The following is a 138,838-nucleotide window of genomic DNA, read 5'->3' on the forward strand; positions in this document are numbered from 1 at the left end:
CTTCTCTTGGATTCTTGGTCAACACAACTTTAATCCATGGGTATTGCAAGTTAACTTAGTTTTACTTAATAGACTAAAATCAGTTTCTTTTTTTTAAGATTTTATTTCTTTATTTGCCAGAGAGAGAGAGAGCACAAGCAAGGGGAGCAGCAAGCAGAAGAAGAAGCAGGCTGAGCAAGGTGCCCGATGCGGGGCTCAATCCCAGGACCCTGGGATCATGACCTGAGCCAAGGCAGACGCTTAACCGACTGAGCCACCGAGGTGTCCCTAAAATCAATTTCTGATTATTATGTAGGTAAGGCCAAATTGAACTCAAAGCAAGGGGAATTGTAGCAGAATATAGTGGATAGAGTGCTAGACCAGGAGTTTAGAGATCCTTACTAGCATGTAATCTTGGGTGATCAGTTACCCTCTCTTGGTTTCAATTTCTTCATCTGTAAAATGGGGAGGTTGGGCTCGACAGTCTCAGTTTCTTTCAGGTCTAATATTGGGATTTTTTATAATCTGTGTCCCCATTCCATCATCCATAAGATTGGGACAACATGTGTTCACCTCTGAGACAGAATTTTCCTTAATATTAGTAAAATATTGCAACATTGTGGCCACCCAAAAATTAGGCCCTGGCAATGATCTAAGCTTCCACACAGGTGTTAGAGGCGTAAGACCAGTTTCTTATAAAATGTTTATAACTACTGTAGAGTTTGTAAGTATTATAGCTGTATGCTGTTACAGTTGTCTCCCATAAGATAGTCACGTTGGAGGGGAAAAAAAATCACTGGAGAAGAGAAAGGGCATACATTCCATATTTTAAGAGAGGACAAGGAAGGGAAATAAAGTAGAAGGGTAGCCAAGTGAAGAAATGATCTGGGCTACTAGTACCATTGTCTATTCCCATAATCATCTTATGTTTGTGGCCACAATAGTTATCATTTCTTGAAGGGTTTTTTATGGAATAGGCACTGTATTGAGCTTACATATTTTATCTCATTTAATTCTCACAGCAATCCTATCCAAGCAGGCACTGTGATTACCAAGAATTGGCAGAATGAGAATTTGAATCCTAAATGTGTATGACCCAGAACCCAGGCTTTTAAAGCCATTATATTTTATTAAGTCTTATTTGGTACTGGGACAGGAGGAGGTAAAATGCTTTCCCTTTCTAAAAACTTCTAGCAACCCAGACACTATTGGTCACGTATTCTAGTGCTGTCTGCTGTTGAAACTGTTATGGAAAACATACCCCATTAAGAATCTGAAAGGTGGGTTCTAGTTTTACTGCTCTATATTTTTGGACAAGACATAAAAGCTTTCTGAATCTCACTTTCCTTATTTGTAAAACAGAGCTACTTGAAGGCAGAAGGCCATTTCTTACTCATCATTTCCCCTGTTGGATGTAGCGGTGTTGGGCAAATAGGAATGCAAGGGGGTAGACAAGATGGTCCCTATGCTGCGTTTCTCATTCTTTGATCTTGAAATGGGGCCTTGACCAGGCAGGTGTACCATATGTACAGCAATATTTTGTTTTCTATTTTAAAAACACAAGGCATGCCAAATTCTCGTGACTTAACCTTTGAGAGGGTTGGTCCTGACCAAATGGGTGGGAGATTACGTGTGTTGCTGTCTGGATCTGTGATTGACGTTCGTATCCAGGCCTCCTTTACTTTCCAGAGACTTGATACTACTGTTGCATAACAGAAACAGCACTGATAAATTGTAGTAACCATTATGAAGGGCGGCAGGGAACCAAGGATTCACGGCACTATCGATCCAGGAAAGCTGCTCTTAAAACTTATGCAAAAAGCCCTTCCAGGGCGAGGGGCAAACCCCTGGCTAAGAAGACTGTTCTGCGTGCACTTTGGTACTTGACCTTGCCCCAGTCTCTTCTCTCAGACTTGATTTCTCACCTGCAAAATGAAGGTGCCGTAGACCGAGATCCCGGAGCTTCTCCCAAGACCCCGGGCTTTAACTCCTCCCCTTGAGAGTGGGGGCGGGTCGAGGAGAAGGTCAGGCAAGAGTCACCCCAACCACCCGGCCGTCCCTTTCCTCCTTCCCACTACCCGCCCCCTCGCTCCACCGCGGTGAGGTCACGCGGGGGACGTCACGGGGTTGTGACGCCACTGAGGGGCGGGGCTCCCGGAGAGGAAGGGGCGGGGCACAGGCGGGCGGCGCTTGCGCAGTGGGCGCGGCGCGGGAGGAGGCGGAGGCGGCGGAGAAGCGAGAGGCGGCGGCGGCGGCGGAGGCGGCGGCGCTGGGGGGGGTGGGAGGGGGGGGAGCGAGAGAGTGAGTGAGTGGCTGAGTGAGTTTATCCCTATGAGGCGGTGAGAGGCCCGGGGCCTACCTCAAAGGAGCGGGGTCGCGGCGCCAGCTAGCAGCGGGCCCCCTCCCGGTCCCCGGGCCCGGCGGCGCGGCGGCGGCGGCTCGGTTTTGAGGAGGCGGGGAAGCGGGCGTCCGGCCCAAGCCATGGAGGGCATGGACGTGGACCTGGACCCCGAGCTGATGCAGAAGTTCAGCTGCTTGGGCACCACCGACAAGGACGTGCTCATCTCCGAGTTCCAGCGGCTGCTCGGCTTCCAGCTCAACCCGGCCGGCTGCGCCTTCTTCCTGGACATGACCAACTGGTGAGCCGGCCCCACCGCGCCAGCACTGGGGCCCACGGGGAAGGGAAGGGACACCCGAGCCCGGCGGCAGGGCGGGCCGGGCGGGCACTGAGGGGCACCCCCTTCCCGGGGCGTGGAGGGCGCGTGGGGGAGCCTCAGGGATATGGGAGAAATTTGGGGGCTGACCAAGGCTAGAGAGGACGTACGAGGGGAGTGGGGGGCTACGGAGTGCAGGAGGGGAGGAAGGGAGATTGGGGAGGGGCTCCTGAGGTTCTGCAGAGAATTAGGGGCCGAGAAACGTGGGAAGAGGGGAAAGACTTGAGTATCGAGGCATAGGGGTAGACCTGGGAGCAAGAGGGCTGTGGTGTTGGTTAAGAGTAAACAGCACAGGAAATCTGAATTTGGGGAGTGGGGAAAAAAGCTTGGGGTATGGAGTTGGGGTTGAGGAAGACAGGGATGAGGGGGAACTCCGGGAGAGAATTAGGTGTTGTGGAAGAACCTGGGGCACGGGAGAGACTTGGGAGTTAGGAGCTGAGAACAGATACTGTGTGTGTGTGTGTGTGTGTGTGTGTGTGTGTGTGTGTTTCGAGGACAGATAGGGAAAAAGGAAAAAAATACGATGGGGGAGGACAAGTGAGTACCGTAAGAGAGGTGACTTTCCTGAGAGTTGTGCCAGGGAGGAGTGGGATCTACTAGTAGATCTCCTAACGGAGGACCGAGAGTGCTAGACCTGGGGCAGGGTCTGGAAAATCCTTAGGAAAAGTGAAGGGAAGGAGATTATCTTGGAGGACGGAACTTTTGGAGGGGCTTGGAGCCCTGGACTCCAGAATGCCAGAATGGAGAGGAGCTTATCTGAAATAAAGCTCTGTTGTTTGGGATGTTTGGGAAAATGGAGAACTTGGCTTAGTCTGGGAACCAAGTTTTTTGGCTTGGAGTCTCCTTGTAGAATTGGGGCAGAAGACCATGGCACTTGGACTAAAGGAGTGTTTCTTGGCTTTGGATGTAGCACTTGCTATTTTTGATAAGCAGGGCTTGTTCTCTGAGGAGGGGCTGTTGAGTTCACTTAGGGTGAGTGATAAACTAGAGACCATTAGACTTCGTTTGAAAGGATTTCAGGTGAAACAACTCATTTTTCTTTGGTCGGAAAGCCAGGGGATGAGTGCCCTTTGCTCTCTGTGTTTGGGCATTCAGTCCCCTGACATGTGGAATCTTGTTTCTCTTGGCATCGTTTATACAACCAGCTTCCCCTTTATTCCACGTCCACTGAATGCCTCAGGCAATGCCAGAAAAAAGAGGCTGTAAGCCTAGTCTTTATCCCATTCCTCTTCTAGTCCTGTCTGGAATGATGCTCATCTTACTTGTAGCTGTGGTCACACCAAAGGTGAGATGTGAAATTTTTTTTTGTAGCATCATTGGTAGGTCCATTATTTTATCTTTAAACTTGATTGTTATAGCAAGAGTGGGATTGAATTTCTAGATGTTTAGAAAACTTTTTGAGGCATTCAATGCAGGAGATAGTCTTTATAGTTGAAGAAGCATTTGTGATCCCCACTTCTATCTTTTATGCCTGGGATTATCTAAGAGAGGGACTACAGCCTACAGTAGTTTTCTGAACACCAACCTATGGTGTTTAAATAGTCCTTGGTAGGGGTTACTGAAAATACTGAGAACAGGTATTACGCTAGTGAAATTTAGAAGTAAAGCTGTATCTTGACGAGGGTTCTCTTGCCTGCCTACTTCCTGCCCCCAGCTCTTTTTCTTCCTTGTTTACACTAGTTCAGCATAGGAAACTTGGCATATTGTTGCTGCCAGTTTGGTAGGGGAGGATCATTATTTCTCCCCACCCCCTTGTGAGTCGTACCATTTAAACCCTGCCCCTATAAGTTTTTAGTTCTTTAGAGTCAGTATTTATTAGTATAATTATTATGGCTACAAAACCAGTGTAATGAATTTTATATGTTTGAGGTGTGTGTGTTTAACATCTGAGATTGTTTGTTTTTAGGTGTTGTGAAAGGTGAGGCCCAGTGTGGATAAGAAAAAAAATAACTTAAAAATTATAGTTGCATTAGAAAAATTTTATTTGAATTTCTTAATAAAAAATTATTAAGCTCAAAGGCACGGAGCATGTATTCTAATGAGATAGCATCTCTGTATGAAACAAAGTATGATACATTTCTAAGCAAAGCAGTAAGCCATTAAAAGATGGGTTCAGGTTTTAAAGCAGTTAGAAGTTAGTAGCTTCTTAGGAATCCAGGCAATTAAGTGATAACTCAGCTTTGAGCTATATTACCTTATTTTTTGGCTGTAGAAGTCATATTCTTTGTCTTTGATTATAAAATGAAGAATTACTTGTGAACTGAAGGGAGTGAGGCTTGGTATTCTTTTCTTTCTAATGAAAGCAGTTAGCTCCACTATTATATTTTGATTCCTATTTTGACCTGGCTAAATTTGTCATATTAGATTTTTATTTTAAATAAATCATCATAATTAATAGCCATAGAAGTATATTTTTAGACTGTAATATAGCTCTTTCTGTGGCTTAGCCAAAAGTTTTGTGTAAAACAATCACATATTTGCTAACCCACCCCAAAGAAATATATCCTTTTGATAAAGACTTTTTTCTCTGAATTATCAGTCGAACGTTATTTGTTCACAAACCTTCAACAAATCGTACCACTCACACAAACACAGTAATTAGTGTTAATTTCCCTTTGTCCGCCTAACATAAAAGTGGAGTAACTGATATCTTGGTACTGAGAATTTCATTCTACCTAAAAGCAAGTTTAGCACTTTAGTAACTTGAAAGGGTATTTGATAATTGTCAAGAATCTTAAAATTCTGATAACCTCTGCCTGAAAAGGTTGTTTTATGAATTGAATTTCCTATAACATGTTTTATAAATAAATTCTGCATCTAAGAAAAAACTAGTTGAAATAAATACAGTTATGCATACGTACTTGGTCAAAACATTTGTGTGTTAAGAGATATATAGTCTAGAAATGTATTGTTTTCAAGTGTCATTTAATGTCCAATTTTGCAAACTGTTGAGATAGATCCTAAGACAGGTTGGCAAAATCTCAAATGGCTGTGATTAACCTGTTGAATTTGAGATGATTAACTTTACTGTAACTTCAGAAGTGCCTGCTGTGGGTTTTAATAAATAACCACCATTCAGTTGTTTGATAACTGTTAGAAAATAATATGGTAAGTTAAAAATCATCATTTTAAAATGAAAGCCATAAGTTTTCTAAAATGAAACTTGAGTTGGAAAGACTATGCTTTTGTTTTCAAAAGTAAGTATTTTTTGTTGTCAGTAACAAATAACTTTTTTTTTTTTTAAAGATTTTATTTATTTATTTGACACAGAGACAGTGAGAGAGGGAACAGAAGCAGGGGGAGTGGGAGAGGGAGAAGCAGGCCTCACGCCGAGCAGGGAGCCCAATGCGAGGCTCGATCCCAGCACCCTGGGATCATGACCTGAGCTGAAGGCAGACGCTTAATGACTGAGCCACCCAGGCGCCCCAGTAACAGATAACTTCTTAAGCCTTCGAAGAACTGACTAAATTGGATGTTTTGGTTTTGTAAATTACCTACCCTATAAAGGATTTTTTTTCCCTAGTCTTTAGTTCATTGTGCATTATGTAGATATTTCTATTTGTTTAATTTGGGACGAAGTATGTTTCAGTTTAAGTGTTTTTGTAGTGTTTATACCTGAGCTGGCAGCCATGCTGCTGGAGATCGATGGAACTGCCTCTTAACAAAAGTAGTCAATTTTCAGTTCCTAAGTGAGTACATAAAGTGAATAAATGGTGTGGTGAAAAGACCCAGTATCTGAAGCCAACTGAAATGACTTGTAGATTACTATAACTTTCTGTAGGTGGAATGTCTTGCAGAGACACTACTGGGCTGTGAGTATAGAACCTGGAATTCTAAAACTGGAAGCAGGCTTAAGAGATTCTCTAGTTCATTCCAGTTTTTCCTGAAGAATTGCATATAATCCTTCCAAGACAGCTTATTCTTACATCCCTGAGGGCAGAAATTTGCATGATACCTTATTTTGTGTTTAATTACTTTTCTAGTTAGAATTTTGTCAAAACTAAATCTCTCTTACTGCAATTTAAAACTTTTTCATTGCTTATACCCTCCTTTGAGATTGAGAATATCTAATAAACACCTTCCTTAAGAGGTCAGAAAGTTTCTGTTAATTCAAATCACTGAAGCTTTTTAACCATTTATAATTTAAGCACATACTATTTAATGATTTCTCATCCTTTAATGTAGCTTAATAGATTTATTTGTTTTAAGGGGAAACCAGCATGATTCAGAGGAGAACTTACATATGATTTTTAAAAAATTTAACATAAAACCATTTTAACCAATTTTAAGTCTATAGTTTAGTGTTAACATAAGATTCTAAGTTCACTTCTGGCCCTCAAAATCATTTGTCTCATGTTTTTAAAGTGAGTTCTTTAGCATTTGTGACAAGAGGCAAATAACACTTTTAGATTTTATTTTATTTTATTTATTTATTTTGTTAAAGTAGGCTCCATGCCCAACATGGGGCTTGAACTCAAGAGAGTTCATGCTGTACCAACTGAGCCAACCAGCTGCCCCTAGATTTTATTTTATTTTTTAATACTTCTAGATTTTTAGAGGACATTAACTTAGGAATTAGTACTGGCCTTATTTCTTGGTACAGGTATAAATACAATAATTTTGACTAGCATATAGCCAGTGTTGACTTCATTTGGATGGTGCTTTGCAGTTGTGGTGTTGCAACATACTAGGTTACCTGCAGGTGTCTTCAGGAAGCAGTGTGTATTTTTTGGAACATTACGTGTGCCCATGATGGGTGGAACAGATGTTTTCTAGAAAAGTAACTAGGGAAAAACATTTTTATACAATCATGTCCTTTTGACTTTGTCAACATTGTCAGAGGCACCCGACTGGATAAAATAAAGGTATAATTGACACAATGAAGCAAAATCAGAATCTAGATGTGAAAATCAGTTGTATCTCTTATTTTACAGTACCTCTCCTGCCTTATCTTAATCCATTTCTCAGTCGCCTGCATGGTAAATGAGTTTCTCATCCACTCTCTGGTTTATATGCATGAGTCTAAGAAAAGTCCCTTTATATCAGATAAACCATGATACTAATACTGGGTTTCTGGAAAATAATGTGTGTCAAGCAGCAGTTTTAGGGAGAGGGTAGGGAAGGATTGCATAACACTCAGTGACAGAGTGTTGTGCACTCTATGACTTTTTAAAAAATATTTGATTGATTGATTGATTCAGAGGGCAAGGTGGGGGGAGATGGAGAAGGAGAGGGAGAGCATGGGGGAAGGAGCAGAGGAAGAGGGAGAGTGAGAATCTCAAGCAGACTCCCTGCTGAGCACACAGATGCTCAACCAACTGAGCCACCCCAGTGCCCCCACACTCTATGACATTTTTAAGAAGGTTGAGAGTTCTTGCTTTAGAGTTCTTTTCCACTTTGTTCTTATGTTTTTTGAGTGGCACATACAAGTTGGGACTCCTGGGTATAATATAAAAAAGTTTACAAATAGAGCATCTAGATTCATTTTAGTTTTAAAAGGAACACAGTAAAAAGCACATTGTTGTCCTACAGGAAGTCTTTACAAACAGTATTGCTGTGGGACTTGTATTTCTGATCATAGATGAGGTCAAAACTAATCTCTGTTATAGCTAGGGTGGGTGGAGGTGGTTTCTTCACCATCTCTTATCTTCCCACTCCTTCCACACAAAATTTGTGTAGCACGTAACAGCAAAAACTATCAACCAGACAGTATTTAAATAAATGTATTTTGGATAGATCCTTAGCAGTGTAATACAAAAAGTAGAAGACAGCCACTATTATAATTTGTGCTCTAATAGGAAAAGAACATGTCTGAAATGATCAGATAAAAGTTTTGGGATAATGAGGAAACATTCATATATCAATACTAAATTAACTGAATAAAATTTCAGAACAGGTAGGAATGGACTGAATCAAATAGAACCAGTGATTCACAAAGATTGAATGACTGCTATGGGCAAGTTGTGTTCTTAGAAGTTTTGAAATAATTAGGGGATTTGAATTGATGGAAAAGCAGTGTATTGTAGGTAAAGGATGTTTCCTGAGTGAAACCAGGAAGGAGCAAGTGGAGCAGAGCCATCTAGGATCTTGGCTTGGCTAGAATGTGACAAATGGAATCAGGAAGCTTATTTTTATTTTTTGTTTGGAATATTGTTGATTTTTTAAAAAATTGAGATGAAATCAACATAACATAGAATTAAACCATGACAAAGTGAACACTTCAGTGGCATTTAGTGTATTCACAATGTGATAGCTACCACCTATGTCTAGTGGAAACATTTTCATCACCCCAAAAGGAAACCCTACACCTGTTAAAGCAGTTGCTCATCATTCTTTGGAAACCCAAGCCCTGGCAACGACCCAGGTCCATTTTCTCCTCCTTGCCTTGACAACCACCAATCTGAATTCTTCCCTATGCATGTACCTATTCTGGGTATTTCATATGAAGGGAGTCATACAGTATTACTCCTTTTGTGTCTAGTGTTTTTCAAGGTTCATCCATGTTGTATAGCATGTATCAGTATTTCATTCCTTTTTATGGCTAAGTAATATTTCAGCATATGTTGATGCCACAATTTATCCATTCATCCGTTGATGGACATCCAAGCCATTTCCAACATCTGGCTATTGTGAATAGTGCTGCTATGAAAATGCATGTACATGTGTTTGTTTGAGTGCCTGTTTTTACTTCTTTTGGTTATAAACCTAGGAGTTGAATTGCTGGATCTTATGGTATTCTATGTTTAACTTTTTGAGGAAACACCAAACTATTTTCCACAGCAGTTGAATTATTTTATATCCCCCCTAGCAATGAACAAAGGTCTGTCCCAATTTCTCTTTCCCTTGCCAACCACTGTTATTTTCCTTTTTTTTAAATTATAGCCATTCTTACGGGTATGAAGTGGTACCTCATTGTGATTTTGATTTGTATTTCTCTAATTACTAATGATATTGAATGTCTTTTAATATGCTTTTTAGCCATTTGTATACTTCCGTGGAGCAGTGTTTATTCAAGTCCTTTGCTTTTTTTAGTTGGATTTTTTCTTTTTTTGTTCAGTTGTAAGAGTTCTTTATATATGCTGGATACTAGACCCTTATCAGATACGTGATTTGCAAACATTGTCTCCTATTCTCGTAGATTATTTTTTCATTTTTCTTGATAATGTCCTTCAGTGCACGTTTTTATTTTGATGCGGTCCAGTTTATCTAATTTTTTGTTGTTGCTTGTACTTTCAGCGTTATATCTAATAATCCATTGCTAATCCAAGGTCGTGAAGATTTTTCTATGTTTTCTTCTAAGAGTTTTACAGTTTCACTCCTTATATTTAGGTCACTGACCCATTTTGAGTTAATTTTTGTATAGGGTGTGAGGTAGATGTCCAACTTAATCCTGTGTAGCTTAATTTTGATTATGTCATATGCTCTGGGACTGGCTTCTCATTGACTCTGTATTAAATATATCCTTTACTTATATTAAATACTCTCTTTGGCTAAACCTAAAAATTGGGCCAGAAAAGTGTGCAAGGTTTTCTGATGGGGGAAAATATTATGGATGTTCTGTTGGTGCCCAAAACTAAAAAACTAAATGTGTTTTTAAAAGGTCAGTTCATCCTTTTCCCCATCCTACCAGCGAGCTCTTCTTTCTGATCTTTCCCTTTTCTGTTAATAGCTCCATTGGTCTCCCAGACGTTAGGCTTGAACTGAATTCTATCCAATGCCCTCTTGTTCCTGGACACTTCAAAACATTTGCCAAACCCCATTTGTTTCCACTCTACAGTGCACTTCCCAGCTCTTTTTTCCATTCCCCTTGCCACCACCTTAACAGGAATTATTCTCCAAATTGGCCTTCCACACCCTGCTCTCTTCCTTCCAATCCATTTTGTGGACATACCACTACCAGATTAATCTAAATCACAGCTTTGATCTGGGCCGTTTTTTTTTTCTTAAAAACCTTTAAACAGTGCCCTTGTTGCATACCAGATAAAGAACAGAGCTTTAGCTTGACATTCAGGGCCCTCCAAAGATTGGTCTTGGTTTATCTGCCTCTACCTTTCTGGCTTATCTTTTTTTTTTTTTTAAGATTTTATTTATTTATTTGAGAGAGAGCGAGAACGCGCGTGCACAGTGCGGGGAGGGACAGAGGGAGCCGGAGAAGCAGACTCCAGGCTGAGCAGGGACCCTATTTCTTCTGTACCTTTTAGAAAATTCCCATGCCTATAGAATTTTGCATGTGCATATATATGCACATATACTTAGAGAATTTTCTGTGTGCGCATGTGTGTATATGTGTGTGTGTGTGTGTGTATTTTTTAACAACAGTGGTATTGTAATTTGAATAATTGTTCTTCCTATCCAGTAAAGTGGATACCACAGCCCTTGTACTGAGTTAGCTGTCAAGATATTTGGATGGGATGATCAAATAGGTATATAGTTTTCTAAAAGTGCAGTGATAGATTTGATCTCTTCAAATACAGTAGGATTCCTTCACTGTATTGAGCAACAGACTCTCATCCATTAATTACATGTAATTATTAAAACTTTGTTTTGCTGTGTTAAGAGCAAAATGTGTTAACTAGTGAGTTCATCTGAATTTGCTTATGAGATATTGTCAGGGAACACATTTTATAAGTTAAACTTTTTAGGGACCCCAAACACATGGAAGAGGTTTAATTCTTATTAAATCACCTTGTGCAGATGAAACTAATACACTTTTCACTTGTAAGGGTAATTGATTTTGTGAGTGGCTTTCTAATGATTTGTCAAAGTTAATGTATATCTTGGGAGGGGAGCAGTTTATTCCAAATATGGAACTTAGCCCCACTGAAATTACTATGTACTGGATTTTAAAAGTCTAAAAATGAACAGTTGTGTTTTCTTATGTTTGAGCCTTGACTCTGTGAAGTGTTTCCAAGGGTTCACACTTGAATTATTGTGCTTGAGGTCAGTGATTCACAGCTTACTATGGAGCAACAGCCTACTACTCGATTGATTGAATGATACACAGTGTGCTTCTAAAGTGCTTTCTGGTCAGCATTTCTTTTCTTTTTTTCTTTTTTTTAAGATTTTATTTGACAGTTGCGGGGGGAGGGGAGCAGCAGGCAGAGAGAGGGAGAAGCAGGCTTCCCACTGAGCAGGGAGCCCGATGTGGGCCTCGATCTCAGGATCCTGGGATCATGACCTGAGCTGAAGGCAGATGCTTAACAACTGAGCCACCCATGCGCCCCAGCATTTGGTTTCTAAAGTAAATTTTGCTTTTTAATTTTTCTTTTTAAATACTTTGATAATAGGCTTTGGGAGAATAGAAATCACTGGCTGAGGGATGGGGTTTGCATACAACTACAACTGGGAACCAACTGCCTTTAAATTTTTTTAAATTTAAAAATAAAAACTATTTTATTAGAATATAAAATTTTATTGTGACATAAATCATTGCAGATAAGCTAGAAAGTGCCAGTCAGCAAAAAGGAAACAAAAATAAGCCATACTCAGAGGAGCCAGAAATAAATAATTTTAACCTTGTAATGTGTATTTTTCTAATACATACTGTAGTGTGTGTGTGTGGGTACCTGTTTGCTTTATGAAAGTGGAATATTTACTGTATTCCAGGTATTGTTTCAGATGATTGTTTACTTTATAATTTAATGTTCACAGTAATTTTAGGAAATAAATACTGTTATCCTCATTTTACAGAAAAGGAAAAGAGGCTCGGTAAGGTTAAGTAACTTGCCTAAAGTTACATGGGTAATAAGTGCTAGAAATAGGATTCAGATGTAAGCAGTTTGGGATCAGAGGCTGTGCTCCTGATTGCTGTGTTTTATACACTTTGTGGATTGCTAGGGCTGCCGTAACAAATTACCACAAACTGGGTGGCTTAAAACAAAAAATTATTCTTGTACAGTTCTGGAGGCTAGACGTTGAAGTCAAGACATCAGCGGGGCTGTGCTCCCTCTGATGGTTTCTAGAGAAGAACCCTCCCTTACCTTACCTCTTCTTAGCTTCTGATGGCATTTCTTGGGGTTCCTAGGCTTGTAGTTGTTTCATTCCAACCTCTGCCTCGGTAGTCACATGGCCTTCTTCCTTGTCTGTGTGTCTCCAGATTTCCCCCTCCGCAGAAGGACACCAGTCAGTTGGATTTCAGACCCAGCCTAATCTGACCGCTTCTAAACTAGTTGCATCTGCAAAGACTATTTCCAAATAAGATCACTTTCTGAGGTTCTGGGTAGATGTGAATTTTGGCAGATACTCTTCAACCACTATATACACTATTTGTAATCTGCTTTCACTTAAAATCTCTTATGACTATGGTATTTTTAATACGATTCTACATTTTTACTTTTAAGGCTTCATAGTATTCTGTTACATGGATTAGAATAATTTAATAATCCTTTTTTTGTTGGATATCAGGATTGTTTTTAATTTTTTATCACTATAAACTCAGTATTGAATATCCTTGTAGGTAAATTTTTGCTTGCATCCTTAATTATTTCCTTAGAATTTTTTCCCTAGAATTAGATTGCTGGGCTAAAGATAAACATGGCTTTTAATACTCTTAATATTTAATTGCCAAATTGTCTCTCTCATAAAGGTCAGACTAATTTGTATTTCCACCACTACTGTGTGAATAACTGTTCTTTTAATACCTCATCAATGCAGCATATTACAATCAAAAACATTTTTTTTCAGTTTTGTAGATTAAAAAATGTGACTTGTTTTAATTAATATTTTGTCATTTTTAATGAGTACTTTTTTCTTTCTTTCTTTCTTTTTTTTATTTGTCAGAGAGAGAGAGAGAGCAAGCAGGAGGAGTGGGAGAGGGAGAAGCAGGCTCCCCGCTGAGCAGGGAGCCCGATGCAGGACTCGATCCCAGGACCCTGGGATCATGACCTGAGCCAAAGGCAGAGGCTTAACCCACTGAGCCACCCAGGCGTCCCTCTAATGAGTACTTTTATGTCCAAAATGTCCATTTGTATTTCTTTTATGAATTGGCTGAACATGCCCTTTGTCCATTTTTTTTGGTAAGGAAGTGTGCTTTTTTGGAAAGGAAATTTTTCTTCCTGACTGTTAAAGCAGTAATACTGAATACAGAAAACCAGCAAATTCAGAAATGTTGAACAATAAAGAAACAAAGCCACTGGGGTGCCTGGATGGCTCAGTCATTAAGCGTCTGCCTTCAGCTCAGGTCATGATCCCAGGATCCTGGGATCAAGTCCCGCATCGGGCTCCCAGCTCTGCTGGAAGCCTGCTTCTCCCTCACCCATTCCCCTTCTTGTGTTCCTTCTCTCGCTTTGACAAATCATTAGAAAGCCACTCACAAAATCAATTACCCTTACAAGTGAAAAGTGTATTAGTTTCATCTGCACAAGGTGATTTAATAAGAATTAAACCTCATCTGTCTCTCTCTGTCAAATAAATAAATAAAATCTTAAAAAAAAAAAAATAAAGCCACTTGTAATACTACTCAGCTGTCAGTTTGTGTTCACATATATGCATTTATAGATATATATATGATGTATATTTTAAGTTAAGCCTGGGTGGCTCAGTCGGTTAAGTGTCTGCCTTGGTCTGCCTTCAGCTCAGGTCATCTCCAGGTCTCCATCGAGCCGCATATCAGGCTCTGTGCTCAGTGGGGAGCCGGCTTCTCCCTCTGCCCCTGCCCCTCCCCCTGCTTGTGCTCGCTCTCTCTTTCTCTCTCTCAAACGAATAAATAAAATCTTTTAAAAAATATATAACACGTAACTTTACAGCCTGCTTTTTCACTAAGCATAGATATCTTGCCATTGTCTGTTTTTCATGGCTGCTAGTATTCCATTACTTACTTTGAAACTTAGTTAAGAAGTCATTTATTGTTTATGTTGTTGTTTTTTACTATTATAAATATCTGCTTGCTTTCCTAATTATTTTCTCCTCTCTTTCTTAATGTTTTAAGAAATTGTGATATGACATCAAAAACTAATGATGTAATGTGTGGTGATAAAAAAGGAAATTGTGATATGTATAGCCTATATATTTATTTTGGAGAAATTCTTAGAAGTGGAATTGCCAGGTCAAAGTTATGCCCTTTTGAAGGTTCTTGAACATTGACAGACTGCCTTCATGAAGGATGTAACAATTAATAATCTGAACAGTTAGGCATTAGAAAGCTTGCTTTCTGGGAATGATAATTTTTAATTTTTGCTGGGTAGATTTATTCTGATAGATAAAAGGCATTACATGTTTTAGTTTGCATTTCTTTGATTACTTGGTGAAATTTTAAGTTTTACGTGTGTGCATTGGTTATTTTTTTAATAGACATTTTTATATTGAAAAGAAAAAGTATAATGAATCCTGTGTACCCATCATCCTGATTTCATAGTCATTAATTTTTTGTCTTTTTTTCACCAGAAGAACAGTATTGTACCTTTTTTTTTTTTTTTTGAGAGAGAGCACTGAGGCGGGGAGGGAGGGGAGGATTGTGGAGGGAGAGAGAGAATCTTCAGCAGGCTCCACTCCCAGCGTGGAGGCGGAGGTGGGGCTCGGTCTCACAACCTTGAGATCCTGACCTGAGCAGAAGTCAAGAGTCATTCCCTTAACCAACTGAGCCACCCAGGCGCCCCTCCAGTAAGGTTTATGCCAATTTGTGGTCAGTCCTCTCACCTCCCCAGCACTAGGCAACCACCATTCTGCTTTCTGTCTCTCCCAAATTTGCATTTTCTGGATATTGCATGTAACTGTAAACATTCAGCATGTGGCCTTTGCGGCTGGCTTCTTTTCTTGAGCATAATGTTTTCAAGGTTTAGCTGCGTTGTAGCAGGGATCATTTATGGAAATTCATTCTGTTCTGTTTTATTGCTGAATCTTCTACATACATTAAAAAGTAATCATTATTATGAAAAACATAATTATTCAAACACTACCAAAGATTTTTCAATGAAAGGTAAGTCTTTTTTTGATTCTAGGTTTTGTGTCTCTTTGTCTGAGATGGTACCTACTATCAGTCTCCTGTGTACCTTCCCAGATGTTGTTCTGCATGGTTTTAAATACCTGTGAATGCCCTTGCTTTTTGGTATCTTTGTCATTTTAAAAATTGGTATGTGTAAGTTATATCTTGCACATGTTTTTTCAGTTTCCTGTTTTTTAACTTCTTAAAATTTTATTTAGATACATAATTATAAAACTAATACATGTTTCTTGTGAAAAGTTTAGAGAGTACATAAGTCCCTGTGTTTTCCCTCTCTCAACTCATTCTCCAGAAGTGGCCGTTACTGTTTTTTCAGAGACACTGTGTACCTCTGTAGGCCTGTATTTGATCAGAGTGGTCACAGAGTCCATATGTGTGCTAATGAGGAGTTATTGCTATACTTTCCTCCATTCTACATGCAGATTTAAATCCTTCCAGTGTGGTGGTGAAGAGCAAAAAAGTTCAAAGCTCTTCTGCTACTTACTATTTGTATGACCTTTGGCAAATTATTAACCTTTCTGTGCCTTGGTTTTCTCATATATAAGGGCAATATCTTTTTATCTGACGAGTAGATAAATTAATATGTGTAAAGATTTAGAGCTGTGCCTGGCACATGGTAGTTTCACTCACCCTATCTCCTGTTCTCCCACTTTAATCATTTGTAATTTGGTTAAGTCAGTTTTTAGTGTTTATATTGTTTTAACTGTTTAAATGCTTATTGACACTTGAGTTATTAGTATATTTAGATTCATTTTCCTTTTCTGTGCAATCTTTTGTTGCCCCAAGGGCAATAATTGTGTTAACTTTTGGTTTGCTCAGTCTCTTAGATATTTTTTCCCTAAGTTACCCTCAAAGTCCTTACCAACTATGACTCCCTTCTTGGTAAGTTCAGACAGTGTTGTATCCGTTTTACCTTTTTGAAGAAGTTTCTTGCAGAGCATTTGACTTCCTCTGATCTGGACTGGTTGGGCTCTGGGTTTGCTGCACAGCTCTTACCACCCCGGGGACCCTGGGGATTTCTTTCACACTCCTCCTACTCCCCAGCCTTTGTTGGAAACCTTGTTTCCTGGACCCCGTTTTTTTAAACTTCCTGAGAGTGCAGAGGAGATAAAACTTGAGACTTTTTGTATTCTGAAACTATATTTTACTCGGATGCTTCATTGATACCCTGGTTTTGGTTAGGTAGCAATTTTAAGGTTGGAAATATTTTTCTCGGAATTTTGAAGGCACTGCTCCTTAGTCTTCTGTTTCTCAGTAGAAACGTTGTTCTGATTGTTTGTTCTTTGTATGAATCCCGTCTTTTCCCTCTTTGGAAGCTTTTGGTAACTTTGCTGTGTCCTTGGTGTGCTGAATTTTGATGGTGACACATTTCAGCATGTATTTTCTTACCTTGTGCTCAGCTTTGGGGAGCTCTTTCTGTCTGGAAACTGCCCTCTTGTTCTTGGGAGATTTCTTGGAGTTAATCCTTTGATTGCCTCCCCTTCATTGTCTGTGTTCTCTTTTCTTAGATCTCCTGTTTTTTTAGGTATTGGACCTTCTGGTCTGGTCCTCTTTTCTTTTTTCAGCTTTTGACAATTTCTTTTGCTCTGCTTTCTGGGAGATCTCAGTGTTGTTTTCTTCAAGTTTCCATTTCTGTCTGCTTGCCTATAGTCTTTTTCTTTCATATTCGACACTTTACCTTAAGTATTTGGTTGTTCTTGGCTGTCTACTCCTTTTTAAAAGTAGGACACAGAAAGTGGATTGGAAGCTGTGGACCTGACTGTAGTTTTTGTTAAGTGAGAGCTTAAAAAAGCCCCACCCGTTTCCTCCAGGGTGAGGCATTCACCAGGCTTCATATGCAGTTTAGACAGTTCTAACTAGTTGGGTTTAGGCGAATGCATAATCTGTCCTGTTTTTATCCGTTCTTCACCTTCACTTGTAGGGTACCCAGTGCTGTTAATCCCTGAACCTTTTGGGAATCCTCATTTTCAGTCAAGTTGCTTCTCTGCTTTTCCCCACTGCCGGCTGAGGAGGATTCATCTTTCTCAGGTTGGCTCAGTCATTTACCACTTGTCTGTTTACCTTCCAGGGCCCCAAATGTTGCTTCCTCACTTGCTCACTTTGTCCTTGTGAGTTTATGACTTCTTCCCCCCATTTGTCTTAGTTTGTTCAGGCTGTTATAACAACACCATACACTGTGTGGTTTATAAACACCAGAAATTTATTTCTCACAAGATCTAGAGGCTGAGAAGTCCCAGATCAGGGTGCCAGCAGATTTGATGTCTAGTGAGGGCCTGATCCTGGTTCATAGATGGCTGACTTCTCATTGAAACCCCACATGGTGGAAGGGGAGAGGGATCTCTCTAATCCCATTGGCGAGGGTTCTACTCTTATGACCTAATCACCTCCAGAGTCTCCACCTCCTAATACCATCACATTGGGGGATAGATTTCAACATGTGAATTTTGGGAGGCACAAACATTCTTTCAATCTGGAGCATCATACCTGTATTTTAGGAGGGTTTGGGGGGAGACCTGAGGTTAGTGCATGCATTTTTTAATTGGAAGCTGAAAGGAAGCATTGGATTTGCATCTAAAATTTTTTATTTTGCCTTTTCATTCTTACTATGATTTATGGGATTGTTTGGATATGTTACAAAATTTCAGCACGCCAGTTGATCAAGTTGTGATGTTATATATGGATAGCTTTCCTTTGCTGAAATGGAACTGTTTTACCTGAAGGATGAAGAACAAATTATTAATGGTTATTTTTGGCTATGAGATTATAGTTGTTTTTTATTTTCTTTTTTATACTTTAATTTTTAATCTTTCCTTTTCACTGTAATTCCTAAATTTTCTACAGTAAACATGTATTGCTAGAGTAATTAGGAAAAAATAACACCCAAAAAATTGTTAATCAAATCCTTGGATAAAAATTGGCCCTAGATTCCAGCGTGCTGTGCTCTTCTTTTATTTAATGCTAAATATTTCACAGTTGTGTTACACATGTCCTTTACCTCCTTTAGGTAATCTGCAGTTACATACACTAAATTTGGGGGGTGTGTGTATTTTGTAGAGTTCATTCTGATCTGTATCCCCCAACTTTTTATTTTGAAGAATTGTAAAACTATAGAAGAGTTGAAAGACTAGCACAATGAATACCTATGTAATTGCTATTTTACCACATTTGCTTTATTTTTAACCACTTTTACTGAAGCATAATTTACATGTTATAAATTAACCCATTTAAAATGGATAATTGATTTTCAGTAAGAATTAAGCAACCATCACTATAATCCAGTTGTATAATATTTTCATCACTCCAGTAAGATTTCTTCTGTTTACTGGTGGTTTTTTTTTTTTTTAAGATTTTATTTTAAAGTAATCTCTACACCCAACATGGGACTCGAACCCACAACCCCGAGATTAAGAGTCATGAGCTCCACCAACTGAGCCAGCCAGGTGCCCCTGCTTGTTTATGTTAATCCCCATTACTATCCCCCAATCTCAGGCAGCCACTGATCTTTTTTCTGTCTCTAAGTAGTTGTTTTTCTCCACTTTTTATATCAACAGAATCATATAATATGTGGTCTTTTGTATCTGGCTTTTTTTACTTAGCATGTTTGTGAGGCATCTGTTTATGTATCAGTATTTCCTTCATTTTTGTTGCTGAGGGTTATTCCATTGTATAGATATGTAGCATTTTGTTTATCCATTTATCAGTTGATGAACATTTGGATTGTTTCTACTTTTTGGCTACTATGAATAAAATTGTGTGAACATTCTCTAGGAAGACTTTGTGTGAATGTGTGTTCACGCACATTCTCAAATTTCTTTTGAGTAGATACTTAGGAATGGATTGCTATTTTGTATTTAACTTTTTATGAAACTGCCATACTCTTTTCTAAAGTAACTACCATTTACATTCCCACCAGCAAAATAGGAGAATTCTCTGTATGGATTTATAATTTTTTTTTTTCTTGAACCATTTGAGATAAAATGCAGACAGCATGACATTTTACCCCTTGGCCCTTCAGCAAGTATCTCCTAAGAATAATGGCATCATCCTACATTACTGCAATATTATTGTCACTCTCTAGGAATTTAGCACGGAAACAATAGTATTATCCAATATATATTCCATATCTAGATTTTCCTATTTGTTCCCCAAATGCTCTTTATAATGTGGGGTTTTTTTGTTGTGTGTGTGTGTGTGTGTGTTTTTTTTTTAATCCAGGATCTTCTCAGACATCTCATTATATTTGGTTGTCATGTCTCTTTACTTGCTTTCTATCTAGAACAAGTTTCCCTCACTGTTGTCATTTGGATGTTTTATGACATTGACATTTTTTAAGAGTCCAGCCCATTGAAGCATAATTTACATGTTATAAATGAAGGAAATACTGATACATAAACAGATGCCTGATTAGTCTGATTGCTTCCTCACAATTAGATTCAGGTCAAACATTTTTGTTGTTGTTAGAAATAATACGTGGATGATTGTGTGTCTTCTGTTGTATCACATCCACAGGCATATGCTGTTAGTTTGTCCCATTATTATGCTATATTTGAGTATTTGTTTATGATAGTGTCTACCTCCTTTTTTTCCTTTGTAATTAATACGTAATCTGTGAGAGACTGAGAATATCCTTTCCCTCAGCGATCTTTCTGCCAACTGTATTAGTATCCATTGATGATCCTTGCCCTGAGTTGTTTATTGCCTCAGTGGGTTGCAAAAAGGTAATTTTCTAATTCTTTTGTTCCTTCATTTATTAGTTGGGAAGTCTTTTGTAAAGATGTTGCTGTGATTTTTAAGTGGAACTTAACAAATTGGAGTCATGAAGGACTTTATGCTGAATGAAGAAAATTTTTGGTTATTTTTTAGTATATCTTAATAGTGTGGAATGAAGTGTACTTGCTTTGCCCTCAATCACAGAAGATCCAAAGAAAAGGTGCCGGAGAGAGAGATCTCCTTGACTTTTGTAAAGCCAGAAATATATGAAATTCCTTCATTGTGTTTCCATTATTTTGGTGTGTTTGCTTGCTTTTCTGTCTTTGAGAGACCACGCTTTATTAGAAAGAATCAGAAAAAATTTTCCCTGGGTTTTTATTAGTTTTTCTTTGTAAACCAAATTGGGTAGATTTTTTTTCCTGGTTTTTTTATTTTATTTTTTTATGGTTTTGGGATTTTTTTTTTTTTTTTTTTTTTTGGTAGTAATCTAACTGGTGGCAAGTATGCAGTGTCATGTAAGTAGCTATTTTTTTTTTTTTTGTAAGATTTAATTTATTTATCCAAGAGACAGAGAGAGAGAGAGAAACAGAGATCACAAGCAGGGGGTAGGGGTAGAGGGAGAAGCAGACTCCCCACTGAGCAGGGAGCCCCATGTGGGACTCTATCTCAGGGTCCTGGGATCCTGACCTGAGCCAGAGGCAGACGCTTAACCGACTGAGCCACCCAGGTGCCCGAAGTAGCTATTTCAAAAAATCCTTTTCTTTCGTAATGTACCAGAAGTGCCATAGTTGGATGAGCTGTCTAGGCCTGACTACTTGTCATCTGTAGCTAGTTGCCCAGAACATGAAAACATTAACAGAGTATGTGAGATTGTTTTCAAGTGTCATAGGACTTTTAAAGGAAATTGTCTTTAAATGTTGTCTTCCTTGTTTGTTCTCAGTGATTAGTTACTGAAAAATGGCAACAATCTCGGACATATTTATACTGTCATTTATTATTGTGTAAAAGAAAAAGGGGCTTGGTCTTCTCAGGTTTGTGAGCTATCATAAAATCTGCCTTTATCACATTTCTCTGAGTTCCATCTAATTTAATTTAGTCTCCTAGCTGTAAGTATGTATTAAGTAAGCTTTTTAAAGGTATCTATCTCATATGTACCAGAGAGTAGCCAAATATAGCCATAGAGTATTTGGAGATGGGTTGGCTGAAGAATGAGTAGAGTTGGCATTGATGCCATGTAGCATTATTTGGTGGTGATAACATTGCACTGGCTTTGTTTATCATATTACATAGAACTTAGTCAAGGTTTGTTTACCTTTTTGTTCTTACAGGAGAAAATAAGATTGATAACATAAGGGCTTTAGATTCTCTCTTAGATGTGTACCCTAGTATGTATTTTTGGAGATGAGGTATACTGAGGTCGAGTTTTGTATTATCTCCAAAGATGGTATGGTCAGCATTGTTCTTTAGGGAAGATGAAACTGAAGAGGCTTTGAAGCTGGCCCCGGTAGTGTGCCTTCAAGAAATTTCAAAGGCAAGAGCATTTTAATCAATGGTGTATATAAAAGGTGTGTGGTATTTCTTTTCAAAGTCCATGCATTTTCCTCTGTATGTGGAAAAACAGCTAGATTTGAGAATGGAGAATGGAGTATTTATTTACAATTTAGCCTTTAGGCACTTTGTCCTTTTTGTAGAATAAAAAACCCCCAAAGTTTCTAGTATTAGTTCTCTGACTAGGCTGCAGGATAAGACACATTTGACCACTGCTGGCTTATTGTAAGTTTCCTGTTAGGTAAACATACTTTTGAAAACCATACTTAATTATAGATTTACCTGATCATTTCATAACTGCTACTTAAAATTATGTCCCAAAGAAAGTTTCATGAATAACAATAAACCACAGATGTTTTGTTTATGAAGATAGCTTTGTCTGAATCACGTTTTCTGTTTGGTATTCTGGGACTTTTTGGGTATCATACATTTTCATGTCTCCTCTGGGCCGTTCTAGTTAGTATCTTCAAAAGTTTCAGTTAGCACTGAACCTAGTTATTGTTTACCTTTTCAGGTAAGTCAGGTATGACTTAAATTGGGGACCAGAAAAATGGGAGTTATTTCTAAATGTGCATCTCTAACGGGTAATTGAGTTCTTGAAAGCAGAGTTATGATGAAGGAAATGACTCAGTACCTTTTTAATTATGATCTTTCTTTAGTCTGCTTTCATATTCATAGTTTTTTCCTTTTATGATGAATATTTTCAAATAGTAAGGGAGAAAGAATAATACAACGACTAGCCAGCCATCCATAGTTTTTTGCTTTCGTAATAAATTACCACAAACTTAGTGGTTTTAAAAAATATCAACTTATTATTTTACAGTTATGAAGTTCAGAAGTCCACAATGGGTCTTACTGGGCTAAAAACAGGGCTGTGTTCTTGCTGGAGAATCCATTTTGTTGCCTTTTCCCACTTCCAGCGGCCACGTGCGTTCCTCGGCTTATGGCCTCGTTTTTTCCATCTTCAAAGCCAGCATGCTGTATGAGTCCTTATGTGGCGATCTCCCTGGTTCTCTCTTCCAGTTCCCTCAGACCACTCTTAGAGAAGTGATTACATTGAGTTCCCCTGGATAATCCAGGATAATTTCCCCATTTTCAGGTCAGCTGATTGATTAGCAGTCTTAATTTATGTACCCTAACATTTACATGTTATGGAGAGTAGGGCATTATGGGGCTGATGAAAGTGTTCTAAAACATGGTGATGTTTTTACAATTCAGTAACTTTACTAAAAAATCATTACATTGTACAGTTGAAATGCGTGAATTTTATGCTATGTAAATTATATTTCAGTAAAGTTTTTTTTTTTTTTTAACTTTAGATGCTCTCTCTCTTTTTTAAGATTTTATTTATTTATTTGACAGAGAGAGAGAAGAGCGCGCACAAGCAGGGGGAGCGGCAGGCAGAGGGAGAGGGAGAAGCAGGCTTCCTGTGGAGCAGGGAGCCCAATGCCGGGCTCAGTCCCAGGACCCTGGGATCATGACCTGAGCCGAAGGCAGACGCTTAACTGACTGAGCCACCTAGGCCCTCCTAGATGCTCTCTTTGCTTTTAGAAGTCCAAATTTCTTAATGAAAAATATTGGTCCCATCCAAATTAATTTTTTTTTAATTGTGGTAAAGTACACATACAACATACCATAGTGATCATTTTTAAGTATACAGTTCAGTAGTGTTAAGCATGTTGTATAGCCAGCCTTCAGAACTTTTTCATCTTGCAGAATTGAAACTCTACTTGTTAAACAATAACGAGTTTTTGTTATTTCCCCCTTCCCTCAGCCCCTGCAGTTAGTCATCCTTCTACTTTCTGTTTCTATGAATCTGACTACTCTAGATACCTCATATAAGTGGAATGATACAGTACTTGTGTGTTGTTTTTTTGTGTGTGTGTGATGGCTTATTTCACTTAGCATGATGTCTTCAAAGTTCATCCAAGTTTTAGCATGTAACAGATTTTCCTTTTTAAGACTGACTAATATTCCATTGTATGCATATACCATTTTTATTCACCCCTTCACCTGTTGATGGACACTTGGGTTGCTTCTGCCTTTTGGCTATTATGAATAATGCTCTGAACATTGATGTGCACATATCTCTTTGAGACTCTGCTTTCAGTTCTTTTGGATATATACCCAAATGTGAGATTACTGGATCTGAGTTAAGTTTTAATTTATCTTTCCAGTTCCTCTTCTGCCTTTTGACCGACTTTGTATCACACATACAGACTCTATCCCTGGACACAGTATGTAATTTTGAATTAATCGGAGCCTATTATGTTGCACGTAACAAACTCACTTCAAACTAGATAATGCTAAAGATGTCTGTGTTGGAGTAGGAGGAGGCATTTTAAGGATGTTGGTATGTTACACAGAACCCAAAGACCCGAATATGTTTGGGCTTTAGGAAAAACTGGACTTTAAAATAGCTCAGGTTTCTTTCTTTTTTTTAAATTAGGCTCCATGTCCAACGTGGGGCTTGAACTCACATCCCTGAGATCAAGGATCGCATGCTGTAATGACTGAGCCAGCCAGGTACCCCGTTAGGTTTCTTTTTATGTATGTTCTGTGTAGGTGTTTGCAGTGGCCTATCTCTGGTGAAGAAAATGACTGTCAAAAGCTTCCAGATGTGGAGTTTATAGCCCAGATACTGTGGGGAAAACTCTCAGTTCCAAATTCCGGGGTGCCCCCACCCTCATGTTAACTGTGGAATGACATCACTCTGTCCTAAGGAGTCATATGTGGAAGTGAGGGCATTGCCTAGACAAGTAACAACTAGATGCTCTCATCTCCCTCCCCAGTGGGAGATGACCCCAAGCAGTCAGGTCCGGCTATCATACTGTGACTTACTGTCAGAGGTGCCCCACCCCACCAGCTGAAGATCTCAGGATGATAGCTGTGCTTTCCCAAGTTTGGTCTTGATTGGTCCAGATAAATATTTGCATGATCCTGCAGCCTGTGGGCTAACTGATAGATTTTTTTGTTGTTGTTACTCCTCTGCCCTCCTTCTTATAGTCCCAGTATATGAGCTTGAGAAGAAAACCAGATAAAAAGGAGAAAGGAAAAATACTGTATTTTGGTTACTAGTTTATTCCATTTATTAAGCACCTTCTATATGCCAGGCACTATTCTCAGCCTGGGGGATATAAGCAGAAGAACACAGAGCATATACTGTCTACTATAGGCAGGAGCAGTATGATATAATGAGCAAAGCTCATGGTCCCCCGTTAACTCATTTCACTGGCAGAGGATTGAAGGCTTTAGCCTGGCTTGCCCCAAAAAGATTCCCTATGTCTGATACTTTTCAGGACCATCCTTAAGAGCAGCACAGGGGCTATAGGGGCAGGGTGGGAGATAGTTCCTTTTATGAGGGCCATGCTGCTGTAGCTTTCCCCTCCCAGGAAGATGCTACTTTTTGGACCTAGGGTTTGACTAGGAGTATAATTACAGCCTCCTGCTGATAGAACTCCTTTAAAACTGCAGTTCACTTCTCATCATCCATTTCATACAGGTTCATTCCTGTTGATAACCAACTCCAGTAATATTTAGGCTTTTTAGTCTCTGTGATTGCTGAAGAGAATAGCTGGGACCAGGTTTAATTCTCCTTGGTTTTGCTTATCTTCCTACCTCAAGGGCATGAGTGGAAAATTCTGGATTTAGAGCTTTCTCAAATCTTCTATGGAATGTCACCCCTGGATATTGCCCCCCTCCCCAGCTGCATTTCTGTCAGACAATACTTTATAATGAGGGGAGGGGATGGCAGTTTGGGGGAACCCTGTGAGAAGTGTTTTGAAAGGGGCTGTCTACATTGTAGTCAGTCATTCAGGGTCTCACAGTTTCCTAGTGGCACAAAGAATTCAGTTGCTGAAATTCAGCAAAGTAATTATCTGACCATTAGAGGTTTTGGATCTTTGGCTGTATAGGCAGAAAGGGCTTTGCTTAGTCATTATATTCTTATGTGTCACATCTCCTCTCTAGGAGGCTGGACTGGGCTGGATTGTGTTTTGCAGATTGGATTGTTTTGCAAAACCTTACTGAAGTTAGCAGTCTTCTGTGAGCAATTTCTTTTTCTTGTCCAAAGCTCATAAGGCTCCACGTAGCTTTGGAGTGCATATGGAGTGTAACCAACTGGTTTGCTACACACAAGGACTGCTGGGCTTCCCAGCCTGAGATGGGGGGAGGCCTCATTTCACTTGAACTTTGTTACACATTTTGGGTTTGTCACTTCTGCAATACTTCTCAGTCTTTTATCAGGACTTTATTGGAGGTGAACAGAACCCTGTCAAACTAGCCCAAATAAAAATGAGAATTAGTAAGGAGATCCTGGGAGGATATCTTAGAACCTAAGTTAGAAATTCATTTGGGTTTCAGAAACAATCAGAACCAGGGATTTGAACGTTGTCAGGCCTCTCTCTTTCTGGCTGTTTGTGAGTTTGTGGTCTTTTTTCTCTGAAGAGTGCTTTTCTGTGCCTTTTCCAGTGGGCAGAATATGGCACTAAAAGCTCCAGGTACTCAGGGAGAGATTGGTCTCTCTTTCAGCTCCAGGCCCAAAATTCTCAGGGAAGGGTTGAGATTGATTCAGCTTTGGGTCAGGTGTTCATTCCTGGACTAACCCTTTGTGGTTTGGAGCAGAGTCATTTACTAACACGTTATGTTCTTGTCTTATTTTATATCTGCTTTCCTGGGGACAAGGAAGGCGGTTCCCAGAGAAAAGAGGCATACAGCTCTTCTTCCTCTGTGTGCCTTTGCACATTCTCTCCCTCTAACTGCTCCTTCACTCCTCCTCTAGGTGGTTAACAAGGCCATCAGTTTGATATTACCTGGTCGATGAAGCTTTCCCTCGAAGTCTAAGTTTGAATTAGGTATTTCCTCCTCTGTACTTTCACAGTCCTTGGTTATGTTTCTCCTCTGACACTTACCACATTGAGTTGTGATTAATTGTTCCCAAATATTTCTTGATAGACTTTGCATTTCTTTGTAGCAGAGACTTTGTCTTATTTATCTTTATGTTCCCAGTACCTACAGTCATGAATGAGTTAAAACTTAAATAAAATAAATGAGTAAATACTGCATACTTACTGATAGAGAGGGCAAAACTTTGTGCTTATAATGTAGTTTGATCGTTAGATAAATGTTGCTTCCTTTAGTCCTAGAAACTGGTGGGAATAGGAAATATCATTTAGGGTGATCTTGAGCCTAAGAATTACCATACTTGAGTTAAGGTGAGGTGCTCTGCATGTCTCAGCTTGTTCTCCCACTTGATTTCCCAAATCTCAGCTTCACCATTGATTGCAGTTGCCATGTAAGTGTCACCAAGAGCTAGGGTCTTAAATAGGGCAGGATCCCATGCATACCCAAGAGTTTGTCCAGCTTTGTTTTCTCTTAAAAATGTTTGCTCTTCTTCAGCATGTGGTGCTGGGACAACTGGATAACCACAGGCAAAAGAATGAAGTTAGACAACTACCTAACTCCTTATAAAAAAAAAATTAACTAAAATGGATCATTGGTCTATATGAAAGCTAAAACAGTCAAGCTAATAGAAGAAACAAAGGGATAAATCCGCATGACCTTGGATTTGGTGATCGTTTCTAATATTTGACATCAAAAGCATGAGTAGTGAAAGAAAAACTAGATAAATTGGATTTCATAAAAATTAAAGCTTTTGTGTATCAAAGGACATTATTATTATTTTTAGACATTTTATTTGAGAGAGTGCACACAAGTCGGGGCCGGGGGGAGGGAGGGAAGAGCAGAGGGAGAGGGACAAGCTGACTCCGTGCTGAGTGTGGAGGTGTGGAGCCAGATTCGGGGCTTGATCTTACGACCCTGAGATCATGATCTGAGCCTAAATCAAGAGTCGGACACTTAACCGACTGAGCCACCCAGGTGCTCCTCAAAGGACGTTATTAAGAAAAAGAAAGACCAGCCTATTTGTAAATCATTTATATTATAAGGGTCAACTGTCCAGAATATATAAAGAACTCTTACAGGTCAACAACAGGAAGATAAACAGCTTAGTCAAAAGATGAACAAAGGATTTGAGTAGACATTTCTCTGAGGAGGATATACAAATGGCCAACAAGTACATGAAAAAATGTTTAAGGTCATTGGTCATTAAGGCAATACAAATCAAAACCATCAGATATCACTTCACGCCTAGTAGGATAGTTATCATTGGAAAAAAAAGTGTTGGTAAGGATGTGGAGAAATAGGAACACTTGTACATTTTTGGTGGAAATGTAAAATGGTTCTGCTACTATAGAAAACAGGTGATTCTTCAAAAAGTTAAGCACAGAATTACCATATGACCTAGCAGGTTTACTCAAAGGTATATATCTAAAGAAATGAAGCCATATACTTAGACAGTTGTATACAAATGTTTGTGGCAGCATTACTCATAATAATCAAAAAGTAGAAACAACCCAAATGCCTGTCAACAGATAATGGCTAAACAAAATGTGGTGTGTACATAGCATGGGATATTATTCAGCCGTAAAAAGGAATGAAATACTGATTAACATGCTACAATTTGGGATGAATCTGGAAAATACTATGCTAAGTGAAAGAAGCCAGACACAGAAGGTCATGTATTGTATGATTCCCTTTATATAAGTTACCCATAATAGGCAGATTCAAAAAGACAGAAGATTAGTAGTTGCCAGGGAATTGGGGGGGTGAAGAATAGGGAGAAGGAGGAATTAGTAATGATTACTTAATGGGTATGGGGTATTCTTAATGGGTATGAGGTGATGAAAAAGTTTTGGAGCTTGAGAGAGGTGGTGGTTGCACAACATTGTGAAAATACTAAATGCCACTGAATTAGATACTTTAAAGTAGTTAATTGTATGTTATGTGAATCTCACCTCAGTTTTTTTTTAAAAAAAGGAAAAATAATTTGATCATGACTTATTAGCCAAAGGCACTTGGAAACTAAACTTCTGCAATGCCAGTGTTGAATTTGCTCTGTACTTAGAATCTGCTTTTTCTTTTTCTTTTTTTTTTTTTTTTTTAAAGAAACGAACAATAAGCCAATTTTATTATCTCAGATGACAAGAATGCCCAGTGTAAGATGGCTCTGGGGTTGCCAGATTTAGTTTAGTGGTTTATATCATCAAGGACACAACAGTTTTTCCCTCTTTCTGATTGATCATCCTTAGCATATCAGGCATATCCTCATTAGGTCCCCTGAGGTTCCTGGTAGGTCTCTCTGTTCCCAAGATGGTTGCAGTAATTCTCACTGAATTTTCTTGACTTCCAGGGGCAGGAAAAAAGGATACCCTCTCTCTCTCTCCCTCTTTTTTTTCCATTTGCCTTTTTATTATAAACTTTTCAAACCTACAGAAAATTATGAAGAATTGTAGTGTTTACCCTTATACTTACCACCTAGATTCAACAGTGGTAAACATTTTTTTTTTTTTTTTAAATATTTTATTTATTTATTTGACAGAGAGACAGCGAGAGAGGGAACACAAGCGGGGGGGTGGGAGAGGGAGAAGCAGGCTTCCTGCAAAGCAGGGAGCCTGATGCGGGGCTCGATCCCAGGACCCTGGGACCATGACCTGAGCCGAAGGCAGACGCTTAACGACTGAGCCACCCAGGCGCCCCAGTGGTAAACATTTTTGTCATAATTTGTTTTCTCTGTATAAATATCTTTTTAATCATTTGAAAATTGTAGGCATCACAACCCTTCATCCTTAAATATTTCAGCATGCTTCTCCTAAAAATAGGCATTCTCTTAAATAACCATATACTAAGATAGGAAGATAATTTACAAAAACTTATTATTAGTAAAAGATATCTAGCCTATGTTTAAATTTCCTCAGTTCTCCCCAGATGTATCTTTTATAATCCTCTTTCATGTTTTTAAGGAATTGGGATCCAATCAAGGACTTCAAGGACCATGTATTGTGCTTGGTGGTTACGTCTCTTTAAATCTAGAACAGTGCCACCACCTTGCCTTTTCATGGCAGAATGCTTGTTCTTTACTTTCTATTTGGAAAAGGTGTAACTGCTGATGGTAGTTAGAATGATCGGTTCTAAAAAGTAATAAAATTAATGGATCAGTAAATAGACAGGAAAAGAAGAGACAAGAAATGATCTTGGACTTGCTAGGGCTCTAAGAAGTGGGTAAATGCTAGTGTAAACTTACTCTTAATGAAATTTTCCATGCATTCTTTTTTCTCACAGTCCTCTCATATTAAATAGTATCCTCCATGAGTTAATTTTTAGGTTTGAAAATACTGAGCCTTCTTCAGCCCAATTCCTATTGCCTACCTGCTGTTATGTTTCTGGTTTTATGAAATTCGCAGTTTCTTCACGGTAGTCACAAGTACTTATTTTTTGACCACTCTTGTCAAAAATTTGACATTTGACATTTGATTCCTGTCAATTTGACATTTGATTCCTGTCAAGTTGATGTTGGAAAGCCCTAATAAGAACCTTTTCTGTTTTGCTGATCCTTTTTCTAGTCTGGTTTTTGAGTCACTCAGAGATGATTTCAGTCACATTAGAGATTCCCGGTGGGCTTGTGGCCTTAGCAGCAGTATCATCGTCACTCCAGAGGTGAGAGAAGCTTCTTGTGGTTCGGAATAAGTATTGCTCACAGCCCAAAGATTCTGTTGTTTGTGCTTAACTGAATCAGTTCATTATTCTGACTTCCCATTTTAATTTGTGTCCAAAATTTGGGTAGTTTTCTTTTTCTCATAAATAATTTGGATCTTTTTGAGTTTCTTGTTCAGAGAATGGAAAGAGAAGGTATCTAATCTTCCTGAGAATCTGAGCTAATTCTTGGTCTTCTGACAATCCCTCTTTAATTCTGATTTCCTGATTTTCTTAACTCTGTTCTACCCCCATATTTTTGGGTGATGTTCCTGACTGTATATTCAGCAGATAGAAGGTTTTTCTTTATAAGATCAGTAATCTGACCTGTATATGTATACATAGTGCAGAAATAAATGTTCTGTGTTTGTGAATTTTTGCAAGATTAGATACTTGGCCATTTTCAGTAGTTCAACTGAAGGGGGGAGGATTACAACTAATTTGTTTAAAGAATTTGTGATGGTGGGGGCACCTGGGTGGCTCAGTTGGTTAAGTATCCAACTCTTGATTTTGAGTCAGGTTATGATTTCAGGGTTGTGAGATCGAGCCCCGAGCCAGGCCCTGTGCTCAGGGAGCAGTCTGCTTGAGATTCTCTCCTTCTCCCTCTGCCCCCCTCCCCCTCAGATGCATGCGTCCTCACACGCTCTCTTGCTCTCACTCTCTCTCAAATAAATAAAATCTTTTTTTTTTTTAAAGATTTTATTTATTTTTTTGACAGAGAGAGACATAGAGCAGGAACACAAGCAGGGGGAGTGGGAGAGGGAGAAGCAGGCTTCCCGCAGAGCAGGGAGCCCGATGTGGGACTCGATCCCAGGACCCTGGGATCATGACCTGAGCCGAAGGCAGACGCTTAACGACTGAGCCACCCAGGCGCCCTCAAATAAATAAAATCTTAAAAAAAGAATTCATGCTGGTAATTATTATGTTCTTAAGAAAATCAGGTGTTCAGAATGTTATTAGATAATTGGAAAGTTCTGGGTAAGCTGAAAGTTTTATGCCTTTGAATAAATCCTCCTAATTGATGGTCTAGCATGCGGCAAGTTATTTACCTGTCAGTGCATTTGTGGCCTCCTCTATAAAATTAATGTTTGACAGTATTGCTTCTGAGTTACAAAATTGCATTTCATTAGGGAACACATATCAACATCACCAAATTCTTCTACTCTCAATCAGGTTCACCTGATTATCAGTGCATTTGAAACTGTTGTGCACCAAGCCCATTTTTTCACTCAAGTAGGAAAAGCTGCCTTGGACTGATAACCTCAGTGTGAGAGACAGTTGGAGTTACCCTTTTTGAATGTCCTTAGCTTGCTGAAGTCTGCTGGACTATAAGCTGTGTAAAGGTAGGGGCCTTGCCCGTCTTGCCATCTGTTCTATCCCTAGTCTCAGGTTGAGTGCCTAGCACATGGATAAGTGCTCATTATTAGTTAAATATTGGTTGAATGCCAACCCTAAGGCATTCACACACATTGTCTGATACAATCTTCACAGCCAACCTTATCATTGCCAACTTTGTAATATAAAATATAAGCCAGCCTTCTGATAACAAAAAACTCAGTTTTGTAGATGAGTAAGCTGACGTAGATGCATAGCCACTTGTTCAAAGCCCCTCAGCCAGGCATAGGCGCTGCCTCCAAACAAAGCCATTCTAAATTTTACCATTTTAACCACTTTGCAGTGTACAGTTCTGTGGCTTTAAGCATATTCATAGCCATCACCATCGTCTTGGCCCTGCTTTTTTCCTCAGTTACACTGCCTGCCTTTGTTCTTCAGGGTGCTTTTGGTTTAATCTGAAATCAGATTAAAAACTTTTTTTGAGCAAAAACATTGGAGGAACCTGGAAGTTTAAACTTTCAGACTGGGCTGAATACAGAGTCCATGTTCTTCCTTTTCCCATTTCCTCAGCCAGTTCCTTGTCATGTAGAATTTCTTGTTGGCTAATAATAGCTGAGTATGTTGATTTGAACGGGAATACATGCTCTCATATCTCCTTGTTCTCACACTGAATTGGAGCTGTTTGGTCTATTTCTGCCGTTGCTGGCCCAGTAAGGCAGTGATCTAAGTGGTCCCAAGCGCCAAGAAGCTGTGTACCTCCCGAATGGGTTAGAGCACCACTGGGCTAAGTCCACTCTTGGCCTTGTACTTGGGAAATTAATTTGCTTTGTCATCCTCCACTCCTGCTTCCTGCCAGGAGTCCAATTCACTACTTTCGGTTTCACTTTGGGCTTTAAAAGTGTTTCTTAATCTTTCTGTGGCTGGATTACCTATATAATACAGGTACAAATAAATAGTTTTGTTGGCTTGGCTTTGGGATGAGTTGGACTGTGTGAAACAAGATTTGAGGCGGCCAGATCTGTCTAAGTAGGATAGCTGAACGTGTTCATGTTTCTACTGCAGTGGTCTTGAGTCCTTTCTGATATCAGGCAGAGCCAAGTGGTGAAATATGACACATGCTGGGGATGAGAATTGGCAATTGTCCTGAGTGCACAAATAGTTTCTTCCCTCCCAAGCATATTTTACAGCCAAGTGAACAGAAAACAATTTAGCAGGCTACTTGCTGGAGTTCCTGCAGCAGAAAAATTATCTTTATAAAAGGGTGGACACATAGCTTTTACAAAAAGTTTTCAGAAGAAGAAAATACAAACTAGCCTTACTTTTCTTTTCCTCATTTTGTCCCTAATTCCTAAGTGTAAGGCTGATTCCAGATACACTCCTAGGGCCTGTTTGTGGGTGGTTAGAGGCTGGGCGTCCCCAAGTTTGACCAGCCACATATTATTCATTTTGGATCACAGTCAGCTGGAGAAGGAAGTTGCTGGGAAGACTGAAGTCCAAGCCTTCCTATTGAATGGTCAAGCAAACAGGCAGTTTGGCCCCTGGCCCAGCTCTGCTCCATGTCAGTTTTATCCAGCACACATACACCAGGCAGGCAGTTGGTGGTGGTGTAATTCCAGCCACTACTGACTAATAGGACAGGCCACCGTTGCGTGAGGCTTGACCTGAGGCAGCTGCTCTGAATATAGCCCTCCTTTGTGGCAGCTGCAACACCTGGGCTGCAGGCAGGCCCCCAGTCGGAAAGTATTTGCTGTTAATAGTATGTCTGTGGCACAGTTGTATACCGTCACAGCTTGTTTCCTGCTATGTTTATGCATAATTAAAAACAACCCACTGGATCCATTGGCTTATGGTTGGGTTATGTTTAGAAAAATGCAGCTTGTGTTGTTGTCCACTGTGGGGACTAGAGCTGATGTCACTAGTTTAAGTAAGACCTTAAGAGGAGCAGTTACTGTAATTCCTAGCAATTTCTTTGATCTCTCTAATGAACACAGCTTGCTTAAACCCCTTAGTGGCCTTTGGTTTCTGGCATGGATGAACGCGCTGTCAATCATGTGTTTCAGTTCAATTAGGGACTCTTGTTTGTGTGCTTGGTAGTTCCTTCTGACATAAGGGGGTTTATGAGTAATTAAAAAGAACACCATCATTTACAAAATGGTGCTTCCAAAACAGAAACTACAAATGGCTCCTAAACATGTAAAAGATACTTAACCTTTTGTGTAACAAGAGAAAACCATTTTAAGGCCTCACTGAGATCTTATTTTTAACCTATCAGATTGACACAAATCCAAAACTTTGGAGGAACACTGTTGATGAGCAAATGGGGAAATAGACACTCTCATACATTCTTGGTGGGAGCAGTAAGTGTACAACTTTATTTTTATTTTTACTTTTTTTTAAAAGATTTTATTTATTTATTTGACAGAGAAAGAAATAGCAAGAGCAGGAGCACAAGCAGGGGGAGTGGGGGAGGGAGAAGCAGGCTTGCCAAGCAGGGAGCCCGATGCGGGGCTCGATCCCAGGACCCTGGGACCAAGACCTGGGCGGAGGGCAGACGCTCAACAACTGAGCCACCCAGTGTACAACTTTATTGAGGGAAGTTTAGAATATATCTATTGAAACCACAAATCTATACCCTTTGGCCCAGCAGTTAAAGGAATTTATCCTACAGATAGACTTGCATGTATATAAAAACAATGTTTGCTTAAGCTTATTTATGGAAGAATTAAAGGTTGGAAACAAGCTCAGAAGTGGACTGGTTACATAAATAATGATGTATCTGTACAATGGATACAGCTATAAAAAACAAGATATTCATTATGTACTGACATAGGAATGTCTTCATGAGAATAAAGCAAAGGGCAGTGTATAATATGCCAATAATTGTGTAAAAGGGGGAGAAATAAGAATATATATTATTTGCTTGTATGTGCATAAGGAAGTTCTGGAAAGATATTGAAGAAAGTAATATGAGCAGTTATGTGTGTGTGTATGTGTGTGTATAGGAAAGAAGAGATAAGATCGCTGTTTTTCACTGTACAAAACTTTTGAACCATCTGCATGTGTTGCCTTTTCAAAAAATTAAATAATTAGAATGTCTTTTAAAATAGAGTTTTTTTGAATTCCAATCGTGGTTGTAGAAGAGCACTCTTTTAATTGACTTCCTTACCCAAACTTGCTATCCCTGTGGGTAAGATGGGGATTTCCTCATATTGTTGCTGATGGTGCTCATGTTTCTTACTTTTTATGTGGGCACTTGGGAGGAAAGTGATGCACAAGTTTGTTGGTCTCGGTGTTTTTCTTGTTGTTCCTCAGGCAGAACCAGTGGCTCTAAAAATTTATATATCACGAACCTAAGGTTCTATACCAAACCCCTAAGAAACAGGCTTTTTCCATTTGTTTTGAGAATCAAGGTAATAGACTCAGGACAGGACTAAAGTAAAATCTTTTGCCTTTTCTTTTTGTTTGTAGGAACCTACAAGCAGCAATTGGCGCCTATTACGACTTTGAGAGCCCAAACATCAGTGTACCCTCTATGTCGTTTGTTGAAGATGTCACCATAGGAGAAGGGGAGTCGATACCTCCTGATACTCAGTTTATAAAGACATGGCGGATCCAGAATTCTGGTAAATGATAATGGGCAATTCTTCATTGCCCAGTTTTCTTTGTTTAGTAGTTAAAAGAAACAAGGAAATGTTTTAGCTTAAGTTATATGCTTTTGTAACTCTGAGCTTTTTCTTATACATGATGTAGTACTATTTTTTTTTTTAAGATTTATTTGAGAGAGAGAAAGCATGAGGTGGGGGGGAGGGGCAGAGGGAGAAGCAGGCTCCCCACTGAGCAGGGAGCCCCACACGGGGCTTGATCCCAGGACCCTGGGATCATGACCTGAGCCGAAGGCAGATGCTTAACTGACTGAGCCACCCAGGCTCCCTGATGTAGTACTTTTTTGTACTGGTGTGATGACCAAACATCAGTGAAATGTCCCCTGCCCTAGATCAGGAAAAATAATTTAGATTTTTTTTTTTTTAATTTAGGTCTTGATGGCCTCTAAACAATTCAGTATTCATTTGATACCAGGAACTAGGCCTGTGTGTGGTGGTGGTGGTATTATCTCCACCTGTACAGTTCTACTCCATCATTTTAATTCTGCTCTAATTAATCTTCCAGTTCTTTCCAGCAGGCTAGAGGAGGTACATCCTTGAATAGAACAAGGTGGTTAGAAAGAGCTGTGAGCATCTGCTCTTTTGAAAGCTCTTTTCTTTGTAGCTACAAGGATGATTCTTTATGAAATTTCATTGAGATATCTCTCTGAAATGTTAATACCACTTTGAAAAATAGGGTAAGAAATGCGGGCATTTGCTCAAAATGGAAAAGATGGAAAGATTGAGAAATTTTTTTGAGGCATTGTTGTAATGTACTGCTGACTTTAAGAAAAATTAAAAATAAGTTAGCGATAGTTCTTTGAAAAAAGGATCTGAGTATGTGTCTGGTAACAGTTCATTATTACCTTTTGCTTGTTAAATTCTTTTCTAATGACTTTTTTAATTTGAGTGGGTTTAGTATTGCTTGTTTCATGCAGTAATTATTCATGCTTCTGACTAGATCAGGATGCTTTAACTTCCTTGTTACCAAGGACTTAACAGAGAAATTCTGAGAGATGAGAAACTAGGCAGAAGGCGTATTTAGCTAAAAATCTATGCGTGTGGGGGAACCCTGTCTAGCAAGGTGATCTGATGTGAGGTGATGTAAAACTCTCAGGGCTCAAATAAACCTGTAAAAATGACCTTTTATTGACTGTGTACTTTTCAATTCTTTGTACTTTAGTTTTTTTATGATGGGGAAAGACTGGCTAAGCTTGCTGTTTATATAGTAATGAATGTACCAAATTGTTATTCTTAGTTTTTCTGACTTATTTAAAAGTAACTCTCCCTTGGATGAAAGTTCAGTGTGTCACTGAGGAAATGCCTATAATCTGGATTGACCCATGGTAGTAGATGACTGGAGACATTCGTGGCTTTATAAAATTTTCATTAGCTTCTTTTCCCTTTTGATTGTAACGGTGTGGGGCATTGTTAGTTTGAGAGACACTTGGTAATATGGGAAAATAGCCATGTTTTCTGTTTTTCTTGAAATTCTTTTTTTTTCAAAGCTTAATTGTATTTCTTTCCTTTTTGGGGGGCCTGATTTCTTTCTCACTTTTCTTAATGTTGTGGGCTTTTAAAAATATTAAAACAATCTCTTTCTTTTTAAGATTTTAGAATTTATTTATTTGAGAGAGTGTGCAAGAGTGAGCGCACATGGGGAGGGACAGAGGGAGAGGGAGAGAATCCCAAGCAGACTCTGCACTCCGCAGAGCCCCAGTCTCAGATGGATGTGGGACTCAATCCCATGATCCAAGATCATGACCTGAGTCGAAATCAAGAGTCAGATGCTTAACTGACTGAGCCACCCAGCCGCCCCTAAAACAGTCTCTTTAGTTCAGCTTCTGTTCACCATGTGTTCTCTCAATTACTAAAACCTGCTAAGTTGCTGATCAAAACTGCTTTTGACACTTACACATGAATTCAATTTTATTTAGTTAAAAAAAATTAAGACCCTGTTTATTTATAGCAAAAACACTGAAAATGTCTGGCTTTCTGTGAATTCTTTATATTTTAAATATTAAAAGTTCTTAGAGTACCGCTGAAATATTTGAGATAGCAGAAACCATTTTGTATGTCAGAAATCTTCTTGATACATCCGTTCACTCACCAGACAGCTCTTGAGTTAATGGAGGATTGCGAGGGATTGGTATAAAATGGCTAAATGTCAGATCAGAACCCCAAAGAGCCTACCTTTCTTTCACCTTGGAGAAAATCTGTATTGGTGGGGCTGGCTGCTTTTTCCACTTGCTTTTGCGTGGTAACTCCAGTTTAAGACAGCCTCTGGATCTGCAGTCTCTCTTCCTGTGAAAGGCCATTCTTGTGCCTGAACACTTCTTGAAAAGAGTTGGGCAACAATTGGCTGGAGATTTTACCCTTCAGGTTACTTTGAACACATGGATTTTTTATCCTTTTGGAAATTGTTCATCCATTTTTAAATAGTTTTGTATCTGTAAGCTACATGCTCTCAATTTGATTAAGGAGAACCTGGCCTTCCATAACGAAGTAATAGTTATGTTATTAAAGAGAAAGAGGGAAAGCATGCATGTGTACTGGTTCTTTGGCATCATTCTAATCTGGCCTGAGTTCTTTCTGGAAATAGTGTAACACCGAAATATGGCAGGCCTTAGCTGTTTCTCCTCTGGCTCTTTTACTCTCATTCATAACCTTCTCTTAAGAGATAAGTGCTCACTGAAATAGTTTCATAAATAATTTTCGTGGTATTTCTCTGCTGTCATGTTTTAGGCATGCCAGGCATTTGAATATACAACAGATGAGATTGGTAGGAACTGCATATAGCTGTCCCAGCAGTTTCCCAAAGAAGATAAATGTGTCACACATTGTTTAAAATTCAGCTTTTAAGACCATGGAAAAACGGAAGTCAGACATTTAATGACATAGATGCGGAATCCCAGGATCCAAACTTTTGGCACTATATAAGTTTTAGAAGCTTGGGAAACTTGAACAGGAAACCTTACAATTAAAATTGAAAGTAAAAATTTGAAACTACCCCTCCAAGGTGAAAACGGACAATTTCCCTCAGCTTCTCAGTTGTTACAACCATGCTCTGTTGTCCAACCATAGTGAATGTAAAGCCAAGCAGGTTATGATAACGCTGGTATTTCTTAGACTTTGGTGAAGTAGTTGTGATTGTCATGTGAGAAAGTGGCTTCACAGTCAACTTTATTTTTTGTGAACATAAAGCAAGAGTTGAGAAAACTTGAAAAAGAACAACTGTTTCCTCCATTTTTCTTTTGGCTCCTTAAAATAGTTAATTTCTGCCTTTCTCTTCAGCACGACTATAGAGAAGGTAATTCTGCTTCATCCATTCAGCAAATTTTGTTATATTCCAGTCACTTTACAGCAGGTATGGGAAGAAAATAGTGACGAGATCAATGAAGGTCCCTTTTTTGTCTGCAGCTTAATTGAAATGCAGTCTCCAAACTTCTAGGGATTAAAAAGAACAGGGGATCTTCATTGAGGTTTGTCTTCTTCCTCATCAATCTTTGGATGTTCCTTACTACCTCCCAACTATTTCTGTAATGACTTACACCTAGTAAGTCCAGGTTTTCTGGAACTGATGGACTTTTATTTCATTTTTGTCATGTTCTCTATCATCTCAAAATTGCCATGTGTCAGGGTTTTTTTGTTTTGTTCTGTTTTTACGTTTTTTTTAATAAAATTATATTCCATGATAATTGGAGAATCACAACCTTGATCATATGTGTGCTTGTGATACTTGGAAAGTCATAAAACACAGATTAGTCTTTCTTTTCTTCTAAATGTATCTGTCCCCCAGTAAGCCAGTTTGTAACTGAGACTTAATTTGAAGCCCTGTTGTACTAATACTTCTCAAATCCAGATTTTAGGTATGCTGGTGGTCCGTACAGCTCAGCAGTATTACCTTCCTTCTGTATTAAGAACTGGTATCTTGGACCTTCTTAGAGTTGCCGGACTTACTAGGCTGTAAGAATAAATGTCGTAGTGAACTCTTGGTAACTCTCAGAAAGTGAATGATTGGTTCTTCACTTTATAGCAAATTAACACTTTAGAGTTGATGGTGGATAACTCATCCAATTTTTTCTCCCAACAAGCTCCCCAGGCACCACATGAATAGAGTGTCTGTAGTAAAAAAGATCAGGACCTTAGCTGCCTAATTTTTAATCACTTAATGTTTACCAACTAATTCAGTGTCCCTGGAGCACAGCAGCACCCCTTCTTCTGCAGAGCGGGGAGCTCTGACCGTCTCGGCTACTTGTGGTTGTGTGCTCGGGACAGCCAGCCACACATTTCTCACACCCAGGCAGTCTTCGTTTTCCTTAGTTTCTTAGAAGTTCAAAAACAGACACCAACAGATGTTTCATACCAACAGATGTTGTCTTGTTACAGGTGTTGTGTGTATGTGTGTTTGAAAGAACAATTGTGAATTCAGCCCCAACACAGCAGTTGAATTTTCCTCTTGGATCTTGGTCTCTAAAGAGACTGACATTTTCCAAGGTGCTCCGTGCCAGTTGCTGCTGTTCTTGACCTCAGACTGATAGGCTTTTGCCAAGCCCGTGGGCCCCAGAAATGCCAGACAATATACAGGTATTGTCAGGGTATCCCCCACAAGCTTTCCACCCGCAGCAGTTGCCCTTTATGGTGTTAACTTAGGACGGCACTTTGCTGGCAGGTGTGTTTTTAAGAGGGTCTGACGAAACATTGTGCCCACTGCTTCATCTGCCACCCCTTAAATCCTAGGAGCCCCAGAGTGTGCTGTCCAGGATGGGGCTGCAGTCTCAGCAGTAGAGCTGTGGCTGCCTTTCTCTCTGGTTCCCTTGGCAATAGTACGTCCTCAGGTATATCAAAACCAGTCTGGCACTTCGAGAACAAGATACTAACGCGTCCTAGAGTACTCTCAGGAGATCAGTTTCAAGCGTGCTTTGTCCTGGGAGTCCTGCCATGTCCACCTTTTCACGGTGATTAATTTTTATAATGTATAATGTATATATCCCCCCCAAAGATACAGAGTTTTCTGTCTACAGTAAAAAGGAGTATACTGGAGAGACTTCACTGGAAAGATGACCTCGAGGCACTGAGTGGCCCTATGACTTGTCAGAACAAGTCAATATATGGATTGCTCATTTTGAATTAGTTTACATAAAAATAGGTACACAGGAGGAGGTACCCAAATAAGATCTTTATCACCTCCAAAGGAGGAAAGACATTCCTGCCAATGCCTTGTCCCTGTATTGCCATTCCTTTCCTTTATACACGTACCTCTGGCTGATGTCGTTACCTCTGAGACCACAGTTCAGTGTGCTGTTAGCAGGGGAGTTCATGCCACTGTTCCTGTTTTCCCCACTACTGTTTGAACCTGAAAATGAAACTTTCACTTGACTCCTCTGTCTCGTATTTGCAGGATCTCTTGCACTTTGGTCTTTTCATAGTTAAGGATTCCAGAAGGAAAAGTTGTGTATCAGGGAAAAAGTTTTAAAATGAAAGTAATCCTCACGTGTTTCATCTGCTTGCCTTGATAGAAAAACCAGGGGCAATCGCATGTATTTTTACTTAGAATGTCAGCTTAAAAAGTTCCAGTGAAAATGGACATGTGTTACCTCTTAGTGAAGAAAGCAGCCTTCCAAAGATGTGGGTCTGTGCTTCATTTCCACGCCTCTTCGTGGACATCATTCTTAGATTCCACAGATTCAATGTGATGTGTGGGGTCCCCTGAAACACATCTTCTTGAAGAACTGCCTTGCTTTGGTCATATGTGCCTTATCTTAGGGATAGACTGTTGGTCAGAGGTTGTTAACTCTGATAATTCCTTCTGGTCAGTCTTGTGACATTATATAGCTCAAGGATATGTGGCTAGGTTCACGTATGTGCCAAAGACAGAGAAAGCGGCCTCTTCTACAGTTTTGTAATGAACTGCACCCAGCCTAGGACCACTAATTGCCTAACATTTTTTTCTTTTGCTTGAACTCAGGGGCAGAGGCCTGGCCTCCAGGGGTTTGTCTTAAATATGTCGGGGGAGACCAATTTGGACATGTGAACATGGTGATGGTGAGATCGCTAGAGCCCCAAGAGATTGCAGATGTCAGCGTCCAGATGTGCAGCCCCAGCAGAGCAGGAATGTATCAGGGACAGTGGCGGATGTGCACTGCTACAGGACTCTACTATGGAGGTGAGTATGTCCTTGTGCAGCCCAGGGTGAAGGAATTAAGGTAACATCTTACGGCATTCCCAGTGTTGCTCACAGAGCCTGTCAAATTACGTAACAAGGCGTGGCCTCTTTTAAACAGTCACCCCGAGCAGGTAAATGACTTGAATTTAATGACCATCTAATTGGTTCAGTCTAGTGCTCTCCCTTTTCCACTGGCAGTTTAGTTAAAGTTTAGTGAAGTGTGTGAGAGATCTATATCTTGCATTCTAAACAGTGATTTGGTAGTGCTGTTCTTTTTATTATATAATCTAGTAGGTGCTGTAAGAATACTGAAGGCAATCCTTGTTCTCAGAGTCTCTAGATGTAAGTCCTATAAAAAAAGAAAACGCACAAAATGTGCGTACTTCTCCCAGCCGGACAACCCGTCAACACCTCTCTCTCCTCTTTGTTGCCATACTTCTTGAGCAGAGTGAGCTACACTGCCTCTTCTTCCCTTTTTTCATTTGTTCTTCAACCCAGTTTATTCTTTACCCACTCCAGAGAAATGAAAATCAGAGACTACCCAGTTTCCAAATCCAGCAGCCACTTAGTCTTCGTACTAACTGACCCTCTGTCATTGGGCACCATACTCCAAATGTGTTCTGAACTGTGTACCTTCCTAGACTCATATGATAGCTGTCTTGTTTCTCCTCCTCTGAGTGATCTTTGTCTGTCTCTGTCTAGTCTCCTCTTTGCCCCAGGATTGCTAGATTCTGAGCTGGGTCCTGTCCATGCTCCGTGACCTCATCCATCCACATAGGTTCGGCTGTCACCAGTACAGTGCGTGGTAATGTTCAAATTCGTATCTGTGGCTGCAAACTCTCTTCGGAGCTCCAAACCTGTGTTTTAACTGCTTATGGACAGAACACTTGGACATCCTGTAGATGTCTGAATCTTAATGTCTCCCAGGCAAAACTTAACATTCTTCTCATCAGCACCCCACTGAGGTGATCAGGCAGGAGCCTTGGAGTCATATTTTGTTCAGTTTTAAAACTGTTCTTCATCACAAACCAGTTCCTGTTGGTTCCACTCTATCCCGTGTCCTGGTAATCCAAAGAAAAGTAAATAGTAAATAGTTCCAGCCTTGTGGGAACCCTTAACTGGACTCAAGGCCAGTGGGGCCTTTGGAGTGATTTCAAGGGGTCCTGGAATTAATGTTCTTCTATATGTTTTTGCAGCCAATGGAAACTTTGTGTATTTTTATAGCCTTGAAAAATTTTAATGTTAGAAAGGGTGTCTCATAGTGCTTATATGACATCATTCTTTGCCTAAAACCTTCATGCCTACTGTACTGAAGCCCAATTCCTTGGCATGGCGCTTAAAGCTCCTCACGATCTGGCCTCGTTTTCACTTTTATCATCAGTCTCCTCTTTACTCCCCCACAGCCGGTCCCCAAAGACACCACATGCTTTCACTTCACCATGCCTTTGCTTGTGTTGTTCCGATTGCCAGAAATATCTTTTCTTTCCAGTAAACTCCTGCTCATCTTCAGGGCCATGATGAAGTCACCATTCCTCCTTCCCCTTTCCCTCCTTTGTTTACTCTCCTCACGACCCCATGGAAATTTATCCCTCCTTTTTTCATTAATATTACGCACGGGCATACGTATTATACTTCACACATTGTATTTTAGGTGTTTGTTTACTTACCCTTCTCTCCTGCTAGACTGTGAACTATTTGTTGAATGACAAACGAATGTGCAGTCATGTATCAGAATGCAGAAATGATTTGTCCTTTCCCTTCTGGACTCTCTTTTTCAGGCCACTTTTTTTTTTTTTTTTAATTAACATATAATGTATTATTTGTTTCAGGAGCATAGGTCTGATTCATCAGTCTTATATAATACCCAGTGCTCATTACAGCACATACCCTCCCCAGTGTCCATCACCCAGTTACCTTATCCCCCCATCCCTCTCCCCTCCAGCAACCCTCAGTTTGTTTCCTGAGATTGAGTCTCTTATTGTTTGTCTCCCTCTCTGATTTTGTCTTGTTTCATTTTTTTTCTCTTTCCCTATGATCCTCTGCCTTGTTTCTTAAATTCCACATATTAGTGAGATCATATGATAATTGTCTTTCTCTTGATTGACTTATTTCACTTAGCATAATACCCTCTAGTTCCGTCCACAGTCTCGTTGCAAATGGTAAGATTTCCTCCTTTCTGATGGCTGAGGAATAGTCCATTGTCTACATATACCACATCTTCTTTATCCATTCATCTGTCGATGGACATCTGGGCTCTTTCCATAGTTTGGCTATTGGGGCATTGCTGCTATAAACATTGGGGTGCAGAAACCCTTTGGATCACTGCATTTGTATCTTTGGTGTATATACCCAGTAGTGCAATTGCTGGGTCGTAGGGTAGCTCTATTTTCAACTTTTTGAGGAACCCCCATACTGTTTTCCAGAACAGGCCACTCCTTCTAATAACTTTTGTATCTGCACAGTTGGAAGTACAGTTGACCCTTGAACAACATGGGGGGTTAGGGGTGCTGCACAGTTGAAAATCCATGTATAACTTTTGACTCCCCAAAAACTTTACTAATAGCCTTGTTGACCAGAAACCTTACCAATAACATTAACAGTTAATTAACGCATATTTTGTAGTTATATGTATTATATACTGTGTTCTTACAGTAAAGTAAGCTAGAGAAAAAATGTTATTCAGAAAATTGAGAGAGAAAATACATTTACAGTACTGTCTTGTATTTATTAAAAAAAAAAATCCACATATAAGTGGACCTGTGAAGTTCAAACCCGCGTTGTTCAAAGGTCAACTAGTTACTTCCACTGCTGAGCTCCCATTGCATTTTCTTCTTTTTCTTTCCCCCATTGCATTTTCTCTGCACCTCTCACTCCCTTGCCTCTCTTTGGCACCTTACCTCTTTCTACCCAGTTATTTGACGAATGTCTGATATACCTTTAAAACTTAAGGTGATACATGTCTTGTTTATCTTTGTAACTTCAAAAAGCTGAGCCCAGTGCAAAGTGGAGATTTTTTTAAATGAATATCAGTGTTTTTAAGGGAGGGGCATGACCACATACGTGACTTAAAAAAAAAAAAATCCCTTTGATGCAAAGATATTGCTTCTTACTGTTTTCTAGAGTTTGAGAGCTCTGGTCACGTGCGCGCACATGTGTGTGTGTGTTTCAGTGTTAAGATCAATATAATTATCACTATATGGGCCATTAAAATTTATACTTGTAACATCCCCCTCCAAGTCTAGAACTACGTGGAGTATAAAATATACTAGCTTTGGAGGCAATAAAGAATTTAAAGCCTTGGTTATATAATCTGTGAGTTGTTTCTCAGGATTTTGTGAAATCTAACACCTTCAAGAGATCTTAATAATTGATCTGGTTCCATGATTTTCAAAGCATTTTTTTTTAAATCAGTAGAAACCTTTCCTTTATAAGAGCATATATGAATGCCCCCTCAAAAAAAGGGAAAACCTAAAAATGAAACTGGTTTTGTTGAATTGGGAGCCTCCTTAACCTGTGTTGCCTGCTCTGATGACCTCTAGTGCTGTGTGGTGCAGTTTGCAAACAGTTCATCTTCTCTAGTAAAGAATTTAATTCCATTGTACAAACTACTAATTTCATTGAATCCAGATTACTCTTGATTATAACACATCCTGATAGCAGAGATGGTAAATTGCTGGCAGAATCCGAATATAGTATACATAAAACCACAACTATGAACATGTAAAAGAAAATAAGCTGCCTTGTTAACTGTGATTGGCTCTTCTCAGTTTTTCTATGAAGTCTCACCTTGCAAGCTCATAAAGTGTGGTGTAGTGGGAAGAGTTTGGAAAGTAGGCTTAGGTTGCCTGGGCACAAATTTGGACAAGTTAGGTAACTACTCTGTGTCTCACCTTTCTGTCTTAACAACAAAGCTTGTTTCTTTTGTTTTTGGTGGGTGGTCTCCTCTACAGTCTTTAGATGGTCTTCTGTAGAAAGAATCATTTTCTTTATTTTTACACTTATGTTTCAGTTCATTTCTGTTCCTCAAAAGGAATTTTTGCTGTATTTAATAATTTATAAAGTGGGTCCCCTTCCCCCATTTTAAATTGGTTGTGCCCTCTCAGAGTATCTCAGGAGAAGTGCTCTTGGCGTCTTGTGTGGACAGTTCTCCATTATGTGGGGCATGTGTATATGACCCTTGGCCCTCTCTCACTAAATACTCTAGCTTCTATATTCATCTTTACTGGCAACCCTCTTCTTCCACCACACGTTTCTAACCATCTTGGTTAAATACCACTAAGTATCTGATTCCTGGCAGATTTATTTTCAAGCCCAAACATTTTCTTTTATCTTCTTTTTATAGACTTTTGCTTCTTAGGTAAAAGCTACCTGTTATCTAATATCTGCTGTATGTCAGGCACTGTATTGGTCTTTGTACATATAAATTACCTTTTATAAAGGAAGTACTGGCTACATTTTATGGATGAGGAACCTGAAGACCAGAGATAATTAATAATTTGTCTAGGGTTCAGTAAAAGTTAAAAATTCATTATAAATTATTATAAATTAAGAAAAGTAGTTTTATGACCTTTGTGATTAATTTGGCCCTCACTACTACATGGGGCTTACAAGGAAACTTTGGCTCCAGGGTGTGGATACTTGTCAGGGCTTAGGGAGGGTAGGGTATATAGTCCCCAGGTCTTCTCTACATTTCCATAGTAAGTTAGGAATGAAGTGGGGTTAATATTGGTGAGGCGACTCTTAGGTAGTTGGGTAAATATCAGTGTTCCACAAGGAGTTCCTGCCTGCTCGGAGATGCACACTTCGTAAGAACACTTAGGACACTTGACTCTTGGGAAGCAGTAAGCAGCATGCGTATCACCATTTTAGTCTTGATACCAACAGTAACATGCCTCCTCTGTTCCTATAATAGAGTACACCCTTCCAGAATTCCATAGGAAAGATTTACCCCTGCACTGTGATGGTTCCTTCTAAGTCAGAGGCATTCTGGTTGTGAAGTAAGCTAAGATGAAATGATAGTGTGGTCATCACGTGCTGATGAAGGTTTCTCCCACTTGAAGTAGCTCTTCTTGTTAATAGTTCACATGGGTCCCTAGGAACATTGTATATGTACATTAAATACACATTGTTCGTTTAGTTTCTCAGAGGTTAGAAATGGAACTTTCCTTATATATATATTTTTTAAAGATTTTATTTATTTGACAGAGAGAGACATAGCAAGAGAGGGAACACAAGCAGGGGAGTGGGAGAGGGAGAAGCAGGCTTCCTGTGGAGCGGGGAGCCCAAGGTGGGGCTCAGTCCCAACCCTGGGATCATGACCTGAGCTGAAGGCAGACGCTTAACGACTGAGCCACCCAGGCGCCCTCCTTATATATTTAAGATTTATTTATTTTAGAGAGAGAGGACGGGTGCGTGGGGGGGGTGGCTGGCAGGCGAAGGGGAAGAGGAAGAGAGAGAATCTCAAGCAGACTCCCTGCCAAGCAGGGAGCCCGATGTGGGGGCTCGATCTCACAACCCTAGGATCACAACCTGAGCCGAAACCAAGAGTCTGACACTTAACCGACTGTGCCACCCAGGCATCCCTGGAACTTTCCTTATTAAGCTCCTAAACCATAATATGTCCCACATGTTAGAAAATGTATTGGGTGCTCTATATAAACCACACTATTTCCTAAAACTTTTTTTAAGTTCTTCTTCTACCTCCTCCAATTATGGAGTGTCCTTCCTAGCCAGGTGATGCAGGACTGTCCCTCCTCATTCTTCTCCTGTATTTTTACTGATCGGTGTTGTAAAAGAAGCCCTGGTTTCATATAGACTTCCTCTAGATTCCATACTTGTGTCTTCCATTTACACACTATTTTACTTGGCACTTCTGCCAGTTCTCTTTCCCTCTTGCCTTTTGAACCCACCTTTTTTTTTCCTTTCTTTTTTTAATTGAAGAATAATTAACATACTGTTGTTTTAGTTTCAGGTGTACAACATAGTGATTTGATATTTATATATAGTATGAAGTGGCTACCACAGTAAGTCTGGTTACCATCTGTCACCATGCAAAGTTGCTACAGCATCATCGATTATATTCCCTATGTTGTACATTACATCCCTGTGTGTTATTTATTTTATTACTGGAAGATTCTGCCTCTTAATCCCCTTTGCCTATCTTATCCATCTTGTTAAAAAGAAACCCTCCCCTTTGGCACCCATGAGTTCTTTGTATCTGTGAGTCTGTCTGTTTTGTTTTATTAATGTAATTCCACATATAAATGAAATCATATGGTGCTTGTCTTTGTCTGACTTATTTCACTTAGCATAGTACCCTGTAGGTCCATCCATGTTGTTGCAGATAGCAAGATTTCATTTTTTTTTTAATGGCTGGGTAATAGTGTGTGTATGTGTGTGTGTGTGTATACATATATATGTGTGTGTGTGTGTATATATGTGTGTATATATGTGTGTGTGTATATATATATACACACACACACATGCCATATCTTCTTTACCCATTCATCTTTTGATCAACTTGGCTATTATAAATAATGCTGCAAGGAACATAGGAGTATGTATGTCTTTTCAAGTTAGTTTTTTTTTTTTTTTTTTTTTTTGTTGAATACCTGCTGGATAGTATGGTAGTTCTATTTTTAATTTTGTGAAGCACCTCCATACTCTTTTCCTTAGTGGCTGCACCAGTTTACATTCCCAGCAGTGTATAAGGGTTTCCTTTTCTCCACATCCTCATCAAAACTTGATATTTCTTGGGGTACCTGGTTGGCTCAGTTGGTAGAGCATGCGACCCTTCATCTTGGGGTCATGAGTTTGAGCCCCATATTGGGCATGGAGCCTACTTTAAAAAAAAAAAAACACCTTGATATTTCTTGTCTTTTTGACAATAGCCATTCTGACAGGTGTGTGATGGTATTACATTGTGGTTTTGATTTGCATTTTCCTGATGATTGGTGATACTGCGCATCTTTTCATGTGTCTGTTGGCCGCCTGGATATCTTCTTTGGAAAAATGTCTATTTAGTTGACCTTACATTAGAACTTCTCTCTTTTATATGTTGGACTCAAAAGGTTGCCTCATTTCCTTCTGGAAGATCCTCAGTAAGGCACTCTGTGTTTCAATTCTGGTCTCTAGAATTCTGTAATATCAGAAATATGAGTAGCCCTTGAGAACAACAGATTTCTTTTTTGATGAAGAAATGCTAACCTAAGCTGATTGTGACTTGTGTGGAAAATGTTTTTATATTTAGAAGGGATATTTCAAATGTAAATGAATCTGAAATCCTTAAATATCTTTATGTTGTAAGGTTTATATTAAGTGTATAAGGTGATGTGCTATTTCAGCTTCAGAGAAGGAAACCTGCTGTTGGTAGTAGTGCCACCAGATGGTGGTAATTATTTGGTGGTTGTGTCTAGGTAGTTCCACATGAGTCAAAGGCAATGTGAAATGGCTGTACTGTTCAGATTAACCTCTAAAATGCACATATGTGTGTCATGAACCTGTTTGGAGCATAGAAAATCAAGAAATCAGACAAAACAGTGATCAGTCTATAAAGGGTAGTAAATAAAATATTTGCATGTCTGAGTATGAAGCATCAAATGTTGTAATTTCTTTGAAATTCAACTGTGAGTAGTTCTAATGTGTGGTGTTAGTGCTAGCTAGCAGTTTGCTTCATAATTAGTTTTATTATTTGACAGAAGGGAAAATATAATTTGAAAGCAGCATCTTTTTTTCTTGTGGTAGCTAAAGCCCTTTTGTTAATAAACTTCTCTGATCTGGAATGTTAGGATTCAAGGATTCAAAATTTGGAGATTGACAGTTCCTTAAAAATGTTTTTAACCAAATATCTTTCTTAAAATATGAATATACTTCTTGTTAAAAAGAAAAAAAATAGTCTAAAATCCCTGACAATTTTAAAGGTTAAATACTCAAGCATAATTTGCTTTTAAAAAATAAGTATATGGAATCCTTAACTTTTTGTGCGTATGCATTGGTAGGGGCTATAGCTAGGGCTGGATCTAGTTAAAAAGTGTTTTGTTTTGTTTTGTTTTTAAGATTTTATTTATTTATTTGACAGAGACATAGCGAGAGAGGGAACACAAGCAGGGGGAGTGGGAGAGCAGGCTTCCTGCAGAGCAGGGAGCCCGATGCGGGGCTCGATCCCAGGACCCTGGGATCATGACCTGAGCCGAAGGCAGATGCTTAACGACTGAGCCACCCAGGCACCCCTAAAAAGTGTTTAGTAACTTAGTATAACCATATCATAGTAAAACACATAAAAACTGCATTTCTTTGAGTCTTAGGTGATAGTAATTTTAATATGCATCATTGGTTTAATGATTACCTTTCTTGCAGGGAGAGAGGTAGAGCCATTATGGCAAATGAACACATTTGGTTATATGTTTCTTTTAATTTCAGAAATAATAAAAATGAGGGAAAAAGAGCAATGGAGGGATATGTACATTTCCCCTTTGCAAAAAAAAAAAAGGGCGTCTGGGTGGCTCAGATGGTTAAGCATCTGCCTTCGGCTCAGGTCATGATCTCAGGGTCCTGGGATCAAGTCCCGCATCGGGTTCCCTGCTCAGTGCAGAGCCTGCTTCTCCCTCTCCCTCTGCCATTCCCTCTGCTTGTGCTCTTCTGTCTATCTCTCTGTCAAATACATAAATAAATAAATCTTTAAAAAAGAAATGTGTACATATATGCCGAAATTGCTTTACCTGAGACATTCTTAAGGTTTTACTGAATTATTGTGTAACAGGAAGTTTTAGTAAGTGCAGTATGGTGTACAGTTTCTACTGAATCAGGCCAGATCATATCTCTTAGAAAAGTAAGGAAGCAAGCATAATTGCTTTCCATTCAAATGATGGTGAATACCTAATTTATCAGTATGTGCTATAAACCTGCTGAAAATTGTGTGGTTATTTTGTAACAGACTGATGATTACTGTCTAAAATGATCAATGTATTGGTCTCTTAAGCTTTGATAATTCCTTAATTACTGCTCAGAATGTAGCCATTACTTTATTTTTAGAAACCTCCCATTAGTTTTGTAGTTAAGGTGGAAATCTTTGAAGAGGATGTCTCCTTACTGAAAAGCAAATGCATTCCGTTCCTGTAATGATGCTTTGACACTAGCCCCATAATAACTCTAAGGGGTTTTTCCTTGAAATGGCAGAGATATTTATCACTTAGAAATTAGTTCATTCTATAATCTTTATCTTGAAAAATATAGTTTTTTTAAAGCCCTCTTTATTTTTCTCCTTTTATCTTTAAAGAGCTTATGCTTCCCTTTCTCTACAAAGAGGATGTCCATATTGGACATTTGGGCTCTAGAAAGGAATGCTGTGTGCACCTGTTAACCTCTGGATTTTGCTTTGTAGTGATCAGTGTCCTTCCAGTTACCTCTTGATTACCTTTTTTTTTTTTTTAAGATTTATTTATTTGTGAGAGAAAGAGAACACAAGTGGGAGGGGCAGAAGGAGAGGGAGAGAGAATCCCAAGCCGACTCTGCATTGAGCACGGAGCCCAATACAGGGCTCAATCCCACAACCCCGAGATCAGGACCCGAGCTGAAACCAAGAGTTGACACTCAACCGCCTGTGCCACCCAGGCGCCCCTCTTCTTGATTTCTAAGAGTTTTGCTTGTATTTTGTTTTGAGATGGTTTTGAGAGCAATTGAATTCTAAAGTGAGTTAGGCTGTGGCTTAGTAGCCACTTCAAAGTCATTTTTCCTTTTTAGTTTTAGTTTCTCTTTTATGTTTAGAAATCAGAAGTGATTAAGAAAGCAGATCCTATTTCTGACCTAAGTCTTATATGAGGACTTTTAAAAATGTTTAATAATAGGGGCATCTGAGTGGCTCAGTCAGTTGAGCGTCTGCCTTCAGCTTGGGTCATGATCCCAGCGTCCTGGGATCAAGTCCTGTGTTGGGCTCCCTGCTCAGCGGGGAGTCTGCTTCTCCCTCCTTCTCTCTCTCTCCCCCACTCAAATAAATAAATAAAATCTTTTTAAAAAAATGTTTAATAATACATTTTATGTTAGTCAGTATAGCCAAAATAGGATCATTTCAACATGATTGGGTAATATTTGGGTAATCAGTAGCTACATGTGGCCAGTAGCCTACCTCATTGGACAGGGTGGCTCTGTAAACACTAATATGTTGTACTTTTTTTTTTCCTTTAAGTAATTGTATAGAATTGGTGGTATTCTTTTAAGGAATTTGTCAGTGAAACTGGGAGGGTTCTTTTTTGGAAAATTTAAAATTACTAATTCAGTTTATTTTCATAAGTTATGGATCTGTTCAAGTTATCTATTTCATCTTGGGTGACTTTGGGTAATTTCAAGGAATTGATCATTTTCACTAAACTGTCAAATTTTTTCCAGGTAGAGTTGTTTGTAGTACCCTTTGTTGTTTTATTTATTTATTTTTTTAAGATATTTTTTATTTATTTATTTGACTGAGAGAGAGCACAAGTAGGCAGAGCGGCAGGCAGAGGGAAAGGGAGAAGCAGGCTCTCCGCTGAGCAGGGAGCCCGATGCGGGGCTCAATCCCAGGACCCTGGGATCATGACCTGAGCTGAAGGCAGCCGCTTAACCGACAGAGCCACCCAGGTGCCCCTACCCTTTGTTGTTTTAATGCTTTCTCTGTGCTAATCTCTTCTCTCATTCTTTTTTTTTTTTTTTTTTTTTTGAGATTTTATTTATTTATTTGAGAGAAAGAGCACATGAGCGCACACGCCTTGGGGGAGGAGCAGAGGGAGAAGGACAAGCAGACTCCACACTGAGCGTAGAGCCCAACGTGGGGCTTGATCCCACAACCCTGAGATCGAGACAGGAGCCAAAATCAAGGGTCAGATGCTTACCAGCTGAGCCACCCAGGCACCCCTCTTCTCTCATTCTTGATGTTTTGTGTTTCCTTCTACTTTTTTCTTGATAGGTTTCTTAAGTTTATTGGTCTTTTCAGAAAAACAGCCTTTAGTTTCATTGACTTTTCTTTCATTTTCTGTTTTCAATTTTATGGATTTCTACTTTTAATTTTATTCATCCCTTCTGCTTGATATGAGTTTTATTCTTTTTTTTTTTTTTTAAGATTTTATTTGACAGAGTGAGAGAGCACAAGCAGGGGGAGCAGCAGAGGGAGAGGGAGAAGCAGACTCCCTGCTGAGCAGGGAGCCTGATATGGGGCTCAATCCTAGGACCCTGGGATCATGACCTGAGCCGAAGGCAGAGGCTTAACCGACTGAGCCACCCAGGCGCCCTGGGTTTATTTTATTCTTTTTCCAGTTTCTTAAGATGGAAGCTAATGTTGACCTGAGACCTTTTATAATGAGGGTGCTTAATACTATTTTCTTAGCCTGTTTGGGCTGCTGTAACAAGCTGTTATAGATTAGGTGGGTTGTAAACAACAGCAGTTTATTTCCCGCAGTTCTAGAGTCTGGGAAGTCTAAGATCAAAACTCCAGCAGATTTGGTGTTTGGTGAGGGACTGCTTCCTAGTTCACAGAAGGCTGTCTTCTATGTTCTCACATGGCAGAAGGGGTAAGGGAGCTCTCTGGGTGGTTTTGTTTTTTGTTTTTATAAGGGCAATAATCCCATTTTTGAGGGATCTACCCTCACAACCTAATCATCTCCCTAGGGCCCCACCTCCAAGTACAATCACATTGGAGATTAGGTCTCAACATAAGAATTTGGGGATGGGGGGTGGGGGGGGTGGGCACAAACACTTATAGCAACTGTAAATTTCCCTCTAAGCACTACTTTTAGTTACATAGCACACATTTTGAAACATTGTATTTTTATTTTCACTTAGTTGAAAATAATTTCTAACTTCCCTTGAGATTCCCTGTTTGAGTCATGGGTTATATAGAAGTATGTTGTTAAATTTCCAAATGTTTGGTGGTTTTTCTGTTATCTTGTTTAATCATTTCTAGTTTCATTCCATTATGGTCAGGGAACACAGTTTATATGATTTCAGTTCTTCTAAATTTGTTTAAAAGATGTTTTTGACCCAGGAAATATAGTCTGTCTTGTTGGTGAGTATTTCATGTGTACTTTAAAAGAATGTTTATTTTGCTATTGTGAGTGGAGTGTTGTATAAATGTCATTTAGATCCAGTTGGTTGAGGATGTTCAGTTTCTCTGTGTCTTTATTGCTTGTTTGTTTGGCCTAATAGTTCTATCTGTTATTAAAAAAGAAGTGTTGAAGTCTCCAGCTACAGCTTTGGATTTGCGTATTTCTTCTTTCAGTTCTGTCAGTGTTTGGTCCATATATTTTGAAGCTCAGTTGTTAGGTGCATACACATTTAAAATTATGTCTTCTAAGTGAATGACCCATTTATTATTGTGTAATATCCCCCTTTTCCCTAGTAATTTTCTTCACTCTGAAGTCTATTTCATCTGATATTAATATAGCCATTCTAGCTTTCTTTGATTATTGTTCACATGATATATCCTTTTCCAGCCTTTTACTTTCAACCTACCTGTGTCTTATATTTGGAGTTTCTTGGAGACAGCATATGGTTGGGCCATTTTTTTCCCCAGTCTGATAATCTCTGTCTTCTAATTGGTATGTTTAGACTACTCACATTTAATGTAATTATTGATATATTTGAATTTAATTCAACCATTTTATTTGGTTTCTGTTTGTTCTCTTATTTGAGGGACTTTTAAGTCCATTATATCGCTAAACTTATTAGTTACTTGCAATTAAATTCTTTTAAAAGTGTATTTTTTCTGGGGCACCTGGGTGGCTCAGTCAGTTAAGCGTCTGCCTTCAGCTCAGGTCATGATCTCAGGGTCCTGGGATCAAGTTCCGCATCGGGTTCCCTGCTCAGTGAAGAGTCTGCTTCTCCCTCTCCCTCTCCCTCTCCCTCTGCTGTTCTCTCAGCTTGTACTTTCTCTTTCTCTCTCTCTCTGTCTCTCTGTCAAATAAATAAAATCTAAAAAATAGTATTTTTTCTGACAATAAAAGAAATATAGAACTTAGAGAATATAAAAAATATAAACAAAACAAAACGTTTACTCTTCTATACTGATATAAACAATGTTAATGTATGTATCCAATATTAAAAACAAAGAAATTTTTATTTTTCAAATTTGATGTTACGTACATATAGTTGTGTATACTACTTTTCTTCCTACTCACTAATATTTTAGGATCTTTCCCCTGTTATTAATTATTTTCAAAAATACAATTTTTAGTAGTTGAATACCATTTCATTGGATTACTATTAATCAAAATACTGTAGATAATTCTTTTCTTTTTTTTCTTTTTTTTAAGAGCGGGAGAGAGAGACAGAGACGGGGCAGGGAGGGGCAGAGGGAGAGGTAGAGAGAGAGAATTTTAAGTAGGGTGCATGCCCAGGGCGGAGCCCGATTTCACAACCCAGAGTGAGACATGACCTGAGCCAAAATCAAGAGTCAGACACTTAACCAGCTGAGCCACCCAGGCTCCCCTAGATAATTCTTTTTTAAAAAAATTACAATAAAATGGTAAAGTGTACAACTTCACGGCATTTAGTACATTCACAGTATTGTGCATTCGTCAACTATCTAGTTCCCACACATTTTTATCACCCCAAAAGGAAACTCCATACCCATTAAACAGTCACTCTCTATTGTCGTAGCCTTTGGCAGCCACTATGTGCTTTCTATCTCTGTGGGTTGTTAATTCTTTCTGCTGAGGTGGGGCAAAGTATATAAATAGTGATCAAATAATAAATGTATTAGCCATCTGAAAAATAGAATCTGGGCTGCTTGCTAAAAATGAATAAACCATACTTATTTGGCTCACTTATAGTTAAATTCATTATTTTATTTTTTTTTTATTTTTTATTTTTTTAGTAAAATAGGGCAATAGAGTAGTAGCATGAGCTCTGAAATCATATCATTTGGGTTTGACTTTTAGTTAATAGTAATTAGCAATGTGATCTTTAGGAAATTATTTTATCTTTCAGTGACTCCAGGTTTTTTTTATCTATAAAATAAGGAAAACAGTACCTACTTCATAGAATTTTGAGGGAATTAGAGGAATTAATGCATGTAAAAGTTTACAGGACAGCAACTGGCATGATAAGCGCTGATTAAGTGTTAGATGCTATTATTATTTTAGCATTTTTGTTATTATTAAAAGATCTGACTATATTGTGAAATCTTGTGCAGTAATTACTCTTCAACTGTTAACTTGTTTTGTATTAACTTCTTAGTAAAGGTTCCTTAAGGCTTTTGTCACCTCAGATATCCTAGTGATCTGGTTTTTTTTTTTTGGAGTTCTAGTGGGATCTTGATGGTGGAGTCAAAGATTCTAGGTCCTAAAATCAGGAAGGTGTTGAACATTTGTGTGGAGTACCCAAGGCAGAAGAATATTCAGCTTAATGTGAAGAAAGGCCTAAAATCTATGATCTAAGCTTCTACCTTAAGAAACTAGAAAAAGAAGAGCAAATTAAATCCAAAGTAAACAGAAGAAGAAAAATAATAAAAATTAGAGCAGAAATCAATGAAATTGCAAAGAGAAAATCAATAGAGAAAATTGGCAAAACCAAAAACTGGTTCTTTGAAAGATCAATTAAATCAATAAGCCTCTAGGGGCGCCTGGGTAGCTCAGTCGGTTAAATGTCTGCCCTTCAGCTCAGGTCATGATCCCAGAGTCCTGGGATCAAGCCTGCAGTTGGGCTCCCTGCTCATTGGGGAGCCTGCTTCTCCCTCTCCTGCTCTTCCTGCTTGTGTTCTCTCTCTGTCAAATAAATAAAATCTTTTTTAAAAAATCAATAAGCCTCTAGACAGGCTAAGAAAAAAAAGGAGAAGACACAAATTACTAAAATAAGAAATGAGGGGCGCCTGGGTGGCTCAGTCGTTAAGCGTCTATCTTCGGCTCAGGTCATGATCCCAGGGTCCTGGGATCGAGCCCCGCGTTGGGCTCCCTACTTGGCAGGAAGCCTGCTTCTCCCTCTCCCACTCCTCCTGCTTGTGTTCTGTTCTCGCTATCTCTCTCTCTCTGTCAAATAAATAAATTAAAAATAAATAAATAAAATAAGAAATGAAAGAAGGAATATTACTACAGATCCCATGGATGTTAAAAGGATAATAAAGACATATTATGAGCAACTCTGTGCTTAGATGTAATGGGCCAGTTCCTCGAAAGATACAATCTGCCAAAGCTTACACAGGAAGAAATAGAAAATATGAATATGCTTTTATCTGTTAAAGAAATTGAATCAACAATAACCTTACAAAACAGAAAGCGCCAGGCTCAAATGGGTTTACTGGGAATTCTACCAAACACTTAAAGAAATTATACTACTTTTCTAGACTCTCTTGCAGAAGACAAAAGCAGAGGGAATACTTCCTAACTCATTCTATGAGACCAGCATTATTCTAATACCAAAACCAGACAGAGGTATTACAAGAAAAGAAAACCACAGACTGTTATATTTCATGAACAAAGATGCTAATATTCTTTTTTTTTTTTTTAAGATTTTATTTATTAGAGAGAGAGCAGGAGCGGAGGGGCAGGGGCAGAGAGAGAAGCAGACTCCATGCTGAGCAGGGAGCCCGATGTGGGACTTGATATCAGGACCCTGAGATCGTGACCTAAGTGGAAGGCAGATGCTTAACTGACTGAGTCACCCAGTGCCCCTAGATGCTAATATTTTTAACAAAATAATAACAAACCCAGTCCAACAATGTATAAAAATAATTACACATACTATGATAAGAGGAATTTATACCAGATATACAAGACTGGTTCACCATTCAAAAATAAATGAATGTAATCCATCACCTCAATAGGCTAAGAAGAAAAATAACATGTTCTCGTCAATAGATCCAGGAAAACCATTTGTCAAAATCCAGCACCCATTCATGGTTAAACTATGGGAAAACTGAGTAGAGGGGAATTTCCTCTACTTGATAAAGAATATCTATAAAAAACCTTCAGCTAACCTCATGATGGTGAGAAATTAGAAACTTTCCCTCTAAGATCAGAAATAAGGCAAGGAAAAGGCCACTGCTTTTCAGCGTCATACTGGAAGTTCTAGCTAATAGAATAAGACAATTAAAAGAAATAAGGTATATAGGTTGGGAAGGAAGAGCTAAAACTACTTTTTTGTAGATGACGTGATTATGTAGATAATCTGAAAAAAATGACAAATACTACTGGAACTAATTAATAAGCAAGGTTGCAAGATACAAAGTTAATATGTGGAAGTCAACCACTTTCCTGCATACTAGCAATGAACAACTTGAATTTGAAATTAAAAGCACATTACTATTTATGTTAGCATCCCCCCAAAATGAAATACCTAAGTATAAATCTTATCACAATGTGAACAAGATTTATATGGGGAAAACAACACAACTCTGATGAAACAAATCAAAGAATTAAGTAAGTAGAGAGGTTTTCTATGTTCACGAGTAGGAAGACAATATTGTCAAGATGCTGTTTCTTTCCAGCTTGATCTATAGATTCAACACATTCCCAGTCAAAACTCCAGCACGTTTTTGTGTGGGTATCAACTGATTCTAAATTTTATATGAAGATGCAAAAGACCCAGAGTAGCCAACTCATATTTGAGAAAGAGAAAGGTGGAGAAATGACACTCCCTGACTTCAAGACTTATATAAAGCTATAGTGATCAAGACCATTTGGGGGGCCCTGGGTGGCTCAGTCAGTTAAGCGGCTGCCTTCAGCTCAGGTCATGATCCCAGAGTCCTGGGATCGAGCCCCACGTCGGGCTCCCTGCTCATTGGAGAGCCTGCTTCTCCCTGTCCCTCTGCCTGCCTTTCTGCTGCTTGTGCTCTCTCTTTCTCTGTCAAATAAATAAAATCTTAAAAAAAAAAAAAAACCATTTGGTATTGGTGAAAGAATAAAGAAATGGATCAATAGAAAAGAATAGAAAGTCCAGAAATGGATACAAATATAGTCAGCTGATCTTTGCTAAAGAAGCAAAGACAATGGAGAAAAGATGGTCTTTTCAACAAATGGTGCTGAATCAACTAGATATCTACATGCAAAGAAATGAATGTAGACACAGACCTTATATTCTTCATAAAAATTAACTCAAAATGGACCATAAACCTAAATGTAAAATAGACATGGCACCAAAGAAGATACACAGATAGCAAATAAGCATATGAAAAGATGTTCATTATCATGTCATTAGAGAATTGCAAATTAAATTAAAGCAAGTTACTACTATCCACCTATTAGAATGCCCCAAATCCAGAACATTGACAACACCAAGGTTCTGGCAAGGATGTGGAGCCACAGGAACTCTCATTTATTGTGGGCATGAATGCAAGATGGTACAGTCACTTTGGAAGACAGTTTGGAGTTTCTTATAAAACTAAAATACTCCTGCTGTGTTATAACTCTTTTATTCGTAATTGCAAAAACTTGGAAGCAACCAAGATGTCTATCAGTAGGTAAATGGGTAAATAAACTGAGGTACATCCAGACAATGGAATACTTCCAGCACTAAAAAGAAATGAGCTTTCAGTCCATGAAAAGGCATGGAGAAACTTCAAATGTATATCTCTAAGTGAAAGAAGCCGATTTGAAAAGACTACATCCTGTATGATTCCTATATGACATTCTGGAAAAGGCAAAACTGGAGACAATAAAAAGATCAGTGATGGCCCGGGGTTGGGGAAGGGAAGGATGAATAGGTGGAACACAGGATTTTTAAGGTGGTGAAATTATTCTGTATGATACCATAGTGGTGGATACATGTCATTATGCATATATCAAAACCCATGGAATGTACAACACCAAGAGTGACCCCTAATATAAACTATGGACTTGGGTCATAATGATGTGCCTGTGTGGGTTCATTGATTATAACAAGTATCACTTTGGTGTGGGATGTTGATAGAGGAGGAGGTTGTACGTATGTGGCAGAGAGTATACATGCATCTTCTCGGTTTTGCTGTGAACCTAAAACCTGCTCTAAAAATAAAGTCTTGAAAAATAAAATTATTAAAAAATACTTCTCAATAAAAACATTAAAAAATAACTTTCTAGGTTAAATGGTCTGGAAGGGCTTTCCCTAATATGCAGTATTTTAACTAAATAGATTCAGATTGGTGGCAGGGAAAAGGCACCACATTTCCAGCCTGCGATAATTAAGCATAAACTTAGGTTGAGTGTGACTTGGGCAGTTTGGCATGAGTGAGGGTTCTGTGTGGGAAAGAGTGGGAAATGGATTGGAGGTGATAGTACTCTGAGGAATATTTACACCAGCAGTCATGTGGAAGAGAGATGAGTAGCAGGCTATCCTGGCCCAGACTAAGGGGCCGAGGAGGGGCATCTGTATATGCTGTGTACCTCAGACGTCAGTGAGTGGTGAGATTGACTTTTCTTTTGTAGGATTGAGAAGTCCAGATGGTCATGAGTGAGCCCTAAGATCTCGCATGTGTGGATGTTGCTAGACCTACTTCAGTTTAGGGATGAGTACTCGTTCATTTCTCCAAAGCTCTGTGCCCAGATTTGAGCCAGGAAGATAATTTGGCCTAGTAAGCTTCGATGGAAATGAAGAGGACAGGGTGCTTGTGCAAGTTGTGTCAGACCAAAGAAATGAAGGAGAAAGTGAAAAATGCGCGGAGGAGGAGAATGAAGAAACATTTAGGAAGTTCTGCTTTGTCACTGTCTTTGACTTGTCAGTGAATGTGATGTCTGTAATGTAATTCTCTTTGGAGAGAACGATGAGGGGGAGGGGTTTTGTTTTGCTAGTTCTTGCATTGGTCCTGCTTGGGTGGTGGTGTTGACTGGCAGCAGTTTCTCTGAAGCCAGAAACAAAGCCTGTCCTCTTTTAGGAGGAGGGGGAAGGGAGAACAGAGTTAATGTAGTGTATTACCAGATCTCTAGGGCAGAAAAGCTTTCACCAGGAATAACTAATTACCATCAGTAATGCTGTTTTATACATTTTGCCCATACTTATGTCAAAGATAAGGTTTGAATTTCTAAAAAAGACAAATGGGGCCTATGTCTTGTTACGCCTTTAAGTATTCAAAATATACATAGTAACTCCATAGAAAGTAATCAGAGTCCTAAATTAAACTTCATCTTCGAAGCATGTGTACAAAGAGGAATGGCCTTTTTTTTTTTTTTTTAAGATACTTAAGTTTGAATTAGGTAGTCTAAAATTTGACTTTCTGATGAACCAAATTCTTACTTGGAAGTACTTCTGCTCAAATATTCTATTTTAAATTATCCTTTGATAAAAATACTATAAATATCAAGAAATTCTAAGTGTGTCCCAGTCAGACTAGTTGAGAAATTCAGCAGTAGTAGTGAAAGAATAAGAACATCAGCCATCTTTCTACCTATTTGCATATAAAATGGATAATATTTAAATATTAAGTCCTTTTATCCAGTGTTATATTTAAATTCTTTTCAACATAACTGCCAAAATGGTTGTTAAAATGTTAGTTTAATCTGTGTATTTTTATGCCAGTTGCGTAAGTTTGGCTATTAATGTGCTGTAGCTATAGTTTTGATTCCCTGCGTTATTCTTAAACCCAGTTGCACTTAAATTTAAATTAGTACTTTAAGTTGCTTTAATGTACTTGCAGTCTATCTTAATTTTCTGCACTTGTGCTATTACCCACTCAGATTATGCTTTATTAGTAGGCTATAGAAGTTTAAATAATGAGGCTGTTAATATTTCCATCTTTTCTGCCAGGAATAGTTGTCTCCGTTAACTATTTTCTATTTCCTGGTTGATGGAACGCTCACAACTGACCAGGGGTAGGAGTGCTGCATGGTGTTATAGATAAGCACTAGATTAGGATTAAAAAGAGCTGACTTCTGTTCTTGTTTTTTATTCTGCCACTGATTGGCCTTGAAGGACTAACTTAAACTTACTGGGCCTCAGGGTATTTTTTGCTTGTTTGTTTGTTTTAATTCTGGTGAAATACGCATAACAAAATTTACCATCCTAACCATTAAGTATACAAAGTTTACAAAATATACAAAATTTACCATCCTAACCATTAAGTATACAATTTAATGGCATTAAGTACATTCACACTGTTACGCAACCATCATCACCGTCTACCTCTTAGTATTCTTTTTATCTTGCAAAACTGAAACTCTGTACCCATGAAATAATAACTTCTCGTTTCTCTCTCCAGCTCTTGACATCACCATCCTACTTTCTGTCTCTATGAATTTGACTCTTCTAGGTATCTCATATAAGTGATATCATATAGTATTACAGTATTTGTCCTTGTGTGACTGGCTTATTTCACTTAGCATAATGTCCTGAAGGTTCATCCAAGTTGTAGCATGGATCAGAATTTCCTTCCTTTTTAAGGTTGAATAATATTCAATTATATGTATTTACCACACTTTTAGAATGCATTCGTACATCATTGGACACTTGGATTGCTTCCACCTTTTGGTATTATGAATAATGCTGCTATGAACATGAGTATAGAAATATTTCTTTGAGAGCCTACTTTGTTCTCTTGGGGATCCACCTAGAAGTAGAATTGCTGGACCATATGACAGTTGTATTTTTAATTTTTTGAGGAACCGCCATACTGTTTTCCATAGCCACTGTATCATTTTACCCTCCCACCAACAGTGCACAAGAGTTCCAATTTCTCCACATCCTTGCCAACACTTGTTATTTTCTGTTTTTTGATAGTAGCCGTCCTAATGGGTGTGAGGTGGTATCTCGTGGTATCCCTAATGATTAGTGATGTTGAGCATCTTTTCATGTGCTTGTTGGCCATTCAGCTTGTCTATTCAAGTCATTTTTCAATCAGGTTTTTTTTTTTTTTAAGATTTTATTTATTTGTGAGAGAAATTGAGAGCACAAGTGGGTGTTGGAGCAGAGGAAGAGGGAGAAACAAATTCCCCACTGAGCAGAGAGCTTGATGTGGGGCTCCATCCCAGGACCCTGGGATCATGACCTGAGCCAAAGGCAGACGCTTAACTGACTGAGCCCCCCGGGTGCCCCAGGTTTTTGGGTTTTTTTCGGTAGGAGTTCTTTATGTATTCTGGGTATTAACCCCCTTATGAAATATACAGTTTGCACATACTTTCTCTGTTCTGTGGGTTGCCTTTTCACTGTTAATTGTGTCCTTTGATACACAAAAGTTTTAATTTTGATGTAGTCCAATTTATTTTTTCTTTGGTTGCCTGTGCTTTTTTTGTCATAATCCAGGAAGTGATTTCCAAATCCAATGTCATGAAGTTTCCTCTCTGTTTTCTTCTAAGAGTTTTATAGTTTTTAGGCTGTGATGTTTAGGTCTTTGATCCCATTTTGAGTTAATTTTTGTATATGGTATGAGGTAAGTGTCCAACTTCATTATTTTGCATATGAAATTCAGTTTTCCCAACACCATTTGTTGGAAAGACTGTCCTTTCCCCTTTGAATGGCCTTGCCTGTTTTGTCAGAAATCATTTGACCATATATGTGAGGGTTTACTTCTGAACTCTCTCTTCTCTTCTCTTGGTCTGTACATCTTTTTAACAATACTACACTGTTTTGTTTACTGTAGTGCTATAATAAATTTTGAAATTAGGAATTGTGAGACTTGCAGCTTCCTTCTTTTTCAAAATTGTTTTGGCTATTGAAAATTGTTAGAGCTTTAGTGATGCTAAGAGCAATCAAAGGATCAAGTAGTGATAGCTGGACCCCTCCATTGCAGAGGTCCTCCCTGTCAACCAACCTTTTGCCTAATGGTTTCATTCATTGATGATTATTGCCTGAATCATTTCATCAGGGGTTACAAAGTGATTATTTCTTCCATATACATTAGCTGGAATAGTTCTGGGATAAAAAAAGAAGTTTTCATCATCAACAATGACATTCTGAAATTCAGTTTTATAATAAGGCTAGATTAAATGCTTAATTCTTTACCTTCAGTTGCCAATTTTTAGAGGAAGGAGTTGGTGCTCTAGTTGCTTTCAGTGAAACTAATGAATGAGAAGGGAAAGTTAATGGTTATATACCTTTCTTATAGGTATCCTAAACTTTTACATTTCATATATGAAACTTATTTTAGTTCATTGTAGTTAGGGACCCAGGAATCTGTATTTTTCACATGCAAGCCACATGATCTTGATGTAGGTAATCTACAGAGCAGACTGCTGTAAAGTAATATGGTTGAAAACTGGTTACTGTTTTGTTGTGTTGTCTTCCATACCACAGGTGGTGTTTACTGACAAGTTAATGCCCAATCTTATCAAAGTAATTGATTTTTAAATTACAGCATTGAATGTTAACTTGCCTAGGTAAGGAGGTCTTTTCTGCTTTTTGTTTACTGTTATTGTTACAGTCCTTCAGCTATAGTTAGACACAGCCAATCATCAGACTTTACTCTTAACATTAACTGACTTCCAACAGGGCAACACAATAAACATTTTCTTTTTAAAGATTTTATTTATTTGTCAGAGAGAGACAGAGGGAGCACAAGCAGGGGGAGCAGCAGGCAAAGGGAGAAGCAGGCTCCCTGAGCAAGGAGCCCCATGTGGGACTCGATCCCAGGACCGTGGGATCATGACTTGAGCTGAAGGCAGACACTTAATCGACTGAGCCACCCAGGCGTCCCTTTTTGTTTGTTTTTTAACACTACTTAAATGGTGCTAAGTAGTTGTGCATAAATAATTTGCTGTTTATTGTGCACCTATCCTATGCCAATCACCATCCTACAAAATTTATCTCCAGTTCTTACTGTCTTCCTTTGACCTAGGTTTTTTTGTCTGTTTTTGTTTTCTTTTTGTTGTTAATTTTTTTCAGTATCTAAGGCATTTCTACTATTCCTAAGTCACAATTTAGGAATGATATATTTAGAGGAGTCTCCCCATTACTGCCTCCTTCAGCCAGATACCCGTTTTTATTTATTCATTTATGGTTTATCTGTACAGTGTTGTTTGTTTTGCTTTGTCTTGCAAATACTAGCCAGTATTTGATCCTTTTCTTACACAAAAGTATCATAACTATATAGATACTGATCTGCATCTTACTCCCCCACCCCCCCACTTAATATATTCTAGAGATCGCTCTAGAAATCTTCATTCCATTTTATGGCTGTGCAGTATCCCCTTAGGTAGATGTGTTATCATTTTTCTAGCCAGTCACTACTGATGGACATTCAAGTTTCCAAAAATCTCTTGCTCTAACATATAATGCTGTTATTTCCTCCAGCTTCTTCCCCATTTCACTGCTCTCCTTCATAGCAAAACTCCTTGGAAAATTTTGAATCAGTAATGGCTGTCTCCACCTCTTGATTTCTGGATTCCTAAATTCTTCCCATCGGGCTTCTTTCCCCACCACTCCACTGAACTGCTCTTTTCAAAACACCAGTGACCTACATGATGCTACCTCCAAAGCTTTTTTTCTCACTTCTCAACTTTACTTGAATTATTAGCTGCACTGGACCCAATTGATGACTCTGTCCTCCTTGAAACACTTGTGACTAGGCTCCTAGAACACCATATGCTCCTGGGTTTTCTTTATTCTTGAGGCTATTGCTTCTCTCTTTTTTCCTCTTTCCTGTGGTATCAGCTGATGGCTGGGCCAGCTGGCCCGCTTCCTGAGAGGGCAGGGCGGTGTGTGCAGCCGGGAAGTAGGAAGGGGTGGAGTCTCTGCATCTAGAAGTTGAAGCTGGGAGGGGGAAGAGAGGAAGGCTTCTTGTTTCAAAGGTCGCCTGAAACAAGCCTGAAGGCTGACACAACCAGAATTTATTGGTGTAATACGGTGAGGGCAGGCTGTCCAGGGGAACTGTGGAATGCCACACAACAAGAGGGAGGAGGGAGGCAGCCTCCGTAAGGTTTGGGTTCCTGTTGAAGGATTCTGAGAACGCTCTAAGGGAGATGGGGGGTCAATTTTGGATTGGTTGCTATTTCTGAGGCAGGATTAGAAGGGAGGATTATTTAGGGTTTGGGTGCTATCTTGAGGCAGGGGCAGTTTAACAATTAACAATCCTCAGTAATCGATGCTACAACGAAATGGGTCTGGGGGCATCATTGGTAAGAAAGCAGTAGTCACTCAGAGGGTTGTTACAGCATTTTGTAGCTGCTGCATGACCTTGGGAGAAATGTTTTATTTTTGCACCTGCCTTTATAAGTGTCTGTCCTTTCAGCCCAGTTAAGGGTAGGGTTTTTTTTTCTTTTTCATTCTGAGCTGATTTTCATCTTTGATCTAGATGTTTTTACTCTTACAGTTCAAGGGCACAGATTTTCTGGATTTGGGAAGTAGAGATTCTTGTTTCCTAAGACTGAAGCAAGTAATTAAGTGGGTAAATGATCACTGTAGTCCCCCAACCTACCCCCAAATTAAGGTTAAAAGCTCATACTTTTTAAATAGGGCATGATTCAGGAAAATTGAGAAGTAGGAATAGTTTCTTTGTTGTTGCCATTTCAACTTTTCGTTCTGAGCCCCTCACCCGGGCCTTCACCATCTCGTCTCATCCAGGCTTTCACTGCTCTTTCTTAGGCCCTTTTCTTCTCCCCTTTGTGAGTTTTGCCTAGTGGTTGATTTGATGAGTTTAGGGTAGCTTAATATATTCCTTTGGGGGCATTTGCATTTTAAAAGGAAATTCCTGAGAATAATACTAAAACCAAGGAACAAGGTTCTAATGCATTTGTGGCAAGGTGGGGTGGGGAGTGAGGATGGGTAGGGAACAGAGTTTGAGCAGAGGCAGTCCTTCAGCCATCACTCAGAGCAGCTGATGAACTGGAGCCTGGCTCTACCCTTCTCCCCCTTTAGATGCTGAGGTAGGTGGTGTGTTGATAGACAAAGTTAAAGTATCTGAGTGCTTGGGCATTGTCATGGCAGCTCTATGTTGAGTAAATAATGTGGAAATGTAGACTGGAAGTTGAGACTAGGCAGATTAGTGCTGACAGTTGGAAGTGCCTCCTTTTCCCAGTAGTACACACACACTGCTGCCTTGGTAGTTCCAAGAGACAGACACAAATATGCTGAGACTTGCTCATAATACTGACCTTTGCACTGCTTCCTGTCTAGGAATGTTTCAGTCCATAGACTGGCAGTGCTCAGACTCTCCTTTCAAGCCTCTGGCACAGAACGTAGGCAATATGTACTCAGCCCTCGTATGGAACTGAAATGTGAACCTACAGCTTGTAGCTCAGCAGTTGACTAGAGCCTGCGTACCTCTCCAGATCCAAGTTGTTTCTTAATCCTCAGGGCAAATATGAGGTTCCTGTTTGAAGATGCGTTGAGCTTTAGGAAGGATTCGAATCCACCACCTCCAAACCTAGATGTGACCTCCATGGTAGTCTTCCATGTGCATGCTGACTAAAGCCAGGCTGTGTTTCCTGGTGTTGTGGCATTCTTGTCTCACGACTCCTTGGGACAAGCCCAAGGCGTTTGCTTTAGGGATCAGAAGCCTACAAGATTTCAGTCCTAGCCACAGTTTGAACCACTTTGAGGTGTCTTTGTAAACTGAATTTGTAAAAGTTGTGCTTTCTCAAGTCCCCTGGCCTTTTCCCTTGGGAAGCCCAGACCCAAGTGGAACATACTGATGTGGCAGATTATTGCTTTCTTTAAGTGACTTCTGTCTGCAGTTTGTGCAGGCCAGATACGTGCTCTGGAAGACATTGGGCAGCTTCAGTCTAACATGCACAGCAAGATGATGGCTCATTGGTATAGTTGTTGCTGTTCCCTCTGAAGACTAGTAACTGGCCCTTACTGGCAGTACTGAGAAGGGTTGCACATAGGAGTGAACTCATGTGTCTAGTTTGAATGGACGACTTGTTAGAATGAAGACCTCAACATTGGCACATTACTGTTGACACATTACTGTTAACTCCAGACTTTATTAAGATTTTTTTTTGGTTTTTAAATATGGAACACTTCATGAATTTGCGTGTCATCCTTGCGCAGGGGCCTGCTAATCTCTGCATCGTTCCAATTTTAGTGTATGTGCTGCCGAGGTGAGCACAGACTTTATTTAGATTTTATCAGTTGTTCCATTCATGACCTCTTTCTGTTTCCGGAATCCAGTCTCTGACACCACATTACATGTAGTTGTCTTGTCTTTCAGTCTCCTCTGATCTGTGACAGTTTCTCAATCTTTTCTGTTTCTCATGACCCATGACCATTTGGAGGAATACTGGCGGGTATCCTTTATAATGTACCCCAGTTTGAGCTTTTCCGATGTTTTCCTCAATTTAGACTGATGTTTATAGATTTGGGGAAGAATACTGCAGAGGTGAAGTACCTTACCAGGGGGTACCTGATATTTACATAACATCACTGATGATACTAACATTGGTCACTTGATTAAATTTTTGGTTGCCAGTTTCTCTGTTGTAAAGTTACTATTATTCTCTTTCCCTGCTCTATTCTTTGGAAGCAAATCACTAAGTCTGTCTCACACTCAGGATAGGTTGGGGGATATATAGAATTAAGCTCCATCTCTTAGAAGGGGGGAATATGTACATATATTTGCAGTTCTTATGTAAAGAAATTTGTCTCTACTCGCCCATTTATTTTTTTAAGATTTTATTTATTTATTTATTAGAGAGCAAGCGAGAGAGAAACAGCATGAGAGGGGAGAGGGTCAGAGGGAGAAGCAGGCTCCCCGCTGAGCCGAGAGCCCAATGCGGGGCTCAATCCCAGGACTCTGGGATCATGACCTGAGCTGAAGGCAGTCACTTAACCAGCTGAGCCACCCAGGCGCCCCTCTACTTGTCCATTTATTTAGTCATTTATTTATGTCACTATGGACTCATGTATTCTATTTTATACTTTTGAGTTATAATCTAATACTATGTTATTTATTTTATTGCCCAAATTATTCCGGCTTTGGCCAGAAGGAGCTCTTTCAGGTATCTCCTATCCCTATGACATACTCTGTCCTTTTTTTTTTTTTTTTTTAAACACTTTCTTACTTTCTGATACTACAAAGATATTCCAGGCTCATCTCATATTTTCCATGTCTTAGCCCCAGAATCAGCCATTTCTCTGAGGAACTTTTTTTTTTTTTTTTTTAGAGAATGCTATTCAGAAACCACTGGGCACTGGATATGTTCGGTGCTACTGGGCTGTCATTACTTTAGGCCTTCTCAGCAGACAGAGCTGGGTAACGTGTGTATGCATACTAACCTCTGTAAACAGACGTATCTATCATTGTTTCTGTGTTTCTTCATCTGTATATATATTAAGATAAACATGAGTTGATACTGATGTCTCTGACTTTAATCCAGTACCACAGAGTTCATTTTAGAATGCCTTCCTTTCTTGCTCATCTGTGATATCCTTCTTTAACAATGAGAAACCTTGCTCTCAGCATTTCACTGTTCATTTACTTATTCAACCCCAGTATACATGTACCCATGTTGTGCATGGGTTATAACCCATAACCCCTCAAGAAACAAATATACCCGTTTGAATATTGTACTGATTTTTAGCAATTCTGTTGTAGTGGACAAATCATGGATGTTTGTTTATGTTTATTATCATGTCATTTGATCTGTGATTCTAGCCTTTGGATATATGCAGTGTTTTTTAACATTCCTACCATAATCTGAGATGTCTTTGTACATCAGCATAGTTCATTAAGATTATGGAGTTGGGCTTCAAGTAAAATATTTTCTTTTCTTTTCTTTTTTTTTTTAAATGGGGAGCTTGAACTCATGACCCCGAGATCAGGACCTGAGCTGAGATCAAAGTTGGATGCCCAACTGACTGAGCCACCCAAGAGCCCCAAAATATTTTCCTTTTACTCTGCATTTCTGATAATCTAAACTTAAGAAATAAAAAGTTCATGTTCTCTCTTTAGTAACTTATTATACATTTCTACAAAAGGAAGTTTATATTTATTATTAAAGTTATGTACTTATTAAAGGTTTTATATGTAAAACGGACGAGTTGAATGAAACTATTTACAGTACCATTTAGTTCCAAAGTCCTGGCTCAGGTGCTTTTTAAAAACCATCTTAAGGCAAGACATTCTAAAATCAGTTTCTCAATTTGCTTACTAAGCCCTGAATGTGTAGGCTTGGCACTTGATTCTACTTTATTGGCTACTTTTCTAGGACATCCTGTTGGCCCATTCTTATTATTGGCACCGAAGATCTTATATGTTTGTGGGTAAAGATACTATGGCCTGGGAAATGGGACTGACTTAACTATAGCTGTAGTTCCCTAGGTTCTTGGTTCCCAAGTTCCTGTTGAGGAAAAATAAGTATGAGTTGTAAAAGCTATTCTTTTTTTTTTTTTTTTTTTTTAAGATCTTATTTATTTACTTGACAGAGGGACACAGCAAGAGAGGGAACACAAGCAGGGGGAGTGGGAGAGGGAGAAGCAGGCTTCCCACTGAGCAGGGAGCCTGATGCAGGGCTCGATCTCAGGGTCATAGGATCATGACCTGAGCCGAAGGCAGATGCTTAACCGACTGAGCCACCCAGGCAGCCTTGTAAAAGCTATTCTGAGAGTTGAGCATTCTCAGTCATCATGTAAGTTGGCTTTACCTCGAAGTCTGATCTTGGGCCTGTCACTTCTACCTCCAGACCTCAGATCCTTTATCTAGAAAGTGCAGCCATTCCATTAGATGACCCCTAAGATTCCTTACAGCTATGATTTCATCATCACAAATAGTAAAATATGTGGCTGGCAGTTCCTATCTCAGTAATTAAGGCATTCTGGGAAGAATTGGAAATGGTCAGCCTCTCTGAAACAAGCTTATTTGGTCCATTTTTATCACCCTTTTTTCTTAAATAACACACTCATTCATGCACACTATGCATGGGATGAACACATTCTGAAACATGAGGGCTAGCAGTAGTACCTAGATGGGTTAGATTGTACCCCGTAGAGGGTATATTTTGCTATCCATAATGACCCATCATGGTAATAACTTGGGAGGATCAGAACTGGAGTGTTCACTGTTGGTGTTTATAAATCAGTGGTTTCTTAAATGACCTCTTCAGAGCTACTATGTAAAATCTGTGAGCAGTACAGAAGAACAGCCAAGGTGAGAGAATGCAGTTGCTTACGTATGATAAGGCCCAATGAATTGTATGAAAGAAGCTTTAGTTCTTAAAGCCAGGGCAAAAAATGTCTTTAGTCTCATATACTGGTAACAGTCTTCTGAAGACTGTCCTTTCTCTTCTCGTAAGCATTTAGTTTCCTGAACAAAGTGAAGGAAGCATATGACCTGTAACTGAGTATGTGAAACATATCAGGAATTACAAAAGGACTTTGGAAAATAGATGGGTGAAAGAGAAGTAAGAACTAATAACCTGTAAGATAGGGCATATCTATTGGGGGAAAATGAACAACAGAGTGAAGAGATGTTGCCTTTGGTTAGAAAGCTAGGCTAGGAGAGCATGGAATGAATCTCCCTCAGCTGCCTGCAATTGTTCTTTAAGGCCTACGTCATGTTGGTTTATGAGATTGACTTAGAGCTTTGAATGAAAGTCCTCTGACCCAGTATTCCTGGCACCGTCCCACATTTCCGAGTGAAGTGGTGTGCTGCGTATCCTGGCTTACAGTGTTAACAGGTTGAGCTCCTGTGGCACTAGTTCACATGAGGATTCACATTTGCCATCATGAAAAGTTGTGTCTGGAATGGATTACCATTCCTAGGAGTCACGCTTGCGCAGCTAGAGGCTGCAGAGTTGCTAATTCCAGAAGTGAACAGCAGATGTCACTGCATTTCCACTTTACTAGGGTTCTGGCTCCTAGCTGTTCACAGGCATCCAAGTTGTTAATGGAGTTTCCAAACCACTAAACACAAATAGAGTATTTATGGCCTTCATCAGATACCGAACCCAGATTGAAAACTGAGAATAAGCACGGCCCAAGAGGGTTTTCCTCAGTTTCTTTCACTATTCTTTTTAGTGTTGGTGGTTTTTTGGTTTTTTTTCCTAGTCTTAATATTATCTGTATTTCTGTGTAGGTAACTGATGAAATTTATTAGCCTTTTCTTATCAACCATTCAGCAGTTATTTAGGAGCCTTGGACAACTTTTCACATTTGTTTCAGCTGGGTTACACTTAAAAGCTTCTTGGCCTTTCTGTAGTGGTGCTTTTTAAAAGATTTCCAGCAGGAAAGTTGATGTCACTGTTCTCTAAATTGAGGTGCAGAACATCAAAGGAAACTGTCTCTCTATTCTTTTGTTTGAACCCTCAGCTTCGGCAGTTGAGGAAATAACTGAATTATGACCAAAAGTCCTGTGGTGTACCTTTTTAAAACAAATCTATTATGGTTTCAGTGTAGATGGTGGGGTTTCCCTGTATGACAAAGGCAAAGTGGTGTTAAATTGGATTATTTCAGAAAGCCTGGGACATACTAAATTTTTGGTATCCTTTGATCACATAGATCATTAGAAAAGAAAATCCAGGTGATATTTGCCTTAATAGTCAGAGTTAGCGCTGGTTTTCACATGTGTCCTGGTGTCATTATTAATTGTTTCCCCCTTTACTCTTATCCTAGTTTGGACAATATGTTGTTACTCTAAATTGCTCAAAGAGATGGGGGGAAGGGGGTCCTTGATAAGTTGCAATTCTAGGAATTATAAGTATTTTTTGGCTCAAGAATTATGCCTGCCCTGAGTTTTCTAAGTTACATACATTCAAGCTAAAGCAAAAACCACAAAAAGCTTATAATTCTGGGAAAACAATTTTTAGGTTTCTATCTATAGATCATTGTTCTCTGGAGCAGTGATTTCCAAATATGGCTGTGCATCAGAATCAACTAGTAACCTTTTAACAAATACTTTCATGAGTCTTACCATAGACCTGTACTGAATGTACACTGGAGTTTGAATGTGACATTACCAACAATGTAGAAATGCATACAGTGCAAATGTACTGGGCTACTTTGTCAGCTTGCTTTTAAAATTAGCATATGAAAGGACATTGCTTCCTATGGTTTGGGTGACATTTGGGGTTTCTGGTGGTGGCTGCTTTGGACCTGTCATTGACATGAGTTGCCTTTTTGTTTCAGATGTCATCTGGGTGATTCTCAGTGTGGAGGTGGGTGGACTTTTAGGAGTAACGCAGCAGCTGTCATCTTTTGAAACGGAGTTCAACACACAGCCACATCGCAAGGTAGAAGGAAACTTCAACCCGTTTGCCTCTCCCCAAAAGAACCGACAATCAGATGAAAACAACTTAAAAGACCCTGGGGGTTCCGGGTTCGACTCGATCAGCAAAAACACATGGGCTCCTGCTCCTGACCAAACCGAGCAAGATGAGAATAGACTCTCACAGAACTCTGTAAATCTGTCCCCCAGCAGTCACGCAAACAACTTATCAGTAGTGACTTACAGTAAGGTAGGTGCCCTCGGAGAAGAGGAGAAGGGGTAGGTGGTGGGCCTTGGGACTTGTGATACCCTTTCATGGCAAACCTAGAAGCCTAGAATGTTCTTTAAGACTGCTTAGCTCTCCTGCCAACAGCAACAATACAAAAACCTACCCCTTCTCCCCTCCCCCCCCAATCTTCATGTCCTGTGGATGTTACTTTATCCACATTTATAATTTACTACTGTCTCTCTGCTCTGGTTTGGGTGTTGAAAGAACAAAGTTATTTACCTTTAGCATTTAAAAAAAAAAAAAGAAAGTCAAAATATCACCAGCTCTCCTTCCAGTGTAAATGTATACTAAACCTAGAACAACAACATGCTTTTGGAATCTCTTCCTTCTTTGTTGTTTTTGTTCTTGTTTTGGCTTTGGGTGGGGCTTTTTTTTTTCCAAGGAAAAAAGACAAAGTCTATTATTTATCCTAAATATTGTTGTTGGGCTTTTGCTTTACTTAGCTTGTTTGCATGTCTTCTTGTAGATGTATTTTCAGTCTCTTATGGCCCATCTGCCTCCTCACCCACAACCCAGAGTGGCCCAAGTGATATTTTGACTTTTTATGTGTGGGGCAGTAAGTGAGAGAATTGTTTGTTGAGTTCACCATGATTTTAAATATTCTGATTGTTCTGAGACATTCTTCTGGGTGTTTGATTTCTTGACCTGCTTCTCTCCTTGCTAGCTGATTAAACAGTGTCTTCCACAGTCTGCTAAGGTGATGATGGTTCTTGGTTGTTGGTTTGGGTTGGTTGAGTAAAGCCCTGATGCTGAGAGCTCACTGTTCTAGGTGTTTCATGTGGTGTGGGCCTGTGAGCATTCCTGTGCATTCTCCTCTGATTAATAATGCTGTGTATTAGGCCCAGCATCCCCCCTGAACAATCCTAAAACCATTAAGTCTGCCGTTGCGTCATGTTGGCATTTACCCTCAAATTTTGAAAAATAAAACTGATGTTTATTTGAGGGACAAATTGCTTGTCTGTTGTAAGAATGGTATTTTTTCTGACTAGTGCTTTATATATGGTCCAGATCAAGAGGCAAATTAAGAAAAGAAACCTGATGATGTGAATCCTATTTCTGCACACAGTCTAGTAAGAGAGACTTCATTCACTAGTGGTGTAACAAAGGATTGATTTTTTTTTGGTTGTTTGGATGGTTGTTATAAAGGATTCTGTGGAGTCACGTTAGTTGTACAGGATATAAGAGAAGTTAATTGGCAAGACAGTAAATTGCCTGTATTTGAGTTAAGACTTCACACTACAATAAAAGGCTTTTCCTCTAAGCTCCTGTTTCTCCAGATTTCTCCTCCTTAAATTTAACCATCCAGAGTATGACTGTTCTAGGTGGTAAGTGAGCCAAGCCCTAGGATAAGCATGTCCTGTTAGAACTGGAATTTGCAGTTGAGTTTAATGGGAAGATGCAAGTTGCAGGAGGCAAAACCAGTTGCTCCAGTGCTTTGTATAATGGAAGCCCCCTCTCCCAACTGTGAGGTGCCTGGCTCAGTAGTCATTGTGGTCTTAGGAGATGGCTGGTGTTCTTGGCCAGGGCACTGCACTCATCTTCCTAAGTTGTGAACCTCTTAGTTGTTTGCAGTTTCTTTAGGGACTGATGCCTTCTCGCCAATTCTGTGATGATTGCCCTGGCCTTGGGAGTGAGAGCTGGGGTGGGGTTGGCAGAGAGTCAGAAAGGATTACGTACCAGCCTTAGTTGAGGTCCTACCATTTTTTTTTTTTTTAAGGACTGTGCTATGGTGAGGCTAGAGGCTATTGAGATTTCTTGAGGTTGGTGAATTCATGGTATGTTACCTAGTTGGTTTTTTTTTTTTTTTATGAACTCTGTAGAATCATTTAGAAGTAGTATTTGCAAGAACCACAGAGAAGGGGCGCCTGGGTGGCTCAGTCATTAAGTATCTGCCTTCGGCTCAGGTCATGATCCCAGGGTCCTGGGATTGAGCCCCGCATCGGGCTCCCTGCTCGGCGGGAAGCCTGCTTCTCCCTCTCCCACTCCCTCTGCTTGTGTTCCCTCTCTCTCTGTGTCTCTCTCTGTCAAATAAATAAAATCTTAAAAAAAAAAACACACAGAGAAAAGGTTCTTATTGGAGATAGATGATATTCAAGGAGACTATTGGCTATAATGCATTGAAAATGTGGCACTTAGGTCCCAAAGAGAAACTGGAGCCTCCCTTGTTTCTTCCTTTGCTTGCTTTTTTTTTTTTTAATATTTTATTTATTTATTTTTAGAGGTGGGGGGAGGAGCAGAGGAGGAGGGAGAAGAACAAGTAGACTCCTCGCTGAGTGAGGAGCCCAGTGCAGCACTCCATCTCATGACCCTGAGATCACGACTGTGAGATCATGACCTGAGCCGAAATCAAGAGTGAGATGCTTGCTTAACCAACTGCACCACCCAGGCACCCCTTCTTGTTTCTTAATTTAAGCAGACTCGTATTCAGAATGCACTTATGTGAGCATCTGGCAATTTCTCTGAAAGCATTTCTTGTTAAAGTTGAGTCAGCTCCACCTCTTAAAGCTCCTTAGGAATAGGGTTAGGGTGTAGACAAACATCACTAAGTATTTATTAACACTCTGTGCACTGTTTAGGTCAGTGTACATTGATCAGTGGGAGACTTGAAAAATAAAAGAATTTGCCCCTATCAGCGAGCAGCTTACAGTACGGTAGGGGAGATGAAACATGGACGCAGCAATTAGAGAACAATTCAGTCAAAAAGTCTGGAGAGACAAGAACACAGTCAAAATGTGCAGTTTGTGTATGGCTGTGAATTAGAGTTAGGGCAGAGAGGAAGAAGAGATTGAGTTGATGGAAAGGGCTTTTCAAAGGATAGATTTGGAAAGACAGGAAGGACAGTGAACAGTTTAAGTGCTGAGGGCAGAGTGCGTAAGAGACGTGTGGTCCGGAGATATGGGTGATAGACAGTGAAAGGTGGGTTCAGTCATTTGCAGGGCTTTCCTTGGAGGAGCAGTGGATGGAATCATCACAGATGGCTTTGACAAGAATTGGGACTGTACTTAAATGGGTATCTTAAAGCAGAGCTTATTCATAATTCTAGACATTTGTGTTTGACTTGAGAATATAGATTTGTTTATTTTTAAAGACAGGCGTGCTTGAGTCTGCTCAAGGGTATACTTGAAGGGTATAATTGATACAATGATGAGATCAGGTATACCAAAGTTAGATTTTAACTCTTCCTATGTGCCAGGTGTGTTTCCATGGACTTCACATGGATCATCTCATTTTTTTGACAGGAAAACAAAAGCTCCAAGGGACTTAGGAACTTGCTCAATATTACATAGCTGTTTGAGAGGCAGACCTGGGATTCCAGTCCAAGGTGCCACATTACTAAAATGTGTCTTATTAGTAGGTGAACCTGGGCTCTCCCTAGATCCTCCTGTTGGGCTCAAGGCTGTGTTGAGTGAAAGCATTTACTGAGTTGATGATCAGTATCATCAAGGAGTGAAAAACAGCAGGGTTGAAATAAGTGGCTCTAATGTAAACTGAAGATTGTTCATGGCATCTTCTTTTTGAAGACTTGAGCCATACACAAACTGCACATTTTGACTGTGTTCCGCCAAATGCTGGTTCAGTAGGAGAAACTTGTTATTATCTTTGTGGGGAGGTACCTTGTCCATTGAGTCTTTAAAGTAGTGACTTCTTTTCCTGGTTAGTAAAAATAAGAACTTAGGTGCAGAAACTTTGTGGTGTTTATAATAATTAGCACCCTTTTATTTATAAGTGAGTGGAAAGAATGAAAGAAACCCCTGGGCTCTAGAGTTGGAGCATGTGTTTTCAGTTCACCCCAGATGCCATCTTTATGGGGAGCGGAACCTGATGCCCTGGTGTCAGGGATCAGAGTAGACAATAGATTTGACTTACTCTAAAGAAATTCCCTGTCTGCCATTAAGGCTGGGAAAGAACATGATGCTCTTGGAAGCCCGTGACCATGGCTATAATAGGCACATATGGCTTCCTGCTGCCTCCATAGTTACAGTTTAACTTGCTAAGGTTGGTAGGATGAAATGAAAAGATTGCTTCATGCACCTGCTCTATGAGGGCTGCATGGTATGTCAACATAATGGCACATATGTCAGTGCCAGGAACCGGACACCCCGGGAGTCCTTCCCCAGCTGTACTTGAATAACCATAAGCTCTCCGGACTCTGTGCTCCGTGTCGGGGGGGAAGCCCTGGGTGGGAATGCCAGCTCTAGCTCCATCCCACAACCCAGAGGGCCTGGCCCCTCCCTGTGTGAGAGCTGTCAGAGGGAGTCAGAAAAGTAAGTATATGCTGACCTGCTCCAAATATTCATAAATCCTTTGTTAGAAATTGGCTGACCTCCTTGTCGGCTCAGTTGTGGCTGACCTGTCCCATGTGAACAGTCAGATCAAGTATTGATGAACGGTAGGTGCTGTTTTACTGAGCCCTTTTTATGTGATTAGCTCGAGAGCCTCTGAGGACAAACAGTCACAGTAGGATAGGTGCTCACTCTGTTGACTCAAGCTAGTCTTGCCATGAATTCTAGCTCTCTGACTCATCCCTGGAGGCCAGGATAGCTTCTGTTTGGACGGTGTGAGAATAGTAAAAAAACAATTTATAAAAGTGTGGAAGGAGAAAATAAGTCCTGTTAAAATTAGATGCTTTTTTTTCCTTATTTGGCAGTATTTTTTTTAATCTCTAAATGTTTTCTGAGAAGACCTTACAGAGAAAAAAGACACCAAACAGTCTGATTCAGGACAGATGATAATAAGAGTATGGCTGTCAAAAACCAAGGGGCTGTACTTGAGGAAGGCCAAATGCTTCGCTTCCTTTCTCCAAAAAAAAAGAGTAATAATTTACCCTGGGGGAGCTGAAAAGAATCCCAAACTCATTTATTTTGTTACTTAGCCTTTGGCTCCTATTTTGTGTTTGTCCTTACTTTAAGAAAATGTTTGGAGCTGGTATATGTCATGTACTCCTCCTTTAAACTGGATTACAGTCTGAGCCACTGTTATTACTTCCGCCAAATGCTGGTTCAGAAGGAGAAACTTGTTATTAATTTTGTGGGGAGGTTCATCGTGCTCCTCCAGCGTCAGCCACTGCCGAGTGCCGTCTGCCCTGCCTGCCCACATTCCCACCTGCTTCTCTTCCTGTCTCTGACAGCCACCCTTGAGTATGTTTTGGATCTGCAGCTAGAGCAGGAGTCAGTCTGCTTTTATTGCATCGGAAGTCAGCTCTCTCCTAACCTGCTGCTCTCTCTGTTGACTAAGGCATAGAGGAGTTACTTTCCCTCTATTTAGGTGAGAGTTTAGAAATCATGGTAGAGGTTACCGGGGGAGGTTTGCACAAGGCAAATCTTTTGCTCTGTGGGCCTGAGGATATAATGGCTGGTGGATCTTATTACCTACTTTAAAGTAGCCAGTCAGTTTAACATCATAATAAGGCGTGAGTTTGGGGTGACATAATGGAATTGGGTTCAACATTTGCCCAGTTCAGAGGGCCCTGAATTTGACCAGAAGGCGGGTGGTTGGTGTCTGTAGCTGGGCTCATTGGTTATGTGAGGGGCTAGAGGGCAGTGTGACCTTCCCACTACCATGAGACTTGAGTTTTTGCTCTCAGATGCCGACCCTTTCGTAAAAGGCTTACAGGGGCGCCTGGGTGGCTCAGTTGTTGAGCGTCTGCCTTCGGCTCAGGTCATGATCCCAGGGTCCTGGGATCGAGCCCCGCATCGGGCTCTCCGCTCAGCGGGAGGCCTGCTTCTCCCTCTCCCACTCCCCCTGCTTGTGTTCCCTCTCTCGCTGTGTCTCTGTCAAATAAATAAATAAAATCTTAAAAAAAAAAAAAAAAATTAAAGGTGGTTGAAGGAGAAGCTAGAAGAAAAACTTGCGTCACTTGATATTTTATCCAACTTTTTCTTCTGGCAAGGGACGGGTAGCAAAAGCACAGGACACCCAGGCAGAGGCCAATCCGAATGCAGTAATCAGAGCTATCAAACTACCATTTATTGAGCACTTACTATGTCCATGCACTGTGCCAGGAACTTTTTAAATTTAATTTTTATTAAAATTATCAATGTAAGGAGCCAAGTAGTTCTACAAAGTTTATTACACAAATGCCAGTCACTCCCTTCCTCCCCCCACCCCCAGCATTTGCTCCTCAGAGGCAGCAGGCTCAGTGTTCGATAGGCATTACTTCATTTAGTGCACACGACAGCACGTGGTGCGGGGGCTGCTCTTTTCCCTCCTTTACAGTTGCTGCGGCGTGAAGTACACAGGTTCCGTGATTTGCTCAAGGTCATGCAGCTAGCAATGGTAAAACTAGGGTATGAACAAAAGCAATTGTTTTTGACTCCTAGCCTGCTCTCTCAACAGTGTACTACATTGCTTCCCGGTCATAAATAGTGTTCAAGTTCATATTCTTACCAGCTGAGCTAACAGCTGTGGGCTAGGGAGAGAATGCTTTCTATAATATAGTGTAATATTTCACATGAAGATCAAGCCAGTTATTGACTAAATATTATGTGACTTCTCTACTACTAAGCCCCCTCCCCTCACAAGCTATTATGGCAACTATAGAAACCAGTCTTTCTCTCCAGCCTCCCAAGGGAAAAGAAATCCCTAGAACCTCCATAGTTACTTGGGTTTAGATTTTTGTTGACATTGAAATTTCCATTAAGTCACTCTTGTGACAGCAACACCTATGTCTCTTGAAGTCACAAAGCCTGTCTGTATTCTCTGAAGTTTTACTTTTCTGGAATGAACTTAAAATCTCCCTTTGAACATGCTTAATATTTTAGAACTAGAACATACTTAGGGGCTACCTTATCCCCTTTAAAGTCATTTTATTTCGGGGCGCCTGGGTGGCTCAGTCGGTTAAGCGGCTGCCTTCGGCTCAGGTCATGATCCCAGGGTCCTGGGATCGAGCCCCGCGTCGGGCTCCCTGCTCTGTGGGGAGCCTGCTTCTCCCTCTCCCTCTGCCTGCCTCTCTGCCTACTTGTGCTCTCTCTCTGTCTCTCTGTTAAATAAATAAAATCTTTAAAAAAAAAAAAAGTCATTTTATTTCTGCAAAAGCTATCTAGAGAAAGCGAATTTTAGGCAAAGGGACAGCCAATACAAACCCTGAGGTTGAGGTTTACCTGGTTTGTTTAAGGAACAGAGTGAAGGAAGAGGAGAGTAGAGAAAGATGAAGTCAGAGGATGGAAACCAGATCATGGAGGGCCTTGTGGGCCCTTCTAAAGCTTTGGGCTTTTGCTCTGAGGGGCAGAGGAAGCCATTGAAGGGTTTTGAGCAGAGAGATGATAAATAAACCCCCTGCCTTTGGAAGTGGGATGTAAGAGAGAACGGAATAAAGATGACACCAAGGTTTTTGGCCTGAGCACTAAAAGGACGGAATTGCCATCAATGGAGAGGGAAAAGGCTATGGTAGAAGTGGGGAGAGGGTGGCGCCTGGGTGGCTCAGTCAGTTAAACGTCTGCCTTCGGCTCGGGTCATGGTCTCAGGGTCCTGGGATCAAGCCCCACGTCAGGCTCTCTGCTCAGCGGGGAGTCTGCTTCTCCCTCTCACACTCTTTCTGTGCTCTCTCTCTCTCTCAAATAAATTCTTAAAAAAAAAAAAAAAAAGTGGGGAGAGGTCCAGAGTTCCACTTGGGGCACACTGGGGATTTCTTTAAATATCCAAATGGAGATGTCAGGTGGGCTGTTGTCTATCCAAGTTGCATATAGAGTTTAGGAGAGAGGTCTGGGTGGAGATATAAATTTGGGAATTGACGTATGGATTATATTTAATGCTGTGAGACTGGCTGTAGTCCACTGAGTGTAGAGCAGGGTTTCTCAGCCAAAGTGCTAAGACTATTGACACTTTAGGCCAGGTATGTCTGGAGGCAAGGAGTGGGGGGTATCTAAATGCATCATAAGATGTTTAGCAGCATTCCTGGCCTTTACCCAGTACACGGCATAGTACCTCCCGAACCCCAAGGGTAACAACCAAAAATATCTCCAGACATTGTCCACTGTCCCCTGGGCGGGGAGATGACAAAATTGCCCTACTTGTGAACCATTGGTGTAGGCAGAGAAGAGGTCCAAAGACCGGAATGGGCTTAATACTGTCTGTCTAACATGTGAACAAACCGCTTCATGTTATTCAAAGCACATTTGCTGTACTTATTCTCAATTCATAACAGTCTCATGACTTCTTTAGTTACAGTCTTCATTGGACAAAATAATACGGCAGTCGTAAGTGACTTGCTCACATTCACATAGCAAATTGGAGGTGGAGCATGGGCTGGAACCCAGGGACCCAGTGTGAGTCCAGTATTCTTCTAGACCACACTCTGATGAGGTTTGCTGGCAGAAGCAAAGTCTGTTGGTTGTTCCCTGAAGGTAGTTTATACACCTAGTGTCAGGTTGTAGAGACGTCCTCATTCATCTTTAAGAGCTCCAGAAGAATTTGTGACCAGGGAGGAAGCCGTGCAGAACGGAGGAACCTGCCCCATTCGCTGGCCGATTAGTACGTTCTGTACCAGAAGGGGATTGTCAGGAAACTGTGGCTTAATGATATTACCATGACTCTCTTTTGAAAACCCAGAGGAGCCAGGAAAGTCCTCCCAGCCTTGCTGGTGTTTGCATTGGCATGGGTCGTGTGTGCATTTTAAAAATAAATTAAGCAAACACTATGAGCTTTAGAAAATGTCTTTTGTTGTTTGTAACATTACTGTCTGACTGAGAATAAGAAGTATCTCCAGGAACTCTCCCTTTTGTACCTCAACAGCTTCAAAGCTGTTCAGCTCCATTTTATTTGCTTTGGGGCTCTGAGCATCGTTTTAGACTGGTCTGACGCTGGGCAGTCCTGTAGCTGAAACACAACCAGTGTTCCCAGGATTGCCAGAATATTTTATTTTGGTTGTAAGGGTGCGTTTTCTTTCCTAGGCTCTGAATTTCGCGTTTTAATTTCTGGTGGAAGTTCTGAAAGTCGGACTAGTGAAATTACAGGTTCAAACAGATAAATGAAATTCAGAAGTGTGAGAATTTGTATAGATGCTCAGGTTTCAAATAACTTGGTCTCAGCTAAGTCCTCTGTAACTGCGTTCTAGCAGAACAGGTGTGAAATGCGAGGTTACGAGCTGGGAGCTATTGGATCTCAGGGGGAAAACATGGGCTTCCTTAGAGCTCAGCTGCAAGGGAGACTTTTTCCAAAGCTGTGGACACATCCACTTGCAAGGCTTGAGGGTCTTGGGCTTTTTGCTGTGATTTCATTGCCCAAGGGCCAATTTAAACTGTTTGCTTTATACAGAGATAGCTTTGATATTACTGGGTTAATAAGAGAGGCCTCCTAGGTGCTTGACCCATCCTAATCCTTATCTTCAAAGAATTTACTGTCTGATTACATACATGTGACTAGCTCATAGGAAAGACTAACAGCCAGTAAAGAAGGAGTATATTGAGTTCCAGTTGACTTTTAAGTAAGTGTTCATATGAATTTGGAGGACGGAAAAGGCAGTGGTACCTTGGTAGATGATAGGCTCAAACTAAATTGGAGGGAAGAGGAACCCCACGTAGGAAGGCCCAGAGGCATCCACAGGCAGGGTGTGTTCACGGGACACTGGCCAGCCTACCTACAGTGTACTTAAAGAGGGTGGAGCGAATTTTGAAGGAAGACCTTTGAAAGCCAAGCAAAGGAGAGCCAATGTTTAATGTGCAAGGAAGCAGAGTGACAATACTCTTGAGCCAGGGTAGTGGCGAGATGATAGCAAATATGGCTGCATAAGACCAAGGAGAGTCCATTTATTCTCCTACCTCAATCAGCCAGACGTTTGGGGGGCGGGGGATTCTGTGAATTAATTGTAAGAGAGGAGAGAGAACACAATAGCTTGTAAATAAGGGGTAATTGATGGAAGGTTACAGGAGTTTGGATGGAAATTCTAAGAGGAAGTGGGAGCAACAGCCTCACCCAGAGTGCTTCAGCAGAACCCCCACAGTACAGCCGGCACCAGTGGTGGCAGGGCTAGGAACTTGGATAAGCTGCTCTCCTTTTGGGTATTTGGGTCACCTCCCCAGTGAGACTCTTATCAGGTCTTTCTTCCTTTTTAGGAAGTTCCTCTACCCCGGGCGATGACCATGAGAGAGCTCTGTGTGCCAGCCTCATACCTGGATTCTAGCACACTTCCTATTACATGAGATTTGGGAGCTAGAATTCCAAATTGCAAATAACTTTTTCTGAAGTCTTTACTGAAAGGGGAAGTCCAACCCAGGCAGTATCCTTCATCTCTTTGTTGTAGAACTTTAAATAATGTGTTTTCATTCACAATGATGTTTGAGTTTTATTCTTTATGGTGATTTTCTTGATTTGCCACGGCGTAGGTGAATGCTCTGGGAGTTGCCTTTGGCCATGGGGAGCTCTGGATGGATGGAAGACTGGAGGGAGGATGGAAAGATGGATGATGAAGGGAGGCATGATAAAGGATTGGATGGATGGGTAGAGGGAGGATGGATGGATAAATGACAAGGTCCCCAGCAGGACTGTAGAAGTCAGTTAGGAGCAGAAGAAAAACTGTATTACAGAGGCACGTATAAAAAAATGGTTTTGCAGGGCTTTTTAAAAAATAAATTCATCACACTTTATGACTGAGTCAAGCTTTTGAGCAGTTTTGGCACAGGCAGAAAGAAGACTGTGAACGGACCCTGCCCCATGATCGGCCCTCGTGCATAAAAATAAGACTTCTTGGGGCGCCTGGGTGGCTCAGTTGTTAAGCGTCTGCCTTCGGCTCAGGTCATGGTCCCAGGGTCCTGGGATCGAGCCCCGCATCGGGCTCCCTGCTCTGCGGGAAGCCTGCTTCTGCCTCTCCCATTCCCCCTGCTTGTGTTCCCTCTCTCGCTGTGTCTCTCTCTGTCAAATAAATAAATAAAATCTTTTTAAAAAATAAATAAATAAAATAAAAATAAGACTTCTTTTCTTTCCTTTGGCTGGTTCTCATACTCATCCTCAGCCAGTGCATCAAATGTATCTTTGAAATTTGGAGGACTGTCCCACGAAAGTGGCTTGAACACCAGTATGAAAGCGTCTGCCGCAGTTCCTGTCCCGCTAACGTGGCCCTGCTCTTCCAGTAGGAAGCCGCCTTGAGCCTGCAGCAGCCATGGAGGGAAGGGTCCCTTTTGCATCTTCTTGAGACCGTCCCTCCTTGCCCTGCCCCCAGGACTCCAGTAGAGACTTGATTTTATTTCTGATTAATGAGAGACTAACAGGACTGTTGAGGGCTCGGGCAGTCGAGCCAGCCATGTGAGCAGGGCCCCACCAGCCCGTGTTCGCAGTACAGGATCAGGACAGAACTTAGTACTAAAGCCTGTATTCTTCTGTCCGCATTCAGTGAACTTAGTGCTGCGAAAGGAGCACTAGACAGACGCAGCGCTGACCAGGACTGGCCCAGGAAGCGAGGAGGAGGAGGGCCTGGCGGTGTTACCTGATGCTGCCATCAGTGTGCACCCGGAGAGCCCTGCCATGCACGCTCCTTTGTGTTAACGTGTGTGAACCTTTTTCTTTCTTTGAATCACAAATAAAAGCAAAATAAAGACAGGTATGTGAAAGTCTCCATGTTGTGGTGCTTTATCTAAACAACTAGCTTTCAGATAGAAAACGCATACCCCAAAAAGCCCTTGTAAGACACTCTTGTTTCAATAGGCTTTTCAGCCTTCTTTTTTCCTCCTGGAATGTTAAATGTGAAAAAACAGATGGCTCACCAGGGCAGAGTAGCTCACTGTCATTCCCTCATTCGTGTTACTAATACTTGAGGCTTACTGTATGCAAGGCATAAAGAATTGGCAGAAGCAGGTTCCACCCTCTCCAAGGGCAGTTTGCTCTCCTGATAGCCCCGCACTTCCTGCTGTTGAAATTGATGAAGAAACTTTTAAAAAATATGCTAGCTGAAACCAAACTAGTGTCCAGTCTTTTTAGTACTTTAGCTTGCAGTTAGTGTTTTCTCTGAGTGACAATTTTTAGTACTCTTTTGGAAAAATTACTTTGATTTCTCTATAATTTTAGGAGAACTTTTACAGGTGCACACTCACATGAGATCAGTGATAACCAGATCACTGGCTGGTCCCCAGTGATTTTGTGAAAAATCAAAGATTATTTTTAGGTTTGCTTGAGAACAGAATCACAAGTACTGGATCTTAAATTGTCTTTTTTAAAGAGATTGTGGTGAATGGGACTGAGCTTATGTTTATGTTTATAAATGTCTTTAAAAATATTTTAAAATATTTGAGAATATTAGCCAAATTATGGCTCTCAGTCATTTTTCCATCATGGAAGTGCAGTTCAGGACCTGGCCCAACTACTGTGATGATTCGGCTGGCTCGAGGCCGGGGTCTTTTTCCCAGACACCAAAGAACAGAGAGGCACCTCTGTCTTAGCTGTTCGATATGGCACTTCTGTGCTCTAGGAGGGCTTACCTGCCCTGTAGCCAAGTAGAACTTAGGTCCCAGGGCTCACCACTACTACAGCTGTTGAGTGAAAAACAGGGAAGGCTGAGCATACAGGCGACACCTCAATCCCCGTGGACCTAAAAGCTATCTCTCCTTTGCCAGGAACACTTTCTTGTTCCCTAGCAGATGTAGCCCCCCCCCCCTTTTTTTTTTTTTAAGATTTTGTTTATTTGTCAGAGAGAGAGAAAGAGAGCATAAGCACAGGCAGAGGGAGAAGCAGGCTCCCCGCTGAGCAAGGAGCCTGATGTGGGACTCCATCCGAGGTTCGAGCTGGGATCATGACCCAAGCTGAAGGCAGATGCTTAACTGACTAAGCCACCCAGGTGTCCCAGATGTAGCGTTTGAAAGCCTTGAAAACTATGCAACTCAGGTAGGCCCTGGGGAACTGGCCTTTAGACCTAGAGTCAGATATAGGACTTCTTTTCAGGGTTTGATTATTCATACCCTCTATTAGCATGGTTAAATCCAGCCTTGCTGCCAGTCCCTAGGTGGTGAGAAGTGATTCCTCACAGAGAGAAGCGTAGCCTTCTGCATCAGACTCCTGAGCTTTGCAATCATCCGATGGCCTCAATTTTCACTTGAGTCAGTTTAATTCAGGGCTCTGTGGTAACTACCATCTGATGCCTCTATCCCTGTTTTCCTTATTAGAAGAGGTACAACTGTTATAGGAGAGGTGTCAAGTGATGCCAAATTAGTTAAAATACTTGGCATTTGCTTTTCCTATGGATGGAGGTTGAAGAGTTCCTAGGCCCCAGAAGAGAATGGACACTATCTCTATTGCCAAACCCTGCTTTTAGTCTGGGGTTAGAGACATTAGCCACCAGAACCTGTTACACTGGGTCTTGGAACTCCAGTGGAACCTGAAGTGTGGATGGGCCTCCCATTTCCAATATACCTCCATCCTACTGTTAGGAAAGACACTTCCTGCTTGGCCTCCTGCCATAGGACGCCCTGGACAAGCTGTTCTTGGAATCTCTGCCAGGCTTTTCCTCCACCACTGGTATTGCATTGCCTGTGTTCTGTGATCCATTTGTGACACCTATAATCCTGCATGTGGGGAGTCTAGATGATAAAGTGGTTTTGAAATAGAATTGGCTCCCTCTCCCTTCCTCGAAGTGATGGTAGTTAATTGGGTGGGGTGGGATGGGGTGGGTGGGAAGAGAGTTTATTCCCAAGCCACCTTTCTGCACCAATAAAACACCAACAACTTCCAACATGCCATTCTCTGGGTGAAAGGGACTTAGGTAGCGTTTTTTCCCCCAAAGGTACAGAACCTCAGCCACTAAGTTAGAGGGTCAACAAATCCATAATCTAAGCTAGTTACGTACCTCACTGAATGTCCGAGGGCCAGGGCACTCACGTGGAAATCTGAAAATGCTCATCATGCCTTTGTTCCTCTCTCTGCCAGTTGCATAGGACCCATTTTATTTATCTGTAAAATGGAAATGTGCAATAGCTCCTTGGCAAACTCCCTTCTCCAAGCATTCTAGATAAGTCAAAAGGCTATTACTTGCATTATAAAGGCCCATGTGAAATGTATGGAGCTTTGGTCTGGAAAACAGTTAAATTTAGGGGAAAATATTTCATAGAAAACAAATGCTGTTTGTTTTTCGGGTTTTCTTCTGTCTGTGCATTTTTTTTCCTGCACAGAGACCTTTGAGCATTGTATTGGTTCCAACTCTTGTGGGAATTCTAGGCCTTTATTGTTTCCTTGGATTGTTCCAGATGAACAAATGCTGGGAAGTACCAAGCGCAGCTTGTTTTAAGCTTCCATACTTTCTACTTGTGGTGTGTGTGACCTCCGACCAGGCCCTGCAGGATGGAGACTGAGAGCCCTTCGGTCCCCCAGCCCACCCTTGTTAATCAGGTGGTACATGGCTGCTGAGATGGTCCCAGCCTCAGCTTGTGTGCTGGAGGCGTAGTTCGCTTGGGGGCTGGCAGACACGTGGCCATTTTAAATACCACTGTTCTTACCACTTCTGTGCCCTTGTGTGGGTTCCCTCTCTGAGTTTGGAGATCTTGGCTTGTCTCAGTGGATCTTTGTGAGAATTACAGAGAACACGGTAAAGTGCCCCAGCAGCAGCACCTGGCGTGTAGTTGATGCTGCGTCCACGTTGACCTGCCCCTCCCCCAGATTCACCCAGTCGGGATTTTGTGTTCAGTGATAACCACCAAGCAGCTAGAGACATACTTCTGGTCTTTTGAGGCTTTATGTGGGGGAGGAAAAAAAGCAAAAGCGATTTCAGTGCCTTCCCCTGAAAACACTATAGGAACTTTAATCTCATGTTTCCTTTTCTTGGCAGCTTTGACTTCTGGCCTAAGCATGACCAAAGGGCATTCTTTCTTGGAGTCCTGTTTTTCAGCCTTCTGAGCCAGGCACTGTATTGACTTCTAGAACTTTAAATCCTGAGATTTAGAGAGGAACCTGAGCTCCTCTGAGGGGAAGGGACCTTACTCAAGGTCACTTGGTGAGCTGGTGCGAAGCTGGGAGTAGAACCCAGATCCCCTCCCAGTTCTCCATCTACATCCCACTGCAGTGGAAACAGGAAGGGTCTTGCATCTCTAGCCTGACCACCTCCAGAGAGCTCCACCTCTCCTGGGACCTAGGAGGCTGTGACCAGTTGGATGGCATGACCCCCAGACACTTGTGTCCCCCAGGCCTAAGCAGCTATTTTATTTTATTTTTTTATTTTTTTTTTAAAGATTTTGTTTATTTATTTGACAGAGAGAGACACAGTGAGAGAGGGAACACAAGCAGGGGGAGTGGGAGAGGGAGAAGCAGGCCTCCCGCAGAGCAGGGAGCCCGATGCGAGGCTCGATCCCAGGACCCTGGGATCATGACCTGAGCCGAAGGCAGACGCTTAACGACTGAGCCACCCAGGCGCCCCTAAGCACTGTTGTAAAACTTGGTTTTGGAAGGGCCAATATTCCTGTGACTCAGAGGTGTCTGACACTCCAGGTAGTAGTCTGGGAAACACCTTTCCTCTTTTAGTTATTAATTCAACAAATGTTTATTGGGTACCTGTTGGGCCAGGCATCATGCTAGATGCTGGAGAGATGAAAGCAAACAAAACAAAGTCATACTGAAAAGGAATCTAATCACTGGCGACCCTGCAACAAGCACTGTTTTTCCCTCCACAAAGAAATGTCTTTTTTTTTTTTTTTTTCTTAAGACAAATTCTGACTGCCCACATCCCATCAAGCTAATGGAAAATTTCATCTCACTCATTCTTGTGCCTTTTCACTCCTAATTGTGCCTGGATTCAGGATTCTTAACGTAGTTGTCAAGCATTAGGAAATGCCCTCCGGGTCATTTGTCGTGGTTATGGCTGAGTCACCTGCTCTTGGTACCCATTTGGTCCCTTTGGTCCAAGAGCCCCGCTGCTTGTAGGCCACTTTAGGGTGTAGGACTCCAGGGAGGCTGGTCACCAGTTAACTTTTGCCCTCCTAGGTCTTGGCATTGACTGGGTCTTTCCAAGGAGCATACTCTGGGAGGAGGGTGGGAAGGTGGAGGGAGGCACAGGTCATTCTCCAGCAAGTTCATGCCACTGATTTTGGTGTTGGCACATCTTGGTGTATCATTCTGAACATAAGGGAAAAGTGAGACTATGAAGCCTTTTCCACCCAGACAGGCAGCATCAAAAATACCTTGGGAATTGAGAATAAACCTTATCACATGGCAGGGGAGAGGCAATGTGGGAGGAAAAAAAAATCAGACTTGGGTTTGAACCTTGGCTCTGCCTTTTCCTACCCATGTCACTTGGAGCAGGTCTTTTAGTCTCTGCGGTCAAATGGGCATGAGTTAACTGAGTGTGGGAATCCTCACCTGGCTACAGGCTGAGGTTTAAAGACAATATATACAAAGCTCTTAGTACCATGCCTGTTACCTAGGTGCTCAGTAGACAGTTGCCATTGCTGCTGCAGTCTTGTTGGTAGAAGGGTCATTAGCCAGAAGTAGCCTACATCTGAGGTTAAGGTGCAGAAAATGGTGGACAGGGATCTTCAGCAGAGAGATTGAGACCTTGTTGTCCAGCAGGAAGGCAGGCTTTGTGACCTGGGTGGAGGAAGGTTGGCGCTGATTGAGGCAGCAGTTGAAAGATGAAGACTACCGCCCTCCACTGCCTCCCCTCTCTCCGGATGGCGTGATGCAGTGGGAACACTTAGCAACTGGCAGTGCTGAGAGTTGGCCTCTTGAGGTTTTGCAGGGCAAGGACAACCCTCGGCTTTGTCTGTGCCGTGGGGCTTCCTTCTGGCTCACTGGGGACCATAGATTCTTTGACTTGGTTTGATTGTCAAGTTGTACCTGCTTTGTTTACCATCACTGACTGTGTTCACTCTCTTCCAGGGGCTCCACGGGCCTTACCCCTTCGGCCAGTCTTAAACGGGCATCGGCAAGAAGAAAAATTAACAAAAGACAGAAGGCCTGACTTTGGGGTGGGGGGGAGGGCAGGGGGTTCCTCTGGATTGCAGACCACACCGCATGGACCCCTGGCTCTGACCCCCCCCCCCCATCCTGGAAGAAGAGGAAGAAGCAGAACAGACTAGTTTTGAGTAAACTCAGTATGCATGTGTGAATGCTGAATCGCGGAATGGTGTTGAGGCTACTAAGAAGAAACCCATGCAGCCGCCTTGGGTTTTATTAGGCGTCAGTCTAACAAGTCATTAGGTCACTCGGGAAGGAAAAAAAGTTTCAAATGGGGGAAAAAAAGCCATCTTTTTAAACAAAAATTATTTTGCCTACAGACAGGTTGTAGTTTTGAGCACATGTTAATTTTTTCCCCCTTTCCCCACTTTTTTTTTTTCTTTAGGTAAGGGATAACGTACCCTTTCTAGAGTAGCTGCTTGCTCTGGAAGCGATTCAGGTTACAAGCTGGCGTGGCATGTTTGGGGACTCTGCGGGTCCGTGCCACAGGAAGACCTCTCCTGTGCCACCCGACTCCAGCAGTCTCTGACCCCATTTGTTTTTAATGGCATCAGCCAATGAGTTATCATCCTTTTCCTCTTCTTTTTTCTTTAATCTTCTGTTGATTTACACCTTTGACATTTGTATCCGTCAACCCCTGTGGCTTGTTACCATCAGAACCTCTCTGAAGACCAAACTTCCCTGTGTGGCCAGCAGAGGAAGCCTTGAAGACAGATCTCGGGCGACATGGGAGTTTCTAAGGCCGAGAGGTGTCCTTCTGCACACACTTATAACAGCTCAAATTGCTTTTCTTCCATGTTTCTCTTGGCAGAGAGAAATGCCATCACGCTTACTGCTCTTTTGGATTCTTCATACACAGCGGCTCCCCATTCACTCTGGGAACAGTGCCTCTGTGCTGCGTACATGTGTGTGCCACGTGCACGCACACACACGGGTGTTGGTGCAGCTCACCAGCAAAGTGTGCAGCAGGCAGGTGGAAAGGTGTCCAGGCTTCTCTGTTGTGACAGAACTCCCTTCCTTGTGTTTCCCTCCCATTGTCCTTTGTGGTATTTTCACAGCCTGTTCGTGGAGGCTGAGCTGTTAAGGTATGGAGATACAGCCCCAAGCAGGGAGTTGGCCATGGGGAAGGGCCACAGTTACTGACTGTGTGATTTTGGAGACCACAGTTTGATGAAACAAGAGCACCCCCACCCTGAGCACAATGCTTGGGCAGTAGTGGGAGGTGGTGGGCGAGGGGCAACCCAGCCAGAGCAGAGGCTACTTGGCTGGCTGCCCACTTGGGCATGTGGCCCCACTGGAGTCCTGTGGATTCCAAGCAGGTTGAGCTGTGGACCTCTCCATGGGAAGCTTGAACCAGGCTAGAACAGCTGTCTGCCAAAGATACAAGAATATGCAAAGTCCCTCTTCTCTTTTCTTCTCACCCCCTCCTTCCCTTGAGTCTTGGCTGGTTTGATAGCCAGGGATGTGGATCTAGGGTGTGGTTGCAGCGTTACCTGCCTATTAACCGCATCCCCACCCACCTCGGGGGTGTGAGACAAGCTAGGAGACCAGGTGATGAGCGGCTGCAAGGGGTCATAGAGCCTGGGTGTGGGTGAGGGTCTGCCTGCCCGTCTGTCTCTGTGTGGGTGTCTGAGCTCCAGAAATGTGTGCTCTTTGTTTCTCCTTGTCCTCTTTTGAGACTGTTGTTTTCTAAAGCTTGATTGTGGGAGAAAAGCTTGTATGAAATTCCTCCTTCACATCCCCACCTCCCCAAAAATAAAAGGCGGGAAACCCTTTGGTCTACTGGAGAAGCGCTGGGGGAGGATGGAGCCAACCTGCTGAGAAGGTCTGGCAGCTGGGTCTGGGGCTAGCCTAAGGCTCACACAGGAGTGGCCGTTTGCAGTGCTTTCGAGTGCCCCATTCCTGAGCAGAGCAGAGGGGCATCCTGGTGGGTGCCCAGTCCATCACTGGCCCAAGCCAGGGGCTCACCATGACTTTTTGTCTGAGGGCCCTGTTGGGCCCAGCTTGCCACTACTGTTGGTGCCAACCTCCTGGGACACTGCCACCCTGGAGCCCACACATGCCCAGCCCTCCAAACAGCACATCTCTGGCTGCCGCTGGCAGGATCGTGGGAGGCTTTACATGGCCTGGTTTCCTGGCCTCCTCATCTGCCCCACATCTGGTGCCCCTTCCCCATTTCCCAGGAGGGGCTGCCTGCCTTTATTCAGCAGGGGCTTTCATAGGTCACCATTAGTGGGTCTGGTCCTGCCAGAGGCATCCTGCTCCTCCTCTTGCTTGTAGGCAAGGTGACCATCCCAAGCACGTTGACTCCCCTCCCAAGAGCAAACCATTTCTGTGCGCATCGTTGGAGAGGCGAGCTCCTTGCAGAGAGCCAGAGCAAGCCCAAGCCGTGCGTTAGGAGTCGGGATTCCACGGCTCCCCCAGGACCAGGGGGGTACCAGTCCCATTCATTCTGTCTCCTCTTACTGGTTTGAGTTCTGAGCAGTGCCTAGAGCCCCTCTCCTCCCCTGCCTAGTGTGGTGGTAGAAGTGGCCCTTTCAGCCCCAGAAGGCAGGCTGCCTCTAGGCAGGACCACCAGTATCTGGCACCCATGAGAGGAGGCAGATGGCACCCTTAGGGGCCTGAGCTCAGCAAGGGAGGCAGAGGGGCTCAGGCCTGGGAAGAACCTAGCGTGTGCATGGAGTGAGGTGTGTGTGGATGTGTGTACGCGTGCATGCCCTTTTTTTTTTTTTTTCCTTTTTGCCATGGAGGCAGTTGAATTCGGGGTATTTTTCTACAAGAAACTGCCTTCTCTCCCCCAGTAAGGATTGGCTGTAACCTTAAGCTCATCATAGAACCTCACCAAGACAGCTCGTGTGGCTTGAGGGTGGCCAAGATGGGACCCCCAAATTCAATTGGAGCCCCAGCAGGAGAGGATGGTGGGGTTGCTAGGGCTCAGAAATTCAAGCTGATTCCCCCACCCCACCCTGCCTTGCCTTTCCTTCATTTCCTTGGGTGAATGCTGGAGCAGCTGTGGCTGCCCCCTCCACCTGGACAGTGGTGTGTAGCAAGCAAGCTGGGTGGGTGTTTGTGGTGGGGCCTCATGGTGCCTGGGAGGAGATGAAGATGGGGAGGTTTTTCCTTACTGTATAAATGAATATTTGTATGATTAAATTAACACACACACACACACACACACACCAAAAAAAAAACCTATTTTCATGTGTGTCAGTGAGTTTTATTGTGCCATCAAGCACCCTGTGTATCTGCTTGCCCCCACAGTGACTCTGTGATGTGCACTTTTTGGTCCCTGGGTCTTCCTTTTGCAAATGGGAAAACTGAGACCCTGAGTTTGATTATGTTTGGGAAATTCACCCTGGGGTTATAATTAGATCTGCCCTTCCTGGCTTCAGTGACCAAAAAGGGGAAGAAATTATTTCCAAGGGCCTTAGATCCCCCGGGTACTGTGCATCTCTCTAGCACTTCGCCATGCCCAGCACGTAAGCAGTAGCAGCCAAGTTAGTGTCCATCAGCCGGCAGGCCTTTCAGGTATGTAGCCCAGGTAGAGGAATAGGGGGAATGCAGAGCATCATGGGCATCTTCCCTCCTGGGAAGAAAGACAAGACTGAGTTGGGGAGTCCCCCTTCTTAGTCCCAGCTGGGCCTCTGGCATCCTAGATGCAGACGGAAGAGAGAATGCACTTAATTGGCATGACAGCAAATGATGGGTTCGCTGGATCCATCTCTTCATGTCTGTAGCATGTTTAAGAGCTCAGAACTCGTTTGTTTAGTCACATAATCACCCCTCTGTTGGAGAGAAAGTGAGATCAGAGAGGAAGGGAGTTGCTAGAGGCTCAGACCCATGGCCTCGGCTCCCAGATGCTGGCATTAAATTCACTTAATTGCAGACCCCCCCCCAATTGGGCCTTCACCCCGGCTGGCAAAGCTGTGTGTTCTAAAGGATGGGGAGGCCGTCTCCCTTTAGGCAGCTTAGTAAGGGAACCGGTGGCCAGATTGACGAGAGAAATGGAGGCACCACAGAGCTGGCCTCCGCTCCACGGGCCTAAATGCAGGACTCCAGTTCCTCTGGTTAGCCTGGTCGCAGAGCCCACACCCAGTGTGGGAGACTGGCCCAGAGACCCCTGTGGGGAGTGCCCTCACCCAGCCCCCACCTGCCGTGACAGCACACCAGCATCCTGCTTCCTTCCAGGTGCCCTGGGCTGTTTGTTCTCTGCAGGAGGAGGGCCCCCACCCTGTCACCTGGGTCTTCTGGCAGCTCAGACCCACTCCCGGGCCTTCCTCAACACCCCTACCTACCGCTGGACACTTATTTGCTTGGCAGAATCTGTTTGTCTTTGGGGCTGTAACCTGTCAAGAAGTCACTAGGCCCTGGGAGAGGGGAGCAGGTTGGATGGTAGCTCCTGGCTCAAGCCATTCCCACGCGGGCTAGGTGACAGGGAGGGGGCTCTCTTGCCTGGGGTAGGGGTGGAGGTGCAGGGGGAGCCGGTTGCAGTGGTCCAGGCCCAGCCCTCCTGGCAGAACAAACAGGTCCTCAAGCCACTTCCCTGCCCCAGCTCAGGTTGTACCTGGGTGCCTCCCACCCTGTTCTCGAGAAGGCCCCTCCCTCACCTGCTGGCTGTGACCCGGCCACTTTCCCAGACACCACCTGGTGTCCAGCCCTGTGGCAGCCAAGAGAATGGGCCCAGAGGGCGCTCCTGGGAGTGCAGTAGGGAGCAGGCAAGACTGCTGTGAGCCGGGAGAGTGTGTTTGAGTTTGGGGGTCAGAGTGTCCAGAGAATGGATTCTGACAGGTTAGCATGACTGATGGGTCTCAGATGCCCTTCTCTAGAAGATGGATGTGGCCATGTGTAAAAGCCAGGACTTCAATGGAGCTCTCGGGTTTGGAGGGTGGGGTGGTGAATATCCTTTTTGGCCCTTAGTCCGAGATGCTGTGATCTCGGGCAGTGCTTCTCAAACTTGAACGTGTTAAGATGCAACTTCTGATTTAGTAAATCTTGGGGAAGAGGGCAAGATTCTGCATGTCTGACAAGCTCCCGGGTGAGCACATGCTGCTGGTCCCGGGACTGCATGTTGCATGGGGAGAGTAGAGGATGCCTGAAGGGGTTGCCAGCACCCCCACCTCCTGGGTCTGTGAGACCGAGCCAGGTCTAGCCAGGGCTGCGTTGGCCAGGCCCACTGGAATTTGAGGGAGTTCAACAGTCATACTCAGTATCTAGAACAGTGATCTTCAAAATGTGGGCCATGGTTCCCCAGCATTTCCGAGGGATTATCCAAGGCTGTGATTTCTGGCTTACACATTACTTCTAGCATACTGCGTTTGTGTCACAAACAAATGTTGGCATGTCCACTCTGATTGTGGTTATATTGGTTGACTGCTATTGACCAATTCCTATTAAACTACTTACATGAATTACTTCATTTACTCCTCACAACCATGAGGCAGCCCAGGGCAGGCCAGTCTGATGCTCAGTTGGTGAACAAGTTACTCCTAAGTCTCAGGACTCCTGAGAACAGAAGTGCAGGTACTGAGGAGCATGCAGTGAGCAGCCCCCACTTAGTCCAGGGGTTTCTGGGGGGAAGGGGCACGAGCTCAACCTGAAGGATGGAGGGATGGGGGATGGGAAGGTGGGAGAGAGCGTGATGTACTGAGACCCTGAAAGGAGGTCAGCGCCTCTCCCAGGACTGTTGCTTCCTGTGGCCGATTGTATGTGGAGGGGGAAGGAGGAGAATGGCCTTCCCGGTGACTGTTTGGGAGAGCTCTGCTGCCCTTGCCCCTTTGCAGGTCGCATGATCACCCTTTTATTGACCATTACTTCTATGCCAGGCACCATTCTAGGTGCTGGAGGTAGGGCCGTGGCCAAAAGAGATGAAGTCCCTATCCTCGTAGAGCTGACACTCTAGTCAGGGCGGACAGACAAGTAACACAGATGTCAGGAGGTGGCGGGTGCTGTGGAGAGAGAGAAAGCAAAGAAGGACAGGGAGTGCCGGTGAGGGAGAGAGGATTGCTAGAGAAGGCCAGAGAAGCCTTCACTAACATGCACGAAGAACACCTTGTGGATATGTGGAGTAAGAAGGTTCCAGGCAGCGAGAACAGCAAATGCAAAGGCCCTGAGGTGGGAATTTGGCTGTTGCAGAGTGAGCAAGAAGAGTAGGAGGAAATGAGGTCAGGGGCGTCTGGGTGGCTCAGTCAGTTTAGCATCTGACTCTTGGTTTCATCATGATCTCACGGTCCTGAGACCTCTCTCTCTCTCAAAATCTAAAAAATGTGGTCAGAGAGTTGAGGGGGGGTCAAGTGAGATGGGGCCTTGAGGTGACTGACCTGGCGTTGGCTTTCACTTTGGGCGAGACAAGCCATCGGAGGCTGTGAGCACGGGGAGGGACACATCTGACATCCTTTAAAGGAGACAACACTGTAGGTTACAAGGGCAGAAGCAGGGAGAACCAGTGTTGACTGGGCGCTGTCAGTGGGTTGGGGAGCAGTGATTAGATCTTCAGAACACTTGGGGAGTGAGAGTATTTGCCCATGGGTAAGATGCAGAGTGCCAAGAGAGGGACGGGGTGCAAGATGGAGGAGTCGCTGTTCCCTGAGACAGGGAGGGCTGCCTGAGGAGCAGCTCGTGGGGTAGAATCTGGGGTCGGGTCCAGACCTGTGAGTGTGAGATGCCCGTTTGCATCTGTGGGAGGCGCGGGGCAGCCAGGTGGATAGGCAAGTCTGCTGCGCTGGGGAGATGGGGGGTGGGAGACGGTGGGGGTTGTCACCATTAGGTGGAAATTAGAGCTTCAGGACTAGAGGAGCTCTCCATCCCAGGAGTGCCCCCAGGTTTGACCTCATCTGTCAGCACACTCCCTCAAAGCCTGCTCGTTGCCCTAGCTCCCTTGTGATGAACTTCTCTGACCAAGAAGACAGACCCTCTTAGACTCCGAGCTCTGAGGGCTGCAGTTGACCTCTCCTGTCCTGGCAGTCACTTCTGTCCCAACCCTCTCAGCTGGGTACAGAGGGCATGAGGGGTTCCCTGCAGTCCAGGCCAGGGGCGGCCTTACCCAGGAGCCAGGTGGCAGGGGCATGGGGGAGTGAAGCCAGGACCCCAGTAGTCTGTAACTTCATTCCTGTGGCCCGTCCTCTCAAGGACAGTCTAGGGCTCTGGAGCCAAGTTCTAGGAGTTCCTCCTGCTGGGCTGTGGGAAAGGGAAGTCTGAGAGAGGATGGGGGCTGTGTCTGAGTGGGGACCCCACCTGGCCCTGGTCAACAACCGAGACCCCCGAGATCCCTGACAAGCTGGGCTGTCACTGCTTTCGGCTTCTGAGCAGCCGAGGCCCCCCAGACAGTTCGAGGGCAGTGGGACAGCAAGGTCCAGGGAGAGATTGCAGCTGGGCTGTGAGGAATGCCTTCTCGGGGGGACATGTGGAGAGCAGGACCCGTCCCTGGGGGTGCTGGGAGTGTGGCCACCTCAGAGCTGGGGCAGGGTGGGCCCAAAGCCGGCAGAGGCGCCCTGTGGCCCAGGCCTTGTCGGGAAAGGATGGACCCTGCCCTGGCCCGGCTCCCCCTGCAAATGTGTTGCCCAGATCCCGACTCCTCCAGGGCGTGTTGCCCCTGCCCTCCACTCCAGGTAGGTGAGCTTGCGTTCCTGAATCGAGGCTCGGCTGCGTTTCCATGTGTGACTGGTCAGGTTATGCACTGAGAAGCTCACTGTCCTGACAGCTCCAGAGGCGTCATGAGAATTGAAACCCATCATAAAAGTTTAGCACATGGTAAGTGTCCAACATGAGGTGAGCCATTGTTATATTTTCATGACCTGAGGAGAGGGGCCTGGGACACTGGGCATTTGGGAGGCAGAGTCCAAAAAAATCCCTTATCTCAAGTAAATCCTTGTGGCTGTTTCTTGGGTTGGGGTGGGAGCTGGGTTGCAGGAAAGGACCATTCTGGAAGGGAGTTTAGGAGATCCTAATTCCCTCTAAGAAGAGGCTCGAAGGGGAAGAGCCGTGTGGGCAGCTGCAGGCAGTAGGCCCCCAATACACGTTTGTTGAGTGGAGAAACGAACAAATGTGTAGGAGAGGCCGCCCTGCGGAGGACTGGCCTGCTTTCTGGAGGCGCACACTGCCCAGCCCAGCCGAGCCCCTGGACGGCGGCGGGGCTCCTGGAGGGCAAGGTGTCACAGGTGTGCATGAGGTTGAGAATGACAGCCTGAAACTTCTGCTTGGGAACTGGTTTGGCCACGGTGGTTTAACCACTTCCGAGGGTGGAGCAGTGGGGCCGACACATTTGCTTCCAGCTGCCCTCCAGGGCCCATATCAGCGCCAGGGCCGGAGGCCAGGCCACAGGTGGGCGCCACAGCGGCATTTGCACCCCTTCCTCGTGGCATTTGCTGGTGCCAGAGAGTGCAGAAATCCTCTGCACATCTCCAGCTCCCGCTCGTCTGCCACCTCCTTTGATGGCCTCTCTCCTCCCACACCTCCTGGCTTCCTGATAGTTGAGCACCCTTTCACCAGAAGCCATGGGGGCGAAGGCTTGGGGGTGGGGGCAGCTGTTACCCAGACAGGTCAGAAGGGCAGTCTGTGTATGTGTCACGCCCCTCCCAGCCCCCCTCCCCCACCCCCCAATGTGTGTCATCCAGGGCTGATGAAGACGCCCGTCCCTGTGGGGAGATCGGACCCAGGAGATGGGAAAAGTGAGCACTAGGGGCCCACTGGAGAGGGTAAGGCCTGTGAGTGGGGCCCACGGTAAATATGCCATGCAGGAGGGTCTGGGGCAGCCAGGCCTCTCTCCAGCAGCCTTGGGTTGGGGACAGTGACCATTCCAGAGCATCCCCAAATACGAGAGCAGGAAGAGCCTGAGAGCCCAGTCAGGGAGGGCACTGCCTTCCCCAGAGTCCCACCGCCAGTGTGGCCACTCCCAGCCCAGGCTCTCTCCAGGACACCTGAGCCAGCAGGGAGAGCCAAGGAACCCCAGGGGAGAGAAAGAATCAGTGGCTGGGAAACAGGAACCAACTGCAGCTGGCTCGGATCCTCGAGCCGGGCAGCCAGGCATCCGGTGGGGTCCAATCAGAGTGGCAGTGGTTGGGCCCGAGGGACGGCAGCCTTGGCTCTCAGGACTCATTTGCATGAACTGAGGAGGAATTTGCATCTTTGAGAAGTTACAGCTATGGGAAGGGAAGGGGGGCTGGGAGCCCTTGGCCAGGACTTCAGTCGCCTGCCTCCCCCCGCACAAGGTGGGTATGGGGGAGCAGGCCCTGTGCCAGCCAGGCCCCACCTTACCTGGGGTGAGGAGCACAGCTGCGTCCCAGTCCCATGGGCTCAGCTTTGGGGCCCAAGGAACAGAGGTCTCCACACCTGCGTGCTCAGGAACAGACTCACAAGCACATAATCCAGTGCGCGGCTGTGCTCCCCTCATGCAGGAACGCATGCTCACACCACACATGGGCACCCACATACTGACACAGGAGCCCACTCATTCCCTCAGCCCATAGCCAGACGTACCATCACACCACCACGTGCCCACAGGAACTTCGCACCCTATGCACTTGTTCATACTTCATAATAATAGCTGGTGTTTTTCACTAGTTTTTATTTAATTTTTCTATTCCAGCCTCACTGCTATCCTGTTACTGTTCTATACTTTACAGACGTAAAGAACACAAAACTTATGGGTGCAGCTTGGTGAACTCTTTCCTATCAACACCCTGCGTCACCATCACCCAGGTCAAGGTCTGGAACACGTCCAGGGCCCCAGCAGGCTCCCCCGTGTGCCTTCCCAATCGACGGTCCGCACAGGAAGAGCCAGGATTCTGGTAGGGTCAGCACCATTATTATTCCCATTTAGGAGGCGAGAGACTGAGGCTCAGACCCACAGTCACACACTAAGAAGCAGCCAGACTGGAGGCTGACTCCAGACGGCCACACTGCATCAGTACCCAATAACACGCACGCGCACACCCTCACAGTCACAGAGAGCCCTGATCTCAAAAGAGGTGGAAGGGCCTATTTTGTTTTTTCCATGAGGAAAGCAGCCGAGACAATTTAAGCTTTGTTTTCAATCGACCCTTAAAAGGGCGCGTCTTGGCTCACGAAGGACCGGCGAGCTCTGTGCTGTGCCGAGCGCTCAGGGGCTGCAGCCCCTGGGGGGGCCCACTGGGCCCATGGGGGCGCGTGGGAGGACACTTCTGCACTAGAAGGAGCCATCCAAGCGTTTTCACTGTGCCCTCCATCTGTGGAAGCACTGCTGGTGAGGCTGGACTTTCCTCCTTGTATTCACTCTGTTAATACAGCACTATCGAGCACTTCCCTACCTTGGGCCCAGCCCTGTCCTCTGTGCTGAGGATGCAGCAGTGAGACAGACCGAAAGTACCCAGCATCGTGCGGCTGAACAGTGTGAAATAGGTGGTGTGTTGGATGATGAGAAAGGATATGGAGACACGGAAGGGGGGTAGTGAAGGGGGAAAGGTGAAGTGCTTTAAATAGGAGGTCAGGGAGGTCTCCACCGAGAGGGTGATGTTTGAAGAAAGACGTGAAGCAGCCGAGGGAGTGATCATTGTGATGTCTGGGAAAAGAGCCTTCCAGAAAAGGAGAACAGCCGAGAAAGGGGAAAAGACACAGGTGCCTGTTGGATTTTAGAGGACAGTGGTGGATTTTGTGAAACGAGATTCTGGCATTTTGCCTTGCCCCAACCTTTAGGTCTGTGGGACTGATGGAACCAGTCCCCTGTCCCTGGGCTCTGTCTCTTCACCCACATGATACGAGATCATGAGCCGCCGTGTCCACCTGAGCACTCCGTCCTCGAGGGCCTGCCCTAAACAGCAGAGGAGTGTCTGTGGTCACCCCCAGGTCTGGTCACAGCAATGCCTCTGACCTGGCCGCCCTCACTCCTGAGCTGGCCACAGCCTCAGTCCATGGCCCTGACCCTTCTAGATGCAGTGGGCAGGGCTGCCATAAGGGAGACCCTGGTATAGTTCCTGGATATTAAAGCACTTTCATATATTGGCTCTGTGTATTTGCGAGAATGGGGTGGTATTACTGGAGATTTGTTTGTGACTTGGATGTCATACACTTATCTGCACATTTATTTTTGAGGGGAACAGTGGATGAGAACTGAGATTAGGGTGCCTTCAGACTCCAGCCTCCCTGGACACTCCCAGGCATGGCTCATCTCTAGAGGACCTCTCTCCTGGGTACCCCCTGATCACCGCCTCCCAGGATTGGCTCCACATCTAGGCCCTTTTCCCCTTCCCTTCACTTCCCCTTTTGCTTCTCAAAGACCCTCTTAAGGAAAATGGTCACCCAAGACCATCTAGACAAAGGAGATGGCAAAGAAGGAGATATTGACAGACCCTCTTAAGTGATTTAGGAATTGCATTCTGCTGCAAGTAACATAGTCCTGAAAGACAGTGGCTTCAACAAGATAGGGATTTATTTTCTCTCATTAAATGTAAAGTCCAAAGGCAATTACAGGGCTGGCTTCCATCCTCAAGGCCTCTTCATGGTCACAATGTAGCCACCAGCTCCAGCCATCACATCCCAGTTCCAGGCAGAAAGGAGGAAAGACTGAATCAGTCGCCTTTCTAAGGAGCTGTCCTGGAATCCCTACCTAACAACTTCATGTATATCCCATTAGCCAGAACTTGGTTGACTATTCTTTCTGTCTGCAAGGAATGCAGGCAGTATTCTAGCCAGGAAAATTGGGATTCCATTAGTAAGAAAGAAGGAGAGAGTGGATATTAGGGAGGCAACTAGCACTGTTGCCCTGCACTCTTCCATCTCTGCCTTAATAAAGCCATGGTGTGCCCTCCACCTGTGGGACCCCATCTCCTCACCCCAACCCTTCTATTCTCTGGTAAGGAGCCCACAGCACATTTTCTGAACCTGTTAGGGTTGCCAGTAACAGAACCACACCCCCAGGGTTACTTGAGTGAAAGGTGGGGGGAGAGTGGAATTACTTGTAAGAACACAGAACACCAGCCTATGCTATCCATCAGAGAGGAAGTGCAGGGCCTCCCCACTCCGCTGCTCAACAGGGACCAGAACTGGAGACAGTAGTGAACAAGCCAGATCTAGTCCTTGCCTCCAAGAGCTGACATTCTGATGGGGAGAGAGAGCATCACACAGACCAAAGCCTAAAGAAGGTCTTTTCAGGCCCTTCTAAGTACCAAGAAGATAAACCAGGGAAAGATAGTAGATAGTGATTAACCAGGTGATCAAGGAGCACCAGGCACACGGTTGGCACTCAGTAAGTGTGTGTGATAAATGTGGGTAGCCCTCAGGAGAGTGGCCCAGAATCCAAAGGCTGTAGACCCTTGAGAGGCAGGTGATAGAACACAGCTCCAGATGGAAGGGCCCAGGGCAGGTGTCAGGTGCTAGGACCCTCAGTCCAGGGGCTGGCCCAAGCCTGGAGAAGGGACAAAAAGAATCACAGGGGGGTAGGAGGTCCTACATCAATAGTTGAGGCTGTTCAGATGAGCGGCTGGGTCTAGACACCTAGCAAATGCGGAGGGTCCAAGACTTGTCCTAGTGGGTCTCCTAAGTGGTCCTCTCTAGTGGGTTGGGTCCCGTGTGTGTAGTTGAATGGTGGACACCTGACAAAAGAGACAGGGCTTCCCTCCCCTCAGATACTCACATCCCCAGGCAGACCCTCCTGGCCTCTCACTGGGCTTGGAAGGGAACCAGCCCTACCCCCAAACTAGCCATATGAGGGAAGTAACTTTCACCACCAAGGGCAGAACTCCTAAGCCCCGAGCACACTTCTCCATGGAGAAAGCTGCCTCGGGGTGCTAGGGAAGGAGTAAGAATGGGCTAATGACCCCCAGTTGTCTCTTTCTGCAAGTTCTGCTGCGGGAAACCTTATCTCTCACCGTGATGTCTCTGAGGCCCTTTAGGAGGACCAAAGAAACTCCTCACAGAGGAGCTAAGGACTGATACTGCTTACGGGGTCCATGCTGTTATTCAGTCATTATACTCTATGTACATGTGATGCATTTTCTCATACAGGGGCTTCCTGGAGCCTGCCATGGACCCTCTGTAGAGAATGCTATCTGCCCCCCACCTGACACATGAGAACACTGAGGCTCAGAGACAGTGTTCACAAATACTATCTCAGCTGTTTCTCCCATTGACCCACCCAAGAAGGTATATGTTACCCCCATTTTACAGGAAACTGAGCCCTAAGGAGGTAGAGACCCTTGCCCCAGGTTTAAGAGCATCTGGACCAAGTCCTCCGATTCCAGTCTTGCTATTGGTGCCCAGCGTCCGTGTGGCAGTGCTGAGAGGCGGGTACGTGGGTAGCACATGGGCTCCAATATCATTCATAACTGGCTATGTGTGACCTTGGGCAGTTCACGGATCTGCTCGGCCTCAGTGTCCCCACTCATGAAATGGGGACCGAATCTTTGTCAGACTACGCTGGGCTCATGCTCACCAGGGGCCTCCACCCTCCTCTCGGTGCCAGGCAACAGCTGGGGGGCAGCTCCCCACTGTGCCCCAGTGACCCCTTCCCCGCCCTGGCCCTGTGCCAGCTAGGCCCGCCCGTGCCACATCTTCCAGATGGCACTATAAAGCCATCCCCGAACCCGGGAACAAACAGCCCCTCCCCGGCCCCTCCCCAGAGGACACACCCCACTGAAACCCTCACCAGCTCGTCCCCTCCCACCATGCCTCATGCCTGCGGCCAAGGCCAGGGTCTGTCCATTCTGGGAAGGGGGAGGGAAGCCAATCAGGGAGACTGAGGCTGGGGCAGGGAGCTGTGAGAACTGGGCTCAGGACACCCGAGCCCGCCCCTCCCGTTTCCCTTCCTCACCCTCTTACCCTCTCCTTTCTTCTCTCTGTTCTCTGCCTTTCCTCCCCCTTCTCAAGAGAGGCAAACTGACCCACTTCCAATCAGCGGTTGTGACCTTGGGCAAGACTGAAACTCCAGGAGCTCTAAATGTTTCCCTCTGTGATAGTGGCCCCCTTCCTGGGCACCCCCTTCCTGGGCTGGCTGTGAAGGCTGAAAGACGCTGGCCTCCCATCTGCCTAGCCCCTACCTACCATAGCGGAGCACAGTGGGGAGGAAAGGGGAGGAGGGGGGACCCTTCGCCAGGTGGGCTGGGAAGAAGCCTGGAGAGCTGAGGTTCAGGGTCCACAGCCCCTCCTCCTGAGCCCCCAGAAACTCATCCCTTCAGCTGACACCCTCCAGCCTCTGCGAATCAGAGGGCCCTGCTGGACAGAGCTCAGGCCTAGTTCACCCATCTGTGCAATGGAAGTGTCGGAGGGGGTGTGGGGACAGGGAGGTGGTCTGGGCAAAGTGCCTGGCACCTATGGGATGGAGACCCAGGTCTCGAATGGATCAAATACCTTTACCAGAAGGACCCATGCCTGGACCCTGACCCACCCGTTCCAACACCTCAGTCACCAGGACTCAGGCTTTCTTCTTGGAAACTTTGATCTGCCTCCCCACTCAGCTTCTCTCCGGCACAGAGAGTCTGTCCTGTACAGTTAAATTGGTAATTACAGATTGCCTGTCCACTATTGTTTTCCTTTGTTTCGTGTACGTTGGGAGGGGGTAGAGCATGGTGGTTCTCCGGCCAAGCCGCCAGGGTTTATTTAAATCCTCACTCTGCACTTGCCAGCTGTGCTCCTCGGGAGGTAATGGAGCCCCTCCTCTGCCTCAGTTCCCTCATCTGTAAAATGGGCTTGATGATTGTGCCCACCTCCTAGGGTCGATGTGCAGCTTCAACAGTTAAAATGTGTCAAGTGCTGAGAATTTCGAGGGTCTGTGCATGGTCTCATTGTGACTCTTGTCCACCTAGTGAGAACGGGGCCTCCTCCTCCCAGAGGGCACCCAGGGAAGCTCCCAGATGGAGCAGTGCAGAGGAAGAGCCATTGCAACCCACCAGGATGCCCACAGCCAGCCCTTGCACGTGGAAAGACCGGCCCGTGGAGAGATGGTGCTGGAGCGGCCCCCAGGGTCCCAGCTGAGGCCTGAGCAGCCTCAGACCGAGTGAGAGGCACCCCTTCCTGAAACCGGCCTCCCCCAGCTCTGTTGGGCTGGAGGACAAGGGGACAAGGCAGTCCAGGTCTCCACTGGGCCAGGTGACCACCTGACCTGGGAGGAGAGGCAGGGGCATGGAGATTTCGGCTCCTCATTCTGCCCACTTCCCTTCTCCGGGGGTCAGTTTCTTCATCCGTAAACCGGAAATGAAAGCTTCCTCACAAGGGTGTGTGGAGATGAAATGAAACAACGTATGTAAAAAGCCTTCCCAATCAATGTGACAGTACTGGGGATGGTGACAGAGAATAATTTCAGTGAGGGGAAGATTGGGAGTCCCTCCCCACAACGATAGGGAGAGCCCACAAGGGACCTAGTGACAAACTGTTTAATCCAGCCTCTTGGCTTTCAGAAGACCAGGACAAAGCCCAGAGAGGGAAAGGAACTTGTGGAGGTTGCACAGCAAGTCAGAGGTAGGGCTGTGTTTGGAGCTCCCTGGTCCAGGCCCTTGGTCCAACTGCTTTGGGGCTGTGAAGACAGTCTCCAGCCTCAGCTCCCCTCCAGCCCCCAGACGTCCCACCCACTCCGGCCTCAGGCTCTGAGACGCGTGGTTAGGCAGGCCCTGGCTCCTGCTCAGCTACAGGCAGGTCGCCTCACCCCTGCCCTGCCTCAGCTTGTCTAACTCTGAAATGGGAATCAGGAGACAGCCCCGCTGTTGTGAGGACCCAGCGGTGACCCAAGGCCCCACTCACAGGCGTTCTCCGCTTGGAGTTAGCAAGATTCCTCCTCACCGCCACCCACGAGTCCGCGCTGAGACCCCAGGGAGCCTCTCAGTTGTCCGGCCGCTCCCCCACTCCTGTCTGTGCCTCCCGTGTGAGAGGCACCCAGCGCGGCAGAACCTCTGGTGGTCAGCGAGTGTCCCTTCCCCGCCCCCCAAGGCCAAGCTCCTCCCTCAAGGCCTCGCCCGCCGCTGCTGCCCCTGCCCAGCCTCTCAGAACCCAGAACCCCCTTCCTGCTCCGGGAGTCCTTCCCGTTCACGCTGGGCCCCCAGTCTCAGCTCCCCGAGGGCAAGGCGCCCCCCCCCTCCCCCGGGCACACAGCTGGGGCTGAGTACAGAAGGAGCGAGCAGAGCAGGGAGAGGGCTTATGAGTGACACCTGAGATGCTGGGGGAGTCCTGCTTCCTGCAGCTGCTGCCAACCGCGTCCCAGCCTGGGCGCGGGGATGCAGTGACGCAGGTGTGGCGTCAGGTGGCAGGAGGGGGCAAGGGTCATCAGCGGGGCTGGAGGGCTGCTGCGTCCAGCGAAGGGCACACACGGCCAGAGGCCTCCAAAGGTGGACGGAGGGGCTGGACTGAACGACCTTCCTGGGACTGACGGAGACCCCTCGTCCTGCCCAGCCCGAGTACAGGCAGGACAGGGTCATGATCAGCGTGGGCTTGGCTGGCTTTGCATCCTGCTGTTTCCTACTGGCTGTGTGTCCTGGCAAGTTAATTCACTTCTCTGGGCCTCAGCTTCCTCGTCTGCAAATGGAGATTATGATACCTACCCCATAGGATTATTGTGAGAATGAATGACGTTATGTAGAAAAGGGATTTGTTCACAGGGCTTAGGTCATAGAAAGTGTCCAATAAATGCAAATAGTAACGTTATTAGTATATTTATTAGTGTCCATGCACAGAGACTGTGAGAGACTGAATTGAAGCCACACAGCAGGCAAAAGCCAAGGACAGACCGAGACTCCTACTTGGTAACTATAGCAAGAGGCAACAAAGCATGGGATTCTGCACGAAGCACTGGAGCCAGGCTGCCTGGGCTCAAAGATCAGCCCTGCTGCTCAACCTGTTGACTCCAGGCAACCTCCTTGACCTCTCTGTACCTCAGTTTCTCCGTCTGTAAAATGGGGATTGTAATAGTGCACCTGCCTCATAAGGTTGCTGGAAGGATTCAGGCAAGAGTTAATATGTGTAAAGAGCAGGGTAGAATGCCTGGTACCAGAGCAAACACTCCATAAGCTGAGCAGTTACAGTGCTGTGTGACCTTCAGCGAGTCCCTTTCCTCTCTGGGCCTCTGCTGCATTCCCTAAAAAAACGAATCATTAGACTAGGTCAGCCGGAGGCTCCTTCTAGCTCTGAGATCCATGGTTCTGCGAAGCAGAGGCAGGCTGCGTTCACACCACACCCCTCCCATTTTACAGTCCTCGCACACGGGGGGACTGGACCCCTCCCCAGCCTCTCTGCTCTCTCCCTCTCTCCTTCCCCCTCCTCCAGGATGGCAGCCAAGGGAGAGGGGCAGCCTTCGTGTTGAAGGAAGTGGGGAGGCAGTCACGGTGCTGGGATGGTGGGAAGGAGAGGGATAGATCCCCTCCCCCCAAGGCCTCTGTCCTGTTTCTGCTGGCCCCTGGTGTCCCGGGGATAGGCCTGGCCCCTTTACTGGGTTGGGACCCTCAGAGGCAGGCCTGGCTTGCCCCTCCATTGGGGGGCGATCCTCAAAGAAGCCCCACATTGGCTTGGCAGAGCTTGGGTAGGCCCGGGCCGAGCATGAAGACAGCAGAGGCCGTGAGTCAAGCCCTGGCCCACTGTGTGACTCGGCAGCCCCCATATTCTCTCTGGGGCTGTCTTGAGTTCTGACTTAGAGCCCTGAGTCTCAGCCCCTCCTGGAGCTGGTGACACGAAGGTCCCCACCCAGGAAGGTAAGAGCTCAATGTCCCCCTCCCCCAGAGGCCCCACACAGGTGGTCTTGCACTGCCCACCCGTCCTCCAACCCTCCCTGCTAGGCAGGGCTTAAGTCCCTTCAGAGGAAGGGTGCCTGTGACTGGAGCCCCAGGGTGCGGTGAGAGTGGTGAGAGTGGCTGGAAACCCCAGATGAGGAAACAAATCCTATTCTCTGTCACCCCTCCCCTGACCTTCCTTACCACACGGCTATGGCCATTGTTGTCCACACGGGAACCAAGAGGAGGGAACCCAGCCCTGCAGCCTCCCCACACCCTCTGTCCTCCCCAGGGACATTCCCAGGCCTACCCCTGCCCTGCCCCCGTTCCCCTCTCACTTCCTGGTTGATAGCTCCAGTCCCAACAGAACCATCCATCCATCCATGTATCCATGCATCCATCCATGCATCCATGCATCCATGCATCCATCCATGCATCCATCCATGCACCCATGCATCCATCCATGCATCCATCCGTCCATCCATGCATCCATGCATCCATCCATCCATGCATCCATCCATCCATGCATCCATCCATGCATCCATGCATCCATCCATCCATCCATCCATCCATGCATCCATGCATCCATGCATCCATCCATCCATGCATCCATCCATTCATGCATCCATCCATCCATGCATCCATCCATCCATCCATGCATCCATGCATCCATCCATGCATCCATCCATGCATCCATCCATCCATGCATCCATCCATCCATGCATCCATCCATGCATCCATCCATCCATCCATGCATCCATGCATCCATGCATCCATCCATCCATCCATCCATGCATCCATGCATCCATCCATGCATCCATCCATCCATGCATCCATCCATGCATCCATCCGTCCATCCGTCCATCCATGCATCCATGCATCCATCCATCCATCCATCCATGCATCCATCCATCCATCCATGCATGCATCCATCCATCCATCCATCCATCCATGCATCCATGCATCCATCCCTTTACTCCATGCACAGCTCTGTGCCGGGCAAATTAGACAAAGCCCTGTCTCGAAGGACTGCTCTCCCAGCGCAGGAGAGAGCCGGAGAAGGACTATTTGGTAAGGTGGGATATGTGCTGTCATCTCAGAATGGTGGGATCAGGGAATGATTCTTAGAGGAGATGATGCTCATAGATTCTGGAAAGTACAAGTGCGTGTAGCAAGTCGGGAAGCGAGAGCCACTGTCAGCCTCACAAGGGCAAGGCCTGTTTTGTTCACTGTTGTACCCCAAGTGTCTAAAACAGGGTGGCATGCAACAGATGTTCAGTAAATGCTGGAATAAGCAGATGTTTAGGGAGAGCTCCTGGCAGCGCCTAGGGCTGAGTCTGCACGTGTGGTTGCAAGCAGAAGCGAGATGAGCAACTGGGGCAGATCCAGCAGAGCTTCCCAGGCCCCCCATAAGCCTTCCACTTTCTCTGAGGGCCATGGGAAGCCATGGGAGGATTGTAAGCAGCGGAGTAACAGCCTCCACCACCCCCACTTTCCTTCCCTTTCCCCAACTCTGACTCTGATCCAGTGTGTGTGTCCCCGCAGCTCCCTTTTCCTTCATCCAACAAGTTGATGTCCGTTGATTTGTGGAAACAAACACATATCAAGCACTTATTATATGCCACATGTTTTGCTGTGAGCTGGCCATGAATCAGGCAGTCCTGCCGGCATATTACCCTCCATCCACAACAGGGACTCTTAATCTGGGGTTCATGGAGAGGCTTCAGAGGGTCTGTGAGCCCCTGGAATTGGTGTGTGTGTAAGTGTGTGTGTGTGTGTGTGTGTGTGTGTTTTCAGAGGTGGGGAGTCCATAGCTTTTAGTAGATTCGCAAGAGTGACCCATTCCCCATATAGGTCAGGACCCACGCATGTGAGGATGGAAGCTCCTGCACCCAGCAGTGCATCTAGACACTGCTGAAAAAGTTCCCAATCTCAGCCTACCCCTGATTCTGCCAAACCCTCCCCAAGCCTCTGTCGGGGCCTGGCCATTCCTGGCAGCAGGCGAGGGCCCCAAGCATTTCCCAGGGCTGCCACGGCCCAGCCCAGGTGTCCCGCCCACACCCCAGCTCCCTGGAGCAACTTCAGCTGTGTTAGCTTTGAGAGGTTCCTGGGAACTCTGGGACTATCGTGGCATCTGGGAAGTCACCATGGGGGAGGGAGCAGGACTCAGGTCAGGGCAGAGGCAGTAGGATGGGAAGGTCCAATCCACACTACCGAAGGGGTTCCCCGGGGTTCCCCGAGTGAGGCAGCTGAGAAAGGGGCACCTTTCAATGCTGAGTCCCACCTTGCCCACTTCCCACCCCTCCCACCTCCATTTTTCTTTGTAATACCCCTCTCCCTCTTCTAGCATCCCCATTCATTCATTCACTTAATTTCTTTCATTCATTCTTGGGCACCACCGAGACAGAGGATAGGAGAGTGGTTAGGAGCACCAGGCTTTTGTGTCATTGAGCTGGGCTAGGGGGACGCCTGGGGGCCAAGAAGGGGCCAGGAGAGCCCCAGGTAAGCAGGGAGCCCCCAGACCAGGCAGGCTGCTCCTCACAGCTCCCCCCGCCCCATGGCAGATGGGGCCCTGCAGGGGGAGGGAGCTGGCCTGTGGCTGTAATCCCCTCAGCTGAGCTAGCCAGCCTGGCAGGACCAGGGCAGGGGTCCTGTGATGACATCATTGTCCAGAGCTCTGCCTTCCTGGAACGCAGAAAAGGAAGTCAACTGGAAGAATACCCCCAATGCATCTCCAGCATTGCCCAGTGGAGCAGGTGCCCTAAGCCCTCAATTGTGCCTCAGTTTCCTCATCTGTAAAATGGGGACAATTCAGAGCTAAACAATAGGACTGATGTGAGAAATAAGTGAGTTAATACATGTAGCACTGTTCGTAATAACCTTGGTCCTGGGTTGGCGGTGGGTTCACAGTGTTCATTGTACGATTAAAAATTAAGAGAGGGCCATGCATGCATGATGAGTATGTGTTGTAAACCCAGGATTATGGTAAATCCAATTAATGTGGGTCTTTAAAAAAAAAAAAAAGCCTCTGCAGTACTTGGCACATGCTGAGTGCTCCCTACACCCTGGCCATTATCTAGCTGAGTGACAACGAAGTCCCTGCAGGGAAGAGAGCTCACTGAGGACAGGCCACCCTCATGCCAGGCACTCCTACTTCCTGTCTTCTCATTTGCTCCTTATGACATCCCTTTGAAAACAAAGCCTTGTTCCCCCCCCCTTTTTAAAGATTTTATTTATTTATTTGACAGAGAGAGACACAGCGAGAGAGGGAACACAAGCAGGGAGAGTGGGAGAGGGAGAAGCAGGCTTCCCGCCGAGCAGGGAGCGCGATGTGGGGCTCGATCCCAGGACCCTGGGATCATGACCTGAACCGAAGGAGGACGCTTAATGACTGAGCCACCCAGGCGCCCCAGCCTTATTCCCCTTTTACTGAGAAAAGAAAAAGACCCGGAGGGAAAGTGACTGGCCCAAGGTCACACAGTGAGAATACAGCAGAGCTGGAATTTGAACTTGGTCTCCAGACTCAGCGCTCTTCCCCAGCAACCCAGCTGCCTTGGGCTTCTTCAGCCCAATCCAAACTGTGCCCTGAGGGCCTCTGAAGCCCCGCAAGCCCAGGACCCACCAGGGATGGCCCACCCAGCAGCCTGCTAGCGTGAGCCACCTTCAGCATCTGTTCTGTCGCCTGTCTCCTCAGAGCCTGTCTGGCACAAGTCTGCGCATCCGCATTCGGGCCCCAGGACCCCACATGCTACCTGCCCGCAGATGCAGCCACTGCTCCCTCCCCCCTTCCAGGCCACTCACCCCTTCCCCTTGGCAGGAGAGCAGGTCTGTGTTGGGAGTGAGGGGGTAGGGTGGTAGGAAGGAGCGTCTCCTAGAAGAACACGCCCTTGAGGTCAGACAACTGGTGCACTTAGGCATCCACAGACCGACGGGGAGTACACGGGCTGGGTGAGGGGGCAGGAGGACCATGACTCTGGGCAGGGGGCAAGACTCATCCTCCGAGAAGACCTGGCAGGTCCTAGGCTGCAAAAAGCAGAGTCAACCGCCGTGAACATCTGCCCTCGCAGGCTTAGCCCACTCCCCAGAGCTGCCCAGCAATGGCCATACTGTCCTGCCCAGGGTTCTGGCGGTGCCCCAGCGAGGGGAGGCTAGAATAGGGGGAAGCGTCCTGCCTGGGCTCCAACTCTTGCTGGGTTTTGCTGCTGTTGTGCTGTGTGACCTTGAGCCCTTCACTGCCCTCTCTGAGCCTCAGTAAAAAAAGGAGTCTGTAGGACTGGTTGATCTCTATCCTCCTGGCGCTGCCCTTCCTTGTTTGTGGTTCTAACCCCATAGAGAGGGAGCAAGGGAGAATCCTTCAGATCTTGAGTCAAGCGTCCCCGTTCCAGACAGGCTTTCCCCTGACCCCACAGCCCCCTCACACGCACACACCTAAAATTGCCCCAACACATCCCCGTGTCTCTGCTTTACTTTTGCCCCATAGCAGCAATTACCACCTTCTGACACACTCTGTGTCCTACTTATTTGTGTTTATTTATCATCTCTCCCAGCCTGCGAACGTCAGCTCCATAGGAGAGTGAGATTGGTCTGTCTGCCCCGCTGCGCCCCAACGCCTGGCCTAGTAGGTGCTCAATAAACATTTGCTGAGGGTGTGCCTGGGGGGTCAGGCACGGGGTGCTGAGGAGGGCCAGGAGGAGGAGGAGAACCACTGAGAAGTCTGGAGGAAAGGATGCGGGCGCAGGGTCCTGCGGGCTCGGTGCAGGGGCGCGTGGTGAGGGCAGGGGAGTCGGCGCGGGGAGGGGAGGGAAGGGGAGGGGACCGCCCTCCAGGCGGTCTGCGCGAGGAGCCCCCCTCGGTGTCTGATAGCCAGGTCCTCCTTCCTACCCGGGTCCCCCCACATGGTCTCGGGCCGAGGCCGGGCCAGGCGGAAGGCAGCCTTCCGCAGCCTGACAAAGGCATTTGAGCTGGCCCTCGGCAAGCCTGCACCCGATAAGGTGGGTAAATTTCAAAGGGGCTAATGGGGAAGGGGGTGGGCAGGGCTGCTGATAGCAGGGCCCCGGCGCTGCCAACAGCCTCCCCCTGCCTCCCCCTGCCTCCCCCTGCCTCCCACCGCCCGCCGCCCAGCCCCACGGCCGGCAGCCGAGCAAAACAGGTTCCGATTGTGCTCTTATCTGGGACTGCGGTTTTGTAAGGCCCTGCTGGCTCTGCGCTAATGGGGGGAAAGGCGGCTCTAGGTGTGGGCAGTGACGCGGCCCCTCCATCTCCACCCCCCACGACGGCGGGCTGGGGGTGCACCTGGCACTCTGGCGCGGGCCCGAGGGACGCCTGACGCACTGCACCCGAGCAGGGAGGGGCCCGGCGGTGGCTGAGAGCGGGGCATGCTCCAGATCCTGGCCCCACGCCTCACCCTGTAGGCTGCTTCCCTCTCTGTGCCTCAGTTCCCTCCCTGAGGTTAAAGTAGGCATGCTCATGAGAGGGCCGTTAAGGCGATTAAATAAATTAACGCTGTACAGCCATGGGCATGGCAGCTAGGTCACGGTGAGCTCAGGTAAGTGGGGTGGTTGGCAGGGAGGACCCAGGAAATGAAGGGGCCGGGGCTTCGAAGCCCTGAAGTCTGGCTCCATCCACACCGCCTCCCAGGCCTCATCTCCCTCCACTGCTTTCTCTTTCTGCCCCAACCATACCGGCCCCCTGCCGGCTCCACAAGCATACTGAGCACAAGCCCACCTCAGGGCCTTTGCTCAAGCTTTGGGGCCTGGAATGCCTACAGGTAATCGCGGCGCTCATGCCTTTCTCTCTTCATGTGTTTGCTCAAATCCCACCTTCTCAAGGGGATCCGCCCCAACCACTGAATTTAATGCTGCTCCCCATGCCCCACCCAGCACTCCTGACATCCTTGGCCCTATTTTTCGTGGCGTTCGTCACCTTCTGGAGTACTATATAATGTACTCATTTATGAGTTGTTTTTTTTTTTAAGATTTTATTTATTTGCGAGAGAGAGAATGACAGACAGAGAGCATGAGAGGGAGGAGGGTCAGAGGGAGAAGCAGACTCCCTGCTGAGCAGGGAGCCTGATGTGGGACTCGATCCTGGGACTCCAAGATCATGACCTGAGCCGAAGGCAGTCGCTTAACCAACTGAGCCACCCAGGCGCCCCCTCATTTATTACTTTTACTGTTGACTCTGTCTTTCCCCGCTAGAATGTGAACCCGGTGAAACCCGCTGCTGTATTCCAGTGAACCGTGCCTGGCCCAGTGCAGGCCCGGAGCCACGTATGTGTAGAGTGAATGGATTAATGGGGCAGAGACCAGGCCAAGATCGAGGGTGTCCCTTGGGACACCACCCTGCTCTACCATCATAGGGATGAGCCAGTAGGGAGGATGCTGTGTGTATGTGTGTCTGCCCCCAGAGAGGCCTGCTAGGTTCCTCAGGCTTGGAGGCCACCTCTGGCGAGAGCCCACTCTGGCTCAGTTCACAGGGAAACTCTGGGGCCCCTGAGGGCTGTGCTGGGGCCCTGGGCAGGGATGAGGCCTCCTCTGATGGTATCCCGGGTGTGAGTGGGTAATGGGGGTGGGTGTGTGAAGCCACAGGGAAGAGGGCAGTATACAAGCAAGCCTTAGACACGGAAGATTTGCCTGTCTACCCAGCTTCCCCCTAGGGGCCTGGGTCCCTTTCCAAGGGGCCAGTCTGAAGAAGAACAGGAAATGGCATTGGTGAGGAAGCCCAGGGCCTGGGGAAGCACGCCCCAAGCAGGGAAGGCCTCTGGCTCCTGGAACGGAGAGGGTCACGCACCACAGCTGACTGCAGGTAATAGGTGTTTGAGAAACCAGTAATCCCCCAGATGGCTAGCCTTCGGAGGGATGCTGGGGGGCATCGGGGCCCTCTGAGACAGAGACGCCAAGTTGCTGCAGCCACCAGTCCATGAGCTCCTTGAGGACAGACTGTTTCTGGCCATCCTGCCCCCAGTCAGGGCCTGGCATAGAGTAGGTGCCCGAGAAATGCATGCTGGTCTGAACAGAAAAACATGTCATGGCTCAGGGGGGCCCAACAGCCACCCCTGGACCCAAGTGGCACCCTCCATGTGCCAGTTGGTAGAAATGCCTAGTTATGTGGTCCCTGAGGACACAGCTGCCACCCCAAGCTAGTCCTGGTCCCCTTGTCCACCATTTGGCTGCGGCATGGTATCCTGGAAAGACACCAACAGACCGGCCTGAATCCTGCCTCTGCTACTTTCTAGCCTTGACTTTGGCGAGATCTAAGGAGCCTCTGTTCCTCAACTGTGGAGGAGAAGGCCAACAGGGCCCTCAGGTGCTGGACTTACTAAGATTAGATGAGCTAGCACACACCACATAGGAGCATGGGTTGGAGGCTGGACTCCTATCCCAGCCCTGCTGTGTGTCCTTGGGTCTGTTCCCTGGCCTCTCTGGTCTCAGGGTCTTCCTCTGTGCCATGAGGACTGCATGGTCTGTGGGGCCCCGCAGACCAGGCTTCCTGCCCATCCGCCCCTGTGGTCCCATCTGGATGACCAGCCCCAGGCTTTTCACACTTCAGCAGGGCAGTCCTCCCCCGAGTTCTCCCCACCTTCTCAGAGCTGGAGCCTGGGACAGAGAGCAGGGCCTTGTGTCAACTGGGCAGGGGCCGCCCCATCTCTCTGTGGCTGGCATGAAGCCCAGCCTTGACCCTGCCATCACCCCCAAGGCTGCAGCTCCTAGGAGGACCCAAGTGGGACGATGGGGGAACAGAGAGATGGGGACAGGAAGAAAGCTAGGAAGGTGACCAACCAACCGACCAAGACCGACTGCCCTTTCCAAAGTACTCCCAACTCCCATTGTCAGCTGACATTCACTCATCACAGTGCCCTGTCCACAAGGTCAGCAGGGCGAGTATTATCTCTACTCCACAGAGGAAGTGAGGGAGGCCCAGAGGGGGCCTGAGCTGGCTCGTTGGCACCTCGCCAGTAAATGGGCCCTGCCCCCATTGGGCACTGTCCTCTCGGACGTGTGATGGGTGAGCGGTGGGCAGGAGCACCCCAGGAGAGGGCTCATAATCTGTGTGCAGGTTCCCATCCTGCCACAGCTCCAGGGTCCCTGCCCTAGACGAGTTAGAAGCTTAGGGAGAAAAGAACCACTGGGAGACATGAGAGCACAAAGAAATGGGAAATGGGGGGTCTGCGAGGGCTGGAGGGAACACGAGAAAGCTTTGTGGAGATGATTGCTCTTGAGATGGGGCTTGAAGGATGGGGAGTAATCCCAAGAAGAAGAAACTCAGCTCATATCCATCTGAACAACAGACAAAGGATGTTACTGGTTCATCCAGATGTTCGCTCAGCAAAGGCTCCTGCTGGGGCTGGTCTTGCGGGCTGTCACAGCATACCTCACTGGGGCCGGGGCTCAGAAACCCCAGTGCAAGAGAGAATATGCCATCGCGGTGGGTCAGAGAAAAGTCCAGGAAGAAGTGACATCAAGCCAATGTGAGTGGTGTGCCAGCCCCCAGGTCTGGAGGGTGCCCACAAGGGATGGGTGGTATGTGGACGGAGGGAGAAAAAGAGAGGGTACATTTCACCTGATGGGAGCTGGCCAGAGGAGGGTTGAGGAGGAGACCAGCCTGGGGTGGGGGCTGGACTGTGGCCCAGTGGACCCAGTGACCCATGCCAGGAACCTGGGACTTGACCCTGAGGGGACAAGGGATAATAACCGTGTCCTATCAGGCACGGGACAGTCAAAGAAACTCCAAATTTGAGTTTGAGTCTGCTTCCCAGCATGACCTTGGGCAAGACATTTTCAACATTCTGGCCTCAATTTCTTTACCTAAAAATGGGCATAGTAACATCTACCTAGAGAGGTTGCTATGCGGAGCTAGATGACACACGTCAGACTGGTGACATGTGGTTGGTGGCCAGCAAGGCATCAGGACAGGGTGTCTCGGTTCACAGGACACTTTCACCAATATTATCTCTCTTCCCACAGCAGCTCTGAGAGTTCTCTGGGGATGGGGAGCGGGGGGTTCAGCAGGCTTCAGACACTCGGCCCAGGTCATGAAGCTGGTAGGTGACGGAACCTGGTTGTGCATTTGGGTCAAATCCTGAGCACATAACGTCACAACACTATTCTGGATGGATCAAGGTATTGAGGGGGTGTGTGTCCTCTGTGTGTCCTCTAGAGTCCCTTCATGGGTTAAGATAGTTTATAATTGGCCCTCCCTTCCCCTGGAACCCAACAGAGTGTCCTGGGTGGGCACCAAATCTGCCTTGAGCCCACCACTGATGTCTCTCCCAGGAGCCTCTTAGCACCTTAGCCCACGTGAGCCCCAGCTGAGCAGATGGAAAGTCCCCTCCTTTGTTCCCTCTTGGAGCTTCCCAGCTTCCAGAGGCACCTACTCTAGGCTTGGGCAGGTCCACCCTCAGCTCAGCTTAGCCTGGTCCATCCATTCAAATCCGCCCATCTCTGGAGAGACCTATGAAGTGTTCCCATGCACCCAGAGAAAGGCTATACCCAGCATTCAAGGGGCAGCCTTCCCAAGGCCAAGGTTTTTGACCTTGGTTTGGCACCTTTATGACCAGGTGCCTTCTCAATGCCACCCAGCAGTGAGATATCATTTCTGGCTATAAGAGTGTACTATCTTCATCTGCTTATCTATCTTCTTGTCTGTCTCAGCTAGGATCCAACTTGGCTTTGAATATTAAAGACCACACTTAACAAAAGCATAAGGTCTATTTCTCTCATAAAATTCCTGAGACAGACAATCCAGAGCCAGTATGGAGGTTTTATGCAGTCCTCGAGACCTGGGCTCATTCCAGCTCACTGATCCACTAGCTTGTCCTCATGGTCCAAGATGGCAATCAGAATTCCAGCCATCACAGCTGCATTCTGGGCAGCAAGATGGAGGCAGGATCAAGAAGAAGGGGGCAAATGACACAAGCCAGTTTACCTTTAAGAAATATTGTTAGAAACCGATACATGACACTTCTACTTGGTCACCACAGTCTGGCTGCAAAGGAGTCAGGATAGGTTTCATTCGAGGTAGCCAAGTTCCCAGTTAAAAATTAGGGGCTTGTTTACTGAGGAAATCGGGAGAATGGTCATTGGGGGTGACTATCTATCTCTGACACCCCGTTCATTGAAAAAGCCCCTCTGGGGGGTACTCCTGTACTTACCCATGTTATAGTACTTACCAGAGGATGAATACCTTATCTCCTGGGTGTCCACAGTGCCGGGCACCTAGTAGGTGCTCCCTGAGCAATGGCCAATATTACCACTGCGTTGCAGTGCTGAGAAGGGCACGGGATTCTGAGAGGAAAGCAGCCTGCCAGGCAGGGGAGTGGGGTGCACAGGGCATTCTGGAGGAGGTCCTGCCTGGGACATCAGGGGTCTTTCTTTTTATCGACCCTGGAGGGCTGGAATGGTAGCCATTTTAGGACTTTGTATTATCTCTGGCCCACCCTACTTCCACTTTTTCTGGGGACTGACTGTGGAAACACATCCTCACCAAGGTGCTGGTGACCATAACTGGCAAGCACGGGGCTGTCTGGGGTGAAAGGTCCAACCGGATGTAGGAGAATCTGGGCATCAGTTAAGGTGAGGGGACTAGTGCTGAAGGTCTTGGAATCTTCCTGCAGCCCTAGAATACTCTCACTGTGGGCAGCCACTCGGTTCCTTGAAGTCAGAAAACAGCAATGGACAGTATCTCAGACGCCCTCATCTGACAGAATGGGGGAAGCAGGGGTTTGGTGCCTTTCTGAGGTGATCCAGAGAAAGGAAGAGCCAGGCCCTGCCCTCCGGGGACATCCCTCAACCCGCCTGGCAGGACGGGGAGGAAGCTGAGAGGTCAGCCGTGTGGTCGTCCTGGGACTCATGGAGGTGGAGGAGCCAAGTGTCGGTACCTCATGGCCTCCATCCTTCAGGGACTGTTGGAGAGCTAGCTTCTGCTGGCCGGCCCCGCTCTGGGCCCGGAGAGTGAGCCACCAGTCCTTCCTGAGCACCGCTGCATCACAGGCCTGCATCCATCACAGCGAGCAGGGGCCCTGCACGCAGTGTGGGGGGGGGGGGCCCGCAAGCCTCAGGTCCTTTTCCACAGGGTTCTCTGAAGTTCCCTCCATCCCTGGCCTGGAGAGCCAGACTGCACCTCCTCCAGGAAGCCCTCTCTGACTTGCCTTGCTGGGTGCTTCCACAGCCCTCCACTAAGGCATGGGTGGCTCTGACTTTCCACTGAGCTTGCTTATCTGTTCCCCAATCTTGGCTCCTCCCTCCTAGTGTCCTGTCCCACGTCCCTCTAGATGTATCCCCTGTGATTTGCCCACACCGTAAGCTCAGTAGCTATGCATCAGCTAATGAACATGAGTAAGTGAATAAACAAATGAATGAGTGAATGAATGAATGGGTTTTCTAGCTGCCAGCGTGTGGATCCCCCATCGAGGAGAGGGAGGCCTGCAAGGGTTAACCAGGAGCCCGCCTGTGGTCTGAGGTAAGCAGGGAGCATATTTGTTCAGGTAAATAAGGAAGGATTACTTATAATGGGAAATCAGGCCTGGCCAACTCTTCATCTCGAGGCTGCTTGACTTCCTCCCAGCACATTCCTGCACTCTGCCCGTGTCCACACTGCCCCGCAGACCTGGCCCCCTGAGCCCACCACAGCCTCCATGTAAGCCCCGCAAGCTAGGTCTTGCCACCGTACCAACAGGTGGCCCTGGGCTGGGGGCAAAGGGCTCCCTACGGGGTACAGGGCCCCGAGATCTCAGAGGGCCACCCCTGGATGGTGGCCAGGATCCCAGCGGCGCACCCGAGTACCACCTCTGCCCCCAGCCCTGCTGGCCCCTGGTCCCGCTGCCCCCCGCCCCAGATGCCTGGCTGAGACCCAGCCGTGGCCCGCACTGCCGACGCCTTCTCCTGGGCCCCCGAGGTTGGCGCTGCGGTGGACGACTCCCTGGGCACGAGACAGCTAACGGGTAAGTCTGGTGGGAACCCAGAGCGCCTTGCCATGGGGGCTGCACCCTCCCAGCTGTGGGGAGGTGGGTGACAGGAGGCAGGATTTGGAGGCATGGATTGTGAGCTCAGAACTGATCTCCCAGGCATTCCTGGCCCTGTGATCCGGGTCCTTCACCCTCAGAAGGGCCCGTCCCTCCACAGGCTGCCCACCTGTCTCCCTGGGCTGACCCCAGAGCCCGCGGGAGCCCCCAAGGCCATACCTTGAGCCCTGCCTATGCAGCCTGAAGGGAGGCCACTCTGCAGGGGCAGAGCCTCAGCCCCCAAGACATGGCCAGTTCTGCTTGGCTAGTAAAACACAGGCAACCTTTCTGCTCCGCCGGCCGCCACTGCTCCGCCAAGGGAAGGGTCTGCTGGGGGCCCGACCACAGCGGGCAAGGGCTTCCTGAAGCCCGGAGCCTCCAGACCAGGCTCCAAGTTGGAGCAGGGGGGACAGGCCCAGAGCCCAGGGGTTGGGGCAGGGCAGTGGTGGGCCCGGGACCCTGGTGGTCTGGGGAGCTGCCGAGCAAAGCACCCGGGGTTGAGCACCCAGGGGAGCCGACGGCACTAGGAGAGTGGGTGCACTAGGAGAGAAATGGGAAGTCCTTGAAGACGCTCCTTTCTAAGATTCAACAGATGTCTCCTGTGGGGAGGGACAGTGCTGGTGGTGATGACAGGGTGGAAAACTGAAGGGTCTGGCTGTCTGGGGGTTCCCCTGAGGCTGGACAAACGTTGTGTGTGCGCATGCATTTGTGCGGGGGTCGGGTGTGTGCGAACCCGTGCATGGGCATCTACCTGGGTGTGCGTGTTGGGGAGCAGGCAGGCCCACCGAACCAGCCCCGGATCCCCTTACCCACCCAGTGGCCCATACCCAGGCCACAGGCCTCAAGTGGCCTGTCCCCTGTATGACAGGACCGGCCTTTCTCCTTTTCCTTGGCCAACGCTGGGACTAGGCCTCATTTCCTGCCCCTACCTCCCCAGTAAACAGCTTCACAGCAACCCCCAATAAAGCTGCATCTCCCCAGCACCAGCTGTTCCCTGAGTAACAAAACAAACAGGCATTGAACTGTTCCCCCCCGCCTGAGGTGGCGGATGGGAGGGGCAGGAGATTCCCCAGCCCAGGGTGGGACCCTGCCAGGGCCCAGCGCAGCTGGGGGTGGGGCCGGAGCCGAGGACTCCCCAAGGCAGGGTCTCATCACCCCCAACTCACAGAAATGTCGGGGGAGGGAGCATCCTCAGGGCCCCTGGGGAGGTTGAGGTGTGGAGGAGATGCTCTCTCAGGGGGTGAAACCACCTTCCCCTTTGAGAAATGACAATCATTTCCTCTGCTCCAGGCACAATGGGGGGACACAGAGGTAAAAACTCAGTCCCTGCTAGACTTTATTGTGAGTTACCTGTTATAAAATACCAATTATAAAATGTGATACCATTCGATTTTCACAAGGCCTCTCTGAATGAGATGGGAACTCCTCTGTCCACGAAGCCTGAGGGAATAGGGTGGGCACTCAGTAGGTGCTCAATTGATGATCCGAAATTGTGATGCTGGCAATAAGTAGAACAAAACCAGGAGAAGCCATGTTTTACCACTGAGGTCATTGCGAATGTAAAGTTAATAGCCCTGAAACAGAGGCCCATTTTGTGCTTAAATGACGTGGTGCAGCTTGAGTGTAACCTGGGGAAGTCGGTTCAGACTGACCTAGGGACAAAGACGCTCTGGGTGGAGGGCTAGAAGAGATGGATTTAAGGCCCACGGTGTGTGACCTTGGGCAAGTCACTTTTCCTCCCTGCACTTGTAGCTCCTTGTCTGTGTAATGAGAAGTTTAGACAAGGTGGCCTCCTCTGTTTAAAGGAGGCTTCGTGGAAAGGACCCTCTAAGTTGGGTTTTGCAGGCTGTATAGGAGTTGGTGGGGGGCAGACTAGCCGGCTGGATTTGCCAGCGCTCTAAGATGTGTGCTTTCCCAGCCTTGTCCCCTAGGCTGTCCCCTGGCTCTGGCTCCTCCTAGAGGCCAGGGAGGGATGAGTGAGGCCAGCAGCTGCTCTGGACTGGGCTAGAGAGCAGGATGACCTCAAGTAGGGTCCAGCCCCCCTCACCGCCAACCTCAACTCTTCCCCAGACTCCTTCCACCATCACCACCTACTTCTACCTTTGTTCCCCTCATTCTTCACCCCAATACCTTCCCCTCCCCTCTTCCTGCCCCATCCCCTCACCTGCTCCCAGGTGCCTTCCTGAATGTTCAGCCCATCTCAATTCACAAGGAATTTTCATCCACCCTGCCCTTAATCTTCATAACCCCTTAAGGCATGCTCTTGACAGCCCATTTAATAGACAGGATCACTGAGTCTCCAAGGAAGCCAAGTCACTTACACCAGTCCCAGAGCTAGAGAGCAAGGAGATGGGGCTCAAACCTGGTCTGGGACCCTCCCCCTGCCCCCACCCCACCCCCATCCCATTCTTCGCCCCACCCTGCACCCCCAGCCAAGGGAGCAGCCTGTCAGGTAGAACAACTCTTCCCAAAGCAAACTTTGCACAAGCCGAGTTGCCTTGGGCTCTTCCTGACATTTAATGCTGGGCTCCTTCCCCTGCCTCGTTTGCATGCTCCCAGCTCAGGAGGTGCCCCCTGCCAGATTCTCCTCTCCCACCTTTTGGCAGCTGGGTGGGGCCTCCAGACTGGGGGCGGGTGAGCCTCCTCATCCCTCCTGACCTCTCCTCCCCTGCCAGGGCCCTGAGTGTGACTCTGCTGGGAACCAGACAGACCAGAGCCCACCCAGGACCTTAGCGAGGGACAGTGAGGTCTCTCTGGCCACCACCAGAACTGAGGAGCCTTGCCTCCTCCCTCCAGCTCTGGGATTCAGGAGAGGGGTCTGAGGGTGACTACCCAGCTAGGGTCTCAGCACCTGGGACTAGTGACATGGGTGGGGGCCTAGGTCTCTCTGCTCTTGGGCAGCAAGATTGTCCCACCTCAGACTCCCACATCCCCTTCCCGGGCTCTAGGGCAGGAGGGCCATGTGTCCCTGCTTACACTTCACAGATGGGGATGGGTCCCAGTAACCCCCTAACTCCCCGCCCATTTAAACCCCCTTTTTGGAGCAATGTCTGTTCTTAACCTCTCAGGACAATTCATTCTGGACTTTGATCCTTTTCTGCAATGTTGGAGTGCCTTCCCTTTGTCCTGAAACACCCCCTCCAAGCCCCAAGTTGTGCTCCCTGGCCCCGTGATTAGGGCTCAAGGCATTTTCTCCCTCAGCCCTGTCAAGATTTTATAGATTCCCCAGCCCAAGTTTGGGAAGCTGCTTTTCCAACGCTGCGCCTGGCCTGGGGGCAGCTGTCGAGGCACGTGAGACCAGAGAGGAGGGGAACAAGTGTGTGCACACACCTCTGGGAGATTACAAAGTCTGTCCTGCCAAACCCCAGAGACACAGTCGTCTTTGGGTCCCTGTGTCACCGACAAGGAGGCTGCGAGGACGAACCACAATGCCATGGGCAGAAGCCCGGTGCAGCCCTGTGTCCTCACGTCCCCAGGGGCCTGGCTGCCCACAGCTGCCCAGCCGGGGCGGGAGTGTGGGGACCCCGAGTGAGGGCAAAGGAGCTTGATGGGGTGCCGGGACATGAAATTCATTTACACCAGGCATGTGCTCAATGAGGGGCTGAATGAAGACGTGATTCGGAGTTTCGGTAAAGCCCTGAAAGTCAGGCAAGATTTGAACTTGACAAGGCTGGAAACTGGGGCCGTGGCCTGACCGACCACCCTAGCATCACTGGCTCCAAGCCCCAGACTTGTCTGGGCTGGGGTCTTGGCTGCCTGCGTAAAGTGGGGAGGGGATGCTGCTGGAGTTGGGACCCCACCTGGCAGGCGATCTGTGAGGCAGCCTGGCAGGGCCCCTGCTTGGTCAGAAGACGGGGCCAAGTCTCTCAGAGGCTCAGGACAGCAGCTCCAGAGGAGGGAGGCAGTGGGGAGACACAGCCACACCCCTTATTCTGCCCAAATGTCTGCCACGAATTATGTTTCTACTCGCCAGGGGAGTCCCTGGTGTCCACCTCTATTTCTCCACCATCCTCCTTCCAAGCCAGGCTGAGGGGCAAGATGGGAGCATGGATCATAGAATCCAGACAGTGTCTGGGTTAGAAAAGCCCTGAGAACAGAAGAGGGCCCCAGGTGCTGCCCAGGGCCTCACATACAGCGCCAAGAGAGCAGAACAGGGACCCACATCTCCAGATGCTGAGGCCTCTGGTTCTTCCCAGGCCACACATCCCCCTTCACCTTTGGAGCAAACTCAAATACAGGGGAGAGCTTGGGGCTGAGGTGGGTTCCTGCCCTCCAGGCTGCAGGCCTCCCCACCACCCAGAGCCCCTTTCTAGGGGGCTGGGTCAGCAGGTGGCCTCAGCAGAGGTGATAAGTGTGGGCAGCCGGGGAGACCCTAGGGGCTGAGAGGGGCCAAGTCCCAGCACCACGTGCAAAGAGAGAAGTGTGCAGTCACCACGGCGCCCGTGTCTGTCAGGTGGGAGGGATAGTGGCTTCCCCATGGGATGGCTGCGAAAGCCCCACGAAGCAGTTCACTTAGCTGGCCTTCACCTTGTCTCAGACAGGGTCGCGAGCCATGTCAGCGAGGCTGCGTGTCTGGACGCCAGTGGTACCTAATTCCTAGAGCCTCACCCCCACCCCCTGTTCTACACACACACCTCCTGGGCCCACTGACTGGCTCCTCAAGCCGAACCTCCCAGAGAGCAGGGCTCCTGGGAAAGTAAAGCCCGTGGCCTGCACGGGCCTGGGATCTGAGGAGGTGGGAGAAAGCCAGGAGGCCTAGAAGAAACCTGCCTCCCCTGCTCTCACGCTGAGCCCGAGAGGCAAGTCCTCCTCCTGCCATCCCCCAGGGACCCACCTCCCTTCTTTCTGCCCTTGGAGACCCCAGGGGCAGCAGGTGCGTGGGGAGGGGCACAATGGGGTGCTTGAGGAAGGCTGGGGCTGCCAGGAGGTGGCGAGCCTGGGACACCTTCCTGGGTAGGAAGGTGGCCTGTCGCATGCAGAGAGGCGGCACTCTGGACAGTGGGGTGGTCAGTAAGGAGGAGGCTGGGTACTTTTCTTGGCTCTAGCTTGTTTGAAGAGCAGTTTCAAAGGGCAAGGGAGCTGGGGTTCCATGGAGGGCAGGAGCATGGCAGGAGAAGTGAGGGGACAGGAGGAGGAGCGGAAGAGTGAGAAGATAGAGGGGAGAGGCTGGATCCCGAGGCGGGGAGGGTTCAGAGAAGCCAAACACGTTGCTCAGGCAGGTCATGGGCACTGGCCCCAGACTCCCCGTGGCCTGGGCAGTCCCGGCTTCTCTCCAAGGTGCTGACCGGCTGACTGGGGGGCCGGTCCATGTGCCCCTACCCACCCTGCATGGCTCCTGGTCAGGCCCTAGTCACACCCCCACAGTCCCCTGGCTCCCCAATTAAAGGACGCCCTTGCCTGGAGGGAGAGGGGCTGATGGCCAGGACAGTGGGCAAGCCTGAGTAGGTCTGCCCCACTTGGTGGAGAAAGGTCACCTCAGCTCAGTGGTAGGCGCTGTCACCCCCTGCCCCACCCACTCGCCCTCGGTGCTCCTCACACTGGGGTCTGCAGCCAGGGTCCTGGGCTCTGGGCAGACTGAGGTCGGGTCTCAGGATTGAGGTAGGGGCTCAAGAACATTTGTCCCACCCACAGTCCCTCGCCGGGGTAAGATCTGGGAGCCGGGACTGAGCAGGATGTGGGAGACAGGCTCGGGCGGAGCAGTTGCAGGGCCACAGACTGGGCAGTGGTAGGAAACAGCTGCTACAAATCTCTGACTCTGGGTCCCTCTGCCCTCTCTCCTTGATCTGCCTTCCTGAGGGAGTGGGAGAGGCTGGGAGAAGGGGCTAATCCGTCCGGCCGCTGCCCCACCGATCTGGCCCTGTATCTGGGCCTTGGCCTCCACCAGCTGTTACCAAACTTTCTTTGTCTGGAGTCTGAGCCAGAGCCTCTGGGGCAGAAAGGAGCCAGGACATGCTGAGCCTTATTCCAGACATGTGGTTTAATCCAGAAAAGATCAACTCGAGGTTTGGGAGCTGGAAGCATCACTCAGGAGACGGGCAGCACCTCGGGCCCAGCAGAGGCTGGTGGGAGGGCTGGGCCTGCCGTCCTAAGGATGTGGATCTGGCAAACACAGGGCTTGTCCCAGGACCCTAGGCCTATGGGGCCATGGCCTGAGGGTCAGCAGGTCCCCAGTTTGGTCCGAGCTCTGCCGTGACTGTGGGCACATCCTTGCCACTCTCTGAACGTCATTTTCCCCAATGCACACCTGTCTTCTCGGGAGAACGATCACCCACCTGAGAACATAATCATGACTGAATTGCATGGCACAGTTGGGGAGAACTGGGAAGTCAGAGGAGGAACCTGTTGGGGAGGGCTTCCTGGGGGCGGAGGGCTTTGGGCTGAATTTCAATGAGAGGGAAGGGGCATATTGGGCAGGGGGATGGCAGCACAAGAGAAAATGGCCATGTTGTGCCCACAGCACTTGGGCCAGGGGAGAAATGCCATTGTCATTAGAGCCTGGATATGGTCACCATGTCGATCGATCCCTGGTTCTGGTCCGGACCCTGCCACTGACGAGCAAATGAATCCCTTCCCCATATGTGATCTACAAAATGATCACGTAATGTATGGTCCCTTCCAACTCTGATAATCTGGGCTGGGTAGGAGGTAGGCTCCGAGGTGGGTACCAGTCATTGGAATTGTGCAAGGCGGGCCATAGGGAGCCATGGGAGGTTCTTGAGCCCAGGGGTGCCCGATGAAGGAGTGTTGAAAGGAAATGAGCTTGACAGTGGGGTGGGAATGGACTTTGGATGATCAAGTGGCCCAATCAGGAGGAGGGCAGGACTCTGGGAAAATGGACCGGCCAGAGCAGAAGCCTCAGAGGGAGTGTGGCACAATGAACAGAGCCTGCATGTGGCCGGCTGGGGACTTCAAGCAAGCTGCATAAGATCTCTGAACCTCACTGTCCACATCTATAACCCGGGACTCTCGAACCCACATCCCCCGGAGTTGTGGGCAGTAAGGGAGATAATGGGCATGAATGCTCAGGGTATAGAAGGTGCTCGCTGAGCAGTTCTCTCTTCCCTCCGAGTCTGGCCCCGGAGCCTGGAGGAGACGCTAGAGTTACAGGCTGGGCTCCCTGACCAGTAAACCAAGGTCCCCACAGATCTGGGCTGCTGGGATCAGAGCATTCCCCACCACCTCCCCACTGCGGACAGTCAGATCTTTCTTCCCACCACATGGTTAATTATTAACTTATTTTTCACCAGGGAGGTGTCAGGAGCTGGGACCAAGCCTTGGTTGTGAGCAGGTTTCTTGGCATTTAGGTGCAAAGTGAGTGGGGAGCTGGAATGTGCAGTGGGGAGGAGGTGGGAATTCTCTGCCCCTGAAGGAGCCTTGGGCCGGGAGTCTGAAGACCTGGATGCAAATCACTTAGCTCTCTGCACCTTCACTTCCCTGTCCACGGGATAGGAATGAGAATAAGGCCTGGGCTGCCTCTCTCCAGGGAGGGACGGATGCAAGGGGCGCTCACTCAATGTATCAGGGCCGTGTCGTCAAGTCCCTGCCCAGCAAATGCTGCCCTGCCCCTTCATCCTCACTGACCCCTCATGCCACGGTGCCCCAAAACACAGCAGCTGCCTCCCATCCGACCTGTGGCTGTGGCCAAGCAAACAGAAGGGCCATGAGGGAAGCGAGTTCTCCTGCTTCTTGGAAAAGCTTCCGTCTTCCTGGCATATGGCCCAGGGTGCTGGCAGAGACTGTCCTAACGTGGCAGGCATGGGAGTTCTGGGGACGTGGATGGGGCGGGAGGCAAGTAGGGGTGATGAAGGAGGGGTGGGGAGCCAAGAGGTGCTCTCCAGGGGTGGGGCCTCCTAGGGGGTAGGGCGTGGGCACAGGCCCGGGTGGGGACCCAGGAGCAGAGCGGGCTGTTGGTGCTGCCTGGGTAAATAATGTTGGGCCCACAGCACACATGTGTGTTTGCACAGAAGGGCTTGAAATGATTCCAGGCCTGCCCTCTGTCCCCCGCAACCCCAGTCCCCCTCCTTCCCTGCTCACCCCACCCCACCCTGACCTTTCCTTCCTTGTCACTTAAAGGAGCCCTTGAAAGGGAGAGTCTAAATCAAAGGGAACACCATGCTCTCTTTTTGGCATTCTCTCCACCACAGGAAACTACACGGCTGCCATGTACAGTTGGGAAGGTTGGGTACTGCACAAGGGAGGGGAGAAGAGGGGGTTGAAATCCCACTTGGGCTCCATTCACCAAACTGCTATCCAGAGAGAAAATTGCCATGTGCTGAGATATTTGAAGGTGTGGAATGGGCTAGCTGGAGCCCCCGAGAAGCCAGAAGTATCTTCCCAACTGGGCTCTTTAGGGCAAATGCACACCGAGGCTAAGCGGGTCAGTCCCACGGGGTGACTCGTAATGGGCAGGGAGCCCCACTCCCTGTCCCAGCGTGGCACAGTAAATGCCCCCAGGAGAGCCTACCAGTCCTTTGATTAAAGCCTCTCCCTCTTACTGGCCGGATGCCTTTAAAGCAGCAATTCTCAAATGTGAACAAGTGTAGAATCACCCCCCAAGGCCTGTTGAAATGCACTGCGGGGATTCCCCGAGCTTCTGAATCAGTAGCTCTGAGGCGGGCCTGAGAATTTGCATTTTTACCAAGTTCCCAGGTGCTGCTGCTGGTCCAGGCACCATATTGTGAGAAACACGGCTTTATGAACACACGTTAACTTGCCCTTAACCGGTTTATCTGTTTCTTTTCTCCATGCTGATTTTATTGGGGGCATGTATATGTTGATAATCTTCCACCAGGACTTGAGTCCAAGGCCCACAGATCACAGGAACAGCCCAGAAAGCCAAGTGTCTTGGTGTATGTACATCTCCTGAGTCCCTGACTCACCCAAGCTGCCTACTCCAACACGGGGTTCAGAGAGAAAGGGCCCAGAGGCAAAGCAGAGCCTGCATGACTGACGGGGAAAGAGGCCTCTGGCTCTGTGTGTTGAGGCCAAATGGTGCCCCCTGGGGGGCCTTGGGGCAGCGGGAGGAGTGGGTGTCTGAGTCGCTGGGGGCTTCTGTCATTCCGCAGAGCATGGGCCTTCTCACCACCCCCTGATCTCGTCCTCCCCCACTCCCACTCTGCCCCCACACCAGCATCCCCCCTCCCCTTCCCCTCCCCCCTTCCCCTCCATGCCCCATGCTGGGCTTGTAGGTCTGCGCAGCAGCGTGCAGAAATGAGAGAGGCCCTAGGAGCTGAGAGGGGCTGGGGCAGCATTTTTGGGGAGGATGAGGTGGGATGAGGACCAGAAACCCAGTCCTGAGTGGGTGTGGTATTGTTCAGTGACTACCTCAGCGGTGTTCAGCTGGAAATTTATTCATACCCCCCAGATGACCCTGTTGGAGGGGAAGGGGGTCTGCCTCCCCGACTTGTAAGGGGATTCTACCCTGTCACACCCCTCACTTGCTCCTTTCTTCCTTCACCTGGAGGTGAAGGTGATGGTGACCTTCTCCCTTCCCTACCCTCTTTAAGGGAAGAATAAAAGAAAACAAGCTCTGCTACAGCAAGAAAGATTGAGGTTAGCTCTCAGAAGGAACTTCCTTCACAGGGCAGTGGACTGGGATCTGGGCATGGGCTGGCCCAGGGACAGAGGCCCGGACATTAAAGACTCCTTGTCCACAGGCCTCAGTTTGCTCAACTACCAAATGGGTCTAATCGTGCCTTCCATGGTGAGGATTCAGTGAGGTCAAGAACCTCAGAAGGTTGTTTTAAGTACGCCACGTGTGTAAAGATTTGCTGCTTTCAGCCAACCTGGCTTCCTTGGGGAGTGAGGGAGTTGTCCGTTTATACCTCACTGTCTTTCCCAGCCAGAAGCCTATCTACCCAGCCCTGTCCTAACTGCCCAATGACCCGGAAGCCCCAACTCTCTCCCAGGCCCAGCCACTGCCCACTGAGCCCCTCATCCCCGTAACCAGCTTAGTGGCCCCCAGGGGGACAGGGAAGCTGCCAGAACCTGATTCTCCATGCTCTCTTTTTCCGTAGACACAGCCACCGGCCCAAGCGACGGCAGCATGGGCAGCGCCAGCCCCGGCCTGAGCAGCGTGTCCCCCAGCCGCCTCCTGCCGCCCCCCGACACCGTGCTGCGGACGGGCCTGGAAAAGGTGGCCTCAGGGGCGGCGGGGCCCGAGAGACGGGACTGGAGCCCCAGCCCACCTGCCACACCTGAGCAGGGCCTGTCTGCCTTCTACCTCTCCTACTTTGACATGCTGTGCTCCGAGGACAGCGGCTGGGCCGCCAAGGGCCCCGGGGCCAGCGCTCGGGAGGAGCCATCTGAGGAGCCTGAGCAGTGCCCGGTCATCGACAGCCAAGCCCCCGCGGGCAGCCTGGACTTGGCACCGGGTGGGCTGGCGCTGGAGGAGCACTCCCTGGAGCAGGTGCAGTCCATGGTGGTGGGCGAGGTGCTTAAGGACATCGAGACGGCCTGTAAGCTGCTCAACATCACTGCAGGTGAGCCCTTCCGCGGGCCCGCCTCTGTAAGGTGGGGCACAAGCAGGGCTGAGGTCACGAGCGGGGGCGAGGGTGCTCCCTGCGGCACTCCGGCCACCCCCCGCCCAGCCTCAGCAGCCCCAGGGATGCTGGTGATTCTGCACATACAGTCAGCCCATAGCATGTAGCAGCCGTACACCTGGGAAGGTTCCAACCCTCTCTGTGCCCCGACTACCGCAGGCAGTGAATCCGAGCTCTACACCATCCGGCCCACCACCTCCCCTTGGACTCACCTCCACGCTCCCCTCATTTACTCGGCTCCAGCCACACCTGCTCATCGCTGCTCCCGCGACACTCATACCTCAGGACCTTTGCATCTCCTGGTCTCTTGATCTAAAATGCTCTTCCCCCAAATCTTTACTTGGCTCACCCCTCGCCTCCTTCAGATCTTGACTCAAATGGCACTGTTTTGATGTTTTTTCCCTGACGCCTCTATTGAAATTACTGTCCATACCCCACCTCTTACTCCTCCTCCCTGCTTTCTTTCTCGCATCGCAGGTACTAACACCCTGTGTATTTTATTGATTTATCATATTTGCTGTGTCTCCCCCACTGGAATGTACACACCCCAGGGGCAGGGATTTCCACTTGCTGTGTTCACTGTTACATCCCCAGTTCCTAGGATGGCACCTTGTACATAGTAGATGCTCAATAAACAGTAACTTCTTAATATGCCAGGCCCTGTTCTAGCACAGGGGAATTGAGTGGTGAACGCCACACAAAAGCCCCTTTCTTCATGAAGCTGACGTTACAGTGAAGGAAACGGATCAGAGATACGTAGATAAGTGTGTCACTGGTCCGGTGGTGATGGGGGCTCTGATGAGGAGGGGGCATTAGGAGTCCAGGCACCTGTGTGTCTGCCAGGAGCTGGAAAGTGTGGTTATGGCGCGGCCGCTGTGGGCTGAGAGGCTGCCAGGTCTCCTATTCCCGCATCATCTCTCCAGCTTTGGACGGGCCTGACGCATCTCCGTGGATGCTGGGTCCTGGCATTTGAGCATCTCAGTCTCGTGCTGCTTTCACACAAAAAGTCTTCAGGCATCCGTCAGGCCCAGCCCCTCCTCCTTGGAGTCGCCGAGGTCCCACGCCTCCCCGCAACCATCCCAGCTGGTGTGCCCCTGCTCCCCGGACCAGGCAGGTCTGCCCTGCCCCAGTCCTGCAGTTACCCAATGCCCCTGCCAGTCCCCACCCCTGGACGTGTTCCCATGGTGCCTCTTCTCCCACACCGGGCCAGGGAGGGGCCTGCCCTCTGAACAATGGGGACAGAAACAAATTGCTTTGACCCTGGAAAGGAAAATGGGTTTATTAAATGGGGGCAGCCCAGCCTGCAGGTCACCTAGCTGGGGCACCAGCTTAGACCACAGCGTTCACTTGGAGGCCCCGTTGTGACCATGCCCATCAGCCTGGCCTCCCCCCTTGTGCCCTGCCAGGCTCAGCCCAGAGCAGCTCCCCAGGGGGACATCCAGTGACATCCAGTGACTCTCTTCCTGGCCTCTGAGGCCTATAGCTGCCCCCTGATCGCTCGATTCCCTGCCATTCATTCATTCAGTGCAGATGCACTGAGCAGCCCTTTGTTGGGTGTTAGACAAGGGGCTAGAACGCTCTATGCCTCAGTTTCCTCATCTGTAAAACATGGTGCGGGCTGGGGTTGTAGGGCTCCTCCCTAGTTGTATTGTTTTTTTCTGGTTCCTTGAAGGGAACCCTTGAAGGGTTTGGGGATGACAAGAGTCAGCTGAGAGAGAAGCTCAGGCATCTGGTTTAACGTCACTCTCTCCTCCAGGGCTGGGGCCTCCTGAAACGCCCCTTGGAGGGACTGGAGGGGTCAGGGGGACCTGAGGTCCGGGTGAGGTGGGGGGTGTGGAGGCCCCAGGCTACCTTGCCAAGTTTGTTTCTAGGGCCCTGGCTCCTCCCTCACACCCCCCTCTTTTCTTGGGTGCCCCCTCCACAGAGCCCCTCAGGCCCTGTCTGGCCTGGCCTGTTTTCACCCGGCCAGGTCCCGGCCACAAGCTGCTTCCAGTTCCCAGGGGCGCCCCACGAGAGGCCCGTGGAACTGAGGGAGTGTCTCTTGCCCAGACCCCGTGGACTGGAGCCCTGGCAACGTGCAGAAGTGGCTCCTGTGGACAGAGCACCAGTACCGGCTGCCGCCTGTGGGCAAAGCCTTCCAGGAGTTGGGGGGCAAGGAGCTGTGCGCCATGTCGGAGGAACAGTTCCGGCAGCGCTCCCCTCTGGGTGGCGACGTGCTGCATGCCCACCTGGACATCTGGAAATCAGGTGGGGCATGGCCTGGGAGAGCAGCACCTTCCAAGCTCCAGGCCCGGGACACCGAGGGCGGTGGGCGGTTGGGCCAGGACACCAGGCAGGCTTGTTCTGTGCTGGGCCGGCAGCTGCTTGCTCCCAGTCTGGGCTCTGTTCTAAATCTCAGCCCCATGGGATCCTGGGCGAACTCGCCAGCCCCAGCCCACTCCCAGCCCCGGTCAAGCCCACAGAACTTAGGGCAGGGCATGGGGGAAGTTAAAATGTAGGAGTTCCACTCTGGGGACACGGCCAGCACAGCTGATGGCGACCGTGGGTACTATGAGGTCCTCCTTTGTCCTTTTTTTATTTCATTTGTTTGTTTTGTGTTGTTTCTCATTAAAGAAGTAATGAGGTAATACATGTGCATGATTTCCAAAAAGACCATAATGAGGTGGCACCTGGGTGGCTGAGTCGGTTAAGCATCTGCCTTCGGCTCAGGTCTTGGGATCGAGCCCCGCATCGGGCTCCCTGCTCCATGAGGAGCAGGCTTCTCCCTCTCCCTCTGCCTGCCACTCCCCCTGCTTGTGCTCTCTCTGTCAAATAAATAAATAAAATATTTTAAAAGACCATAGTGAAAAATAGTACCATGAAAAGTAATTTCCCCGCTCAGTCCTGACCCCCAGTCCCCCTCCCTAGAGGCAACCACAGTTACCAGTTTCTTGGGCACGTTGCTGGGGAGAGTCTATGCACACAGCAAGCAAATATACATGTGTGGTTTTCACCCCTTTTAACATGAATAGCACCGGAGTATCACACTGTTTTGCTCTTGGTGTATCTTGGATCTTGTTCCCCCTTCAGCATCTCTACAGCTGCCCTATTGCTAATGGCTGTGTGCCAACCTCTTAACGTGTAAATCGTTTAAATCGTCTCCCACCCCACTGTGTGCCCCACGGGCTTTGGAAGAGGCAGTGCTTGCTCCGTGAGTCAAGGCCCCTGCCCTTAGGCACGGGACCCACTCGTATGACCAGTAGGGACCAGTGTCCCGCCCCAGCCCAGTGGCAGGCAAGGGTAGGAGCAGTCCGTGCCCGGCTAAGAGCCAGGTGGTGCTGGGGGCAGAAGCTGGCTGCCTCCATGCCCCCTTGCTTGGCCATAGGGGGCAATTTCTGTCGCCCCACAGTCCCACCCAAACCCCCTCCTCCACCCTTGGGGTCTGCCCTGGGTCTCCAGCCTTCTCTCCCTGCCCTGCAGCGGCCTGGATGAAAGAGAGGACTTCCCCCGGGACCGTCCACTATTGCGGTGAGCCAGGGCAGGCAGGGAAGGGCCAGGGGCCTGGGGGCCGGGTTTGAGGGGTGGCTGCCCCTGAAGCAGGGGGCCCCCCCACTCACTGCCACCCTCCCCGGCTGCCCAGCCTCCACCAGCGAGGACAGCTGGACCGACAGCGAGGTGGACTCATCCTGCTCCGGGCAGCCCATCCACCTGTGGCAGTTCCTCAAGGAGCTGCTGCTCAAACCCCACAGCTACGGCCGCTTCATCCGGTGGCTCAACAAGGAGAAGGGTAAGTGGGGGGGGCGGGGGGCTGTGGGGGACCACGAGGGGAACAGGCCTCACGGGGGGCTGGCGGGGGCCCTGCTGGCCTCCAGCAGGTGCCAGGCACAGGGGAGGGCTGGGGGCTGGGCAGAGGGGAGCCGCCCCACCTTTGCCCTGAATGCCAGACACCGGGCCATCACTGGCCTGGCCGGGGGTCTGTGTGCGCTCGTGTCCGCATCTGCCTCCCGGCCGAGCTCTGTCTTATTTAGGACACCCGGCTCCACACAGTGCCCGGGACATACTAAGGGCTTCAAACTGGGCTGAGAATTGGACCCAGTCTTTGCCTGCAACACATTGTAGCTTCACCAGGGAGACCGCTGGGGTCCAGTGAGAAACCTCATTCGAGCCACATAGGCAGTATTAGACTTCCTAGTAACCACATTATAAAAATGTTTAAACAGGTGAATTTAATTTTAATAATACTTTTCTTTAATCTAATATTATAACTTATTAAAATTTCAACATATAATCAATATAAAATTATTAATGAGATATTCTTACTAAGTCTTCAAAATCTGGTGTGTACTTTACACTCACAGCCCATCTCATTTCGGATTTGCCAGATTTCAAGTGCTCAAGGCCACATGTGGCGAGTGGTTACCTCACTGGACAGGACTAGATGGGGTGTGTGTGTGTGTGTTGGAAAACACTCAGAATCAAGAAACCTGGCTTTTAGGCCCCATCCTGTCATCTGTAGCTATGGGTACCAGGACCTCAGTCTTCCTATCTATAAAATGGACTGGATCCATTCATCCAACAGCCCTTCATTGAGTACCTCTGTCCACACTTGCCCAGGAAACATTTATGGAGAATTAGTGTCCCGATGGTCTAGGGAGGATTCAGCTGCACCCCATCCTTGAGGGACCTGCAGTGATATGGGAGAGCTAGCAGTGAAAGGAGCTGGCCTACAGAGCATGTCGGGGCTGCGACGGGGCGGTGGGGGCAGCTGAGTCTTGGTCCAGGAAGACTTCACGGGGGCGGTGACTTGGGCTGAGTGGGAAGGACGAGCGGGGCTAGAGGGAGTAGAGCGAAGTTCCTGCATAAGGGGCTGTAAGCCTCGTGTATATTTGAGACTTAATGCGAGCCGGTCCTCAGGGAGATGGTTCCATGGTAGACTTCGAGGGAAAAGAGATCAGGGAGGGCACGGTGATCTGGGAAGGCTTCCTGGAGAGGGTGTGCTGGCCTGGGTTTGCCAGGAGAACTGGGGTGTTAACAGTGTAATAGTTCCTGGCAAGGGGCAGCTCCTTCAGGCTCCGCTGTAAGCTCTCTGTCACCACTCAACAAATGGTAGTCGCCACCACCCCCTCCACCGATCAGAGAAAGGGGCCTCAGACAGCTTCCAAAGGTAGAATATGGCAGAGCCAGGCTTCAAACCCAGGTCAGCCTGGCTCCAAATCCTCTCTTTCCACCCCCTGCTCTGAATGGATCCTACCAGAAAGGGCTGTGCTGGCTTAATGTCTGAGGCCTGCAAAGAGCTCTTTCAGGCTTGGCATCAGCTGGGGAAGGCGGTGGGGGTGGGGGTGGGGACGACCTTGACGGGTGGGCCGTGGGCACAGTGCAGAGCCCCGCAGGGCTTCTGGGTCCGGTGGGCCAACCCAGCGGCAGGACCAGAGGCTAGCTGGGGCCAGGCCCACTAACGGGCACGGGCTTACCCTTGGTGACTCCAGGGTAGCTTTGCCATTTTGTTGGGCCCTGTGACGCACTCTGCACGGATGCCTTTGACCCTCAGCACAACCTTGGGACTAGGTCTTATGCGCCCCCCCAGTCTGGTACTTGCTCCCTGCTGACATTGGCCCCCTTGGCCTTTTGAGTCTGACCTGTTGGTTTTGGTCTTTTGCCCTCCTGACCCCCACCCCCCACCTTGCACCGCTGGCTCTCTCTGTCCCCCCCCCCCAGGCATCTTCAAAATCGAGGACTCCGCCCAGGTAGCCCGGCTGTGGGGCATCCGCAAGAACCGGCCCGCCATGAACTACGACAAGCTGAGCCGCTCCATCCGCCAGTATTACAAGAAGGGCATCATCCGGAAGCCGGACATCTCCCAGCGCCTCGTCTACCAGTTTGTGCACCCCATCTGAGGGCTGCAGGCCGGGCCCTAGGCCTGAAACTCGCCCTCGCTCGCCCTCCCTCCTGCCCGCCCCTACCTCTACCAGAGCCTGAGCCGAGGGAGAGGGCACTCGGCTGGCATCAGAGTCCAAGGTCAGGGAGCGGGCAGCCCACAGCTCCCCGGGATCTAAGTGAGCTCTCTGGGGGCCCAAGGGTCCCCAGGGTGGGGGTGCTTCCTCCTCGGGCCTGACGGCTCACGTGCCCGGTCCACTGGAGGACGGAAGGAGCCAGGGCTGTCCTCAGTGTTCACGGCTCCCCAGAGAAGGCCGTCCCTCCACCCCAGCCCCTGACCCCAGAATTTCCAGAGCAGAGCCAGCCGAATGGCAGTAACTTAGCCAAGGCCACTCGCAGTCCGTGCTCCCTGCCACCCATTCTGCACCATGCTTGGCGTGGTGCTGGGAGACGTCCGCACCCCTGATTGGGGAGCCAGGGGTACTCCTGGGAACGGGTAATAAAGATATTAGAGAACCAGCACAGCCCCAGTGCCTGCACAGCAAGTGAGTGGCACATCCCTGAGGCCACCAGGGCTCAGAGTGGTTGTGGTCACAGTGGCCTTGGGGGGGTGTTAAAGGAGGCTTCCTGGGGGAGGCAGCATTGAGCTGAGCCCACAAGGAAAGGGACCATTGATTGGTAGAAGCTGTGGGAGAGAAGCAGTGAGCCATCAAGGCCAAGGAGGGGCTGGAATGGCCCTCATCTCCTCCCCCCTCCCAGGTGGGGGCCGAAAGGGAGGAGCAGGACTGGAGCCGGTGGGAGTCTCCCCTTGTTCGGAATGGAGAGAAGGCGGCATCCTCCACGGCCTCTTGCTCTGCTATAGGTCAGGGTTTCTGCCTGAAGCGGCCAGGGTGCTAACCCTCTTACGGGGCGGGGGGGGGGGGGTGTCCCTGAGCCCCTGTCTCTGCGAGGGGGGCTCTGGGATGGGACGGCAGGGGTGCAGGAAAGGGTGGGCACTTCAGCCCCCACCGTGGGACCCTGGCTCTGCAGCAGCAGACGGGGTGGAACAGAGGTTGGCTTGTTTGCGGTGTCTCTCTCGGAGAGTCACGGACCTCTGCAATGCCCCCTGCGAAGCCCCCCACGCCGATGGGGAGAGGTGGGGGTCAGAATGTGTGTGGGCGCGCGTGTGCGCTGGGGGACATGGGGACCTCCCACCCACTCTCCGGGGGGGGCAGCATGTCTCAGCTTCCCCACATTTGTTCAGCCAGCTCCCGTGTCCTGAGGACTGACTACATACTAGGTGCTTCCACTGCTTTTTTGTCATTAACCTTCCCAACAAAACTGTGAGGTAGGGGCTACTCCGCTCTTCTGCAGACAATGAAACAGGCTCAGAGCAGTTAAGTGACTTACTCAGAGTCACACAGCAGAACCGAGCACTGAACACACAACGACCGTGCTCTCTCTGCCCCTCCACGCCTCTTGCTCTGTGACTGGTCAGCACCTTTCGCCTCCATAACCCTCCGTTTCTGATGCCAGGCTAGCAGGAGACGGGACTGGGAGCCAGCCAGCGCTGCCCGGACCACTGAGGGTTAAACGCTGCCCCATACTGCTGCCTTCTGCCCCCGGCAATTTTATTGTCTCCAGAAGAAAGTTTACTCCCCGCAGTGAGCAAACAACACCTTGGCATCTGTCAGTTGGGACTGGACGGGCAGGAGGAGGGGGCCCTGCCCCAAGCCTGTACCTCTCTGGGCCCCCGGCTGTCTGCCTCCTCCCAGGAAGGGGGCCGCCTGGGACCCCAGCCAGCGCTCAGCTCAGCTCTGCTGAACTGGTTTCGTCTCCAGCCTTCCTGCCCTGCCCCCAGTGGAGTCCCCGGAGCCACCTGCTTGTGTGCCCCCAGCTGGACCTGGGCCTGGAGCAGCTTGGAGTCTCAGGCTGGGGCTGGGAGGGAGGAAAGGAAGGGGGATTCATGGCTAGGAGTGGGGAGCTGGAGCTCCTCCAGAAAGGGGCGCTCTGGGGGGTGGGGTGAGGCAGCTCCTTGCTGAGAGGCTCCGACGAGGCACACATCCCCTAGGCAGGCACACACCCATCCACTGACACCTCGTGTGCTGACCGCAAACTCCAGATTCCTCTTCCCCCTCCGCACACCTGCCCATCAGAACCCCATCCAGCCCAGGTATTCCCCGACACTCTTCCCCGAACCCTCCTGCAGGGCTGCCCACGACTGCATGCAAGAGCCTGCTCAAATAAGGCAACCTTTGGTCTTTATTTGAAAAGATAAAAATCTTTTCGGAATGGAGAGAAGGCTAAAACCAGCGGCTGGTCACCCGTGCTGGATCTGGGGGATAAAGGACATGAGGTGGTGAACAGCTCAACCCCCTCCTTGACCTATTCTCCCTGTTTGAACTGAGGCCAGGTGAGAGCAGCAAGGGCAGGGGGGCTGTGGGACATTTGCTTTGAATCATGGGTTTGTGTCGGGGCTCTGCCAGGCTGCCCGGGCCAGAGGGGCCTCGGAGAGCTATCCGACCTGACTGTGGGCAGCTGAGGTTGGGGTGCAGGTGGGGATGCAGTGAACTGGCGGCAGAGCTGGCTGGGCACCTGGGACTCCTGCCCAGCCCAGAGGAGATCTAGCTGCGGGTGGGGAGGCTGGAGCAGGGCTGGGGCAGAGTGAGGGCCTGGCACATCAGAGCTGAGAGCCCACAGCCTCCTCAGTCCTGCCCACTCCCTTGAGCAATCCTCCTGGAGGAGCCCTCCCCAGGGTCCCTCACAGAAATGCTGTCACAGGACAGGCAAGACACAGGAAAAACGTGGCATGATCTGATGTCACACCACAGGGAGCCTGGGATTGTGAACAACCAGGAGCCACAAGCCTCAGCAGTCACTTTTACAATTTGGCTTTAGAAATTAAAACCTGGGGCGCCTGGGTGGCTCAGTGGGCTGAGCACGCAACTCTTGATTTCAGCTCGGGTCATGATCTCAGGGTTGTGGGATCGAGCCCCACATGGGGCTCTATGCTCAGTGGGGAGTCTGCTTCTTCCTCTCCTTCTG

The 138,838-nt window shown here is 46.3% G+C and overlaps 2 protein-coding genes and 1 non-coding gene across 6 annotated transcripts; 2 read left to right on the top strand and 1 right to left on the bottom strand.

Moving 5' to 3' along the window:
* Positions 1-2,262: 2,262 nt before the first annotated feature.
* ILRUN (inflammation and lipid regulator with UBA-like and NBR1-like domains) lies at positions 2,263-92,963 on the top strand. 3 transcript variants are annotated; one of them, XM_032409984.1, is made up of 5 exons: positions 2,263-2,618; positions 35,281-35,435; positions 41,422-41,619; positions 72,541-72,869; positions 89,691-92,963. In XM_032409984.1, exons 1-5 carry the CDS (start codon positions 2,461-2,463, stop codon positions 89,724-89,726), a joined length of 876 nt encoding a protein of 291 aa, XP_032265875.1. In that variant the 5' UTR covers positions 2,263-2,460; the 3' UTR covers positions 89,727-92,963. The 3 variants fall into 3 exon arrangements, with proteins under 3 accessions (XP_032265875.1, XP_032265876.1, XP_032265877.1); XM_032409985.1 differs by lacking the exon at positions 89,691-92,963 and adding an exon at positions 84,232-84,433; XM_032409986.1 differs by lacking the exon at positions 41,422-41,619.
* LOC116635965 lies at positions 67,426-67,528 on the bottom strand. Its single transcript, XR_004300260.1, has one exon. It is a non-coding gene; the product is annotated as a U6 spliceosomal RNA (small nuclear RNA).
* Positions 92,964-129,465: 36,502 nt separating the features above from the next.
* On the top strand, positions 129,466-135,834 carry SPDEF (SAM pointed domain containing ETS transcription factor). Of its 2 annotated transcripts, XM_032409251.1 has the most exons (5): positions 129,466-129,901; positions 132,011-132,208; positions 133,421-133,468; positions 133,581-133,727; positions 135,656-135,834. In XM_032409251.1, exons 1-5 carry the CDS (start codon positions 129,466-129,468, stop codon positions 135,832-135,834), a joined length of 1,008 nt encoding a protein of 335 aa, XP_032265142.1. The 2 variants fall into 2 exon arrangements, with proteins under 2 accessions (XP_032265142.1, XP_032265143.1); XM_032409252.1 differs by lacking the exon at positions 133,421-133,468.
* Positions 135,835-138,838: the final 3,004 nt, after the last annotated feature.

The sequence above is a fragment of the Phoca vitulina genome, unplaced genomic scaffold, assembly GCF_004348235.1.
Source record: "Phoca vitulina isolate PV1807 unplaced genomic scaffold, GSC_HSeal_1.0 scaffold11, whole genome shotgun sequence".
Classification (NCBI taxonomy): domain Eukaryota; kingdom Metazoa; phylum Chordata; class Mammalia; order Carnivora; family Phocidae; genus Phoca; species Phoca vitulina.

Coding starts and splice junctions, on each gene's coding strand:
- ILRUN (XM_032409984.1), top strand. CDS start 2,461: ATGGAGGGCATGGACGTGGACCTGGACCCCGAGCTGATGCAGAAGTTC. Junction 2,619..35,280: donor TTCCTGGACATGACCAACTG/GTGAGCCGGCCC, acceptor TTTTGTTTGTAG/GAACCTACAAGCAGCAATTG. Junction 72,870..89,690: donor CAGTAGTGACTTACAGTAAG/GTAGGTGCCCTC, acceptor ACTCTCTTCCAG/GGGCTCCACGGGCCTTACCC.
- SPDEF (XM_032409251.1), top strand. CDS start 129,466: ATGGGCAGCGCCAGCCCCGGCCTGAGCAGCGTGTCCCCCAGCCGCCTC. Junction 132,209..133,420: donor CCTGGACATCTGGAAATCAG/GTGGGGCATGGC, acceptor CCTGCCCTGCAG/CGGCCTGGATGAAAGAGAGG. Junction 133,728..135,655: donor GTGGCTCAACAAGGAGAAGG/GTAAGTGGGGGG, acceptor CCCCCCCCCCAG/GCATCTTCAAAATCGAGGAC.